The 144179-nt window shown below is 36.9% G+C and overlaps 1 protein-coding gene across 1 annotated transcript; it reads left to right on the top strand.

The window, feature by feature from the left end:
- The first annotated feature begins 31317 nt into the window (after positions 1 to 31317).
- Positions 31318 to 119053, top strand: LOC143268014 (uncharacterized). The gene is made up of 5 exons (XM_076548335.1): positions 31318 to 31532; positions 40094 to 40175; positions 108625 to 108684; positions 117931 to 118030; positions 118854 to 119053. Exons 1-5 carry the CDS (start codon positions 31494 to 31496, stop codon positions 118891 to 118893), a joined length of 321 nt encoding a protein of 106 aa, XP_076404450.1. The 5' UTR covers positions 31318 to 31493; the 3' UTR covers positions 118894 to 119053.
- The last annotated feature ends 25126 nt before the right edge of the window (positions 119054 to 144179 follow it).

The raw sequence follows: 144179 nt of genomic DNA, 5'->3' as shown, positions 1-144179 counted from the left end.
TCAGGAACTAAGGCAGTTCAGCTGAGACCCTTTTGGTGAAGAATCAGAGGATTTCAGTCAGAGGATTCGTGGAGTTGGCGAGGTAATAGGTGGTGGCTGTGGCTTGCTCTGCTTTCCTGATCTTTCAGCTTCTACCCCAATATCTAGCTCTGGGTTTTTTATTATAAGACCTTTTAATATTCGTGTTACAGTGACTTTTTTCATTTTATTTTGTTTGTTTGTTTGTTTTTCTTACTGATCTTTTCTTGTTTGTTTTAATTTTGGTTTGTGATATTTATTTTAAGAGAGACAGAAAGAAACATGAAGTTAGATGGGTAGAAAGGTAGAAAAGATCGTGCAGAATTTGAGGGAAGGGAAAACAAAATAATAACATGTGTGAAAAAAATATATATAATAAAAATAAAAGGGAAGTGTCCACCTACACAGTGATGACTATAGAAACTACTTGTATCAAATAAGAGATGCATATGTCCTGAATTCCTAGGCTCAAGTACATCCCAGTTCAATACTTCATGAAAGAAAAGAAAATCTAAAAGTATTTGAAAACGATTCAGTTGAAAATTGGATCACTATGACACAATGAATTAAATTCATTAGTAACTACAGGTGAACAAAATCAATGCAACTATTGAATATATAAATTCAGAAAGGTAATCTTTAGAGACTGTTGAATATAATCTATGTAACTTAATATGACTATTGGTTCAAAAGATCACAATGCCACAAATATAGTTACAACCATTCAAAAACTCATATAGATAATTTTCATGGAAGATGAAAGCATGAAATCTGAAAAATAAAAAGGAAACCACAATCTGTAAAAAATTAAACAATGAGACTAGCTTATACCCATGAGAGTCTGTTTTAAAAGTATTAGGGAAATTTATTAAGGTAAATTGAGGAAATACACTCACGGATACAGAAAGGAGTAGACAGCTAAAGCCGTCCTGATCTGACCTGGAGCAAAGCCACATCACAGGCAGGAGCAGGGAGAAGGGGGCCAAGGTCATGGGCAGAGCAAATACCACTACATTTCCCCTTTTTGTCTAAATTAGAAGGTTCTAAACCTAATGCAAACTCTATACAATAAGAATGCTTATCAAGTATTGTCCAGGAAAAACAAACGGTAATAACACAACAAAAATGGACCTATAACCAGCAAGAAGAGCATCAAACAAGAAAGACATGCTAAATGTCCAGAACATAGGTAAACGGCAAATTACTGACATGGCTGAGAAAACAGAAAACACAAACAAGCAATTTACAAAATTCTTGTGAGAATAGAAAGAGACAGCTAGCAGCCTGGGCAGTCACTTGAAGTTTCTCAGCATCATTAGTGCATCTAATTTGGCTACAGGTCTAGAATATATGAAAGATCATTTCAGAAGCCGGATTTTTTTTTTAAGTAGGACTCAGATTTATTTTCATTCTTGGTAATTTTTGTAAAATTTTGATTGATATTGAGTTCTTTTTATCTTTTTTATTTTATAATTTAATTTAATTTTAGATAGCAACTATGGATTCCCCTGTCTTCCCTCCTCCCACACCCCCCTCCCCCCAGTCTACCACCTATTCCCATCTCCAGGGCAAGGACTCCCCTGGGGATTCAGCTCAGCCTGGTAGATTCAGTCCAGGCAGGTCCAGTCACCTCCTCCCTTTACTCAGGCTGAGCAATGTGTCCCTGTATAGGTCTCAGGCTCCAAACAGCCAGCTCATGCACTAAGGCAAAGTCCTGGTCCCACTGCCTTGGGGCCTCCCAAACAGTTCAAGCTAATCAACTGTCTCACTTATCCAGAGGGCCTGATCCAGTTGGGGGCTCCTCAGCTATTGGTTCATAGTTCATGTGTTTCTACTAGTATGGCTTTTTGTCCCTGTGCTTTTTCCAATCATGGTCTCAACAATTCTCGCTCATACAATCCTTCCTCTTTCTCGCCAATTGGACTCCTAGAGCTCTACCTGGGGCCTGGCCTTGGATCTCTGTATCCACTTCCATTTGTCATTGGATGAGAGTTCTACCACGACAGTTGAGGTGTTTGGCCATCCTATCACAAGAGTAGGTCAGTTTGGGCTTTCTCTAGGCCATTGCCAGTAGTCTATTGTGGAGATATCTTTGTGGATTTCTGGGGACCTTTCTAGCACTTGGGAACTCTCCTCCATTGTTGGAGGGAATGCAAGCCTGTACAGCCACTTTGGAAATCAATATGGCACTTTCTTTGAAAATTGGGAATCAATCTCCCCCAAGAGCCAGATATAACACTCTTGGGCATATCCCAAGGCATGCTCAAACATACCACAAGGATACATGCTCAGCTGTGTTCATAGCAGCATTATTTGTCATAGCCAGACCCTGGAAATAACCTAGATGCCCTTCAACTGAAGAATAGATAAATAAAATGTGGTACATATACACAATAGAATACTACTCAGCAGAGAAAAACAATGACTTCATGAGGTTTGCAGGCAAATGGATGGATCTAGAAAAAAAATCATCCTGAGTGAGGTAACCCAGACTCAGAAAGACAAATATGGTATGTACTCACTCATAGGAGGATACTAGATGTGGAGCAAGGGTGACTAGACTGCTACTCACAACTCCAGGGAGGCTACCTAGAAAAGAGGACTCTAAGAAAGACACAGGGATTGCCCAATGACAGAGAAATGGATGAGATCTACATGAACAGCCTGGACTTGAGTGGGGGTAATGAAGGGCAAGGTTTGAGGGAAAGGGAACTTAGGGGAGTGGGAGATCCCAGCTGGATCAAGAACAGAGAGGGAGAACAAGGAAAAAGAGATCATGATAAATGAAGACCCCATGGGAACAGAAGCAGGAAATTTGAAAGATCATATTACTCTGTCATGGCAGAATTCAGCAATCGCTTTTCCTTGTGTCCAGAAAGGACAATGTTCATACTGTCAGCAGTCAAGGCAAGGGCAGTTCTTTTCCCAGCAGACCATTTTGTGCCAAGAAGAAGACAAACTTCCAAATGGAAATGTCTTAGAAACCCAACATTCTCTTGGGATCAGATTGGTGCTGCCAGGAGCAATCTTGTCTCATGTCAACAGAATTTTAAGTTATCAAAACATTTAAATGCCATATTCTCTAGGTCTATGACGTGTTTGAAGATTACCTATCCATCTGGCATATGTTTCTGTAAATCTGGAGAACCTATCTAATGTAACTATAGAAGTGGCAAGCATGGGTGACTATAGTTCTGTAAGTCTTCTCTACCTAAATAACCTAAGGACTAAGGCTTCATATTAACAAGATAAAAAGTCTGTAAGCAGAAGTGCTGTTTAAAGACAATGACCTCAAAATTGTGACAATACACAAAATATTGTAAACAGAGGTAGAAATGTATAGAGCAATATGCACTAGACAACAAAATCCTTAATATTTATCAATATACAAAATATCCTAAACAGAGGTAGAGTATAACAAATATAATTTTACATTTGTATCAATATACAAAATATTTCAAACAAGAGTAGAAATATATGTACAATACAACAAATATAGTTTTGTATTTGTATCAAAATACAAATTATCTTAAATAAGAATATAAGAATAATTTACACTATATCAAATATACAAGAATCCATATCAGTGCAAATTATCCAAAGGTAATGTTTTGCTAAAACAGTTTACTAGTAGATGCAATAATCTACCTTAATATACTATACCTTTCCATTCCCCTTTTTTTCTTTTCTTTTTTAAAAATTTTTATAAATATTTGTATTTTATAATTAATTTAATTTTACATATCAGCCATGGATTCCCCTGCCCTCCCTCCTCCCAGCCCCCAGCCTTCCCCCCAACCCATCTCCCATTCCCACCTCCTCCAAGGCAAAGTCTCCCCTGGGCAGTCAGCACAGCCTGATAGATTCAGTTGAGGCAGGTCCAGTCCTCCTCTCCCTGCATCAAGGCTGAGCAAAGAGTCTCAGCATAGGCCCTAGGTTCTAAAAATCCAGCTCATGCACCAAGGACAGGTCCCGGTCCGACTGTCAGGGGGCCTCCTAAACAGTTCAAGCTCATCAACAGTCTCACTTATCCAGAGGGCCTCGTCCAGTTCTATAGAGGCTCCTCAGCTATTGGTTCACAGTTCATGTGTTTCCAGTAGTTTGGCAATTTGTCCCTGTGCTTTTTCCAATCATGGTCTGGATATCTCTTGCTCATATAATCCCCTCTCTTACCGATTGGACTCCTGGAGCTTCACCTGAGGTTTGGCCATGGATCTCTGAATCTGCTTCCACCAGACATTGGATGAGAGTTCTATCATGACAGTTAGCATGTTTGGCCATCCAATCACCAGAGTAGATCAGTTTGGGCTTTCTTTCGACCATTGCCAGTAGTCTATAGTGGAGGTATCTTTGTGGATTTCTAGGGACCTCTCTAGCACTCTGCTTCTTCCTATTCCCATGGGGTTTTCATTTATCACGGTATCTCTTACCTTGTTCTCCCCCTTTGTTCCTGACAAATGGGCTGAGAAAGAAATCAGAGAAACATCACCATTTACAATAGCCACAAATGATATAAAATACCTTAATGTAATTCAACTGAGCAAGCAAAGGCCCTGTATGAAAAGAACTTTAAGTTCCTGAAGAAAGGAATTGAATAAGATGTCAGAAAATGGAAAGATCTCCCATGCTCATGGATAGGTAGGATTAACATAGTAAAAATAGCAATCTTACCAAAAGCAATCTACAGATTCAATGAAATCCCCATTTTTTCTTTTCTAAAGTAGAATACTGAGTCTAAATTTTATTGTTCCACCCTCAACCCTATAACCATCCATACATATCCCTGAGAAAAATGAAACCTTTGGAAGAGGGGCATCTTTTTCTTAGAATTACTTCCGGCTATTTAGGGGGCAATGGCATCTCTGTGGGGTCCTGCAAGGAAGGTTAGATAGTTAAGTCTCAAAAGGACTAGCTGTAGAGTCTGCAGCCAGTCTCAGAGTAATGGGTAAGATTGTCGGAGATTCTGGCTAGACGTGTAGTATGATAGACCATCTCATCTTGGAATTGTCCTGAACAATTATCAGTCCAAGGCTGATCATTGGGTAATGTTCTTAGGTACAATGGGATCTTTCTGGACTGAGTATAGTTGTTGTTTTGGGGCCCTATCTTCTTTCAGGGACTTTAGAAATTGCTATTGGAAAGACATATATTTCACTGTGGAAAACTTGAACATTATTAATATCAAAATGGAAAGTGATTTGAGAAAGGATTTCCAGAAATTAAGGATAAGCATGGAAAGAAATAGAATCTTGACAACAATGTTCCCAATTATTAGTTTTCTTCTGTCTCACATCAGTTGGCTCTTCTGATATGAGGCAGAATCTCCTAATATTTCTTTTAAAAATATGCTTGTGTTTAGAGAAGGAGAGAGCTACATCACAACTCCAAAGCCAGCTTGATATATAATTGAATCGGGACAACAACTACTCTATAGTTAATGAGATATTGAGGTTAGGCAGTGAAATATTACCCTGTAGAGTATATTGGTACCAATAAGTACTTCATTTATGTGGTAGATATCCAGGTATCCAAGGCCTTATGATTTCTTGAAGATGGGTATTTCTATTATCCTGTAAAGTCAAAAAACAGAACTCTGCCCTGACCTTTTTTGTTGTTATTCTTACAACTTGTAGAGTTGTTACATCAGTGGATAAGCTATTACTTCTTATCAAGGAGTGCTCTTTGAAGTGAATTTTTAATTGGTATCCATAACTTTTCCTCTCTTGCAGAAACAAAACTCATGCCTCTTCCCCAATGTAGGATGTATCCTTGGTTTCCATTCTGAGGTTAACTCATCTTTGAAGTAAACTGGTTGGTTTAGCTCAGGAGTTTTTTCTGTTGTCCAATGTCTCTCTACAACTGTTGCTCCTTTCTCATCATCACTGAGAAAATCCATGGTTAATAAAGCATTATGTAATCTATGTCTAGGAGTCATTGTTACCTGTTTCTGTTTATTTAGCATATTCTTTAAAGTTTGATTGGATCTTTCTATGACTGTTTGGATTGTGTGATATACCTGTAACATGTTTTATATTGTAATAAGCAAAAAAATGTCTCATTTTATTTGAGACATATCTTGGAGCATTGTCAGTCTTAATTTGTACAGATATTCCCATGGTGGCCATTAATTCTAATAGGTGTGTAATCATAGAATTGGCCTTTTCAGAACTTGTAGGAGTTGCTCATTGAAATCCTAAATAAGTGTCAATGGTATGGTGTACATATTTTAACCTTCCAAATTCTGCAAAAATGAAACACATCCCTCTGCCAAATGGAAGTGCTGTGGGATGTCTTTCTGTGTGTTGTGAATACATTTTTATCATTGGTTGATAAATAAAGCTGTTTGGTCAATGGTGAGGTAGAATAACTTTAGATGGTACATTCAAACTAATGATAGAGAGAGGAGAAAGGCAGAGTCAGGGGAGATGTTGGAGTCATTACCAGAACAAGCAAGATATGAAAACAGGTAACACCACAAAGCCACATGGCAAAACATAGATTAATAGAAATGGGTTGAATTAAGTTATAAGAATTAGTTAATAATGGGCCTGAGCTGTAGGCCATATACTTTGTAATTAATATAAGCCTCTGAGTGATTATTTTATAAATGGCTGCGGGACTGTGTGGGACCAGGAAACTTCCTGTTACAAGCTATTGACTGTTTCATATGTAAAAATGTGAAAGAATTCTTCAAGCATGCATGCAGAAAAAATGAAATCTTGTCTTTTCAAGAAGCCATTGCAAATTTGCATTTTGAATATTTTTCCCATCTGAAAAAGAATATAGTGACAAAAAGTTGCTTTAGTTGTCCTCAAGGGAAAAATAAAGATTGTTGGAGTCTTGAAAAGAAATATCATAGCATGACAGTAACTGCGGGTCTGAGCATGCAGCTGTAGCTTAGGAAGTAGGAGCAGAAACCAGCACTGAAGTTCCTATAGAAAATATCAGGATACAAAGTCACCCTGAATTAAACAAAGAAAGTTTCAGTGGTACTCATGACAACAGCATCTGTGATTAGATTTTCTTGCTGCTTCCAGAAGACAATGATTTTGTGTCTTGAGGTATCTACTTTAATGAGAGGGAAATGTTGCTATCATAAACAGGACACTTTAACATGCTATGGTACCATTGTCAAAACTCATCACATGGAGCAGGTGGGCATAGATCTTCAACATGTAAATTTGCATGGTATATTTTTTAACATAAATTTTCAAATAAATTTATTTCTCTACCCTCTTATCTATTTATTAATTCCTCTTATTTATTATTATCTCCCTATCTACCCATTCATCCATCTATTTATCTATTATCATCTTTTATCTAAACTAGGAAATTATAATCAGTACATAACACTGTAAAATTAACTAGATTATATGAATTAAGTCAAATTCCAATAGGTTTGGGATACACTTAAAGGCATGAAATTTTATCTATCTCATGTATTAATATTTTAACTGTCACTGTGTTTAAAATATAAAATATTTCCTCACCACAAAGGAACATCTTTAATGCTTCCTTGTTCTAGTGATTCACCTCTATCTTATTAATCAGTCAATTTCTTGTATATTCTGCATCTCTAAAATCTTATTTCTATTTGGAGAATATCACATTAATGATCACATATATCTTACAGCATATTTTCTTTGCTTGTTCATTTAGCATAATCCCTTTGGGATCTTTCTGAATCATTGCTTGTATAGATAAATCTGCCTAAATATTGTCAAAGTTATTCTTTTAAAGAAGATTAATTTTTTTCCTCATTTGAAAAAAGTACAAAATGTGACTGCTATGAGGTTTGTAAGTGTGTGTGTGTGTGTGTGTGTGTGTGTGTGTGTGTGTGCGCGCGCGCATGTGTGCGTGTGTGCGCACACGGACACGCATGTGTAAATTTCATTTTCTATGGTAGTAATGCTCAGGATAGGAAGTGGAAGTTAAAAGTTTGAATTTTTTATCTTACATTTATTATCTTTGAGTAGATAGGTGTGTGTATGCCATACATGAATGTGGGAGTCAGCAGACAACTTGTAGGAATCAGTTCCTATAGCCACAAAAAGGATCCATGTATCAAGTTCAGATCATTAATTTTGGTAGCTGGTGAGATAACTGAGATAAATTACAAAGTGTTTCATCTTAATTTTGATAAAAATGATAGTCTTTATCAGCACTGGAAGTATTTTTTTTGTATTGTTGACATGACATTTCTTTAAGCTTAAGAAAAATTTCTGCAGTCTTTTCCCTATTCCTGCAAAAAATAAAATCAGAAGCTTCAGCAGACATGACTCTATCCCTGCCACTCATTGCTTCCCTCAGCTGCTCTCCATAGTGGTCCTAATCTTATGCCCTCCTTGTCTAACACAAAAGCACCATGAAGATGGTGGTGCCCTGTAGATCTGCAGCCAGCTTAGGGGGAAGCCTGTCTCTCCTGGATGGCAGTGGCATCATTTTCTGTGGCAATACTTTGCTTTGCAGTTGCTTAGGACTTTAACCTGGACTGTCTTCCTTCAAGTGAATTTGACGCTTATAAGATGGACCCTCCAAGAAATTGTCACCAGCAGCTGTAGTAGTCTAGTTTGAAGTTTCTTCCTGTTCAAATTAAAAATAAAGGCTCAAACAAACTTGTTAAAGTAGCAATGAAACCTTATTCAAAGTCAGGCCATAGCACGCGTGCGCGCACGTGCACACACACACACACACACACACACACACACACACACAAATACACTGTCAAAATTGATAATGGGCTACATGAATGAGGGTATTCATGATGGTTGGAGTTCCTCTTATATTGTCTAAGAGGCAGAGGAGTTTAATTAGGGACAATACCATTTGGGTGGTTAGCTTAGTTAGGGTTTCTTTTGCTGTGAAGAGACATCATGACCATGGCAATTCTTATCAAGGGAACATTTAATTGGGTGTCTCACAGTTTCAGAGGTTCGGTACATTACCGTCATGGAGGGGAGCATGGCAGCATGCAGGCAGATGGGATACTGGAACAGTAGCTGAGAATCCTACATCCTACAGGTAACAGGAAGTTGACTGAGTCACTGGGTGATATCCTGAGCATAGGAAACCTCAAAGCCTGCCCCCACAGAGACACACTTTCTCCAACAAGGCCATACCCACTTCAACAAAGCTATACCTCCTAATATCCACTATGAGATTATGGGGGCCATTTTTATTCAACCTACCAGAGTGGTTTTCTGATAGGTATGAATCACACAAGTCTTTGGACAATGTGCATGTCTCATTCCATAATGTATAAAATGTTAACCATATGACTATCCAATTATACATAGGCATACCATGATAAGTAGGAAATGCTCAGAAATAGTGCACTTTTTGCTTAATCCACGTGCATCAAAGATTATTCAAGTAATATTGGTCCTCTAACTTTGTACCTGGTTATATTGGGAATATGTGGTACAAAAAGCCCAAGTTTGTTGCTCATTAGAATGGAGAAACTTAGTCCATTATTAGGAAAAGATGTGCATTCAGTTAGATTCTGATGAGTGCCTTTTGTTGCTAGAAGTTTGCTACATGAATTGTTTGGGATGGTGTTTGTGTACACAGCATTGCAGGTAAGTCTCAGGTTCATCATTGCTAGATAAAATGTTTGGATATAGTGCAAACCAAGTACTATCCTGGATACTAACTCATTTCCTGTGTTTGCCTGCCTTAGTACAAAGTTTTGCCCTCGGGACTTTTTTTCTATTATCCCAATACAGTATGAAATTTTCTCTTTACTGGTTCTTATCTTTGTGACAATCCCAGCTGCTTTCTGAGCAGCAAGCTGAATGTTCTCCTGCCTTGATGTCCCCCATCAAGCAAAGTGACCCAATTATCTTTAAATTCAACTTCACTCAGGTGCTCAGGTCCCTGACAGGATGAAGCTAGATTCATGCACAAATTATCACACAAATCACCCCACTCCTATCTTTTATACAGCCCCTATTCCTCTCTGATAGGTCATGAGCTGGGCTTCTATGGCATATGTGTCTTTCAATATTACTGTCTTTGAAGCACCCACATGAATGGCGTATTAATTGGTACTTCCAGAATGTCGGGACGTTTCTAGACCAGACTACTAAATTATTCACACTCTTCCTACAAACTGGTTCCAAAGGCCTAAGAATCTATACCTAGATAAAAATATTCAATTATAGTAAAATAATTTTGCACTTTGAGCTATACTTAATATTACTGAAATAAAGATCCTGGTATTTCTTGCTACTGTATGCTGCCTAATTTTTTTTATAAATTATGTTTAAAATGTTACAACATTAAATTGATAAAATGAGGTACTTCCAGTATTTTTCTTGATGTTTAAATATATCAGTTTATATAGCTCTTTATTTCTCTAATAAAATCATGGATATAAATATAAGGTAAATATATATATATATATGTATATATATATACATATATTTGCACAGAATTAAACATAGTTCTGAAACCATCTATTGCATAATTCATTGCTTTATTTTTAATTAATTTTAAAAATTAATTCTTTTTAGTTTAAAGTTATTTTCATACAATATGCTTTGTTGTATTTTTTTAACCTCCCCTAACTCCTCCCAAACTCCCTGATCCTTCTCACCTCCCTTCCCACACAAATTTATATTTCTCCTTCTGTCTCTAAAAAATTAAAGTAAAAACAAATAACAACAAAAACCCAACAAAAATATACCAAAACAACAACAAAAAAAATCAAACAACAACAATAGAAACATGGAGTCCATTTTGTGTTAACCAAACACATAGGCATGTTGCCTGCCTTTAGTATGGTTGATATTTCCTCTTCCCTAGTATGTACTAATCTTGGTTATGAGTGAGACTTTGATCCGCTTCCTCTTCAAGGAGCTGGCCTTTTCTCTGGTGTACAGCTGTTCAAGTCATGTGCATGCTGTCAAAATCTCTGAGCCCATATATGCATCAGACCTGCTGTGTCTGGATGATCCTGTTTCCTTGACGTCATCACCACCTGTTGTTCATAGATATCGGGGACTATGGGGGTCCAGCCCCTCGATAGTCCCCTCCCAGGGTCTGGGAAAAATCTACAACCAGCTGATAATTAATCTTTGATGAGAAGAAATAAATCTATGTACATGAAATTCCTTAGTCCATATACTTTATTATTCTGTGTCAGTTACAAGCTTATATTCTGCTCTCATATTTAGCTCACCTCTAGCCTGATTTCGCTCTATACTTGTCTGCAGTCGCCTCTAGGTTCTATCTTAATTCCTTCATCTAGTTCTGCCCCTTCTAGGTTCTCATCTATCTTGTTCCTTCCCATATCATCTCCTCTCCCATCTCCTTCTCTCTCATCTTGTTCTTCCCCATCTGGCTCTTCCTCATCTTCCATCTCATTCCTCTAGTAGTCTCTTGTAGCCCTTCAATCTACTTCTTTCCCATCTCAGTTGTTCCTCTCAAGTTTTTACCCATCAAGTTCTTCCATTCTCTTTTCTCTTCTTCATTCCCCAGTGCCCTGGAAGTCCTGGTATATACACATTTACAAGGAGTATTCCCTTAGCAGTGCAAAGCCAGGCTTCCAGGGTCAAATGGAAGGGTGATTAGAATCACACAGAGAGGCAATAACCGTTAGTTATCATTTGCAGCTGCAACGGGAAGTGACCAATGGGGAAATGAATTAACTAAAGGCTAAATTCAGGTAATATCTAAGAAGAGGGCTCTTATGTGCTCAACTATAATCTTAAATGTGATTGGTAGAAAATGTTAAGAATCTGTAAGTTGCTAGGTCAATGGGAGAAAATAAAACTGTCTTTTTTTTTTCCTATAACTCATATCTGTCAAAACTATCTGCCATTTTTCTGCAGGGTGGGTTAAAGTGTGCTCGGTCACTAGGCAACTTATACAACTAGATGCCTCTGGTGATAGTTAAAGGGGGATCTGGAACTAGAGGTAAGGTTTGGGAAAGGAGGAAATAAAGCTTAATTGGCACATCCACCAGGCCTTCTCAAACAGGTAGCCTGGATGGTTAAGTCTGTTCTTAGAGAATACAGAGGTATCTCTGATAAGGTACTTTCCTCCATCTGGGGATAGACCTGGCCTGATGCTGCCAATGATGATAATTACAGGGAGGCTTGAACTGGGGTTCTGGCTGAGCATAGCTGTCAATGCAGAAGGTTATCCAAATATTTCTAGAAGTGGTTAGATAAGGAAATAGAAGTCTATAAAGTTAGTAAGGCTGAAGAAAGGAGGGTCCAAGCTAAATTGTATAAAGCTATTACTGAACATCCACCTGACCTAGGCAGTGTCTCCTTGTAAAATTTGTCTTAATTCAGGAGACTTGCATGTGGACAGTTATTACTGCTAGTCCTTGAAAGTGGCCAAGGGAGATATCTGATTCCAGAGACAGCCTTTCCTGAGGCAGTTCTCCAAATACCTGGAATGTGTATGTCCAGAGAGTGATCAGTCCAAATTGTTAGCCCTTCCTAGGGAAAAGTCAATTGGTAAAACTATGAAGGTACACATGATTTTATAACAGAATACAGCTGATATATAACAAGCCAAGTAACACCAAAAACTCCTTGGGATTTGGCTTTCTCTGGAGGAATTCCCTGATTTCTCCAGGTAGTGATTTTGCCATAACCAGCTGAGTTCTTACGATATATTCCTGCAGCCTGCAGCACATAGACTTCCCCTCCTATGGTGGTATTTTATTTGTACTGAAATGTGATTTTCATTGTATGTTAATAAATAAATTTGCCCGGTGGTCAGAGCTACTAGAGCCATAGCAAGAGTGCGGTGGTGGTGGCGGTGGTGGTGCACGCCTTTAATCCCAGCACTTGGTAGAAGAGCTAGGTAGATCTCTGTGTGTTCAGGGATACAGCCAGCATTGGAGACATACTCCTATAAGACCTGGAGGGCGGTACTTACAGGCAGTGATGAGGCAGTCATGTGTTTGGGTTTACAACCAATGAGAAGGCAGAACAGAAAGACTATTTAAAGACAGACACACAGGAAGTAGCGCTCTTTCAGGAAGCTAGGAGCACTGCAGGAGGTAAGATTTTAGCTCTGAGCTCTGATTTCTCGGCTTTCTCTTTTACATTGAATCTGTGTTTTTTATTTTAATAAGACGGTTGGTTACATCTACACCCTCCCCTCTTCCCAATAGATCTCCCAGCCTTGAAGAAAGGTGTTTGATAGATAGCCCATTTAGAACTTCGTGCTCCAGAGCCTTTCGCTCTCTACACGCTGTGCAGCTGTGGGACTCTGTGTTACTTGCCATCTACTGCAAGAGGCTTCCTTGATGAGGCCTGAATGATTCTCTGATCTATGGGCACAGCTATATGTCATTGGGATTCACTTTATCACCCTATCCCTTTAGCAGAACAATAGCAGAGGTTTCCTCTAGGATCATGACCTATCTAGTTTCACATTAGTTGTAACCCACCTATGCATATTTGTATGCTGCACTTTATCCTGTTTGCTCTCTCACTTCCATCCCAAATCTCTCTCACTCCATGATCCTTTCTAAAGAGATGTTTATCCGCAATAGTCCTAGACTTCTTCCAAATATTTGTGGAGAAGGGGAAGAAATGTCTTGTTCTCCTTCTTTCTCTGCATCCCTTCCTCACTGCTGCAGCACGTCATAATCTCCCCATGATGCACTCTGAAGTCATGTGACAGCTATGGGCTACAATGATGTCACAAACAACATTCAAATATTGTACTGTATGTGTCATGTTCCTGACAAAAACAGGAGCTCAGGCTCCCCACTCAAATTATAGGACATAAGGTCTCTTATTTACCCATTTGAACTCTTTGATTGAGAATATTATCAGTGAATTTCAGTCAATGTACTCAAGCATTTATATGTGTCAGAACAAATCCATTCATGTTTTCTGACTACCAGAAGTCATTATAAAAGCAAGCTAAACTTGGCAAACTTTGGGTCTCTTCACAGAATACTTCAGCCATATATCAAAAGATGTCTGGATTTTACCAGGTCTATAACAGTTCAAATTCAATGTAGAATATTTTCTGCAGATGTACCTAGAAGGCCTATGCTGCACAAGACAAAATACATCCTAAGGCTGAAATATAATTGGAAAGCTAAACTAGAGTGATTTTAGTAATAGTGGGAGAATAAGACATAGAATTACTCAACCCCTAATTCCACAGGGGAAGTGCTGTCCAGGATCAATTTCATCCTAACACTGACTTTGCCTGTTTGCTTTGGTCGAGTAATGAAGAAATACAACACTTCTTTCAGTACACCAAGGGAGCATTTATTCCTTTACTGCCTCTGTCCCACAGACCAGAATGGTCCCCTTCAGATGAGTGGCCACATAAGCAGATCAGTTCTTTCAAGGGGGAAATCTGTGTACTTGACATAAATTGTCAATTGTTTTTCTCATCTCAGAATTGTGAGCAAGAGCAACTAAGTTTATAGTTTTAATGATGTTTCTAAAGGCTGTGTAGCAGCTCTTTCTGTGTTATCTCAGTGTGTATAGAAACCTTCTAATATGGTATTTCAAGGCTGCTCTCCTACATATCTTGAATTACTAAGAGACAAAATAAAGTATAATAAAGGCATATTATTTATGAAGTGAAATCATATCATACCCATGCTTAGATCAAATTATACCTACAGAATAGACAATGACTATTATATAGTTGTATATTATATTGAATTTTGATGAAGCAGTAGAAATAAAGACATCACACAGCATAGGGAAATCATAATTAAGCCACAATTAATAGTTCCCTTGAAGAAATGAGCCTTGTAAAGAACTAAGCCACATTATCTTTCACCTCGGTAGTACACTTAGTTCATAAGATGGGATGGCAATAACTTGTGTCAATAAATTATCATCCTAGGTGTAAGAACCATGTACAGTCACACTTTATAGCAAAGGAAGTGTGGAGTGTTGAGTTTTGGACAGTGACAGAAAGACAAGAGAAATAAAAGTGGACACAGAGTCTTTATTGGAGGAAATAGTTTACTAATGCATACTTTAAGAATTTTTTTTTTTTTTTTGGTTTTTCGAGACAGGGTTTCTCTGTGTAGCTTTGCGCCTTTCCTGGAGCTCACTTGGTAGCCCAGGCTGGCCTCGAACTCACAGAGATCCGCCTGGCTCTGCCTCCCAAGTGCTGGGATTAAAGGCGTGCGCCACCAACGCCCGGCATACTCTAAGAATTTAAGGGAATATTTTTTTAATCAAATACTTTTTAAAAACTGTATGTGCATTATAGAACAGAAATCTCAGCATAAGCCTATTTGGGATATAGCAGTATGAGTACATGTTCTAATGTTAGAAAATTAATGTAAAAAACAACAAGGCTTAGAATGATGCAATGCTTCTAAGTAAGAATAGAATAAAATACTGAAATATGCAGCGATGAATGAAAGACCTGGAATAGGCAAGAGAAATAAAAGATATTCAGAGAGAAAATTTGTGTAAGCAGAAAGCAAAGTAGGGTATTATTGCTGAATATTAAAATAAGCAAATTTGAGATATGAAGGCATTAAAGCCTCACACAATACATGAAAGGAGAAAATAATTGTCTCTCTATAAACATTTATTTCAAAAAACAGTAATATCACATTCTCATATGTTATGTGGATTGTTATTGGGTAGATGATGCACAACCAGAAATTATATGAACTATTTATGCTGTTCATTACCTCATTGTGTAGAAGCAGAGAGCTTTTATTTCCCTATTGGGTGCAAATGAAGAGTTGCATCCATCCAAATATAGCAGAAGTGGAATGCAATGTATCCCTGGTGAAGTGAGCTCAGCTTCTGAGCATATATTTATTATTTTCTTCTGTGCTTCACAGATGTGCACATTTTTTTTAGCATTCCTGATCCTTGCAAACTATAGCCACACAAAACAATCTAAATGGGCAGTCTGATGATCATTTTCATTAATGTTATGTTCATAAGAAATGGTGTTGGCTACAGGAGATATTTTCTTTATAAAATTTATATCATGAAATTAATTTTCTTCAAATAGCTGTTACATAATTTGATGTCAAGGTACAGAATTGAAGATTACAGTATAATGTTTATTTTTGAAAATATTTTTAAAATTATTTTGAAATTATTCCACTATATTGTGGAAATAGTGTTGTTTTAAAATGTAACTTGAGAGTGATTTCCAGACAAATTTGAGGTCCTGAGTTTGATCTTCAGATGAGAATAAGACATAAATAAAAACAGATGTAACACATGCTTAGTACTCTTAGACTAGGGAGGGAGAGGCGGGGGCCACCACATTTAACATAACTGAGAAGCTCTAGTGACATTCTCTGTTCATGTTTCATGGTAAATGTCCCCTCCCCCACAAGCATCTATGTTTGAACAGTTTGTATCTGGAGAGTGCCACTTCTTGGGAAATTTGTAGAAGCTTTTAGAGGTAGAATTTTCCTGGCAGAAGTGAGTCACTGGTGGCAGGCTTTGAGATGTTATAATATGCCCAGATGCCTGTACACTTTCTGAATCCCAACTGCAAGTGTGATGTGACCAGCCAGCCTCCTGCCTCTGACACCATCCAGACACCACTATCTTGAGGAACTGCTCATTCTGGAACTGGAAACCCAAATGACAACTTGTTAGTTATTTTCTCACAGCTGCAAGAAAATAACAGAAAATTGGCCCTGAGAGATGGAGATGTGGGTGTTATAGACCCGATCCTAAGGATCTTGGGCCTTTGAAACACGTTTGGAGGCAGAATATGGAAGGGTTGGGAAGTCTCATAAATGTTATAGGCCAAGCTTAATGAGCCATTCTGGTGGGAGTTTGAAATACCAGAGGCTAACTGAAATTAAGGAGGAGGCTTAGTTTATAACATTTAAGAGGGCAGCGAGGACTCTTTCAGGGAATGGACTATAAGTCAATTGGTTATCCTCAGGCAAATAAGGTAACCATGTTCTACTAATGTTCTTGGATGAGTCTAAAATTTAAAGTACTGGACTTATGTGTTTGGTATAAGGAATTAGAAGGCAGTATAGTATTCAAATAACACAGTTTTTGTTTGACATCTTATCCAGGACTATACTGAAAAAAGACAAGAAGTGAGGCCAAACAGACAAAATACAAAAAAAGAATGTATTTTTGTGAAGAGAAAAAAATCTTGAGAAAGATTCAAGTTATAGCCCATCTATGTGCTATAAAAGAGGTGTAATTCTTAAAAAGAAACTGCTTTAAACTTGGACACTAGGAGGGATATCCCAAAGGCAAGATGCTACCCATCAAGGCTGCAAACTAAAAATGCAATGTCTTTGATTGGAGAGAGTCTGCACTGAGATTGTAGGTGAAGGGGTTCCCTGTTTCTGGGAAAGAAACTACCTAGGAAGTGTTTTCCAGTGTCTAAACATAGAGCTTGCAGAAACTTGTTTCCAGGGGTCCAGGCTACATATTGAGTTGGCACAGAACTTGGAAGACTTGGTACTGGTTATATGTACATGAAAGTTTCAAAATTGAGGAGGTCCTGAAGTTCTCCTCCACAGTCCCAGACAGATGATTAGGCCAATGAGAATAACACTTTTCCTATTCTCCAAAGATACTGAGGCTACAGAAAGATTTGGTGCTTAATTTAGAATCTGCAAAACTCTTTATCTATTGAGAAATCTTAAACAATCATTTCATCATCATCAAATATAGATATAAATTTTCAGCTGATATTAGTTCATAGTTTGATTTCAATGAGCTGATTGTTTCTGAAGGTAGTATGAGGCATTTTTAAAACAATGAAAAACTAAAAGTTAGATGCAAGTTTATGCTCCCTAAGAAGGAAAAGAAAACTGAGAAACTAGGTGTAAATTTATCTTTCAGGGTAAATCATCAGGTTAAAGTTTGTGAGACTTTATGAACTTATAGTGTCTGTATATCTCCTTCTATGTGAAAAAGAAATTTGTTTTATCCTTGATCCAAGATATGGGACACTTAAAATTCATCTAGTGCTATTAAAGAAGTGTACCTTAAATCAGTTTGATTTTATCAAGGCAATTTATTTTGCCCTCATACAAATGTAGGGATGATTTACAATGAGAGTCTTTATCTCATAAAATAGCTAAATGAGTTTTCTGCTTCAAAAGTACTTAAATCAACCTAGTTTCTCCATTTATGAAAAAAATTTATGCTTTCAGGGATACAAGCATAATATCAAAATCTGTTATTTTTGGTATCTTTTTTACATGCTCATTGTTTATAACTCTGTTTAGTCTAATTACTCCTTGTATTTTCTAAACTCAGTTGTGTGTTTATCACCAGAGGTCTTATCTACGCCACTGTCAACATTAATCACCTGTGAATTACTTGGCTTCATATGCATTTTTATAGCCTCCATTACAGCTGCTGTCTGCTCTTTCCTCAGAAGTGGCTCTGAACCAAGACCTTTCAATTTAGCATAGCTTTCTCAGCAACAGATTTTAAAACTGTTTGAGTCTTCCTTACTGAGAAAATAGTATTATATATGTTGTTATTATAATCACAAAACAATTGTGTTCACTAAAGATTGAAAAAAAACATAAAACCAATCAAATCGACAAAAACAGAACCAAAAGCTTCAAAACCCAAAGAAAGAAATAGAATTTGGATGGTTTTGGCAACCACTCTAAATATCCCTTGGTCACAAGTCATCTGACTCTTTCTCAAGCATAGGAACTCATGTTGTCATACATTTGTTTTTAGAAAATGCAGACAGACCTCCTGTCTCAGAGTGCAAACACAATTTTTATAGCAGTGAGCTATGAGGAGTTGCAGACAAGGAGTTGGTTATTTCCTTTGAGTTTAATTAGATTATTTTTGGAAAAATGACATGGCAACATGGGAGAAAAAGTGAAGTAGTTTTTGTAATGCTTGCTCTTTTCATGAAGTTGAATCTCTTCCAGCAATAATGCTCAAAATGTTGCAAAGCTGTAGATACGTTGAGATACAAATAGATTTTAACAGAAAACTTGTACACATCCCTTATGGTAATGAAAATACATTGGTATTACTTCGGAAGCTAATGATCTTAGGAACAAATATGATATCCTGAAGATATCATGTATTGTGAAAGAGCATTTACCATAGCTTCTGACTTTCCTGAGGACCATACCCTTTATCTCTAAGTAAGCTGGTCATCGGGGGTCATCTGAACATTTTCTTGTAGCTTTCCTACAAGCCAGGAGAGTCTTCTAAAATCATAACCACAGCTTCCTTAGCCTTCCCAAGGGGCCAGGCAAAATTGAGTTCCTGTAATAATTCATTCCCCTTGAAGTAACTTGAATAGGCTCTGTGTTCCTGAAATAAACATAACATGGGATGTCTTATGTATCTCTGTACATCACTCATAGTTTACCGAGAGCAGAACATTGACTTAGATGGAGGGAAATTTTAATTAGTTTAGTAAATGTATAGAAAATCATGTCAAATTTTGTTGTTAACATTCCTGTTCCTAATCATCTTTACCAAAGTAAACCAAAGAATGATGAAAGCAAGCCAGAAAGTAATGTTAGTAAAGCCTGTGAGAAGCACTTCCATAGGAAAGGCAGACCACAGAAGAGACTTCAGAGCATCTCAAGCTGCCTGTGCTGGAGCCCTGACTTGACCTGCTATCTCTACCTGTGCTGGAGCCCTGACTTGACCTGCTATCTCTACCTGTGCTGAAGCCCTGACTTGACCTGCTATCTCTACCTGTGCTGGAGTCCTGACTTGACCTGCTGTGTCACCTGCTACTGGGGTGTTCTAATCAAAAAGGAAACTGAGGCACAGGAAACATGAAAAAAACAAGCCCTATTGGTCATGTAAGATAGATCTGTGGCTTATGCATCGCCTTGAGCTTACTTCCTAACCATTAGCACTTTCCATTATTTGATATTTCTAGACAACTGTGTCTTGAATAAAAAGGTAAATCCAGGTCTTACAACATATGTGGGGCAAAGCAAATGATAAAAAGTGAAGACAGACTCTACTGACTCTACTGTTGTGTCATTCTTCATTATGAATGCAGATGGGCTACTTGGTCAAGGCAGTGGTCCCATGAGACTTCAGTTTACATAACAAATGTATCAAGTAAATGATTCTTTGTTTTTGTAGTGTCTTAAGCAGGATGCGTGACATTCTCATGTGCAGTACTCACATGGGTCTCTGTGATCAGGTATAGCATGACTTGCTCTGTGTCTTCACTAGGGTTTCTATTGCTCTGACACCATGACCACAGCAACACTTATAAAGGAAAACATTCAGTTGGGGCTGGCTTACAGTTTCAGAGGTTTAGTCCATTATCTTCATGGAAGCATGCAATGAGACCAATCACTGGAGAAGGAGTTGAGAGGCAGTGAGAGCATCTGTGGGCACACTGGGAATAGGCTGATCATATGAGGCCTCAAATTCTGCCCCCACAGTGACACACTTCCTCCAACAAGGCCATATCTACTCCAACAAGTCCACAGCTCCTAATGGTGCCACGCCCTACAGACCATGCATTTAAACAAGAGTCAGTGGGGGCCACACCTATTCAAACCATCACACTCTATTACAGAAGAGGGGTTGACAGTAAGTTAAAATGACATTGTGTTTTGGATACTATCCCCTTTTCTCCAGTGTGTGTGTGTGTGTGTGTGTGTGTGTGTGTGTGTGTGTGTGTGTGTTAGAAGATAAGTAACAGTATTTCTTAACATTTGGTATATTTATAGGTTACTTTTGTAATTAAAATTTTATTGCTAGTTTTATTATCCTATGTGAACAGACATAGAGGGTCAGAGAGAAGGAAATTACAAACACCAGTGTACATTTTTACTAAATATTCTTTCAGTGGACTCTGGGATAGATTCTCTTTCCCAATTTCATACTTGAGACTCACTGAAATAAAGGATTAGCAATGAGCAAATCTAAATTTCAGTGGATGAAAACCTGTAGAATAAAAAGAAATGCTGTCAATAATCATGGGACCAGGCTTACTTTCCTGTTATGATGGAAGCTGCCCCTCCCTAAAGTTTATCTAATATCTGAAGGTTTCAGATCCTATTCTACTAAAAATTAAATTAAAAACACACAGCTTAGTGTTAAATAATTTTAGAAAGCTTGTCATATTTTGTAAACTTCCAATTTTTATGATTACCTTTATTTTTACTTTCACTTCTGTCCCATATTCACTTGAATATTACAGCTTTGTTATAAATATGTATCATTTCTGCATATAGACATGTATTTTCTATACTTATCTACAGACACAGATATATACATATAGATCAATCCATACATATGCAAATATATCTGTAGATATTTATTCACTTTAGTTTTAATATAAATAATCTTTGAATAAAAATATTTCAGTGATAATTTAGTTGTGGTCAAATTGCATTACAACTTTATCAATGTTTGTTTAAACCTGTAGCAACCTAGAAAAGAAAGACTCGTAATTGAAGAAAACATTAAATGGTAAAACGAAAAAGAAAAAAAAAATTACCTTGGGTGCAATTTGTATTGATTTGATGTTGAATTTGACAACTTTCAAGGTACTGGTTTTTAGAATAATTACTAAACTAATAATTATCCAGAAACAAATTAACAACTAAAAAACTACTTGACACAATGACTACAACATGATTCTCTGCAATTAACCAGTAAGGAAAGTCTCAACTGACCCTTTATTTACAAGAAGTAAAGCTTAGAGTCAGAGGATGACAGTTAATAAAAACAGTCAGAAAAAATACTCACTTTTCCCTCTACTCTTCCTCCTATTACTGTGCTGTCCAAATACCCAGTCAGCTGGTGGGTCTGCTCTACAGGCAAGTCTCAGTGAGGACACAGAGCTTTCCTTGGACTTCTTAAAAGTCGAGTAAAAAATGTTAAGAAGAAAGGAATACTGGACACTCAGACTTGGTTAATTCACACTATATACATGTGTCAAATATTATATAAAACTCCATGATATACATAATTATTCTTTATTAATTTAAATGAAAAACAATGATTAAAAAAATACATTCTGAAAAGAGCACTAATGGGCACTCTAGAGGCACTTGCTGTTCAGTGCTTACTCTCTTAATTTGTCACCCTGTCATTTAAACAGCTGTGAGCTATACTGCTGCAAAATAAGCATTTAAAGGAATAGGCTGCGGTTAACGTAAGTATCCTCTCCCCTGGTCTAAAGTAACCATTCTTAGTCAACAGCAAGGCATCTTAACACAGACACAGGACCCAAAAGAACCACCATCTGGGCCCAAGTCAAACTAACAGACAGTTTGCGAATTCGCTGAGAATAAATGTTTCCTTGGGAGCTCCAAATTTTTGAAGTTCCTCTTTATCAAGTTAAACTGACAAAATAACTAACGATAAGCAACAGTTCACAGGAAACCAGATTTAAGATATCAGGATAATGTATCAGTTGGACCTTCAGAAGAATATTCATCCAATTTCCTTTATCAGGGAAGTTTTAGATACTTATTTTCATGCAAACACACATATGCAAGTGCATATATTTATACAAATGCAGCAAACTGAAAGCTCCCAGAATATTTTGTAGAAGTTTCTCAAGAGAACTTTAAGATAAAATACAGCCACAACAAGCACACACATGGGTCATTTTGATATTCAGTTTCTATCTAGGGGTGTGTGTGTGTGATGGCTATTCTTGTAGTCAACCTGACTACATCTGGAATTAGCTAAAACACAATTGGCTAGGCAAATCTTGAGGGAATTTTTTTTAATTAAATCATTTGAAGAGGGTAGACCCACTTCTAATGTGGATTTTTGAGGTAAGAAGATGCTAATCCAGACCTATCGAAGTGGAAAGACGCTCCTTTAATATGAGCCAAGCCTTCTGATAGCTGCCCATACAAAGGACATGGAAGGACACTGGTTCTTTTTTTTTTTTTTTTTTTTTTTTTTTTTTTGTCTGCTTGCTCTTGTTCTCACCAACAAAGTCATTTCTTTACTGGCATTAGAACTTACCTCTTTGGGATTACAGAGTTTAGAGAAGATCAGATGAGACATCTATCCTTCCATCCTCATGTACTGAACAACAATTGGATTCTTGGTCCTTCCGTTGGTAGACAGTCATTGTTGGACAAGCTAAACCACAATTTATATTCTAATAAATCCCCTTTATATACAAGTTCATTCTATAAGTTCTTTTCCTCTAAGGAACCCTGACTATGACTACTAATACTAACATAATGTATGTGTTTGTGTATGTGCCTGTATGTTGTGACATTGTTACTCACTGAACTTGAAATTCACTAAGTAGTCTAGACTGTTTAGCCAGCAAGTTATAAATACCTGTTTGTCTCCTTGGGTAACTTGTACACAATGTTATGAATCTGTAATCAGGTCCTCATGCTTATACAGTAAACTCTGTTCACTAAGCTGACTCTCCAGCCCCCCAAATCCAGATTTTGATTTATTTTACAGAAGTCTAGTTTTAATCTGAAAGATTATGGAAAACTTGAAAGTGAAAACCAAATATGACCCAATTAATGCCAGTGAGTTTAAATACCATGAGTCCATATACAAAGTTGAAGGAAACATTGATTGTGCATAGTTTATTTGCTCATGTCAGTTCACATGTGTACATTTTATCTGTATCTGAAAGATTATGTGATAAGCTTAAGCTTAGCTTCTGCCACTCTGCTCTAAATATAAAAGGGAAAAATCTAACAAAACTCTAAGAAATGCGTTCCTAAACTTCCTACATACACACACATGCACGTGTATGCACAGACACACACACACATACACACACACACACACACACACACACACATCTGTCATTTGATATCCTTTCAGAACTACCTATATTTATCTTATTTGTATTTGTCTCTACTGATGTCCTTAATGATAATTTTACCTCAGAACGTGATTACAGTCCAGTCCATTCTCTGAAACAAAACTTAATTGCTTAAATTTGAACAAAAAGATAATAGATAGTAAATAACAGATGTTGGTAAAGTTGTTTGTTAGGTAAGTGTCTGGGTTTCTATAATATTAATGATAATTAAAGGAACAAAAGCATGTTCACATGTACACACAACATTCCTAAAAAAACAAAAAGAACAATTTTAAAAAAATAGAATTAAGAGATAATAGAAGTTATGAATATATCTTTATAAGGACTTTTATCAAGTAAATTATGCCCCAACTCTATTAAATTAGCATTGACAATGTATCAATTATAAAACAATTTTTTGACTTAGAATCAAATTGCCATTCTGCAAACACTAAAAATCTTTTTCTTGTATTCTCAGTAATTGGCCCCAATTAAGTGCATTAGTAGGTAAGCGTTGGCTGTAGAAATGAACTACTTAACATTTCATTATAATCTAATACAGCACATGACTTCAATTTAATTAAAAATGCAAGATCTTTTAATAGCAAGTTAACATTTTATTCATATTTGTAGTTTTCTATTTCATAAATTGATGTCTAAGAGTGCTTTGTCTCAGAAAAGTAAATGGAATAATTCAGGCAAAATTTTGTCATGTTTGTGACAATCAATACTTAAAAAGATTCAACTGTTGTGTTGAACGTTCTTCTAAAATGTTCAGACAAAAAAATGAAAACAGAGTGGACATTTTCTCAGCTTCTTTACTGGAATAACTTTCAAACACTAAGCCTATGAATATGCATAATTATTTGTCTATTAAAGTCAAAATAGCCGGGCGTTGGTGGCGCATGCCTTTAATCCCAGCACTCGGGAGGCAGAGGCAGGCGGATCTCTGTGAGTTCGAGGCCAGCCTGGGCTACCAAGTGAGCTCCAGGAAAGGCGCAAAGCTACACAGAGAAACCCTGTCTCGAAAAACCAAAAAAAAAAAAAAAAAAAAAAAAAAAAAAAAAAAAAAAAATAAAGTCAAAATAATAATTTTAAAAATAAATTAATTTCCCTGAAGACATTTGACAGATGGCCGAGTATTGATTTAAAAAAAAAAAAATCAAAGTCTCAGGCATAGGGGCAGACTTCTGGGACAAGTCCCTGGGGCTGTGTTCTGAGTCTTCACAGGCTAGCTCCACTTCCCATCCACTCTCCGCTTCCTAAGTACAGCTGCAATGTGACAAACCACCCCATTCCCCTGTAACCATGTCTTCTCCACCAGAATGGGATTTGCTTTCAAACTGTAAGCCCAAATAAACTCTACCTACTTAAATCACAGTTTGAGGGTGCAGTCTATTGAGGTTAAGAAGGTTACGTTGCACACACAGTCAATGCACAATGAGGATTATAAATCCCATTAAGCAAACAACAAAGATGAGCAATCACAGTTTAAAAACCCAGCCTTCCACCCTGGCTCCTAAAGTTTCATTTTCATCACATAATACAAATTGCATTTAACACATCACTGAACAATTGAATAGTGATTGAGATTCCAACTGTGTTTAAAAGTTCAAAGTCACTTCTGAGACTCAGGTAATCTCTTCACTGTTGATTCCTTTAATAAAATTTATGTGTTTCCACTATACTACAATACAGAGGAAACATTCCCATTTCAAAAAAGGGGTGGTAGTGGAAGTGTAACAAAAAAGTAATAATCAGGCCAAAGTAAGATAGAAACTCAGCAAAGCAGACAAATACTGTGATTGTGTGGCCTGCAACTGTGCCTCATGTTGGAATCCCAGGAGGTCCAATGGAGTCCTACTTCTTTCCAATTCTGCTGCCTAGAGGACTCATGGACTTTATTGGAATACTTAAGTCCATATGGACTGGACGTCTTCTCTCAACAGATCTAGCAAGCTCTTAGAAATTTGAATGTCTAGGGTATCTATTTTATCTTAGCCTTCATTGTCACATCTCTAAATACAATGGCATCTCAGAGCCTCATTTAAGATAGTCCAAACCTGCCACAGTGTTCCTGTCCTGAGGACTCTCTGGGAACATAGTGTAAACTTCCATAACCTCTCACTGCTGCAGGGTGTCTTGAAAACAAGAGGACAAATAAATAAATAAAACACAATAAAAATAATATAAAACCAAAACCATAGTAGCATTAATAAGCTCCGCTACCAGTTTCAAATTAACCTGTCCCCTTTCTGTCACAGCTGCAGTGGCCTCTGTATACCGTCTTGGATAATTTATGAAGCACTACTCAAGAGCTATTTTGGAGAGGAAGTCTTTCCAGCAGCATTCTAAATTCAGAATCTCTCTTTCCAAATTGACTTCAGTTTTTGCAAGTTGGGGCTATAGTAGGTAGGGTCTTGGCTTCAGAGAACATTTCTATTGCCTCAGAAAAGCCTGGATTCCTTTTTAAGAGGCTAATCCCTTGAACAATTTCAGTTGCTTCCTTCTCTGCATGGTTTGCATCTTTAAATTCACTCATATTGATTTGCAGCCATGTGACCCCTCTCCCTGTGACCTGGACAAGAACAATGGGCAGGAATCCATGTTTATTACTGGACTCTTCACAATTGTAATGAATTGCAACCGGCTTAGATTCCCATCAATAGATGACTAGGAAAAGTACGGACCCAGAATGAAATATTTTTCAGGTGTCAAGAAAAATGAAGTCATGACTAAAACAGATATAAATATAAACCTTTATGTTGAATGGAAAAAGATAAACTTAGAGAAATAAATACTGTGTGTGTTTATGAAAGAGACAGACTAGAACTAGAAACAAACACACACATCACAGACAAAATATAGATATAGAGAGATTGCTAGACAGATAATAGACAGATGATAGATAGATAGATAGATAGATAGATAGATAGATAGATAGATAGATAGATAACTTTAAAGTATGGCAAATAGAATGATAGATAAAATTTCAGGAAATGTATATATAAAATGAAAACAAAATTGATGCTGTTGGGAACAAAAATGAAGAATATATATAATATTTACAATACAATTACTTGTTTCAGTGGTGGGAAAAATATTATGATGTTTTCTGAGATGGGTTTTGATATAAAAGTGGTATGGTTGAATGCATCTCTGCCAGTTTACAGAATTGGAATCAAAGATAGAGTTTTGCCTCTAAACCTCAGTTCACTCACTTGTAAAGTGATAATGGCAAATGTTTATTCATCATGTTTTCTCAAGAGTAGATGGGAACCTGACTATAAATCACTTAGCATTGTGTGCTGTCTAACAGCAAGAACCTGTGAGATGCTACTCATTTAGTATATCCAGAAAATACATCAAAAGTTTTCCCTCCAGTTTTTTACCACCCAAAATATACCAGTGTTAAAATGCATTGTACTCATTCAATAAATAAAAAAAATTAATGTTAAAATTTTAAAAAGTCCGATCAATGTTTACCATTGTCCTCAACTATGCTAAAGGGAAGCTTGATGCAGAATGAAGCACTGAAAATGAATGCTGAAAAATCAAGACAAGTTTTCTAAATTGTTGAGGAGATAGAAATATAATTCAAACACCAAAGTATCAAGTAAAAATGGCATACAAAGTAGAAAAGCTCAGTTACAAACTGATTAGCTCAAGACAAAAACATTTGGATGGCAGCAATTTTATCTCTCTTGTGGAGATCCAGTCTCAGGTTCATAATACAATACCAGCCACCTCTCAGTTTCAAAGAATTTGAACACACTGATGTAAGTGAAACTGTTACTAAATAACTCCAATGATTTAAATACCATTTAGTCGCTACATTTGAAAAGAGACTTTTAATAATTCTTCGCTTTTTAAGACAAGACTTAACAATGGCTTATGCTTTGATCCTTTAAACACTTAATGAGAACTTGAGAATAAGCAGTACGAATTTGATTTTTCTTTTTTTAAATATGTTAAATTGGGATCTGGAGACATGGCTTAGCATTACATTGGATTGTCTGATATTCTAGAGCAGAGAACCCATGTTTGAATTCCAGCACCCATATGATGCCTCACAATCATCCAGCACCCATGTGACACCTCGCAATCATCCAGCACTCACGTGACACCTCATAATCATTCAGCACCCACGTGGTGCCTCACAAACACCCAGCACCCCCGCGACACCTCACAATCACCCAGTATCCACATGGCACCTCACAACCATCTGTATCTCCAGCTACAGGATACCTGACACTCTCTTCTGGCTTTCCTGGGTGTACATGCAAACTTGCAAGCATGCAAGCAAAACATTTGCATACAATAAAAATAAAAGAACGAGAAATATAAAACTACGCTAAGTTATTCACTTCTTTAAAACTGAAGAGGAAGTGAAACCAAAACTACATCTTCAGACTTTTCTGCAGGTATCTAGATAGAGTAAAAACAATAAAACTTTGAGCATGTGGTCTTATTCATATTAGTGTTTACAGAACTACTATTCTCTCCATGATTTCTCTCTCTCTCTCTCTCTCTCTCTCTCTCTCTCTCTCTTCCCCCACCATGTGCCGTGTGTGTGTGTGTGTGTGTGTGTGTGTGTGTGTGTGTGTGTGTGTGTGTGTGTGTGTATCTCTGAAGAATGTTAATTTCAAGGCACAGCAATATTTATAATCGACAGAAACATGAAAAGTAAATGGAAGGTTATCAGGGTAATCAATCAATACTTCTAAATTTTGCTCAATTTTGACTGGTTATGGATATGTTTTGGAGAAAGGATCTTGCTATGTAGCTGAATCTGACCTTCTATGTATAACAATCCTCTTGCCTTAGCCCGCAAAGTGATGAGATTACAGGCTGGGACCACCACCCCAAGGAATTAGTTATACTGGGTGAAAGAATCAAGTAGTGGTAGAGAGTGAAAAAGGCACCGTCAATGTGGTTCACACTGTGTGTGTGTGGCGGGGGGAATAGTGTGTTCAAAGAAATAACTACTTGGTTTTCATGTTATACAAGAATTTTAGAATTATTTAAGAATATTTTGGCTGACTTTTTCTGTAAAGGTACAAATAGGGCCTTAGGAGGTTGCACATGTGTTTTGGTTATATTTTCTTAGGATGTCCAAGCTTATGCTCACAAGTGTTTTTAGTTGAAAATGAATTTACTTCTTCTGGGACTTTAACTGAAAACAAATGTTGTGGCAATAAATGCATTCTTGGTAAGAAGTGGGGGAATTGGGGAGTCAGAAAGACCATGGCTTCTAGGCTTAAGAACTTGCTAAGAGGAACTCAGGAGTGATGAGGCCATGGCTGGAGTTTCTGATGGAATTGGAATATCATCTCCACATGACTGACCACTCACAAAAGTGGCATTGCCAGAGACTTTCCCACAAATTGTAGGCAGCTCCACTGTGAAGTGCCCCCATACCCAACAACTTTACCCATGTATTACCCGAGGGAGTGGCCTCAGAGTCACATGACTTCTATTAGCTTAGTGAGTCTTACCTCTTCCTCCTCTCTCAGAGGGACAATTCTATGAAGAGGAATAGTTACACAACACCTACAAACAAATCAGATGGGATGAGAATGAAAGCCTCTGTGATTTCACACTCTTCAGGTGTTTCATCCTATGTTACTTTGTGAATGGGCTTGTCAGCCTCAAGAAGCATGGAAAATACACACTATTGCTCTCTGCTCCCCTGTTGTGCATTTTTTTTTAATCAACTGGCACTGAAGATGAATTATTTTCCTCTCATTCTTTTTTAGTTTTACTGAAAAGGTTCTGTGTTGATGAATAAAATCAGAAATATGCATTTTATGGCTATAATCTTTAGCAGAACAATATTTAGGGGCATGAGGAAAACCTATAGCTATCACAACAGAAATTTATCTAACAGAATAGTATCCCACTATGTGAAGAAGCATAACTTCATCACTCTCTTTTCCATTATACCCTTCTTCATGTGATGCCAGTAAATATCTAGGAATAGTGACCCTATTTGCCTGTTCACCACTTAATAGTGAACCATTAGTTGGATAAAACAAGCTTTTCATTACCAGATAATAGCTGCTCATTTAAAAAGACTTGTATGTATTAAATTTACATTCAATAATACTCAACATGTGCTTCTAACTAGCCATGTTTAATAGGTAAAAATGTTTGTCTATCTCAAAGAATAGAAATAGGGTGCTGTTCTTTGAATATAAATTCACAGAGGATATTCTCTCTTATTTCTCTGTCTTTTTAAAATATGCCTCACCTCCCAAGATGCAATTTTGAAGTTCTGTTAGGATATGACATAGTTATATCAACGATAATGCATAAATTAATATGATGATATCATTACACATAAATATATCTCCCATCCCCTCCCAATTTGATCTTATTTTGACTTGAAATTGTGTTAAAATAGAGAAATAATTTTCTCATCTTACTTCACTTCCTTCTATGCCCAAAGACTAAAGAAAGGTTACAATGGTTGTCAATAATGAAAAAGCACCCAGGTATGCAAACAAACAAGGGAAAACTATGATATACAAAGAAGGAGACACTCGTGAGAGCAAACACTTTAAGATATTCATTTTTAACATAATTACTGATGTCATGGACTTTTTTCACACTTTTCCAATTTCATACACTATAATTCTCAGGGTAATTATTGGTTGTCCTAAATGGGCTCCTTGGCAACAACCTGATGCTTTCTGCCTCATTTCTGCACTGCACATAAATCAATCATGAACTTAAATCTTCAACTTTGTCTGCAATTTGATACATAACAGTGATGAAGCAATGCAAATTTGCATAAAACATCAATTTTTCATGGACACTCCATACTAATAGATTAGGCTTAGTATATGGTAAATATGTAGTATTAACCCCAGGGCAATTGTGAAAATATCAGTCTCTGTGTTTCTCTTAGGGAGAGTTCAATTCTTTGTGTCAAGCTTGAATATTGGAGCAAAAGTTTCACTCCTTTTCTAATTTTGTATAAGTTCTTTTCTGAGCGACTTTTCCAAACACACGAATACTGAGACAATGTATATCTAAGGTACATGATCAATGTCTGTTAGTTACTAAAGAAAAGTTAAAGGTATGAAAGTACAGAGGAAAGCAAAGTACAACCAATTTTAAAGAATGACACAAACACGTGAGTTTTATGTTTATATGTGTATTGATACATGGTATGCATAGATACTATACATAGATATGATATGTATTTTACATGAAATGATACCATTAGGTAGAAAATGCAAACATATACTTACAAATATATACATAGGAGCTTGGGATCTGCTTGGGGAGGTGGTTCTGGAATTCAGGAAATAATTTCATGTTAAGATGATGTTATTTTCCATAAGAGGGGTAGAGGGGGCAAAAAAAAAAAAAAAACAGAAAAAACAATGGCAACCAAAAAAAAGCTTACTTCTCAATTTAAAGATGCCTGGGGTTTTTTACATAAAATCGTTTTAAAAAGCAACATTGCCTTTTAGGAGGAAGTTTCCAGTGAGGGTAATGGTTTAGACTGCTGGTGCGGCCTGTGGGCTGGGCGGGGTTCTGGGAGCAGTGGTTACCATGGGAACCAGCTCAGCTGTCTTCACTGCCAAATGGCTGCTGTTCCAAAAGTTGGTTCCTATGGGGAGGGAGCTGGAACCTCAGAGCCTTTCCCATGGAAACAATGCCCTAAATAATGGGCGACATTCCCACATAGGCCTGCATCATCTGGCTGTAATGGAGATGAGGTGGCCGTGGGACTTCAAATGAGGGAAGAGGCCATGGCTGGGAATCACATGACTGAGGTAGGGATGCTTTGGCTTCTGGGAGCATAATAAATAGGCAAGAGAGGAAATATCTGGGTGCCTTTTCTGAGCTCAGCATATTTCATGCCGTTTTTAGTTCATGCTTAGAGCAGATCCCAAGGTCACGAAATGTTGCTTGCCCAAGGTTATACAGCTGGTCAATGGATAGAGACACAACAGAAGATGAATGGCAAAATGTGACGAGAAATCATGCCCGTCTTAAGTTACCTGCCTACCTTCAAGGGGCCACCTATGATCCCCCAAAGTGAAGAACAAAAAAAAAAAAAAAACAACCAAATATATACATATATGCAGCTGTGTTTTCTTTAAGAATTGTGATTCTAATTTGATTTTTTATCTGGATTGTGGCTTGAATATGTGTCACTACCTATTTAAGAGGTACTCATCAGAATATTCTTAAATCATACTTTAATTCTATTCTCCTTTTAAAAACAATATTGTCTTTTAAAAACAATTGTTATAACAGTTGCGTTGTGCTATTATAAAGAGGCAAAAGTGTGGAAGTCATTAAGCACTATTTAATTTTGAAAGAACTTAGGTGGAATTCATTTGCCTCAAACACTAAAGCCAATGATTGCAAATAATAGTGAGAAAATAGAGGGAGGGATTCAGAAAAGTGATCTCTTGAAGAAAAATAAAAGCTCAAATAAAAACAGGAGGTGAAAGCTTTCGAGTCTGGAGACTTGAGTTTCAGCTGCACATCTGAAACCTCCTTAACCTGTTGCGTAAATACATTTGACTTTGCATCCACATTTGCAAAGAGTGCTAATCTCTTAATCTGTATGTTTAAGAGAACTGTATAATTGTATTCTCCCTTCAGAGAAAAGTGGAAGTTTCACTGAGGATAAGCAATGTGACGAGACTTAGCAAAACAAATCTTTAAATGGTCTAGCTCCATGATATGCCTTCCTGTTTACTGCATTGCAAATTTTATATCCTTTGGTGTTCATTGGGTTTTGTTTTTTTGGTTTGCTTTGGTTTGGTTTGGTTTGGTTTTTTTCCGAGACAGGGTTTTTCTGTGTAGTTTTGGTGCCTGCCCTGGATCCTCACTCTGTAGATCAGGCTGGCCTCGAACTCACAGAGATCTGCCTGGCTCTGCCTCCAGAGTGCTGGGATTAAAGGCGTGAACCACCACCACCCGACGTTCATTGGGTTTTAAGCTAATGACAGAGGATGTAGTTGTTGACTGCTATAATTTGAAAATCATAACTTAATGGCAAAGCTAGAAATCCCAATGCATCATTCATGGATGAAGAAAAACAAAGAAACAAGCCCCAAATAACCACAAGAAATCTCACCAAATTCAGAAATCAGGTGTTAGGTTTTGGGAAAATACTTTTAAGAAGACTCAGCAGAGAGTAGTAAAGTTTGCAAGCTACTTAAGTACAGGTTTATTATACAATTTAATTTACTAACTGGAAATTAAAATGGAAAGAAGGGTTCTAGAAATATTCCAAGAGATAGAAGTGTTGGTGCTCATTCTCAGATAGTTTTCAAGTGATCAATATCAATGCAGAATAACGTTTCAGTGTGAATTGTTTCTTGGGTTCAAGTTTCCATTCATATACAAGTACATTTTTCTATTGCTTCAGATAGAAACTTAAGTATTCTATCAATAGCAGGAACAAAATCAGATTGCTTCCAACACTAGCTTCTTATTCTAGAAATACATTAATCTTGCAAACCTGATTATAAAGTTTCCATTGTGTGTAGCCAGATTCTGTTCTCAGATACGGAGATGAATCCAAACTGTGTGCTTTGGAAGTCAATTACAGTGACTGCAATGCAAATGCATCAGAATGATTTTCCCAGAGCTTAAGATGCATGTGCTTGTGAGGGAAATAAATTTTGTGTTTCTGTGCCTATGGAAGATGTGAAATGGTTAAGCTCTGAGTGCCATCATAGTGAAGTTTTTCAAAGAGATCTGATGTTTTGTCAATATTGATTCAAGCTTCTCAGTGTCACTGGCGTAAAAATAATAAAGTTCTGTTGCTGCAGGGACATGAGGGAAAAAATAAAAGAAGTTTGATTGATTCTTCCATTACCCAATGACAGCTATTATAAAGCAGAGAATAAAAAGGACAATTAGATGTTTGGTCCAAGGAACAAATATATGAGCCTAGGTAAAGATTTAGTGAACAGAGGTAGCAAAACTGCACAAAAATGAAAGGAAATACACATCACCCCAAGGAGTAGAATATTATATTCACTTTTATATTAAAAGAAATTATCTGAATTTATATTCCTAAGGTCTAATTCTGACTTTAAGATGAACATTTTGTTCACAGTTTAACAGAAAAAGAAATGATTAATTATAAAACAAATTTAAGTAATTTTGTAATGGGCAAGATAGTTCAACTGTACTTCATTTGTTCATTTGTTGTGTTTTAAAGCTCACATGAACCTACTCCATTTTCTGCTTTTCATCTCATGTGGATAGGCATCAAAATTTTGCAGTTAGATAAAATTTCAGTAGATTGCATTCTACAATCTAGGCTCACTAAAAAATGACATAATATTTACACCTTTTCTCACAAATGCGATGGCGGTAGACAAGTAAATAGATAAATGACACATTTACCATACTTTATAGAATAACTAAACTGACTTGGAAAAAATTGAAACAAAAACCAATGGGATACATTGTTCCAAGATAGTGTTCAATAAATCTACCCATCCACTCATCTAACTAACTTCTAGCTAATTAGCCTGCAGTTAGATGAATCCTTCAAGAAAACGTAGAAGGTGAAACCAGTAACATAGGAAATAGAGAAAATGCTCTGAAGATATAAAGGAAACACAGAATTAGATAGGTCTCAAATTTAAAAAAAGCAGAAATGAGGCACAAAACCAGCCTATAGACAGGCAGGAAATTGAGAACGTATAAGGAAATAACATTTATAGTTTGACATTCCCTTCAGAGAAAAGTGGAAGACTTAAAATGTAAGCAGCACATTCACTTGAAGACGTTAGTAGTTCTAATAATGCCACCTGTTTGAACTTTGTATTTATGAATTAAAAAATAAGCAGTTTGCTTTCTGGAATTCTCATGAGCATTTGTTATGAATATTTAGAATATAGTTTATTTAGCATAAGAGCAATCAAGTTTCACACCAAAGTGAAAAGAAAGTTGTGACATTTAGGAGATGGAGTCAACATGAGTCAGTGGTTGATGAAATACTAGGAGATGTTATTTTCAAATAGGTACTTAACATATTCAAGAAATGTCATATTCAAGAAATGTCACTCTGAACTGGAGACACAAATATGCAAATCATTAGCACCCCTGGCAAAGTCAGTGAGACTGAAACCTGTGACTCCCAGAGGAGATCACCAGGATTGAGTGACTTTAACATTTCAAACTGAGGCTCGAGAGGAAAGGCAGTACAATCCTTGAAAAAAAACGCACTTGGACAGAATGTAAGGGAAGGGAATGTGCAGAACACTTGGAATGGTTCAAGACTGTCCTATTCTATGATAACCATCTCTGGGGATATCTAAACATAGATAGATAGATAGATAGATAGATAGATAGATAGATAGATAGATAGATAGATAGATAGATACCATACTTAGCTACAAAAAGATTATTGATTATATTAACAAATTTGGTCATTATACTGTTCAGTAAGAAAACACAATTTATTTTTCTATGTTGAATTTGGATTAAAAAGAGAAAATACTGAAAGAAATGTCCCTAAAACACATTTAGACTATTTTGATTGCTCTCCTTAATTTAAATGGTATCAATAATGTTCAAATATGACATTTTATCATATAAACTTTCAGATTCATAGATTTCCTGGAAAAGAATGATAATTTATAAATGAATTCTCCAACATTCTTTGTTGTACAAGAAAATGCAAATCTATTAACTGTTCACTTCTTTCTACTCTAAATGATTATTTAAATTGAAAGAGAAATACATCACTTTGTTCCTCCCTTTCCTTCCTTCAGCCCCTCCCAGCTAATCTCCTTCAAACTCCTTCTATGACCCTTCCACTATAAAATTGATAGCCTCTTTTCCTTTGATTGTGTTATATATAATACACACACGTAATTCTTATTATATATGTGTTGTACATATACATACACTTTTTTGGATATAGTTTCAAAACTGACCACTCTGCATTGGACAATGAATAAGAAGGCTCATCCCTAGAAGATGTTAATTCTCCTTTTCCCAGTAATATAAAGTTACCTGTAGTTCTTTGTCTAGAGGTGGAATCCTGAAAAATTTTATTCTCTTCCACATCAAAATTTCTATTGATATGTCCTTGTCCAGGTCTTATTTATCTGCACAATCATTTCTAGGATATAATGTTTCACAGCCAACTTTCTGGTATTCCCTTACAGTCTGAATGTCCCCTCTCCAAGATCTTCCCTGGGCCATAGAAAGAAATGTATGGATTGGGGCTGGACTTCCAATAATCCATTTATCTCTGCATTGAGTCCAGTAGTTTACTATGGTGGTCTCCATTTGCTATAAAGATAATCTTTGTTGATAAGGAGTGGTAGCTACATTTATCTGCAGATATATGTAAAAGATTTAGACCATAGTAAAGAATTATGCTGATCCAGTAAAGAGGCATTAGGAAATTATTTTTCTAACCATGACCCCACAAGCTCCAGATGTTGGCTAGGTTTCAAACCACACATGGTTTCTCTCCTGTCGAGTAGGCCTTAAGTAAAACAAGACAGCTTTTGGTTGCAACCTACATGGGAAACTTCTTGAATATGTACAATCTTGCCAAGCATATAACTATCCTGACTTATAGGTGTTACAACTGGGTAAGACTATGATGTTGACCCTCTCCTTGGCAGCTTGCATGATAATTTCTCAAACCATAGATGCTAAACCATAGTCAAGAGGCTTTCAAGTCCTATCTAACTATAGTTACTCAGTTATATAGTTATACAGGTGAGTCATGTATCTTAAGTGTGGTGTCTTCCACCTGAGGGGCCCAAACTTACCTCCTGAGAGGCAACTTAGGGCTATGTTGATAATCTCTGTCAATTTGAGAGTCACTTAGGTAGCCCTGACCAACCTTTCAAAGGGAGATTTCTCAGTCTGGTACTGTGGTTTTTCCTAGTCTACAATTTTTTTGAATAGAATTTTCAGGAATGAGATTTAACCTCCTTTAGTGTGTGTGTGTGTGTGTGTGTGTGTGTGTGTGTGTGTGTGTGTGTATGCATTTATATGCATTGTATATAATTTAAGATATATATATATATATATAAAATATTATAATTACCTGAGCATTTATTAAAAAAATCTTGGTGCTATTTGCTCCTCCTTCTCTCCTTCTGTATTGATCTTCCTCTCTCACCCCACAGGAGTAGCCGCCCATTCCATTTCCCACTTCATATCACCTGTATCCTGCTGTTCCCATCCTAAGATCCTATCACATCATATATGGTCCCTTTATATTCTCCTGGTTTCTGTGGTTAGTGCATATTGTATGTGGTTCTTAGCTCCACCATTCTCTTCTTTCAACTGGTCACATGCTTTTGAATGTTTTAGAGGAGTTCCTCCTTTTCAAGTCACCATGAACAAACTAGACACACCTAACTACCATTTTCTACAGCTAGATTTTTGAATGCAGGTAACAAGCTGAAACCATGTGAAAAGGGTCTGGAAAGATTATTTAATTGCATTGTTCCAGAATATTCATCCCAGGATGGAGTATTTCAGTGGTGGAATATTGTCTTAGAATCTATGTGGCCCTGGATTCAGACATTGTTAAATTAAGCTAGTTAAAGTTAAATTTAACAGAAAGTGCCTCGGGTACATTATTACACATAAAGTCCTTAATGTGGAGTTAGTTGATAGCTTCTATTTTGCATAAATGCTTATTTTTAGTGTGGCTTTGTTAATAGGAGAATTAATAAGTAAATATAATCTAATATCATTTGCACCTTCCCTCTTTCTGCCTCCAATCCCTCCAACCTACACATTGATCCCTTTTGAATTCATTGAATCTTTTTCTTTGTTGTTGTAACATACACACACACACACACACACACACACACACACACACACCTAAATACTTAATAAAATCTGATCAGTCTATCTATTGTTACTTATATGTATATGACTGCATCATTTGTTATTGAATATAAAATGAGTGGGCTTATCCCTGAAGGAAACAATTTCTCCCACTCCCAGCTTCCTTAGCTGCTTCTAGTTCATTCTTCTTCTCAAGAAAGTATGACTAAAAGGGGGCAAAGGTGAGTTTATATGAAAAAGAGAATTAAAATTCAAAAGATTTTTCTGTTGGTACTTTTAGAAAAAAAATATCCCTCATAGATGATAAAGGCAAGAAACATTTTTATGAAACTGGTACTAAGTTTTGGATATAGAACTCTAGAAACCTACAAGTTACATGAGTATTGAGCAAATTGAAAGAATGAGATCCAGAGTGGGGAGGGGAGGAGGAAGAGCTGCCTTGAGGAAAGAACTAGGATATAGGATGGATTGCAGGGAGGAAAACCAGCAAGATTCCAGAACCTCAATGATTATGTAACAGACTGAGTAGCATGTGACGTTGGTTGGTTACCACTGAGTTTATTACCTCTCTTTCTTTCTTTCTCTCTCTCTTTCCTTCTTTCTTTCTTTCTTTCTTTTCCTTTTTTCCCCTCTTTGGTTTTGAAATAGATTCTGTATTTTGTATCAAATACTAATGCATAAACATGTTAAGTTTCTATGAGAAAATTGGTTTTACAAAGGGATAATCTCTTGAGATTTCTTAAGGACTTGACTTAGGCTTACTGTTAATAATGAAAATCTCATAATTATATAAAACACAAAAATATTGAATGATATTTTTGCCTGAAACTGACTATATAGTGACTATGTATGAATTACCTTTAGACATTTTGTGCCTTTCATTGAAGTAATATAAAAATTGCATACCTTTGGGGTAACTATCATCCAATAAGTTAAATGATAAGATATTAGTATTATAATTTATTCTTAGGTATCTAAAACTGTAGAAATTAACTTTCTGACTCAATTATCCCTTAAAATTCATAAACAGGTACTCATGAAAGAAAAAAATGAATAACCATTAGAATAATTTAGTTTAATGATGAAATATTTTAGAAAACAAATTTTTATATTATTTTATTTTATTTATAGAAACTATAGCAACACTTATTATAAAAATATTTTAATTAAAATAATAACTGAAACAATTGGTTTCTAGACACAGCATCTCTCTTATCCATTAATATATCATCATATAATGCTATACCCCATTGTACAGAATAACTAGCATTAATAAATAATTATCATATTTATGCTATTATAATGATATTTGTATAAACACAATGTATGGGGACTAGAAAGATGGCTCAGTGACTAAGAGCACTGGTTGATTTTACAGAAAACCCAAGTTCATTTCCTAGCACTAACGTGGGATGTCAGCTTTCTGCACTTTGAATTCCAGTTAGTCTAACACTCTCTCCTGGCCTCAACAGCAACAGGCATGTGCATGGTATACTTTCATGTAAGTAGGTAAAATATATACATAAAATTAATTAAACAAATAACTTTAAGGTAAACATGATATATTGATATAGTGACTTGACTAAATACTCTCCATGTCACATTCATCAGAGCATGTTGTCATATACAAGGCACTTTGCTCTCCTTCTAACTATCATGATGACTATGGATGTTCAAGACACTGTCTTCACATAGGACAGTAGATGATAAACATCACAGCACCTGCTAGGAAAATATTTTTATTAAAATGAACTTTGAGTCGTCCCAAGAACAAACAGAATTCAGCCCTCACTGTGAACTCTATAAAATATTATAGATTAAATATTTTATTATTCCTAAAAATGAATGTATGCTTATATGTATGTATGTATATATATATATATATATATATATATATTCAAGGAAATACTTAAAGTATTTTGATTTATACAATGAATCAGTTGTATATCTGTTATATAAATTATTTAAACAATCAATGTAACTTTCTGTAGGTAAATATATGCACAAATTATTCCCATCAATATAAAAAATTGCTTCCCTATATTGAAATTTTATAAAATGCCATAAAAAATTTCTATTTGTTCTTCATCTCCTTTATTTTGAAAGCAAGTTATCTTTTCCCTGTGGAGTGTTTTCTTTATTAACAACATTCTCTGACTTTCATGATTAAGAAAGCAACTGTGTTCAAAACCCCAGACCTCTTTTTCAATTTGTCACTGCAATTGAGGCTAAGGTTAACTGAAAACAAGGCTGCCTCTGAACAAAATATTGAATTCATGTTGTTAAAGGGTGAAAATTGAAGGTATTCATGGCAAATGCTTGAAGCCCAATTCTGGGTTTGAGATAGTAATTTTTATCATCTCTTTAGGGGACTTTATATGGTTTCCCTGTGCTACTGTTTTGCTGAATCTTAATATTTACAAAAATAGAATGAATGATGTCCAACAGTCTCTGCAGCACAATTTTCTATAAATTGATATTTTCTGAAAGTTTCAGTGTCTGATGTTCAACAACGTTTTCAAATTGTCAGGTAGCTGAAAATGAAGAGCCAGACATAGCCATGCTTGTCATGGGCATTGGCATAGAAGAAGCTGCTGCTGAATGTCACTCATGTAAGGCACGTTGATTTATTGTATTGCTTTATTATGATAATTGCACATAAATTTCAAATTACTGGATATGAATTCATCTTCTACGAAGCTTATGTACCACCTCAGTAGAGTTTGAAACATATGATCTTTGAGTTTTAATAAATGACTAAACAATAGTTATGCCACAATTATGACTTTCATTGGTTTTACTATTGTTGAAGTGTGAATTAATGTTCAGAGAAACCAAGAATATAATCCCCCCAAACATACAGATAATGCTATTTCCTAGTGTTCATTCATCAAAACCAGGAATAAAAAAGTATGTAGCTGGAGAGGTTTCTCTCCGGATCCCGCCAAGCCCTGGCAGTCAGACAGCCCACTTATAAAATAAACACATAGACGCTTATATTATTTAAACTGTTTGGCCTAATGGCTCAGGCTTCTAGCTATCTAGTTCTTGCATCTTAAATTAATCATTTTCTATACATCTATACCTTGCCATGTGGCTCCTGGATTACCGGCATCTTCACATGCTGCTTGTCATGGTGGCAGCTGGCAGTGTCTCCCTCCACCTTCCTGTTCTCTCAGTTCTTCTCTCTGCTAGTCCTGCCTATACTTCCTGTCTGGCTACTGGCCAATCAGTGTTTTATTTATTGACCAATCAGAGCGACACATTTGACATACACTCCATCCCACAGCAAAAGTACTTAGAATTTTCTAAAGAAATTATATCTTAGCCACTACATCTAGATGTTTAAGCTATATTGAAATAGGTGGCAGCAGTTATAACCTTTGTCACAATGTAAGCTAGAGTAATTTATAGCTAAAACTAAGTGTTTACCATGGAAGTTTCAGTCTGTTGAATTTAAGTGAGTAAAATGGATATATTGGGGTTTGAAGAGCCACAACTTCATTTTGGAGCAGTAGAATGGTGATTTTAATGCAATGGGGGTTTTCTTTGCTACATAGTTATATTTATTAGGCTTTCTGACTATAGTACATTTTGGGAGAACCTCCATGAAAAAGAAATGTGCTAGGAAATACCAAGAGATTCATTTGCCCACTGACATTCTGCTAGGTTCATAAAAGGAACATTTCCCTGAACTATGATAGATAAGAATTCACTTTCAAATTGTTTTATTAAACTTAATTTAAATTACATTTGATATTTACCAAGTGAATTTTGCTTCACACTTTTGATATTTGAACTTTGAAACATCAACAATGTGTACTCTTTTGTTTCATTGTTCATTTAAATATATTTGAAGTACTCAGAAATATATTACACACTGTTACTCTCAGACACATCTTTTGCTTTCTTTTGATTTTTGTGTTTGTAAGGTAAGAAAGGAACTTGAAGTCATACCCCTCATGTTCTCATTTACATGAGGAATTTAAAAGAAGTGATCTTCTAGAAGCTGGTAAGAAAAGGGTGTGAAGAAAGGACATGAAGCAAGATTGTATAGCTAGTAGCTTTGAATGTTTAGATTGTTTTGCTTATATTTTAGTACACATAGTGAAGGGTTTGGTATGTCAAAAAGGAGTGATATATATACAGGTGATATGAAAGGAAAAAAATGGGACAAGATATATGCAATGGGGCTGGAGGGATGGGAGAGCTGGGTAGAAGGAAATATATGAGAACAGATAGCTAACACTAATGACATTTGAAAAAGCTACTTGGAAGCTTACTACTGTAGGAGCATCCTAAAATACACACATAAACTTATATAAAAGGAGTTCAAATAGAGTGCCACTATAACAGGAGAACCATGTTTCTCCCAAGTAGCATTAGCTATCAAAAAAAAAAGTATGGAAAACCTCTTACTAATTGTCAATGAGGACAGAAAGCCCCCTTTTTAAAAATTATAGAATATCTCCATTGTTGTTGGTTACCTTCTAGAGCTCTTCTCGTGATAAGAGTTGTTGAAAACAGCACAAATTGGTCACTGAACATGGAAGAATCAGTATGAGTTCAAGTTAAGGCCTGATTCACAAAGGAGAACTCATGCCTGGACCATTAACTAGACCAAAAACCTGTTGATGCTCTGAAGTCATACAAGAGAACTTAATCCTATTATTCTGCTAAATGGACATACTCATAAACAACCTCCTGAATTCTTACTCTTATTGATTATGTTGTATTTCAACCCTCATCAAAGAAGCTTCTTTCTGTAGTAGACAGACAAAAATACAAAAACTCACAACTGCTCAACATTCAGAGAATAAGAAACTGAATAGTACTCAGCCCTAGATGGGGCATCTATATAACACACACATTCACAGACACAGACACACACACACACAGACACACACACACACACACACACACACGCCCAAGGATAATCACAAAAGAGTGCAGAAATCTGCTAAGAGCTGGAGGTGGTGCATATCTGCAATGAAATGGTATTTGTGGGAAATGACTAGGCCATTTCAAAGCAATAAAGACTGCATATTTAAGACCTGCTCAAAATCAAGCCAACTAATCCTTGCATGGAATATGTGAGGGCTTATGAAGCCCACTCTAGTTGAGAAGATATTGACAATTAATGACTGCTGCAGGATGGAGCATGAAAAAGAGGCTACACATGATAAAGTTGATGCTCTACTTCCTTGCCCAGACAGAAAGCACTAAGTGAATTCAATGAGTTTAAAAGCAGAGCATAAGAAGTTTGGAGGGAAGGGAGTGAGGGAATATGGGGAGAACTGAATGAGTAGTAAAAGTAGTGGATTTGATAAAAAAAAAAAAAAGGAAGAATTATGCGCACATACAAAGATTTAGTATGTTACATGCTCTACCAGGAAACCATGACATTTGGAAATATGTACTAAAGTGAGGTTATGTTGAAAATACTAGATATTAAGCTAAACTAATGTAAGTTATCACCAGGAGAAAAACATATTTATTTTACATATGAATATAATAATGGTATACTAGCTTACTTAGAATATTATTTTATATAGTCTGCATAATAAAAATATTCCTGCCATGTTACTTGAAAAATATGAAAATCTTTTTTTTAATTTACATGTGTCAGAGTTGCTATTTTTCACTATCAAGTCATTCTTTTGTATTATGAAATAAAATATTTAAGCTTTTTAACACTCCTCTTATCTCCTTCCATAAATTAATTTATAGCATCAGGAAGGGTCATTACAAAAAGTTGGTTAAAATTCAGGTAGGCAATGTGGCCCAGATGGTCCACACTGTGTCCATTCATGTGGGATTCAAGGTTATATTAATGGTCTTAAGTATTAATGTTTGGTTTGCAAAGAAGATTGTAACATTGACGATGTATGATGCCTATACCTGATAGAAATATAATATAAATCTATAGAAATATCTCTTAGAAATATGTAAATATATATTTACAAATACTATATTTACAATATATTAGTTTATTTTTAATAATACGAAACAAATGTTTTCAACAAAAGAATGATACAACATGTATAGGATGGCATTTTTTTTTTTTTGCAATTTAACAAAAGAGTTTATTGTTTCCAACAGGTGGGGTGGCAAATAGCCACCCTGAAGGGAGGTCACTAGCTCATTTTAAGCAGAGTTAGGAGAATTCCAGGGAGGAGAGATTAATCTGCTGCTGCTGATTGGTGGAGGAAAGATTAGTTTGGGGGCTGATTGGTAAGAGGCTGTAGTGGTTAGGGGCCCATTAGTGGTGGGGGTGTCTAGTGTCTAGGGACTTGTTGACCAGAGGGTAGGGAAAGCTATGTTTAGCTAGCAGAAGTCTAATTTCTAGGGGCTCATTGATGGGAGGGTAGAAAAGCTCTCTAGCTAGGATAAATCTGAGGGGCATCCTTTGAGCCAGCAGAAGGGGCTTGGGGACCTGTTGAGCCAGCAGAAGAGGCTTCTGATGAACTGGTAGGAGACTAGGAGGCACCTGTTGATTGGTTGCCCTAAGTTCTGGTTTTCCTTAGAATTGCTTGCTCAGCTCCAGCCTGTTCTAGTGAACCGAAACTAAGGCCTGGTCCATATCAGGGTTGCTAGAGGGCCTGTTAGAGTCCTGGTTTGGCCACCCAGTCCTCTCACTAAGAACATCCTGGCCTACACCCTGCTGTTGTCCTATTTACTCCTCAGAAATAGAGATGGCTCAAATATGATTTTAAGAGAATGAACTTAGAAAAGAGAAGTTTGTAATCAGCAACAAAGATCAAACACCAAGTTTGCTGGTGCAAACTCTCAACTTTTTACTCAGTATCATGGGTAAGAAAGAGGGGAGACTGCAAGCTCAAACTCAGCAACCTTTTCCACTGTGATGTTTTAGTTTAAAAGAAACACCTGTTGATTCTTCCTTTTTTTATTTCCTTTCTTTTCTCCTTACATCCCTCTTCCTCCTTTAATTCTTCTTTGCTTTCATCATTTCCATTTTATAGTATGTGTGGTATGGAAGTATACTGAATCCTGCTTTCTACCAACTTCTATCCTTTTTCATCTTTCTCTCCATAGTATTTATTCGATACATTGTTCCCACCAAGTCTCCAGATCTCTGACTGTTTCTCAAGGAAAGAAGGTTGCTTTCACTGTCTTAGTTAGGTTTCAATTTCTGTGAAGGGACACCATGACAAAGACAATGCTTATAAATGAAAATGTTTAATTGGACCTAGCTTACAGTTTCAGAGATTCAGTCCATGATTGTCATGGCATGAAGCGTGACAGTGTTCAGGCAGACTTGGTGCTAAAAAAGGAGATGAGAGTTCTACATATTGATCCACAGGCAGCAGACAAGAGTGACTGTCATTTTAGGTCTAGCTTGAACATATAAGACCTCAAAGCCCTTCTCCACAGTGACAGGCTTCCTCCAACAAGGCCACACCTTCTAATAGTGCCACTCCCTATGTGCCAAGCATTCAAATACATGAATCTATAGTGGTCATTCCTATTCAAACTACCACAATCACATACAGAGCCAAGTGGCTTCCCTGATAACTTCCACTGGTATTAGCAAATGAGAGAAATTCTAAGCTCCTAAATTATGTCACATCCAATCTGGCTTCTGTAATCACAGCTCATTTCCTTGGAAGTGAGTCTGGCATCTCTTATTCTCTCACAATCATCAGCACAGTGGCCAAAGATGCTCTGTCGTACTACTGCTTTTAACAGAAGAACATTGTCCCATTCACACAGTTCTACAAACTAGAACAAAAAGTTTTTTCAGCTTCTCAGGGCCCTGCTGTTTTCCCCTCTGAAGATGCTATATGGTCAAGAGTTTGAATGATATGGGAGAGAATCTTCCAGTATTTCTGTAATTAAAACAGATCTTAGTTTTACTCTAGAGCCTTATGCAGCTATTCCCAACAAAGAAGAAGAGAAAATATATAGATGGAGAAAGTCGAGCAGAGTCCCCATCCTTTTGGAATCCTGTGCAGAGAAATGTTTGAAAGCTGTGATTCAGATTTTCTGAGCTGGACATTGATGCTGAGGAGCAAGTTATTGTGCTTTTGAGAATACACTCAGGGCTTTAGGAAACCAAATTTTCACAAAAGTTTCCAATTTAGGGTGGGACAATAACTCTGCCACATTGTAGTCCTTCCTCAGAGACTGTTGGTTTCTCCAAGGGGAAGAAACTAAAGGAGAAAGCAGACTTCTCTATCATCTCTTCTGGGAGGTGGGAATTTTTTTTTATTATTATTATTATTTTACAACACCATTCAGTTCAACATAATAGCCACAGATTCCCCTGTTCTCCCCCTCTCGCCCACCCCTCCCCCCAGCCCACCCCCCATTCCCACCTCCTCCAGATCAAGGTCTCCCCTGAGGACCAGGGTTGACCTGGTAGACTCAGTCCAGCCAGGTCCATTCCCCCATCCCAGACCGAGCCAAGTGTCCCTGCATAAGTCCCAGGATTCAAATAGCCAACTCATGCAACGAGCCCAGGACCTGGCACTAATGCACAGCTGCCTCCCAAACAGATCAAGCCAAATGACTGTCTCACCCATTCAGGGGGCCTGATCCAGTTGGGGGCCCCTCAGCCTTTGGTTCATAGATCCTGTGCTTCCATTCATTTGGTTATTTGTCCCGGTGCTTTATCCAACCTTGGCTTCAACAATTCTCGCTCATATAAACCCTCTTCTTTCTCACTAATTAGACTCCCAGTGCTCCACCAGGGGCCCAGCCGTGGATGTCTGCATCCAGATTCCTCAGACCTTCCTTGGATGGGGTTTATGGCACAACTAACAGGGTGTCTGGCCATCCCATCACCAGAGTAGGTCAGTTCCTGCCTTCTTGCGACCATTGCCAGCAGTCTTTTGTGGGGGTATCTTTGTGGATCTCCGTGGGCCTCCCTAGCTCTCTGCTTCCTCCCCTTCTCATGTGGTCTTCATTTACCATGGTCTCCTATTCCTTGTTCTCCCTCTCTTTTCTTGATCCAGCTATGACTTATTCTAGCTTTCCCTTGACAAATTACAAAATTACTCTGACCTGATTTCTCTACCTTCAAAGTCATCACATGAAATAACATGCCCTAGTTAATAGTCAAACACACACACACACACACACACACACACACACACACACACACACACACACACACAAATAATGTATACTGTGTTTCTAAACATTTAGATTTTAAGGTGTCAATGGTGGCTTTGGTTTCTTCTCTGCCCACCACCTCTCTGGGATACTGTAAGAACACTAGGTGTTCTTAGGTCATATGCTCAGTCTTCTTTGCCTACCCTGTCTCTGGAATAGGAACACTTGTGTTCTGAGGTCATGGGCTCAGGGCGATTAGTGCTCAGAAGAGATGGCAGCTCTTTGGTTAGAGTGGGTACCTCCACGCAAATCAAATTTCTAAAATTGGTGTCAGAGTGCCAGAAAATCAATGAAGTGCAAGGAACTTTTCTTACAATTTATTTTCCTTGCATCTTTTTGATTCCTTCATCAATACTCCACTGACCTAAAGTTTCTTACTAGAATTGTTTTGGCTTGGAAATCTCTCTGTAACATTCATCTGGTCATTCTCTTACTTAGACATTATATCTTTTTTCTTTCCTGTGTTCCCTGCTCAATTCCTTGTACATTCCTTCTAGTAAAAGCAAGAAAGAGACAAAAAACTGAGACAAAGACTAGAATCCATCTTACATTTATATTTTTATCATTTAATTATTTAAGGCTATGCATACTGATTGAGATAAAAGCTGTTCAAATCCAAAGTGATTTGACTTTAAATACATTCATTTCTAAGTGACATTCAGAAAGAACAAACCTATTTTAATACACAATTTAAATTAGAATATTTTGGTTAAAAAGCAAAGGGATGTTTTCTTAAACTGCCTCACAGCAGTAATAATTAGGGTATCCTTCCTTACACTACAATTAAAAAAGTGAAACAGAAATTCCACATAGAAATAATACAAATAATTGATTAAGTGATTCTGAATGATTTTCTGCTGTACTCATAGATCGGTGCCTTATCTAGTTGTCAGAGTCTTCTTCCAGAAGCAGGTGGGATCAAATGCAAATATCCATAGCCAGACAAGATGCAGAGAGAGGCTAAATTGGATGTCTCCATCGGGTCTGTCCCCTTAGAGATTAGGGAGCCCTGTAGAGGAAGGGGAGGAAATATTGTAGGAGTCAGAGGGCATGGAGGTCACCAGGAGAGTGTGGCCCACTGAATCATCTAAGCAGAGCTCATGTGGCCTCACAGAGACTTAGGGGGCAAGCACTTGTTCTGCATGGGTCTGCCCCAGCTCCTCTGCACATATGCTATGGCTCTTAGCCTGGTGTTGGTGTTTTTGTGAAACCCCAAACAGTTGGAGTGGGTGTGTCTTTAACTCTTTTGCCTGCTCTTGGGATTTTTTTTTTTCCATCCTATTAGGTTGCCTTGTCCAGATTGGATATGAGGGCTTTCACTTTGTCTTATTTTATCCCATTTTTGTCATGTTTGGCTGTTGTGTCTTGGAGACCTGCTCCTTTCCAAAGGGAAACAGAGCAAATGGATCTGGGGAAGCAAGGAGGGGATGTTCTGGTGGAGTAGAGGAGGGGAAAATGTGGACAGGATGTATTGTACGAGAGGAGAATCTATTTTTCAATAAAATTCCATTATTATACATTAAAATCTTTGCTATATAGCTAAGGTGAAATAAAATAGGGTGAAATAAAATATAACATTAAAACCTTAAAGAAAGAAATAATGCAAATATTACAACACAGGGAGCTGCCCTCTTGCACGAGATAATTGGGAAGAGTAGTCAGTGAAGACACTGGGAGTATGGTCAGCCTCCTATGTTAATGCGGCTGCTTTCCAAAGCTCTCCTAACAATGGCGTTAGATGTGTATGAGATTTCATAGAGCAAGTGCCTACGAAAGGTAATAGAGCTGAAAGTAGGCATAGGAGTGGTGAGCCTTCAGCTTGTTCTGGAAGAGCAGACAAAGGATGGAAATCACATTAGTGGCATCCCAAGTTGCAGCATCGTTCTGGAGAATCTCACCCCCAGTAAGTGAGAAATCCCATGTAAAGATGGAATGCCTCAGGAGTCCTGCATTAGACAAAACTGCTCTAGCTCTTACTATCCCGATTGCCCTGGGGTAGAATAAGAAGTCTAGCCTTATCACACACACAGAGGCTTATGCAAGCTAGAAGTACCAGGTCATTTAGTCAAATGCTGGCATAGGAACCGTTCAAAACAGAGATCTGAGTTAGACATTCGTGGTTTGATCCATGTTGACAGGTTGGAATCCAGTTTCACTTCTCTTCATGTGGCTGTCTAGTTTCCCTAGCAGACCTGTTAACAAAAGTGGGCTAGGATGAACTATGGATCTGACAGAAATTGACATTCCTTGACTTTTCAAGCAGTCTTGGAAGTGAAGACTAATATTTACCAAGTTCAAAGCTGTCAGTCATGACAATGATCCTATACTGGAAAGAACTCAAAAACAGAGAAATGACATTAAAATGTATGTGCAACAAGATAAAATAATCACAGAATTATAAAAATGAAGATTTTTTTAGTCTTAAATTGTATTTAATATTGGACGGTATTATCTGATGAATTTGGAAAGAATTAAATTATTTTATGAGGAGATGAAGAAAACTCGAAATTGTGTGAGTCCTTAAACTCTTAAAGCCTGCATCTAGCCTCATATTCCCCCGACAAAACGATGCCTTCTAAACCTCCAAAACTGTGTGCCAATCGTGGACCAAGAATACAAAGGCCAAAACCACAGGGGAGATTTCTCATTCAAAATGTCACATAGATGTTCTTATAATTAATTGTGAAAATATAGACAAATAATTTCTGAAAAAAAGGTTTGTGAACCAATTCACCTGAACAGGAATACTTATACTCCTAAAATAAGCAGCCTATGAAAAATTGATATAGAATGTGATTGAGCCGGGCGGTGGTAGCACACGCCTTTAATCCCAGCACTTGGGAGGCAGAAGCAGGTGGATCTTTGTGAGTTCAAGACCAGCCTGGTCTATAGAGCGAGATCCAGGAAAGGTGCAAAGCTACACTGAGAAACCTTGTCTCGAAAAACCAAAAAAAAAAAAAAAAAAAGATTAAAAAAAAAATAGAATGTGATTGAGCTTCCCATAAACAATTAACAGTAGTCCTAATGCCCTAGACTTCTGCTGCAGCATTGTAAGAAATAGTAAAATTAACATATACCCCAGGATAAGCTACAAACAGCCTCTCCACAGCAATGCAATAGGCAGAAGTTTCCAGTTTGAGCTATCCATACCACAGCACACAATTTTAATGACTTTACTTTTATTTTTAGTAGATTTGCTAAGATGTAATTCACCTATAACTTATCTACCTATTTGAAGTAGAAAATCCAATGTTTCTTAGCATGTTTACAAAATAGCCCAAGCATCACCATGGTCATATTTTAGCAGTTTTTATATTCCAAAAGGATAAACCTTGCATTCAGTACCAGCCACTACCCAGTACACACCCATGCTCTCATTCCACCCTTTATCTTTGCTCTTGCACAACAACTAATCTGTTTCTTGACTGAATAGTGTGTCTGTTCTGTAGGTTTCGTCCTATTGAAATTATTTTATGTTTAAGCAAGTATTTTCACTTAATGAGAATGAATACTTCATAATTATGTATCTTATATTCAATATTTTATACTAGTGGTAGTTTATTTTTATTATATTACACCAATTTCCTCAATATAATTGCAGGTCATTTCCTCTGTAAAACATAAGCCATATAAATCAATTATATTTTAATTACTAGTTTCTTACTGTTTGGGTTTGGCCTTAAACTGTCTGAGTAAGTATCTCTTCAATAGCCATTGGGGGAAAAATATTTCTAGTTGTTATGTGAGTCAGGTAAAAAGAAAATTATTCAGTATTTTTAACTAACTAAAACCCAAAATGCATACAAATTATCCTAGACCCAACATTCTTTTCTATTAGGTCTTCTGACATTATGACAAAACTGGATTTTCATTTTCAGGAGGTCCTAATTTACTAATTGTTGATCTGAGTGGCTGTGCTATTACTATTCTCTTTAGAAAGTCTTTTCCTCTGCCAAAGGGTTAAAGGCTATTCTCCACTTTCTCTTCTATCAGATCCAAGGTATCTCTTGACTTATGCTTATATTTTTGATCCATTTGGAGTTAAGTTTTGTGCAAGGTGATAAATATTGATCGATTTGCATTCTTCTATATTCAACCACCCAGTCTGATCAGCACCATTTGTTGAATATTTCATATTTCTTGCTGTGCATATTTCTGGCTTCTTTATTGAAAATAAGGTTCCATAGATGTGTGAACTTATATCTGGGTCTTCATTTTTACAACATTGATCAACGTCCCTGTTTTTGTGCCAATACCATTCTGTTTTTTGTTAGTATACCCTGTAATACTATTTAAAGTTGGGGATGGTCATTCTTCTAGCACCTCTTTCATTATTCAGCATGGTTTTAGACACCCTTCGTGTGTGTGTGTGTGTGTGTGTGTGTGTGTGTGTGTGTGTGTGTGTGTGTATGAACCTGAAAATTGTCCTTTTAAGATCTGTCAAGAATTAGGTTAGAATTTTGATGGGAATTGCATTGAATCTGTAAATTGCTTTTGGTGGAGTAGCCATGTTTACTATATTAACCCTACTAATCCATGAGAACAGGGAATCTTTCCCTCTTCTAATATCCTCACCAATTTCTTTCCTCAATGCCTTTGAAATTTTATTATACAAGTCTTTCACTTGCTTGGTTAGAGTAACAGCAATATATTTCAAAACTTTTTGAATCTATAAGAAAAAGTTTTGTTTCTCTGATTTCTTTTTCACTCCATTTGTCATTTGCCTGTAGGAAGGCTAATGGTTTTGTGAATTAATATATCCTGCTACTTTGCTGTAAGTAGTGAAAATTATAGGGTCACTTAGGTATGCTATCACATCACCTGCAAAAAAAGATACTTGAATTCTTCCCTTCAAATTTGTATCTGCTTAATTTCCTTCAGTTGTCTTCTTGCTCTATATAAAACCTCAAGTACTACAATGGATAGATATGGAGAGAGTGGACAACCTTGTCTTGTTCCTGACTTTAATGAAAATATTTTCCTTTTTAATTCATTTAAGTTGATATTGGTTGTGAGCTTGCAGTATATTATCTTTATTAAATTGTAGTATGTCTCATGTATCACTAGACACTTCTGTATGACAAAGGTCACCATTATTCAGCCTACTGAAAGGAAAAAGATTTTTACCAACTACATTTCTAATAGAGGATATATATATATATATATATATATATATATATATATATATAACTATATAACTATATATATATAGTAAACATTGAGATAAAAGAAATAATTTAATTAAAAATGATGTACAGATATAAGCAGAATTTTCTTAAAAGGGATAATTACATGACTGAGAAGCACTTAAAGAAATGAGTAATATCCTTAGTTATCAAGAGTATGCAAGTCAAAACTACTTTGAGATTTCATTTTACACTGGTCAGAAAAGCCAAGAGATGTAAAAACAAATGATAGCTCATGCTGGCAAAGATGTGATGCAAGGGGAACACTCCTAGCTTGTGAGAGTGCAAACGTGCAGTTACTATGGAAATCAGAGTGGCTGTTCCTTGAGAAGATGGAAATCTAGTTACCTCAAGACCTAGCTATGTAATTTTTGGGTGGATACCCAAAAGATGCTTTATGCTACTAAAAAAAACATTTTCTCAACTATGTTCATTGTTGCTTTATTTATAATAACTGTATGTTGGGAACAACCTAGTTGTTCACCAAGGGATGAATTGATAAAGAAAATGTTGTGTATGTACATAATAGAAAATTGCTACACTCTAAAACAAATGAAATCACAAAATTAGCAAGTTATTGGTGGAATTAGAAAATTATTCTGAGTGAGGTAACCCATAAAGACAAACACAGTATGTATTCTCTTATATGTGGATGTAGCTGTTATGTCAGTGATAAACAATTGTGTCAGGGCAATTTTTTAAAGTCTTATGCAGAACTGCAGAAATTGGGCACAGAGCAAGGGACTAGATGGGCAGAAATAGATCTCTTTAGGAAGAGCAAGTAGATAGTAATGGATGGACAAGTTGGTTGATAACTGGAACAAGAGGATCAAATAGGGAACAAGAGGACAATGAGGGAGAAAATGTTAGGGACAGCTAAAGTTAATTGCCATTTGAGGCATTGTTTGGAAAATCTAATACAGTAAGCGTTTCCTAAAATATATACATATATGAAGGTGATCTAAATGAAATTACCACATAAAGGGAGAGACAGAGCCCCAAGTAAACATCTTTTATCACCAAACCAAATTCCCAGGACCAGAAATGGATTACATCTAATTTAGTTATTGGTCAAAAAGGTTCCATACGAACCTCCATCTGGGCTGTTGTCAATTCTCTATGTTACTCTCCACAAACAGAGGCCAAGTTCTTGTTGTTGAAGACAAAAGCTACAATGCTGATTAAACTTGAGGGAGTCAAGCTAGTACCTGCATAGAGTCTTGACCCAAGTGGGTTAGTGTTCTTGGTACCGGATAGTACTCTACGTGCTACTTTAAAGGAGAAAAGTAAACACCAACTCATCTGCAAACCCGTCAGTCTTCAATGGTATCAGGCTTACAAGATAGGTTAGTACAGGGATGGCAGAGGCTCATGAGACTAAGCAACCAATATCTGATTTGTCTTAAGGCCCACTCCATGAGATAGATGTAAACCACACCTGAGGGTTGGGTGGGAAAGACCTGAGACTAGATAGTCCAGGGGCTTCGGGGAAAACCAAATATTACTGCTGGACTAAAGGAACTGAGCAATAAAATGACTCAGAATCACATTCTCCTACACCCGTAGATCAGTGCTTTGACAAGTCATCATCAGAGAAGCAAAATGGGAAAAAAATACAGAGATCCACAGCAAGACAATATGCAGAGAGTGAGAGACCTTGGAACACTCAGCCCCACAAAAAATGTCTCTTGAATTCCCCAAATAATCTTAGGGAACCCTGTTGGAAGAGATGCCAGGAAGATTGTCAGATCCAGACTGTATGAGGGACAGCAAGAAAACAAGGCTTTCTGAACACAGCAGGACTGAAACTCATATAAACTCACAAATACTGGGGTAGTATGCACAAGGCCATCGTGTGTCTGCACCAGATGGAGTCCTACAACAGAAAGAAGTGGTAGATAAATACCTCCAACCCTAACCCAGAAGCTATCACCAACTAATAACCACTTACAAATGAGAAAATTAGTTTTATTTTTTAAAGGAAATCTCACTTGAGAAACAAACTACTCCTAAGGGTAAGCCACATGCTCATAAAGAGCCTACAGAAAATGAAATCAATGGCATCTTTGGAGGTTCTATGTCTCATAATGTTGTGTCAGGGCAATTTTTTAAAGTCTTAGAATCCTTTGCTTATATGTATCATGGCAATTGTTCTCAATCTGCGGTTGTGACCCCTATGACAAAGGTCTATCTCAAAAAATATTTACATTGCAATTCCTAACAAGAGCAAAATTACAGTTACAAAAGTAGCCACAAAAATAATTTTATGTTTGGGAGTAACCATATGAAAAGTCACCACAAGTTAAGGGTCTTAAATTGTTGCAGCATGAGGAAGGTTAAGAACCACTCTATTATTGCTTTTGGTTTGAGGTTTGGAATTTTATGGGATTCTTGTAGGTGTGAACATGTGTGCCTGTGTCTATATATGCTGCTCATGATTTTTATTTGTCCCCTTTTATTTTTCTCTTGTTTGTTTTGTCCTACCCCAATCAACTTGTTTTTGTTTTATCTTACAATTTGTTTTAGTATGCCTGTGTGTTTTATATCATGAGACATAAAGGGTGTAAATCCATATGAGGTGTGTAGGAACTGGAAGGAGTCCTGAATGGGGAAACCATAATTTTAATGTGGTATGGAAAAACTCTAGTTACAATAATAATTTAAAAAATGAGGTATTGATAGTATAGGCATACAATGTAGGTTAAAATGTTCATAAATTATTTGTTTCAAATTGTGGACTATATTTTAAAATAAACACTCTTTTAATTTAGTATCTTTAGTTTTCTTTGGTTTTATTTTTTGAGATTATATTTTAACAACGATGTTTCTCCCTTCCCTTTCTACCCTCCAAACCAAGTACTCCTCTTCACTTGCTTTCAAATTAATCACTTCTTTTACCATTATTTATTTCATGTCTATACGTATTTCTATATATGTACATTTTCCTGAAGTATAACCTCTTAAGTCTATCTAGTGTCACTTGTCTATATGTTTTTGGGGCTGACAGTTAGTCCAAATTTTATTAAAAGTCAATTCAAAACTTAAAGAAAGAAAAATGCTAGTGATTGCCTGATGACATATTCAAGTTCCTGAGAGCTGCAAGTTTGAAAACATTAACACCTAAGAAGCAGAATAATATTGAACTGTGAGAAAAAGCCCAATGTATTAGGTTATTGTATGTTATCATGGGCCACCAGAGAACCCACTTCAAGGAAGACACTGTAAAGTCAAATATAAAAGATGATTCACTCAAAGGAAATTGTTAAGCATTGCTATGCTCAACCAACCAAAGAACCTAAAATGAGCACTGAGGGTGTGGACAGAATTACTAGCATGTGCTTTCTTTCATTACTTTCTTCTTACAGTTTGACGAAATCACTACCTATCGTGAATTCCAGTGTATGAGTACTAGAAACAGATACTCAGTTTTCAGTGACCCTGTTCCTTGACCTGTCCTAAAGGCAGGCAGCATTATTCCAAAGTCTTGCTTCCAGACTTGGAAAATGATTAAAAAGTAGAACAAAGTTGAATACCAGCCTTCATCTCTCTCTCTTTTCTCACAGTGGATGCAATATGACCATCTGCCTCAAGTTTCTTTTACCATAATTGTTCTCCAGTTGGAAGGTCTGTACCTGTGAGCCAAGATTAACCTTTCTACCCTTCAGCCACCTTCTCAGGAATTTTCTTACAGAAATATGCAACTGATGCAGGAAATCAGTATCATGACTGGAGGAGATTTTGGTGTGCTTAGACTCTGTGTTTCTGATGCATTTGGAACTGATTTGTGAAAGGAATTTGGGAGCATTTCAACATTGTAGTGGAAAAAATACAAGAATGAAACCATCAGGATGTATTGAAATAGTTTGGTGGGAGTTTGAAAGAAGAGAATGCTAAGTGAAAAATGGAAAGTAAAGACCTAGCTCATGAGGTTTCAGAGTAGGACAAAGGCTGTATCCTGAGCTTGGCTAGGGAACACCCATGTTAAACTTTGACAAATAATATTGTTTCATGTTGCCCATGTTCCTGAAAGCTGAGTAAGATTGAATATAGAAGCAATAGTCTGATTTGTCTGGTAGAGAAAAATAAATATATGGAGGGCAGCTGTATGCTGCAGCCTGAAGAACTGAAATGTCCAGTCTTCTCAGGCCATTTGGAGTCTAGAATTCCACCTTAAATTCTGTAAAAGACAAGAAGTACAGGAGTTTGTATTTGCTTTGCTGAGTTTTAGTCTTTGGTCAAGTCTTTCTTTGCTAAACCTGCTTTTATGCCTTTTGGAATAGAAATGTTCCTCTGTGTAATGGTTCATCAAAAATAGGTAACAGAGTATTTTTGTTTGTATAGAGGCACACAATAAAGAGATTAATTTCAGTTTCAGAAACAATTTTGACTTTCAAATAGTGATAAAACAATTTAGTGATATGATTTAGTATCAAGTTCAAAAGGCATGGGTTTGTGCTGATTATCTTAATTGCCAACATGAAGGGACAATCTTGAATCTCTTGGAAACATACCTTTGGAATGTCTGTGAGGTAGTTTTTATGTTGGGCTAATTGAGATAGGAAGACTCATACTAAATACTAGAGACAACATTACATGAACTGGGATCATGTACTAAACAAAATGGAGAATGAAGGTAAACACCAGAATCTAGGTCTCCCCTTCTTGACAGCAGTTGCAATGTGACTAGCTCCCCCAGATCCTGCAACCATAAACAGTGAGTCAAAAGGAACCACCTTAAATTACTTTTGCAAGGTATTCTATCACAACAAGCAGAAAAGTAACTTATGAAGAAACTGGTTTTGTCTAGGGTGTCAGCCTTGGAGGCACCATTCTGTAGGGTAATTCACTGGAATGCATTAAAATAATGGAATTAATTGAAATTGTATGCTGTACAATTTTAATAGCCTGAATAAGGAAGAGAAGGGCAAATGTATGATTGACTCTATCCACTTTGATTCTTTATGACTCCCCTGGAAATGTTATACTTCCTGAATTTGAAGGTTTAGGCTTTCAATGGTTACAGATCCTCTGTAAGAGCAACAGGTATTCTTAAGCATTTTGCCTTCCCTCCAGTGCTCCTCCCTAACTTCTTAAGGATTTCTTCTAATGTGACTAATATAGCTGACATTAGTTTCATGCTATAAATGAATCCAATTTAGACAATTACAATTAGCTAACTAATCCTCTTCATTTTCTTCTTTTTCATTGTCTCATTTACTCTTTATAAGATAAGCTGCCATGCAAACTGAATAAATCCTGATCTTGTTCCAGTACCTGCTTTGGAATAGGAATAAATTCCTATGGAGTTTGTATACTTTGAGTTAGTTATGTGAGTTTAATATTAATTTTTGAGAATAAACTTTGTATGGTTCTGCTTAATGAACAGATGTTCTACTTTATTACTTGATATTCTAGACAATTTGAATAGAGAATGTTAAGAGAATTAATTTTAAAATGAGGTCATTTGGGTGGACTTTATTTCCACTAAGACTAGTCAGTAAAGGAAGATAATTTCGGATATTGATGCTTAGATTATGAATGATAATTATGAAGATGGCCAACTGCAAGCCAGGGAAGGAAATTTCAAACAAAAATAACAATACTGACAACTAAATCTCAAAACTTTTTTATTTTGTTGTTGTTGTAAAACCAAGAAAGTGATGTGTTTGTGGAAGTCACAATTATGTATATAATATAAAATGTAATGTGATGCTATATACTATATATGTATATTCTTACCATAATAATAAAATGTAATTGCTGGTGATCACCAAGGCCAGTTTACTTTTAATTTCTATATCTCATGATTTTTTATTTAAGTTTTTTTTTCATTTTACATACCAACCACAGATCTTCTCATACCTTCTCCTTCTCCCCCAGCCTTCCCATCCCCAGCCTACTCCCCATCCTCTCCTTCAAAAGGATAGGAGTTCCCATGGAGACTCAGCAAAGTCTGATACATTCAGTTGAGGCAGACCATGGCCTTCCACCCTGCATCAAGGCTGAGCCAGGTGTCCCTTCATAGGTAATGGGCTCCAGAAAACCAGCTCATATGCCACCAGGGATAGATCCTAATCCCACTGCCTGGGTCCCCTCATCAGACCAAACTAAACAACTGTCTTTCTTGTGCAGAGGGCCCAGTTCGTGTGAGTTCCATAGCTGTAAGTGTAAAGTTTGTGAGTTCCTATGAGCCTGGTTCAGTTATCTATAGATGTAACCATCTTGTTAAATAAGAAACACAAAGCCAATGCAGAGATTAAAGCCCAAGAGGTCAGAGCTAAGAGCTAAAAACCTTACCCTTCACTGCCGCTGCTGTCCTCTTCAGCCAAGAGACCTATATTCTCATGCAATGAGCACAGGACCCAGTCCCACTGCCTGGATGCCTCCCAAACAGATCAAGCCGATTGACTGTCTCACCCATTCAGAGGGCCTGATCCAGTTGGGGGGCCCTCAGCCATTGGTTCATAGTTCATGTGTTTCCATTCGTTTGGCTACTTGTCCCTGTGCTTTATCCAACCTTGGTCTCAACAATTCTCGCTCATACAAACCCTCCTCTTTCTCACCAATTGGACTTCTGGAGCTCCACATGGAGCCTGGCTGTGGATCTCTTCATCCAGTTCCTTCAGTCATTGGATGGGGTTTCTAGCACGACAATTAGGGTGTTTGCCTTTCCCATCACCAGAGTAGGTCAGTTCGGGCTGTCTCTTGACCATTGCCAGCAGTCTATTGTAGGGGTATCTTTATGAATTTCTGTGGTCCTTTTTGGCACTTTGCTTATTCCTATTCTCATGTGGTCTTCATTTACCATTGTCTCCTATTCCATGTTCTTCCTCTCTGTTTTTGATCCAGCTGGTATCTCCCACTCCCCCAAGCTCTCTTTCCCTCGACCCTCGCCCTTCATTACCCCCACTCATGCCCAGGCTGTTCATGTAGATCTCATCCATTTCTCCATCACTGGGTGACCCCTGTGTCTTTCTTGGGGTCCTGTTTTCCAGGTAGCCTCACTGGTGATGTGAGTAGCAGTCCAGTCATCCTTGTTCCACATCTAGTATCCTCCTATGAGTGAGTACATACCATGTTTGTCTTTCTGAATCTGGGTTACCTCACTCAGGATGATTTTTTCTAGATACATCCATTTGCCTGCAAACCTCATGATATTATTGTTTTTCTCTGCTGAGTAGTATTCCATTGTGTATATGTACCACATTTTATTTATCCATTCTTCAGTTGAGGGACATCTAGGTTGTTTCCAGGCTTTGGCTATTACAAACAATGCTGATATGAACATAGCTGAGCAAGTGCTCTTGTGGTATGATTGAGCATTCCTTGGGTATATGCTCAAGAATTGTATAGCTGGACCTTGGGGGAGATTGATTCCCAATTTTCTAAGAAAGCACTATATTGATTTCCAAAGTGGTTGTACAAGCTTGCATTCCCACCAGCAGTGGAGGAGAGTTTCCCTAGCTCCACATCCTCTCCAGCATAAGCTGTCTTCAGTGTTTTGAAACGTGGGGCTTATGCAGGGTCGCTTGGCTCAGCCTGGGAGGAGGGGACTGGACCTGCCTGGACTGAGTCTACCAGGTTGATCTCAGTCCTTGGGGGAGGCTTTGCCCTAGAGGAGGTGAGAATGGGGGGTTGGCTGGGGGGAAGGGGAGGGAGGCAGGAGGGGGGAGGACAAGGGAATATCCATGGCTGATATGTAGAACTGAATAGTATTATAAAATAAAATTAAATTAAATTTAAAAAAGAAATATTATCAGATATATGAATAAATTAGGATAATTATTTTTGTATACATAAAAAGAGACCTACATCCTGTGTATCTATCTTTATATAGACTTTCTGTTCTGCCTTCTCATTGGTTGTAAACCCAAACACGTGACCGCCTCATCACTGCCCATCTATAAAGACCTCCAGTTCTTCTATGGTTGGTATTGAGATTAAAGGCATGTGTCTCCATGCTGGCTGTATCCTTGAACACACAGAGATCTGCCTAGCTCTGCCTCCTAAGTGCTGGGATTAAAGGCGTGCACCACCACCACCCAGCTTCTGCTATTGATTGCTATTAGCCCTGACCCCCAGGCAACTTTATTTATTAACATACACATAAAATCACATTTCAGTACAAATAAAATATCACCATAGTTATCTCTGTAGATTTCCCCATCATGATCTTCTCTCATGATTCTTAATGTAAACATTCCTGGATGGAGTTACGGATTTTGAAATTAGTCCTATTCATCTAAAAAGCCAAATCAACATTTCCGACCATGCAATTGTCCAAAGATAACTAAATGTGGCGATGCTTATTAATAGGAGTAATCTGCCCCTGGATGGAAAACAAAAATAAATGGTATGATCAACAGAGAGTCACATTGCCATTGTCTTTTAACAGAAGTATTGATTTGATTGTATGAGAATAAATCTTGGATTTACCTATAATGTCAATAATTAACAATACTCAGAATGAAAGAATGGCAATCTACTTAGATTGACTCTATATGCCAGGCACTATGATCAGTGAGTCAGAGATTACTTTCTTTGACTTCCTAGTAATCTACCAAGTAAGTGGTGCAATCATTTCTGATTATAAGAAGAACATTGAGACACAATTTTCAAGGAACTTTAACTCAGGATTACTTAGAAAATTAGTAGTACATATGAAGCCAAAACCTAGAAATGTGATTCAGATTTGATTAGTTCCCAGAAACCCAACATTCCCGACTTCCTTCATTTCTTTACCTTTAAAGTATTATAGAATGGTAGGAAGATCATGTTGAATTAATTTATGGAGACTTATACAACTTACATATTTTTATAAATGTGAAGTCAGAAAGATTTACAATATGATGTTACCCTTTTCTGTTAAGCTAGAATTATGTTATGTGTATGACAATAGAGTTATAAATTCTAGTTGGGGTAGGTTGTATAGGTCTGCTCATATTGGGGCTGAAGTCATTATTCATTGGGATGATTATTATAATAATTAAGTTGGGGAAAGTGAAAAGAAGTAGAAATAGGTTCCCTGATATGCTTGTATTTTTATGTATCATCTATATCAGCATTACTCAACCACTGGGTCATAACCTCTTTGGGGGTCAAATGATCTTTCACAGAGGTTGCCTAAGACCATCAGAAAACACACATATTTACATTATGATTCATAACATTAGCAAAATTACAGTTATGAAGTAGTAACAAAAATAATTTTATGGTTGGGTGTCATGACACATGAGCAACTGTAATAAAGGGTCATGGTACTAGGAAGGCTGAGGACCAGTGATCTTTATGGAATATTTTCAGGTTTTAAGGATGTCTTCAAGGCTACTCTTCAATTTAAAGATGAGCATGCAGGGTATTAAGAACTAAGTCAACTACATAGAGTGTTGTAGCATTGTTAACTTACCACATTACCTCTCTCTACATAGATTAATACAATAAGTGATAGACATTTATTAAGTGACATGAGAACATTGATTATAGTGTATACGAATACCTACAACATTCATGTGCACAGATTCTAATTTAAACTACCACCTTAACTCCAGGGTTTAGGCAACTCCATATCTACAAATTATAATGATCTGCACTTATTAACAACAAACTTGGTACCTACAAAGACATGGACAAAGACTAAGTTAAATAATTTACTTAAAAGTAATACAGGGAATAAAATAGAATAAAAATCAGTTGCTCTCAAATTTTTTTAGAGGAAAGACTGTGATATTATTGTATATCCAAACACAAATGCAGAAGAGTATTTATTTTGTGACTGAAGCCCTTAGAAATAAAAGGTTCACCCACAAAAGAAAAACGTATCACTTTGGTTTCATTTTTATGTGGTAGAATTACATGTTTACACAGGAGTAGAATTTATGCACAGACCACTGACATTTACGGTAATGAATCAGGAAGCCTAATTTTCAGAAGTGAAGATAAAGATCTAAGAATGAGGTACATACTTAGCTTGTGTCCTTCAGCTGGTGGTGACATAGTATGGTATAAAATTAAATAAATGTAAAATCTAGGAAAAGCTTAACATAATGGATGACAGTACTACATATGTCAAAAATAATTTGAGTAATTATGTGCTTTTTTTCTTTCCCCTTAGATTAAGGAAAGGAAGTATAATCCTCTGACAGAAATACAAGATAATTGTACAGATGGATGCAAAAATAAAAAGAAGTGGATGTAATTAAGACAGATGGAAAGGAAACCAAAAATACAACATAATTAAAATTTACCACATATTAGTATAGGAAACAAAAGGCGTAATGTGGAGGGAAAAATAAAACCCTCTCATAATTATTAGAACGGATAAGAAAAACACATGCAGTTGTTAAAATGATAAGAAATGAGGGAACAGGTTGAATTAAAAACTGTGCACAGCTACATGTATCTTGCATCTTTAAATATAAGGAATAGATAAATTGAAACTCTATTTTCCTCAGGCAAATAACATTTTTTTTCTGAATGCCAACATGCTACTTTTCAGGGTGTTTTAATATGCAAATCATACTTAGAGAGATGCCTTTAATTAACAGGAAGCAGGTTCCAAATACATAATGAAATAAAACAGTCAGTAGCATCAGCAAGTATAAAGCCTGTTGCTGAGTCCCAAGAACTATAGAAAAACAAACAAACAAACAAACAAAAAATGATGAGTTTAACTTTACAATTTAATTGTAAAGGCAATTTTAGAAAAGAATACTCATTCTCTTCAAAATTCAACTGTCGTGACTGTGACTTTTAGTTACCCAAACACGGTTGATCTGCTGTAATACAATTAGGCTGGAAGGAGTGGTGGGATATTTTGGAAAGATAATATAAGTGTTTGCCACAGCCTTCTTCAGTACCTTAACATCAACCTGAAGGTTTAGAGTGCATTTTTTAAAGGTGGTTTAGTTGCACACAGAGGAAATCAGTGCATACATTAATTGTATTTCGCATGGTTAATTTATGCTTTACATTGTTCTTTCCTTTACATTTTAATCAGTATTCTTAGGATATCAGAAATAGGCAATGACTAGAAAACAACATAAAAAGTATTTGTACTTTATACTAAAAGAAAAAAATAATAAACCTAATAAAGAAATCGCAATACATAGTACCCACACTGGGATATGGTAAAAACCAAAGAGATGTAGAAGAAAAGAAGTAGAGATAGAGAGAGAGAGAGACAGAGAGACAGAGAGACATAGAAACAGAGACAGAGAGACAGGGTGGAGGGGAGGAGAAGAGAGAGGAGAGGAGGGAGACAAGCAAATTCAGGAGGCAAGAACTTTGAGAACCACATATCTCTTTTAATCACTTTTGCTTCTTATAAAATCATTTACTTCTGAAAAGTAATTGTTTCCTAAAGAAAAACTGTTCTACATTCACGCTTGTGAAAAAATGTGTGTTAGCTTACCCTCAACCCCTCCCCAAAATACTAGTGCAACAATCCTCACTCAGGATATTTATTGGGAAGGAAGAATCCAGGAGGGTGGCTGTCTCTAGGATGAGAAGCAGCAGCAAACTGAACAAGGTACAGAGCTCATAGAAAATTTTTTGGGGTGTTGGGTGGGGGAAATTTCCAGAGTGGTTTGGGATTGGTAGATTTTTGTAGACAGTTTCTGGGGCAAGCTCAGGAATTGGTGGTATTATGTGCTCAGGGACCTTAGGGATTGGTGGAATTGTGCAGCCTGACTCTGTAGCACACTCAGGGATTGGTTGGATTTCAAGCCCTTTTCCTGTAGTCAAGACAGGATCACGGTGTTTTTCCTTGGCCCTTTTCACCCTACAATCTAGCCAGGATTTAGTCTTTCTTTTGTCAGGCATCTATGCTGAAGCCATCTTAGGGTTTCACAAAAAGTCAACAAATTAGAACTAAAAATGCTGAAATTACAAAGGAAGCTCCAAGGACTTAAGTATATGGCTGGACAATGTAATTATTGCCCTATTTTCTCAGGAAATTGCAAGAATTTTAGGGGTGTTATTATGTATCAGGAAAAAAACCTGTATCAATTTATTTTATGTCAATATTGGCTGATATTTTGATTCATTTGAACACCTCTGGAGGTGTGTTAGTTTCTTGTGTTCCTGAAAAAAAATAATTAAACAGAGATTATACAATCTTAGGGAGTATTTACTGGAAGAATATAAACTTCAAGAAAGAAGCAGTCTTGAGTGATGAGGAATGTTAGCAGCTCTATGGGACCTCTCCACAAAGAATATTACCATTTTTATTACATAAAGTAGGTGTTTGTATGTTTTGTATAGTGTTGTCATCCTGGATCTTCTGCATATAAGTGTTACATGAATTTCTCCATTAAACTTCCTGTGTCTTATTAACATACTAAACATGTAATTCAGAATGTGTATTTTTGTATGACATTGAGTCTTAGGTTGCTTAGGGCACATTGGCATGCTGTGGGATGTTCTGTAGGTCCTGTGGGAGCCCATTCTCAGGTTCTTTGTGGCGTTACCCAGCAGGTCCGTATAGAGGATGATTAGGACCATGGGCCTGAGTGCAGGTGTTTGAGATGGTCTGCACTTGGCTGTGCTGGGGGATGGTCTGTATGCTCTGATTGGTTAATAAATAAAACCTGATCGGCCGTGGCTAGGCAGGAAAGATAGGTGGGACTAACAGAGAGGAGATATAAAAGGACAGAAAGGCAGAAGGAGACGCTGCAGCCGCCGCAATGACCAGAGAGGCTACAGCCGCCGCCATGACCAGAGACGCTGCAGCCGCCGCCATGACCAGCAGCATGTGAAGACGCCAGTAAGCCACCAGCCACATGGCAAGGTATAGATGTATGGAAATGGATCAATTTAAGATAAAAGCACAGTTAGCAAGATAAGAAGAGTTAGCAGGAAGCCTGCCACGGCCATGCAGTTTGTAAGCAAAATAAGTCTCTGTGTTTACTTGGTTGGGTCTGAGCGGCTGTGGGACTGGCGGGTGACAGAGATTTGTCTTGACTGTGGGCAAGGCGAAAAAATCAAGCTACATTGGCATGTCTTTATGCATTAAACAGTCCCCCAAAAACTGTTTTTTGTTGGCCTCTCCTAGGAGATTTTTATTCTTTTTTTCTCCAGCTTCTTTTTCTCTTATTCTAATGTTAGCCTTTGCTCAGTCCTTTTATTTCTCACTTTCTTTCAGTCTTCTACTTCAATGCCATGTCTTCACCAGATGACAAACAATAATGACAAATGCATAGAGTAACACATATTCCAACATTTTATTGAGATTTTTCCATTTGAAGATCACTATGATCTTCTCAAATATGTCTACAGAAATCTGTAACATTCATAATAGCTGTTTTTTTTATTTGCATTGGAAATTATCAGCATGAAAAATTAGTTTGTTTAGTACCTTTCTCTACTGATGTGTGAAAATTGCTATACTATAATATCAACAGAGTTCTGGTGTTTTTCAGTTTTGTTTTGGTCAACATGACAAAATCTAGACTCATCTGGCTAAAAGAACTCCAACTGAGAAAACCTGTGGTGGTATTGTGTTCCCCAAAATATCGTGTACCCTAATAAATTTATATGGGGTCAGAAACAAAAAAGGACCACTGCAGGAGGAAGGGTAAGATTTTAGCTCTGAGCTCTGACCTCTTGGCTTTCTCTTTTACATTGGTTCTATGTTTCTTATTTAATAAGACAGTTGGCTACATCTACATCTGGCACCCAACGTTCGTGTTACTAATTCATGAAAAAGCTGTTTGTCTGTGGCCTTGTGAGCCCCCAGCTCAGGCCCAAGCTACACTCAGCCGGTTGTGGTGGCACACTCCGGTAGGATTTGCTGAAGGAGACGGAGGCAGTAGGATCCCAAGTTTGAGGCTGGCCTAGGAGGCTTGGGAGAAGCTTTGGCCTGGACTGAGCCACAAACAGTGGTGAGACCATGGAAGCAGTGGCTACTGCTCCACGTTGCCAGCTCCTTCTCATTGTGTTGGTGACTGAGGTGATGCTGCTACATGGGACGAAGGGTTTACTGCTGCTGGTTCAGAGAAGAATTGCCAGGACCATCGTGTTGCAAGAAAGCATCGGCAAAGGTCAGTTTGGAAAAGTTTGGCAAGACAAATGGTGGGGAGAGATTGTTGTGAAGATTTTCTGTTCTAGGGAAGAACGTTTTTTCATGGTTCCGAGAGACAGACATTTATCAGACTGTGATTGCTCCAAACCACAGAGGAAGCAAAAAAAAAAAAAAAAAAAAAAGCAGGAAACCATGACCACGCCTAACAGTGACTTTGAAATCTTCAAAAAGATGACAGGATCCTACAACAATGATTCCATATGGACTATGATAAAGCCATTAAGCCGATTAACACCATGGGGAAAATCGACTTTGGACTACAAACTGGTCAGGACAAATTCGAGAGGACTAGCTGAGATGATCCAGCCTGACAGACTACTTGAACAAGGACTTGAAACAAGCCCTGAACTTTCCTATTATGAAGATACTGGACAAATGATACAGGACTTGACGATTAACCCAAAAATTTTCTTTCCAAGATTCCCTAAAGATATCTTCACCCCTAGAAAGCAAAAAGAAAAGGAGAATATAGATATGAGATAGATCATCGAATCTACTCTGAGAAAAAAGATAAAGAAATAATAGGATAAATAGGTAGATCACTGAATCTACACTGAAAAGAAAAAGGGGAAGATATAAAAATGACAAAAGGTAGACTACTAAATCTATTATGAAAAGAAAAAAGAGAATATGGTTATGATAAGATAAAAATGGAGATTATGGAATCTACTTTTAAAAAGGAATTACTTGTTTTAAATAAGATAAGTAATGAAAAATTTTTGGTCTGAGTTTATCAGATGTTACTGGACTGGACATTGTTAATATATATAATGGAGTTTTTATCTGAATCTGTCAAATGTTAATGGACTGGGCATTGTTAATGTAATCTTGACTGTATATTGCATATACTTATTGGAGATAGTTTTTCTTGTATTAGTTATAAGCTTTTTTTTTAATTTTAGACAAAAAGAGAGGAAATGTGGTAGTATTGTGTTCTCCAAAATATTGTGTACTCTAATAAATTTATCTGGGGTCAGAGAACAGACAGCCACTAGATACAAAGGCTAGAAAATGGTGGCACTCACACCTTTAATCCTAGCATTCCAGAGATAGAAATCCCTCTGGATCTCTGTGAGTTCAAGGCCACATTGGAAACAGACAGGCATAGTGACTCACACCTTTAATCCCAAGAAGCCAGCCTTTAATCCTAGGGAGTGATAGTAGAAAGCAGAAAGGTATATAAGGCATGAGGACCAGAAACTAGAAGCATTTGGCTGGTTAAGCATTTGGCTGGTTAAGCATTCAGGCTTTGAAGCAGCAGTTCAGCTGAGAGCCATTGGGATGAGGACACAGAAGCTTCCAGTCTGAGGAAACAGGACCAGCTGAGGAATTGGCAAGGTGAGGAAGCTGTGGCTTGTTCTGTCTCTCTGATCTACCAGCATTGACCCCAATAACTGGCCTTGGGTTTGATTTTATTAATAAGAACTTTTAAGATTCCTGCTACAAAAACTCCTCCACCAGATGGATTTTAAGTAGTCTGTAGAGCATTTTCTAGATTCATGACTAATGTGGGAGGGCCCAGTTCACTGAGGACAATAACACACTGTGCAGGTTATCTTAGGTACTATAAAAAAGCATCCTCAGCAATCCAAAGGGAACAAGCCAGTAAGCACCATTTCTCCATTAATTCTTCTTCAGTTTCTGCTTATAGGTCCCTGCTTTGAGTTCCTGATGGACTACAACTGTGAGCTGAAATAACCCCTTTCCTCCCCAAGCTGCTTTTGTGGTGAATTGAAAGAAAGTGGCCCCAAAAGGGAGTGGCATTATTAGGAGTTGTATCTTTGATGGAATAGGTATAGCCTTGTTGGAAGAAGTGTGTCATTATGGAGGTGGGCTTTGAGGTCTGCTTTGCTCAGGATGCTCAGTGGTGGTAGAAAGTTCACTTCCTGTTGCCTGATGATCAAGATGAAGAACTCTCAGCTTCTTCTCCAGTGACATGTCTGCCTGCATACCACCATCTTTCCAGCCATGATAATAATAAACAAACCTCTGAAAATTTAAGCCACCCAAATTAAACGTTTTCCTTTATAAAAGTGGCTCTGATCATGGTGTCTCTTCACAGCAACAGAAACCTAACTAAAATAGAAGTTGGTACAAGGGACAGAGGTTTTGCTGTGATAGGCCTGAACATACTATTGTTTGAAGGAATATATTCTTGGGAATGTGGATTAGAAAGATAGTTAAATATTTTAAGTGCTTCTTAATTGGCCATATGAGTAGGAGTATGGAAAACAATAGAGTTGAGTGGGATTTGATGAAATTTGGGGTCCAGATTCAAGAGGTTTCAGAGGTAAGTATTTTAGTATATTAGCTAGAGATAGCTCTTGTAATATTTTGGTAGAGAAAGTGGCTGTTTTTTGCCCTTGTCCAAAAAGTTTGCTGAGGCAATTGAAAATTTTTGGATTAATTCTATTGGCAGAGGAAGTCTAAATTAAACATAGTATAGATTCTGTTGTGTGGTTAGTAGTGTTAACTCTTATGAAGATTTATAATGAAAAGGAGGAAGCTGAGAAAGGAAAAACACAAAATGTACAATTTGAAGAGACAAAGAGCACCTGGAAGTCTAATGGAGCCAAGCCCTGTGTTCAAGAAGATAAACAGATTAAGAAATAGAATAAAGGGAGTGATGACCTCAGGACAAGTTCACACAAGCTCCAACTTGTAAAAAGAAATTAAATAAAAGCTTGGAGGGAGATGTGATGGTGCACACTTTTAATTCCAGCACTCCAGAGGCAGGTGGATCTCTGAGTTTGAGGCCAGCCTGGTCTTAGATCCAGTTACAGGACAGACAAGCTTAAGCACTCAAGGAAACCAACCATTGAAAGCAGAAAGTTGATGAAAATAATTGAGCAAGAGGGCAATGTTCCAGCCCCAGCAAGCAGCAGAACAAGGCATCTTTGGCCATGTGGTGCTACCTTTAGAGTCAAAGATACAAGAACACACAGAATCTTTCTCTGTGACTAAGAAAAGCAACTGAGGCCAGGCATGTGTCAAATATGTCACAGAATGAAGGCATAGAGAGGCCATATGTTAAGCTGTGAAGTTGAAGCCTGGGTTGCCCTAGAGACCCCAAGATACTGGAAATGCCAGAGTCATAGGATACACATGGAGTGCAAACAGCCAAAGAGAAAGAAGTGTGTTGCAGTCAACAAAGCTGAATGAATTTGGAGATCTCAAGATCACTTTGACATCAGACAAGGAGATGCTGAGTTTGGAGTTTGCTGGGCTGGATTTTGGATTTTCTTTGGTGCAGTATTTCCTCACTCTGAGCCTTTCCCTATGTTTAGCAATGGTAATGTATATCTTGTGCCATTATATGCTGGAAGTATGTGATCTGCTTTTTTATTTTTATTTTATAGGAGATTACAGTTAAAAGACTGCCTGAATCTCAAAAGAGACTTTGAACTTTAGACTTTTAAATAAGGTTGAGACTGTGAGAGACTATAAGGACTTTTGACTTTGGACTGAATACATTTTTGCATTATGATATGGCTACCAGCCTTTGGTAGCCAGAGAGTAGATAGAATGACATTATTTGAAAGAAAATGACCCCCTTAAGGGAGTGGCATTATTAGAAGGTATGTCTTTGTTGGAGTAGGTGCAGCTTTATTGGATGAAGTGTGTCACTGTGGGGGTGGGCTTTGAGTTTTCCTTTGCTCAAGCTATACTCAATGAGATAGAGAGCTCACTTCTTGTTGTATATGGATCAAGATGTAAAACTCTCAGCTCCTTCTCCAGCACCTTGCCTGCTACATGCTACCATGATCCCCTCCATGATGATAATAGACTAAACTTCTGAAAATATAAGCCACCTAAATTAAATGTCTTCCTTTATAAATGTTACTGTGGTCATAGTGTCTCTTCATAGCAATTGAAACCCCAATTAAGACAACCCTAATATTTAGTTTTAAAGGATACTTTTCTTTGAAAAAAACATTATCTTTGAAAATTAATAACATGAAAATATCTGAAGAAATTTTATAGGCTATAGTACCATCTTTCAATGATGATACCAAATGTTTCTTTTATTTTATTTACCTAGTTTCTAGCTCAGAGTTTCTCAACCTCTGGGTTGTGATCCGTTTGAGGGTCTATGATCTCTTCACAAGGGTTACCTAAGACCATAAAAAAAACAGACATTTACATTATGAATTCTAATCAGCAGAATTACAGTTATGAATTAGCAATGAAAATATTTTATGGTTGTGGCTCACCACAACACAGGGAACTGTTTTAATGGGTCACAGAGTTAGAAAGGATGAGAACCTGTGGTCTAGCTAGTTACAACTAGTAATTAACAATTGAATGAATGACAATGTTGAATGAATTGAGGAACTGATATGGGTCTCATTATCTACTTTCCTTCTCTTTGCATTCCCCATTTCAGCTCTAAGAACAAAATATCATTTAAAAATTTTAAGATTTTTATTATCCTGATATATTTCATATTCATAATCTCTAATTTAAAATGTTTTTCTTAGGCCATTGATATTTTGATTAGTCTCCCATTGTGGGTCACTGATATTTTGATTAGCCTCCCATTATACTTCTTAAATTCTCATTTAATAATCAAAGGCTAATGTTCACCCTCATTATCCTGAGGTCATGTTCTAATTTATGGGGAAAATGAGATAATCTGTCATTAAATTGGTTTCTATACCTTATAGTTTCTTAATAATGACATTCTTTCCCCAGTATTTGCATTTAGAATGACAGTATTTAGTGTGAATTTTAGTAGTAAAATGTTTGGAGCGAGTCAGACAGGAAATTTGAAGAATTTCTCAGGGCATTGAGACAGATAGAATTGAAATTACGGTGGCCAGGCAAACAGAAAACTGTTACATACACTATGTAAATTACCAAGTATGAATACACTGGTGTTTCCTGTTAGAGAGTTAACTTTTTTGAAGGACATAAGTTTTTTATTTTCTTCTAGTAACAATGCTAAGAAGGCAAGCCACTTGGCTCACAGAGTCCTGTGTGCAAGTCTAGCTGTCTTGAGGAAGAGGTAGCTAGTGCTTCTATGTATGAAATTATCTACTTCTGAACTTGGCATTTCAAGTTAGTTCCTCGTGAATTTTTAATGATAAATGATTAAAAATATATGTCTATAAAATCCTCATGAAAGGATGAGAAAGTTTAAGAAGGTGTATAATACTTTATCTTTCTTTTCAATTTTACAATGTATTAAAATACAAATAGCATGAAACTGTATTAACCATTTCAAGTGTACTGCTCGTGGTGTGTAGATAAGCAGGCTTCTGAGCCTGAGGCTTTCCTCCACAGAAACTCCATTTTATACCTATCAAAGGAATAAAGAGTTAGTGGCAAAACATCTTTGGAAAACCCTAAAATTATGGAGATATTATATTCACCAAGCTACAAAATTCCTCAGCCTCTCTCTCTTTTTTTTTCAAGACTATACCTCTAAGATCAGATGTCTATTCCATTGTCTTCAGGCCCAGGCTTGAAGTATCAGTGACAATGTACAGAAGCATGCAGGCAGCCTGTATCTTAGTCATTTTCTGCCATGGAAAGGACAATTTACACTTGGTCACAATTAAATTTACATATTATAGCAGGAATCTTAAAAGTTCTTATTAATAAAATCAAACCCGAGGCCAGTTATTGGGGTGAATACTGGATGTCAGAGAGACAGAACAAGCCACAGCTATCTCACCTTGCCAATTCCTCAGCTGGTCCTGTTTCCTCAGACTGGAAGCTTCTGTGTCCTCATCCCAATTGCTCTCAGCTGAACTGTGTCTCTCCAAAGCCTGAAAGCTTAACCAGCCAAATGCTTAACCAGCCAAATGCTTCTAGTTTCTGGTCCTCACGCCTTATATATCTTTCTGCTTTCTACCACCACTCCCTGGGATTAAAGGCTGGCTTCCTGGGATTAAAGGTGTGAGTCACTATGCCTGTCTGTTTCCAATGTGGCCTTGAACTCACAGAGATCCAGAGGGATTTCTATCTCTGGAATGCTAGGATTAAAGGTGTGAGTGCCACCATTTTCTAGCCTTTGTATCTAGTGGCTGTCTGTTCTCTGACCCCAGATAAATTTATTAGAGTACACAATATTTTGGGGAACACAATACCACCACAACATATATTCTGGTTTCTGTCTGATGGTTTCCCAGAAATTGTAAGAACATGGGCACAGAGAAGCAAATCAGATGCTTGTCCTTTGATTAAGTTTTAAATATATCCAATTTCTTTGTCAATTCCCATTTCCTAATTTCTCTTGGAATGCCTTAAAACTAACACAAGTATTTCAGTGTTTATTAACAAATTTGGTGAACCAGTAGTGAACAAGAGCCCCAGCATCCCAGGTGATACTGGCTGTATTTCTACCCAGGGTCTATGGTCACTTGTGAGACGTGGTCTCCAGAGAGTGCTCTGGGCGAGTTGGTCCTATGGATAAGGGGAGTCCTAGTAGCTACTTGGGTATGTGTTTATTCCAAGAGCTTTCCCTCCATCCTAGAGACAGCAAAGAGTACTATAATACTTGTATGATGACTTGAGAAAGGAAACACTTTTTCTACCTAGTTGTATTTGTCAAGAATACTTTGGTTGTTTGCATTTATGACTTGGAAAGTTCCCGTTACATTCTTGTGATCTGGACCTGTGTTTAACCGCTGTAGCTCACACCAGTTTGTAAAGGATTCTCGAGAGAAATCAGGTACATTTGAAATGCCTGCCATTTTGAAGGCTCAGCTGAGACCTGTGCTGAGGAGTTGTTCTGTTCAGTGACAGGAATGTTCAGATTTTGTTTGACAGACTGCCCGCTTTGCTTGCCTTCCTGTGTAGCCTGATTTAATATTCATCTTTAGATTATGAATTAATTGTTATCTCCCTATTTCTGCAGGATACCAATTTGGACTTATCTTGGGTCACTTTTCAGTTCCAGCTGATAGGAAATGGGCTATCTCCAATGCCTAAGGCTTGAATGGGCATTTTGGTTACCTTTAGAAACTAACTTTATGGAATAGAGTAATAATATTGAGGATTAACATCCCAAGGGAATTTATTACTTTCAATTTTAATTTAAAATAATGTGGGGGGATCTCCATTACAATTTGTGTAGTCATTAGAAACTCTAAGCATATACTAAGTTGGTGGAATGTGTAGAAAATTGTGGATGACTAGGCTTTTTCAATCTAATAGTTCATTCTGAATTAATACAATTGTTTAGTTTTAATATGTCATTTTGTGTATCGTTCTGTCTGTGTTTCTAATTAATAGCTTTGTGGAGACCAAAAATCTAGCTATCAGAGCATGAATCTTATCAGAGATTTATTTACATGAGGGTTCCCCGAGCTTAATGAAAAAAGACAAGTGTTTGTTGTAGACCTTCGTAGGTAAAGCTAGGTAATTTTGGTTTTAAATAGTATCAGGGGTTTCTGTTCCCATGACCTACCATCAATTTCCTACAGAAACTTGTGAGAAGAGAACATATCCTATTCCTCAGTTGAAACTCATCCAGAAGCTCATGCAGAGTTGTACATATGCTTTGACTACCCCCACAAGGAACTACCACAGTGTTGGCTCTTTATATAACATATGAGATGAGACATCTAGTTCATTGATGATACTTTGGAAAGGAATTCCAGCTAACATCATCTTCTTAACCTCAAATATTTTCTGAACACTGAAGCTTCCTATTCCTTAGTAATCAGGGTGAGATTCCAATCACATGAATCTTAAGACAATACAGAGGGGAAAATAATTGCAACAAAACAAAAACAGCTAAATTGTCCCTAGAATTTTTAAGAAATAGTGACTGGTGTATCTACTGATAGTTCTTCTATTTTTATTTTGTTTACCAAGCACTAAGTTTACTTTTCACATTGATCATTCTTTCAGCCCTATGAAGGAAATAAAATACTGTTATTACATAGTGTGCTTGAGCACACTACCTTAAATTAATGTTTAATAATTGTAAAAATATATCTTATATTAATTAATTACAGTGGCTTTTATCATCTTCATGAACACATTTCTTCATTTGCTTTTCAAAACCTTTCATTGAGTAACTGTCTTACTCTGTAAGCACAATGAATTTTACCTGCTCCTGCTGCTGTCTAGACATCCCAAATGATTAATCTGGGTTAAAATGAGCAATTGCTAAGTAATCACTCCTTCAAATTTCTCCCCTACATAATCAACAACTTCCCAAATTAATTGCTTCCCAATGCTCCTCTAATGTAGGAATTTCATTGCTGATTTCCTCTGTGGGGAAAAAAATTAAAATTGACTGTGTGCTCCACTTTCTACAGCTATAAGTCCATACAGCACCAGTGAAGTTTTCAAGGGTGCAAGATAGTATAAGGAACCAGCCATGATTACAACAAATGCTCTATTGGAATACCTCAGTGTTGGGAGGCTACCTAGAAAACAGGACCCTAAGAAAGACACAGGAATCACCCAATGACAAAGAAATGGATGAGATCTACATGAGCAAACTGTGCGTGTGAGGGGTTAATGAAGGGCAAGAGTCCAGGGAAAGAGAGCTTAGGAGAGCGGGAGATCCCAGCTGGATCAAGAACAGAGAGGGAGAACAAGAAAAAAGAGGCCATGCTAAATGAAGATCCCATGGGAATAGGAAGAAGCAAAGTGTTAGAGAGGCCCCCAGAATTCCACAAAGATACCTCCACAATAGACTACTGGCAATGGTCAAGAGAAAGCCCAAACTAACATACTCTGGTGATAGGATGGCCAAACACCCTAACTGTCATGCTAGAAATCTCATCCAATGACTGATGGAAGTGGATGCAGAGATCCACGGCCAGGCCCCAGGTGGAGCTCCATGAATCCAATCGGCAAGAAAGAGGAGGGATTGTATGAGTGAGAATTGTTTAGACCAAGATTGGAAAAAGCACAGGGACAAATAGCCAAACTAGTGGAAACACATGAACTATGAACCAATAGCTGAGGAGCCCCCAACTGGATCAGGTCCTCTGTATAAGTGAGACAGTTGATTAGCTTGAACTGTTTGGGAGGCACCCGGGCAGTGGGACTAGGACCTGTCCTTAAAGCATGAGCTGGCTGTTTAGAACCTGGTGCCTATGCAGGAACACATTGCACAGCCTGGGAGGAGGGGACTGGCCCTGCCTGTACTGAATCTACCAAGTTGAGCTGAATCCCCAGGGAAGTCCTTGCCCTTGAGAACATGGGAATGAGGGGTGGGCTGGGGGACGGCAGTGGGGGGGGGGTGGCAGGAGGAGGGAGGACAGGGGAATCGGTGGCTGATATGTAAAATTAAATCAAATTATAAAATAAAAAAAATACGTCAGTGTTAGTGAAAGCATTTAAAATAAAGTTCAATACGCGTAATGGGAACTTTTGTTGTTGAAATGTTAGCAGGAGGTGTACTCTGGTGTACTCATTTTAAAACCTCAACCTGCTGAGAAAGCTTGGGTTCATTTTCTTTATTTCTTTATCCTGGCAATGTCTTTGAAGGACACAAAATAGACATGCTTCTTTCCAGTTTGTAAGCCCTTTCTCATGTTTCACTGTTTATTTATGGATGTTTTTAAGCATTTTAATAACATCGCAGGGATTATGGAGTACAACACTGCACAGTATGAATTTGGCAATCAAGGTTAATCCATGTTCAGCATTTTGTTCTGAATCTGTTATTTCTCAGATAAAAGATCAACCTCTTAACAGCTAGGTGTAAAGTTTTCAGTGAGAAGGGACAGGGGATACCAAAAGTTTCAAGATATAATATCTAAGCAGAAATTTTAATTCATGTCAGCTCAAGTTTAATTACCATATGAATGCATCCAAGTGGTCAGACAATGGAAATTAAAAGCATACAATAGAAATTTGGATAGCTATTTCTGTTAATAACATCCAATTTTTAAAAATATTTTCACTCCTTTTCAACAAATACCTTGAATTCTAATTTTTGTTAGAATTTGTGTTTTCTTGTACAACTTTAATGAGATATAATAAAAACAAACATATGTGTTTTTTTTAGTGATCCTCGGTATATGCAAAATATAAAGCCAATTTGGTATACTCCTGTGCTTATTTGAATGCATAAAAAATTTAGAGATCTCTGGAGCAGAACTAGAATTGCATTGGCATTATATTTTAATTGCACAATGTGAATTAATCTAGATAACACACAAGTATTGATTTCCCAATTGTTACCAATCTTTAGTTTAATAAGAAATACCATAATAAATAGCTATGTGAAAAATTCATTCTATTTATGCTTTGAGTCTTTCAAAAGAATGCTCATCTGTGAAATAATATTCCCATCACAAATATGTTATAGAAAATTTTAAAAATCTTTAGATATTTTCAGTTCTAAGAATTTGTGATGGTTTGAATAAGAATGGCCCCAATAGTTTCATATATTTGAATGCTTTGGGAGTGGCACTATTTCTTTTTACATTTTTTATTAGTTAATTAATTACTTTTTTCCCAGCCAGATCACAGTTTACCCTTTCTCCCTCCTCTCCTCCCAATCCCTCTCCACAACCCCCCATCTACTCCTCCTTCTTTCTCTTCAGAGAAGGGCAGGCCTCCCATGTCTATCAGCCAGCCACGGCACATCAAGTTGCAGTAAGACTAGTCACCTCCTCTCCTGAGGTTGGACTAGGCAACCCAATAGGAGGAAAGGATCAGAAATGCAGGTAACAGAGTCAGAGACAGCCCCTGCTCCCACTGTTAGGAACCCTACAAGAAGACCAAGCTATATAAATGTAACATATGTGCAGGTGGCCTAGGTGAGTCTCACACAAGTTCTCTGGTTGGCAGTTCAATCTCTGTGAGTTCCTATGAGACCAAGTTAGTTGATTCTGTGAGTTTTCATGCGGTGTCCTTGGTCCATCTGGCTCTCCTAATCATTCCTCCCCCTCTTCCACAGGATTCCCTGAGGTCTGCCCAAAGTTTGGCTGTGGATCTCAGCATCTGTTCCCATCTGTTGCTGAGTGAAGCCTTTCTAATGACATTTGAGCTAGGCACCAATCTATGAGTATAGTGGCATATCATTAGGAATGGAAAGAATTAGGAGGTGTGCCATTTTTGAGGAAGTGCGTCACTGGTACTGGGCTTTGAGATTTCAAAAGCCCAAGCCGGGCCTAGTGGCTCTGTCTTCCTGCTGCCTGAGGATCATGAGGTAGAACCCTCGAAGTCCTCTCCAACACCATGTCTGCCTGTGTGCCATCATGCTACCCATCATGGTGAGAATGGACTAATCCTCTGAAACTGTAAGCCAGCCCCAATTAAGCGCTTTCCTCATAAGAGTTGCAATGGTCATGGTGTCTCTTCACAGCAATAGAACATAGACTAAGACAGAAGTGTACGAATTTTTATATTTACCAACAATATATTAAAGTGTTCGTTCCCTAGGAACTCATAAAATAACTGTGTTCAATTTTTAATTTTGACGATTATACTCATAATCTTTATTCTTATTAAAGCCAATATTTTATGCATATGTTTATAAATATACACGTATACATACAAATACATATGATTGATATGTAACATGACTGTGCTGTTTTCTGTACAACATTCAATGAAGGTTTTCTTGTGTGTGTATGGGTACACACACACACGCACACACATATATATGTATATATGATTTGAAGAAAAAAATCAACAAATCATTGCAACTTCATTATACACAGAAAAAAGTTTAGAGCTTTTAAGGAAATTCATGTTTCCTTATGTCAGTTCACAGACAAGTGCACATGAGCAGTTGTAATTAAGTAGTCAGATGTGTCTCCTAAGTGGAATTAATGCCCTGACAGGGATGATTTGTGCTAGTAGCTCAGATATCTCCTGTGGAGCTGGCATGGTTGATGTGATAGTGCAAATTGCAGAGAGCTCTTAATGAAGAGGAAAAATTGAATTCAACACTTCTGTTCAAGCAAACAGCAGTTTTGTTACTACTGGACAAAATTTGAATAGAATTTCAGTATCTTTCTCTAAGAATTTTGAGGAAATTATAGTTCTGACAGAGGCTTTAAGGTTAGCTAATTACAAAGCATAAGTTCATACACGATGTCTGACAAAACACATGAAAATTGCATGGTATTCTTTTTCCTTTAATATTTTTTGTGACCTTAGTTATGAGAATCTATATCAATGACTTCTCTCTTTGAAACATCTTTAGTTTCTTCAAAATATTTCTCAAAATGTCTAATAGTCTTCATTATTTAGTAAAACTCTTGTGATAAATGGAAATTAATCTCAGGGTAACCTTTTTCTTTAATTTATTATAAGTCGATTTGAACGTTTCCAAATATTTAAAGACAATGAATTACTTCAGAATCATTTCCTCTAACCCTCAATGTGCTAAGAAAACAGGTGAGTGTCCTGTGCCTATATTGTTCATCATATTCTTGTGAGTTGCTGGGCAATTGATCACCTGCATTTTGTTAATTAGTTAGTACATTTTATTCAATTTAACTAGTTTTACTAAAAAATAAAGGTCAAATCTTCATATATGTAACTATACCTTTCCCATGTTTTGCTTATTTTTTAATTAGTAATTTAAATAAACACAGGTGTGGTATGTATGTAGTTGCATTTGATTGCATGCACTTGTGAACATCAAAGCTTATAATTGTATGTATATTTCCATTGTGTATTTCCAACTTTGAGGGCTTAGCATTTTCAACTATTTAAACACTTTTAAAAGATTTGTTTACTAATTATGTCTAACTGTATTAGTACAGAGCTATATTTCAATATGGCATAGAGTTGGTGTGGGTCAAGTAAGAGTAGTAGTTTTTACAAGAAACATGGAATTAAAAAATATTTTAGTTGTTATCTAGTTGAATTTATGGGAAAAGTATTAAAAAAACTAACATAAAACATGCAGGTATTCAGATTTAGTAGGTATTTTATTCTTTTTTATCTTTACTATTATCTTAATAGCAAAATATCAATGTCTTACAAAATATTTATTCTATAAATTATGATCACTGTGAACTCTGAGGCTTAGAAAATTGAACAGGTGTATATACATGAATTTTTGCAATTCTGAACTACATTTGGAGAAGAAATGGTCACTCTAATGTAAAAATTTAAGGGTATGGGATGTCTTGTAATTCCTAACTAACTCATGGAGTTAGCTATAGTAGTGTCATGAAAGTTGTGAGTTTCTTCATTTGTTTGTTATTTTAATTCAGAAATTGCAGAACTGAATAGTTGTTATACACAGAGAAAAAAAATGAAATACACCCTTTTAAAAATATCAACAATCTAAATTTGTTTAAAAGAAATAACATTTTCACAATAACTCTTTGCCTTTATGTAATTTCACTTAACTATATATGTACTCTCTGTACCCATGTGTAAGAAATGATAATTTATATACCTTGAATGTCAAGTCCCATGCTGACTTACTTGTAAAGGTATGGATGTGACTGAGACTAAGAACTCCATTCTGATAGTTATGCCTCATCACCAGAATAGCTCCCTATTTTCCTAAGAGTTCATGCTGCTACTGATCTCTGCCCCCCATGGAGTGACAGTTGACTTTCATTCCCCTCATTGAAATGTTGTCTGTGCTGATGGCATAAATGGCTCTCAAGCATTTTTGCCAAAACACAGTGATTTTTTTCTATGATTTCATTTCTGATAACAATGTAGTTTCAAGTTCAGTGGCTTATATGAGCTCCCCTGCTGTACTCCTCTAAATATCTCTTCCTTTTTCTTTCTTCTTATGCTTATCTACATGTATTATATACATATACAAAAATAAGTGCATATATATATGTGTGTGTATATATACACACATATATATATATGCACTTATTTTTGCTTGGTTTTTTCCATTTTAAAATCCAGTATCCATTCTGTTTGTTCCCACTTTTCAATACTTTTTCTCTCAATAATTCTTTCTAATGTTGTCTTTATATATGGTCAATTTGTTTTGTTTTCTCCTATTTGCTAATAATTCACAGATTTTCTCTCTTGTCCATCTCTGTCTCCTTTTCTGCCTTACTCTGCCATTCTCTTTTCTTATCAATATTTTTATTAAAGTAACATCTCCTATAAAAAATATTGAAACTACTTCATCATGAATTTCCAATTTCTTTGTCTGAATTTTTATATTTATATGCAACAGGGTAGCTATTATAATTCTTTTTCAAATCATTTGTATTAAAATGGCTCTGTACTATAGGGGTGAAAATGCATGATATCTTTCTTCTCTCATTGTAAAGCCATGGCCAACACTCAGTCCTACAAGAAAAGGCAAGCTAATAAGACAAAATACAAAAGGAAAATTTATCAGTTTCATGTAATAAAGGGACTTTTGTCATGAAGACTTTCTACCCTAGAAAAAAAAAACTACTTTTATGCTCACATTTGATAGTGAATGTATAGCTATGTAGAAATGGAATTGGACATAAGCAGATGCTTTGATGACAATCAACAAAAAAAGAAATATGGCTAGATGCCTGTCAGATGAATCATGGCCACACCACGTGTGGTTCCTTCTTTCAGGATTAGGGCAGAGTCCACAATGTGAGCATCCTGTGTTCTCTAGTCACATGAAGTAAAGTGACTCTGAGAAGTCCTTCCTTCCTCTTTTTCTTCCTTTCTTCTTCCTTTTCTTCTTTATTTCTTAAAGGCACTCGAGATTGACCTAGAACCTCACAGATAAATAATGTTACAAACTCGTAACTATTCTGTTACAAACCTGACCCCAGATAGGGTCCTAAGGACTGAGTTTTACAAAGAAAGGCAGAAGGAGGTGGGTATGATACTTTTGCAGATATCGTTAAACTTTTTATTTTTTAAATTTATCTATTAAATTTAATTTTACATATCAGCCACGGATTCCCTTGTTCTCCCCACTCCCACTCACCCCACCTTTTTAAAGGAGGAGGGCGTGTAGTGCTCTGGACTGCCTTCCAGGGAAGTGGAGGCAAGAAACAGAAAACCAAGCGCAGCCCAATGGTTTGTTGGTCTTGTATGTGGCTGCCTTTCCCGGTTGAAACTCTTTAGCTTGTTGAGTCATGCTACTTTGCTACAGAATTGACCATTTTTAGTTTCACTGATTTTCTAACAATAATAAACTGGAGCTTTTATTTTAATTACTATTTGTAGAGTTCTGTGTGGGTGTGTTACAGGTATGCAATACTTTCTGCAGTGTGCGATACCCTGTGGACAGCTGCTTATGTACTTATGATGTGTCAACCAAACTGCATGAAGGTGAGGAGTGAGTCATTAGTGTTTCCAAGGGGGAATAAAATGATCCTCAGTAGGACACTGATATTTTCCAGAGGATTTCTGAAGGACCTTGCTGTTTCGCCCCTTCTAATATGATATGAATTTGAAGATATATGCATGGCTTTGAGTGCTGCTTGACATAATTTGGTCTATGCAAATTATAGCTTTCTCCCAGATTTGCTTAAAAAAAATGTTCTTGATTATGTTTTAATGTTGATTCCTATACCCGGGTTGTTGCCTTTTATTTGTTTTCTAGAATAGAAAGGGAAAATGATAACTCATAAAATCATGTTCAGGCCAGTGTTCAGTAGTATTTTCTATTGATATATGTGTGTATTAATTTGTTTTATTTTTAAAATGAATTGTCAATTTTTTAAATAACTATTCATTTTTAGGCATGCCATAATCTGAACAATTTCAAAACAACTGCTTTATCAAGAAAAAAATAATTGTCCAAATTTAAATAGAATATTGGGCTCAACCAGCAACAATTTTCCCAATTATGCATTAGCAATAATATAAAAGTCATGAAGATATTTATAAAAAGTTAATTTTTCTTGAATATTTTCTTCAAATTTTAGGGAGGACATAGTAATAGTTTAAACTACATATGCTATATTTTAGTGATTAATGATAATATAATATATTTCTTTTTCACTGTGTGTGCTAATTTTTTTATATATACTGTATTGAAATAATTCCTAAATTTGAATCAACAATGTTAACTATTAGATTTATTCAGCTAACTTAGGGAATATACAAAATTTTATTATTGTGTATGGGTTGGAGATATGTTTATATAGCACATTTATAATAATTCAAATACATGTTTCTGGTTAATATTTATAACTAGTGGTCTCAACAAAGAAGAAATAAATTGTTAGCCCACTGAGATGTTAAAAGAGAAATACAAAGAGGAAAACCCAGGACACCTCATATTAGCATATAATTGAAAACAGAATTTGAATGTTTACCAGCTAGACATTTGCAGCATATCATACGTACAGCAGACATTTTCATTAAATGGGTTCCTTAGAAATAAATTGTATATTTACTAGGGCTTTATTTGCAGTGTCCCTATGAGATGATACATCAAGTTCAAAGGCATCAATAAAAGTGACTTTAATATCCTGGAAAAACTGATGCAGCTGTTTGTTTTCCAGAAATGCCAATGGCTCATAAATAAAAAGGTAAGGCCATAACACCTTTGCACGGAGATGCTAATACAGCACATCAGTTACTGACGGATTTCATAGAGCAGCTTGACTCTTGAGGAACTCTTTCATTTAAAGCAGTAACAGCACCAAAATAATTTACCAGAACAATACTCCTTAGCTGAAAGGCATGACCTTCTAGGGATTAGTTGTAAATTTTGGCTAATTGAAAGTTTATTTCTGATGTCATCATTTCTCTTATATGTAAAGAGAACTGGTTGTTTTGAGATTGTAATTTAATCATATTTCCCCTTTCCCTTTCTGCCTTCCAACCCTTCCCATACACACCTACCCATGCTCCTTTAAAGTCGTGACATCTGTTTCCATTAGTTGTTATTGTATGAATGTATGAGTTGAGTCCATATAATATGCTTTGCAGGAGTGACCATTTTCTCGCTAATTTTCAGGTGGAAGAGACACCCAAGTAAGAACAAAGTCAAAGAAACCATGTCTAAAGATAGAGTTTACAGGTTCTAGACCTGAATTCCCTGTGTGATCTAGACATGATGGATTTTTCTCTTTTTTTCCATGTACTTTCCTCTCCACTCTGATGTTCCCTTGGCTGTGCTGAAGATTTTTAATTGCATCATAGAATCCCACTTTTCCATTCTTAGAATTACCTTCTTTGATATTGGGATATTTTATTTTTATACACTCTATGTACCTATCTCTCTTCTCTCTCTCTCTCTCTCTCTCTCTCTCTCTCTCTCTCTCTCTCTCTCTCTCTCTCTGTGTGTGTGTGTGTGTGTGTGTGTGTGTGTACGTACATTACAAGAAAGTAAAACAGGACTATGAAGCTTTGGGGACCAAGAGGTGATAATAAAACACGTGCCAAGGAAGCAGAAGAAAGGGCTATAAGGACTATCTAGGTGGGAAAAGGGAGAATCAAGAATCAGGACACAATTAGAGCAGGGTGGGTAGGACAAATAATAGGAAAGTATAATGATGTATGCATGAAATTCCAGGATGAAATTCAATACTTTGAATGCTAACTAAATTGTAATCAAACTCAAATTTAATCTGCCACTTATTAGAGAATATAGCCTTTCTTGTCTGTTTGTCCTTATGTAACTTCAAGAGTTAGATCTTGCTGCCACAGAGGAAATACATACAGTGCTTAAGAAACATAGAAAATAATTTTATGAACTGAAGTTTCAGTCTGACCTGAAATTACTAGATCTTCACCTCCTCAGGCTACCATATGAGAATATACTTTATTAACCTCACCTAAAACTTCCACAAACAAAGTCCACAAGGAATGCAGAGTCTGCCTACACCTAAGGATTCTTAATGTATGCTTTAGTAGCAATACATCTGTCTCTGCAAAATCTTGAAAATCATTGCAAGAATGAAAATAGTGAATATCAGACTCACTGTTAGAGAAAGTACCCTGATTCCAAATATTTAACCTTGTTTATTTCAACAAATCTTATAATGAAATGCTCTTTGTTTAATGGTATTGCTGTTTCATTTCTAACACACCTTTAAGGGTTTGAGGATAATATGATTGCATGTTTTTAAGAAGGATCACAGCTGAAGTGATTATTGGCTTAGTGAGTCACACTTGCTTATTGCATTATAAATTCCAACACTTGATCGGTCTTATTCTCCTTCTACTGAGTATAGTGCAGGGATGTTAAACATTCACCCTGTGGACCTACTGTTCCATATAATGCTTTCAACAAGCATTTTAGTATTGTATGAATGACATCCAACAGCAATGAATTTATAATGACAAAAACCTCGAGACGTGGAACCTTTATCGGTTTTTGTTTAAAAAAAAATCTGTTATCAAATATTCCTTTATTCCTGTATACTTAGTACAAAACATTGAGATTTACCACTGATAGCATACAACTTTCATACTTTTGTGTAGAGAAACTAAGAGATCCCTTTAGAAATGACTGTAGAAGATATACTTACCTGCACTAGTGATTTTATAACCACAAAGTGTGCTGTCTTCTACATATTATAAATCTATCATTAGATATAACAATTTTTATTATTTGATATTCTCATTTGAAAATGCATGCACTTCAGTGATATTTCTTTAGGATATTTCTCATTTATATGTATTTATCAATGCACATTTTTATATTTGTCTGGATGTACATGTGTGTATAGTAATATCCGTATTTTTAATATTTCATCTAATTGAACACTGTTAATCTCAATTTATTTCCACCTGACTGGGTGCTAGAATAAAGGCTCAATGGTTAATAATGAATATTCTCTTGTAGAAGACATGAGTTTGTATCCAGCAATCAAGTTTGGTTAGCTCATAGCTGCCTGTAATTCCTGCTCCAGAAGATCCTATGGCCTGCCCTCAAGGTGCTTAAGTCAGCTTCACAAACATGTACATAGACACGTACAGACAATTTTTTAAAATAAAATCTTTTAAAATCTACCTATCTAGATCAATTTCTAATACATTTGTCTTATAATTTTAATACCACACACAACTGATGTACCTAATTTATGTCATTTATTTATATCTTGATTTTTTTTTACCCCATGAGATGTATATGTATAAATGATTATTTCCATTCATAAAGACTGAGTCTCAGAAAATCAACACAATGCTGACACACAATTACTAAATGTACTTGTGCTCAGGTTTATTTGACATGTAAAAGTTTTTTTTTAATATTCTCTAATGTGGTGATATTAAAATATAAGCATTTATTTATTAGTCCCCAAAGGCCCTAACAACATACATCAAATAATTTATCTATTAAATTACATAATGTACTATAAAGTGAAATTACCCATGTCCTATAGCATCTTTATTTAATTCTTACCTCTATCATTTTACTTAGCTTCATCTACCCTCGATTGAAAATTGATCAGCAACATGCTAGAATAAACAGTAAGATAGACATGGGTAGAAGATACAATCACAGGAAATGTTTGGCTACGGTTTCCTCTGGACACTAAAAGAATAAGGAAGGCATCATGTGATGGAGTCTATGTGATTAAAATGTGGTGCCTGAGATGAAGTGTTTAGACTCTATAACAGAATCCAGATGCTCCCAACAGGGGCACATGTGCAATATCGACTGTCTTTCTTAGATAAATTTAATAAAAGTAATCACTTTTTTTTTTTTAAGGTAAAACTCTGTAGATTTTGAGATTAGTAGGACTCTTTTTCATCTTCACATTTAAAACTCACAACAGCTTCTTTTTATTTCTTCCCATAGTCTCTATTGTTTGCTTTTTCACAGTCTGTTTGCTGGGCACAGAATGTTCTATCCTCTCAATCTTTGCCAGCTATTTCTAACTTATTATTCAGTTCTCTATACAAACATCGCCCTGCCAAAGATATCACTCTTCCTCAGGTTGTGTCCCCTGATATATGACCACAGTGAAAAGCCTCCTACACAGTTTTCACAGATTGCAGCTGTATACTTATTAGTATAATTATTCTTTGGAATTCTGTTTTCGACTAGACTGTCATTTCCTTGTGGACATCTTGTGACTCTATGCGGCTTCATCTTTGCTTCGTAATTGCATTACATTACTTTTCACACATAGTAGGCAATCAATTATTGATGAGAGAGGAGTTCATACATAAACAAATGCCTTAAATTTCAGTTGTCTGGAGACTTCCTTCTCCATGTGTATTAGAGTTAAATCTAGTCTTTTCAGGAAAATTATTTTAAAGAAGTGGTTGAGAATCCAAATTGTGTGAAGTCGAAATCTTAGGTATCTGGTACAAACGATACTTGTGAGATAAGAATGCAAGTGTACAGTTTGGTTAAACGAGCAGACATTGCCCCTGTAGCCTTGCTTCTCATTGTGTGAATGATTACTTAACAGGGATCCTTCCATATGCAGGAAGGGCATCAAGTCCCTAGAAATCCACCGGCAGTTAGAAGTATGCTTCCAGCTGCCATTATTAAAATACTCACCTTTCTGTGAACAGTCAGGAATATACTTCAAAGAAGTGAAAAAAAAATCCTCGGTTTATATCACTCCGTATAAAAATTTAGTGGGAATTGAGCCAAAAGACTCAAAACTCAAGAGTTAATTTTTTATAATGAAAAAACTACTGAGGATGTGATACAAGGACAGGATTCTATATAAAGGAACATTAAGATAACAGAGAAAAATGCCTTGAGAATTTTAAATACGGTAGTAGGATTAAAAGATTAAACATAAAGGAAATTTCTTGGGGAAATAGAACGAAATGACAAAAGGATGAGAGTACCCTAGGAAAGATAATTATTTTTTAGTAATTTGTGAATTAGTCAAAGTGATATAACACATCAAATTGTGAACAAAGAATATAATTAAGAATTAACAAAAAATCTTTTCTACACTAAAAATATTCAGTCCTCATCTTTACAGAGAGGCTGAGTGTTCACTACCAGTGAAATTGCATTATTATAAGAATTATTAGCATCTAGGATCACAGGATCTGACCAACAACCTGGTACTTTGAAAAGAAAAACAAGCAATGTAACAAAACAAAACAAAAAAAGGAAATTGTTAAAATACCAGAACTTAAAGTAGCAATAAAAGTCAGTCTTGAAAATAAGCAAGAAAACAAAAATAGATGCATGAGATTGTGGACTTTAAAGTTCTGAAAGTAATTATTACTGGCATAAAATTTAAATCTACTAAACACTAAGGAAAATGCAAAGATATATTCAGATGTCTTTTGAAGAAAAAAAAACAATGATCTCTAAAAAAAGTACTGAAGAAAAAAATATGATTTAAGACTATGAGATAAGAAAGCAGGGAAGCAAAGAAGAAGAGAGGAACATAGGGAGAGAAAGGAAGGAAAAAGAGGAGCATGTGGAATCCAGGAAGCCATGTTTATAACACAAGGAGAAATGTCAGCAGTTTCCACAGTCAAGGAACAGTAAAAAGAAAGCTCAGATTGACACCTGCCCATTTGACTAGAAAGCAACATTCCAGTTAGAATTAGAGCATTTCTCTAGAAAGAAATGACAGATTTCTGTTTTCCTTTAACAAAGGAAATAACGAGGAGTGAGGAGATAATACCCAGTTTGAGTATAGAACTGGGAAAACTTGGTGCTATAAACTTAAATTATTAATTTGTACAAATCAGATAGATATTAAATGCATAAAATTAAACAATCTGTATGTCCTTTTTGCTTGAGAGTCTTTAGAAATGGGAATGATTGATATAGTAGCATGAGAATAGCTTTGAATATTGATATAAACTAAAAGTAAGGTAAATGTACACAGAAATGTTAGGATGATAGAGAAGTGAGGACTGAAAGGTGGGGTATTGTAGAAAACATCTGACCCTGCACTAAAATAATTTTTAAAAACGTAGAATTAGAGGAGCTAAAAATTAAGATGGAAAGCTCAAGGTCAACAAATACTGTTTCTTTATGAGGTTTAAAAAGGTATTTTGTATATTAATCAACTTGTATTCTTTTTTTTTTTTTTTTGGTTTTTCGAGACAGGGTTTCTGTGTAGCTTTGTGCCTTTTTCTGGATCTCGCTCTGTAGCCCAGGCTAGCCTTGAACTCACAAAGATCCCCCTGCCTCTGCCTCCCAAGTGGTGGGATTAAAGGCATGCACCACCACTGCCCAGCTTGTATTCTTATAGAACTAAAATAAAAACAAATTAATTAAAGAATATTTTTAAGAAGATTTCATCTAAGTGGAGAAATTACCACCAATTCACTAAACCAACATAATTCCCAACTGCATTCTAGATACTTATGACACCCACAGACAAGTGTTGCTCTCCCCTCTCATTAAATAAGTTTTTCTTTTCAAGAGAGAGAGCATTATAGAACTACCACTGGTCAAATATAGGCAACAACTGATCATTTATTGCCAGATCCAATGGATACATCTCAATAGATCTCCTGTACCTTAGGCTCAGAAAAGAGCCAGAGGAAGGACCATTCCTGTAAGATTCAGTGGATGAGGAAATCTGCTGTGAGATTATGTCTTCTAGAAATTGTAAGCTGCACTCATGAAATATCAACAATATGGCTGCCTAAACAAGACTTGAATAACACCAGGAAAAAATGCTGATGTGGGAGGGGACAATATCAAGGCGACAGAACCCTAAACAAAGAACTCCAAGAATTAGGGAATGTTGAGAATGAGAGGATTAATCTGCCCCTGGGATAAACCCCTTAACTGTTTTTCAACACCAAGTGGTTGTCTTTTTTTCTTTCTTTCTTTCTTTACCAAACCACAGGGGTCTGGCAGGTAGTGGTTGAGTGTAGAGTTTTATACCTATGTAGATAAGAACTAAGTTTTCTTTGTGGAATGATTTATCACTGCAGTGGAGGATAGTTTCCTCAGGTTTTGTTCCTCAGTCATTCCTTTGGTAATCGGACTTTGACTATCTTTTCTCTTATCTGTAATTGCCACAATTATCAAACTGGGACCTTACTGACATCATCTTAAAGTTTTGGGAAGGGGAAATACTCTTTAGTTAACAACAAATATGTGCATTTGGGTGGTCTGGAGTCACAGACATAGTTTTTTTGTTTATTTTATTTTTGCTTCATTTTGTATTTTTAGTTTTTTCCTTTCTTACATGACACAAAGGGCCATAGACAATTGTCTCAGTCTTATTCTGGGATATTTTGAAAATTTTGAATCAAGGATATCTTCTATAGCTTCATGCTTTGAGGGCTGTTCCCCAGCTCTTGTTATTATGGGGTTGCTTTTGAGCATGTAAGAGGGGAGCCCAGCAAGCAGAATCATCACCAGGGGTAGCTTTTGCAATTCTCCATGTCCTCTCTGCTTCCTGTTCTATGTGATGTGGTGAATACCCATCACTACTGCCTTCTAATGCATGCCCCATTGCTTTCCCTGACTAGTGGACTGAGAAATTTGGAGGTGTTATATGTTGTTAGTTAATCTGATCATGGCTGCAGGAAAAAAAAAATTAAATACACATTTCAGAGCCAAGTATATCAAGCAGTTTCACCTAACAATGAAAGAGGATATGGTTACTTTTCCCTTGATCTCATTCTTCATCACAAAGAGGTGACTTTATTCCAATATTTACCATGAAGATCTAGCGGGAGTGGGGGGGTGAGGGGGTGGGGGGTGGGAGTTGGGGGGGGCTGAGATTAAGCCTTCAAGTACACATCCATCCCACTCTCCTCAAGACAAAGCTAGCACCCTCAAGAATTTTCCAGTGCCTCCTGTTAGTCCAGTTCATCACTCAGCTATTTGTCAAAAGTTCCATTGGGTGTCCTTACCCCATTCTGCCTCCAGTGTCACTGTGCCCATGAATCTCTCTTTGACTGTCATTCTTGTACTCACCTATGCCTCTGGTTTTCAGGGCAGCAGTATGCCTGGTGACCTCAACTCTCTGACAGACGTAAGAAATAAACATGGATTTTTAGTCATTTCAGCATTGTTTTCATCTAGTGAAGACAGGGGTGATGACTTCCAAGTTCTTTATGTATTGTAACTGAAACAAGAAATGTAACCTTGCACTTTTATTGAACAATATGTGTGACTCTCACCCTGTGTAGGTTGAGGACGAAGGACTGTTTGAGGCTAGGTCATTTATTTACAGTAACAAACATAGTAATAAGTAACACTTTACCTTTTAATCTAAAAAATAAAAATCAGGACATTTTGCTTAGTCTTTTGGTTACTAACAAATTTCCATTAATGAGTGTATTTCAAGAAAGTAGTTTTAAGTCTTATTCTTATCTATTACCCTTTAAATAGCTAGTATTATATAAATTTAGTGTAAGCTGCTCTGAAATTTAAAAATAGTTAAATTGGACATCTTAACATTTCATATATTTCACATAACTTGGTTTTACAGGGAATTTTTGGAATTTTTAGGTCAAATAAGAAAATTACATATAAGTGATTTCAAAATATAAAACTATTATAGGGCAAACAAGACAGTTGATTTCTCCTTTTATATTTATGTACAGTTCTAGAAATCCTCCAACCTATTTATAATAGCAATTGTAAATAAAAAGTACCATTTAGCTTTTTGATCTCTTTCTGGACATTTTGTAAGAATGAGTCTTCGTTTTTCATCCTTAAAAGAGTGGTTATGGATATCTCCAGTCCTTTTCTGAAATATCATAGCTAGAAATATCAACTGAGGTGCTTCCAGTTTTTTCTTCGGTTTTGCCGGCATCCTCCATTGTTAGCAATTTCAACAGTAAGGTTTAGCAACAATCTGGAGCAAAGTTGTCATGTTTCCTTTGTTCCTCTCTTTTATGAGAAATAAATATCTATAAGTCCTGTATATGCACATAATCAAGTCAGTATATCCTAGTTTTGTTTATTACACAATTTGTCATGTCATGTACACTTTAAGAAAAACATATGTATATGCATATATGTACATATATTTACTGAGATTTGTGTATCAAACTCAATTTCAATAATGATTACAAAGCACTCATCTCAATTATTCTGCTTCTATACAACATTTAAGTATACAACTTACATTTTGTTTATAGTAGTACTCCTCAGTAAATGGAAACAGATTCTAAAAGCAATAGTATATTTTTCTAAATATCAGAATAAGAAGTCATGCTTTATATACTAAAACTTTTTTATCCTGAGACTGTCATGTATATTAAATCTATTTAATTCATTTCTAAGTAGTATAAAAATAACATTTTTATCTATTCTTCATAAAAACTAGAGCAGAATTAATTATATTCAAACTCTTCCTGATCATTATGAAACAAGGAAATATATGCATATGGCTAACTGTGACAGATGTGTTTACAAAAGTAGGCTATATGAAATCATGCTTTTCTATTAAAGTGAAACGCAACAGAGAAAAAATTGAAATGACTAAATCTGCCCTTTCCCTTATGATTAGTGAGCACATCCTCGTCTCTCCTGCAGTACAATGTGTTCCTTTGAGTACAGTCAGAGGTAAACCTTCTGAGGATAGGAAGAGTTTGTGTGGAAACAAAAAAGAAATGACATCAAGAATGGCTTGATGGAGACTCTGAAAAACAGGGGAGAAAGATCACATTATCTTTCAAAATAAAATTGTTATTAACTCCTGTAGAAAACACCAATCTTTTGCTGAAAATCTTCATCTCTTAAAAAAAATAACAATTACAGATTTGCTAATGCAAAGTAAAAGTTTGCAAGACTGAATTTATGATACAATGGAAGAATTATTTTCGTGAATTATGATACTTTATACACATTATTGTTACTGATAAGAATCTAAGTCATATAATAAACTCTACAATTCGCTAGTTATATAATATGTGGCACATTGCTTCTTTTTTCTGATACAAAAAAAATGTTTCTGTCACTTTGACTTTAGGGTTCTTTAAAGTCTTTCAATATATCAATCAAGACCTTCCTTGTAAGCACAAATGTGAATTATTTCTAAACATGTGACCATAGAACCATAATATATTCCTTCCTGTGGATGATATATTGTGCACCCTATTAAAGCTTTCCTGGGGATTAGAGAACAGAACAGCCACTACATTAGACATAGAGGCCAGGCAGTGGTCACACACACCTTTAATCCTATCACTCAGTAGGCAGAGATCCATCTGGAAGGCCACACTGGAAACAGAGCCAGGCGTGGTGGCAGACACCTTTAATCCCAGCATTTAAGATCTCATGTCTTTGCTTGGGAAGGATACATGCCTTTAATCCCAGGAGATGATGGCCAGAAGCAGAAAGGTAAATAAGGCATAAGGACCAGGAAATAGAGGCTTTGGAGCAGTACAATTGAGACCTTCAGGGATGAGAACTCAGGGACATCCAGTCTTAGAAAACAGGAACTTGTGCTCTTGAGGCTGAGGATTTCAGTCTAATGAGTAGTGGAAACAGGATCAGCTGAGTTGTCCAGGTGAGGCTGGCTGTGGCTTATTCTGCTTCTCTGATCTTTCAGCATTCACCCCAATATCTGGCACCAGTTTTTTTTTTTATTAATAAGACAGTTTAGCAATTCGTGTTACATCTGGCCACATTGCAAATAAATAACTGTTCTTTGCAAGAACAATGAGATATTACCCTGAATTACTCATAGAGTCTTTCTCAGTAAGTGTAGAAAATCTCCCTTTCTTTATTCAGTCTCTGTGATGTTTTAAAAATTCTTTCCTGAGAGAATCTTTTTCTTGGATTGCAAATATATTTTTTCATACAATATATTCTGATTATGGTTTTGCCTCCCCCGACTCCTCCCCACCTCCCCTCCCAACCTAATTCATACCCTGTTGGGAGCCTTGCAGCCTAGTCTTGGACCAGCATACAACTACCTGTCCAAAGGGTTTTCTCAAGGCAAGCCACCAATGGAAATAGACTCTCACTTGGCAAGGACCACTAAGTAGTCCATGGCACAGCAGAGGAATTTGCAAAATTCTTGCAGCCAGCAAGCTCTTATCTCTCATTGTATGTTGATTCTTTGGGCAGTTTTTAGTTTTACTTTGTCAGTCACACATGCAATAGCTGTAATTTTCCCTGGAAATTCTGTTCTTTCTCAAATATTCTCCCCTAAGATCTACAGGGGGTTAATGCTTCTCAAATCTCTTATCTGGAATTACTAACTACAACTCCCAATCCTGGGAACTTTTCTGACTCAATAGAAATAGTCAGGTACATATGAGAAAATAACACTTGGAATATTAACAATATCTCACAGTTCTGGAAAGGAGAGTACAGCGTGAGTACACAGAATAGGGGAAAAGCCTGAGAAGAGTACACTTGGTGCCAATTATTGAGAGTAAGTTCCGTAGACACCTAGCACACAAAATCATTTATAGGATATAGTGTCATCCAATATGGAAAATGCAGTGTCAAATATGGATAGATAGATCCATCTTTACCATACACAGGAGCTTATATTGGTGGAAGAAGTATTGTGTAATGAAATGGGAAAAGAGTTCCTCATCAAAGTCTTTTCGAGAGTTTTTATTTATTTATTTATTTATTTTTTTTACAGAGAGTTTTAGACATGGGACCCTCTTGTAGAAAAGGGAACTGTATAAAAGCATATTTTGCAGACATGAAAGAATTGTCTTGGTTTGAATATTGTTGTCCTTAAAGCATTGTGCCCATGTCTATTATTTTTTAACTTTGTGATAGCAAGCAGCTGCCAGCTGATAAAAGTGTTGCAAGAGCTGGATGTGTCTGGCTTGATATTTAGTTAAGCCTACAAAAATGCTGAACTCGATGTCTAGAATAAGGTTATTCAGGGGCCAGGAAGATGTATCTGGGGAAGCATAAGGGGGAACAATGGAGACTTTCGTAATGATTACGATGTATTCCTTAAATTATGATGTATTTCTTAAAGTCAAAATAGAAGCCAACAATGAAGCTGTTCATGTAACCCTGGTAAGAAAAACTCTGTTTAAGTGTAAATAAAGATGGCTTGAGCTATTCGGAGTCACTTGAGTGCAGTCCACTTGGTAGTTAAAAGTTTTCCTTGCACTGATGCCCCTTCCCCACCTCAGGACCTGAACCCAAGCCAAGACTGGATCTTTTCTGTTTCTCCTTATTAAACAAACAGGCATTTAAGGAATAATAAAATAAAATAAGACAAATAAAAAAAACTCAACAAGTCAGAATATTACAGAACAACCAAACAAGAAAAGGAGCTAAACCAAAAAACATAATAAACACATATAGATGCAGAGACATACATATTAGTGAACTCAAGAATCCCATAAAAACCCAAACCAGAAGCCATAATATATACACAAAGGTCCCACAAGGTAGAAAGAAAAAACAACAATAAAACACCTTGTCTTAACATTATGAGAAAAAGAACCTCCAAAGATGCTGTTGAGTTCATTTTCTGATAGACATATACTGCTTGGTGTGGGACCTACTCATAGGAGTGGTTTGTTTCCCTAGGGAGACTCCTTCAGAGAATACTAATTTTTCATTTGCAAGAAGCTATCATTTGGAGACAGCTTCTGGGTTTAGGATAAGGGTCTGTGTCCACTATTCCTTTCAGTTCCAGGACTCCATCTGCTGCAGACTCACGCATGATCTGTGCATGCTGCCTCAGTCTTGTAGCTGGAGTTTTCTCTTCAGGTCCCACCAAGCCCCATCAATCCAACAGCCCATTTATAAAATAAACACACAGACGCTTATATTATTTAAACTGTTTGGCCTAATGGCTCAGGCTTCCAGTTATCTAGTTTTTACATCTTAAATTAACCCATTTCTATAAATCTGTACCTTGCCACTTGGCTCGTGGGTTACCGGTATCTTAACATGTTTTGTACGCATAGTGGCGGCTGGTGGTTTTTCTCTGACTCAGCCTTCCACTTCCCAGAATTCTCTTTTCTGTTTGTTTCTCTTATACTTCTTGCCTGGCTACTGGCCAATCAGCATTTTATTTATACAGAGCAATATCCATAGCACAGTCTCTGTTAGTTAATATGTGCAACAGCCCTGTTATATCTAGAAGGTCTTATTTCCTTGACGTGTTCCATCCTCACTGGCTCTTGCAATCTTTTTGCCTCCTCTTTCAAAGGATTACCTGAGCTCTGAAAAGAAGGATTTGATGGAGACATCCCATTCAGGAATTAGTGTTCCAAGGTCTCTCACTTTCTGCATATTGTCTAGCTGTGGGTCTCTGCATTCATTCCTATCTGCTGCAGGAGGAGGTTTCTCTGATGATGGCTGACCAAGACACTGATCTACAAGTATAGCAGAATGTCATTAAGTCATTTTACCAATGTGTTCCTCTAGCAAAACAGTATTATTTGTTTTTACCCCGTCTATCTGTTCTATCTTGTCTCAGGTTCTTGGCTACCCAAGTAGCATCGGTTATGGGTTCCCTTTCAAGGAGTGGGACATTGTTTCTCTCTCAAGCTTTGTGTCACTATGTGGCACCAGCATATCCTGCAAAATAGTCACTCTTCTCGATCAAAAGTTTTCTAGCTGGGCTGATACTTACCTTTCCCTTTGGGAGGCAGCCTCTGATTTTGAGAGCTACTGTTGAGACAATGCTTGAGCAGCCTATCTTCCCTACCCATAAACACAATGAACACAGTGTGTTAACTCGGCTCAAGCATTAGTACAAGTAGGAATAAAAAATGTTAACTTGGAGCTACTGGAATTTTGGGGTTTGTTCTGTTTTCAAACTACCAATACTCCTGACTTACTTTATAAATTGAAGAACTGAGCATTTCCCCCAGGAAACCTATTAGCAATTGCTAAGGAGTACTGTTTTCTATACCACTCACTCAATTCTGATGGCTAAACTTAGAAACGAATATGTTTTATCATTCTTCTTATATAATCTCTGATTTAACATTGATTCCAGACTTGTTCACAGTTCCTCAAAAAGAACATAATGTAACTATTTTCCCAATGCCTTTTTCCTCATGGTGTGATAACTCTCAGCTTACCTTTATGTTATTGTAATCATTGAAGATGGAGCAAGTAGAAATGAACATTTCCTAATTACCATGCCTGGGTCACTTTCTGCTGAGTTACTTATTGTGTATAGATTCTTAGAGGATCTTGACACAATTGTATGTTTGTTGAAAGCCTATGGAATTAGAAACTGAGTATCAGAAAAGACTCAGAAATTAGGACTCTTATGGTTACCTTAGAAATATAAAAAAAGACTATGACATCTAAAAAGTGGTTCTCAGAGCAAACTCTTTACACCACTGGTGTCAGTTTTACCTCCTCACTCTCTAGTGATAGTGTCTGAATTCACCTCCAAACCTTGCTAATATATCAGAAGCTTTGTGCTTCCAGCTCAGCATCTGAGTTTAATAAACCCACCAGACAGTGATGTTAGACATTAAAGTTGGAGACTTTTAAAATAACTACATCTAATACTTACAAACAAACCCAGAAAAAAAATCAGAACATAAGTCTATAATCAAATTCTTTCTTTTTTATTTTTATTCATTTCTCTCTCATACGTTACACCCTGACTGTATCTGTCCCTCTCAGTCCTAAAATAGCAGTCTCTGTGTTGACAAAAGCACTGTGGACTTCAAGACTTAGTTTAATAGGTCAAGGGGAACAGATAAAGCCAGTATCCGCTGCAATGGATTGAAAGAACTGTGATATAAAGTCTTATATTTTCAGGAGTTGGTTAGAAGCATTTGCTGTAAGCTAAAGAAGCAGGATCCAGATGAATTATGCTACTCAAACTACTTTGCCATCGAGGCTTAGCACATGAAAAGCACCTGGGACTATTGGTGAGCTTGGTGTGTTGAAGAACATCTGCATGAGACCTACTGAGAAAATGCTAGTCTTTAGCTTACAGCTTGGTTGCATGCTGGAAGGAAACAGCTTAATTGGGCTTTGAAAATCCCAAAGCAGGTAATAAGTTAATTTGAGATTGCCAAACAAAGAACCCTTTAGGTTCTCTCTCTCACTCATGATGGTAAATAAGAGATTTGGACTGTTCGGTTGATCGGCAGTTTCCATTTTCAGTTGTTAAGAAAGCAAAGTTTAGTCTCCAACCTACAAAAGCACATCATGTTCACTGTTTTCACAGCGAGCATAATCTGATAACTGTTACTTATTTCTGTGCTTTAAATGTGTCTTTGTTCCAGCCTCTCTTAAGTAACCCCCAGGCTGTCCTTCTATATCTATGGCTTACAAGTATAAGATAATGTCAAGCTCTTTCTCATCTATAAAGCCTTTTGACACAGGAACAACTGTTTATACTATTTTTATCCTCTCACTTTTATCAACTAGAAGGATACTTACATCAGTTACCCCATATTTGCAAAGCTCCTATTGCTGCAATGTTTTTTCAAACTTGCATTATTTTTATATATAATATTCTTCTTCATAATGAATATATGGACTTTTCTGGCAAGTGTTTCTTTTACTATTTTTAGCTCCGAGGCCAAAATTACAGGAGACCTGTCATGTCCACCAAGCATATACATGGGTTCAGGAGATCTGAACTCTAATCCTTAGGAGGGAAGCACTTTAGGTGATATGCCACTGCCCCAGCCTCTCACATTTTAAATAATAGAATGGAAGACTTGAAAAAGAAACAAAGATGGGTATTCATTAAAAACCATTGCAATAATTCACTTAAAAGATGATGTTACAGTTTAGGATATGTTTTGTCCTTTAATAGTTTATATATTGGGAGGTAGACAAGGTAACTCAGTAAAGTTTTTCACACAAGCATAAGGATCTGAGTTCAGTACTCAGAACCCATACTTAAAAAGCTGAGCAAGGGCCAGGTGGTGGTGGCAGACACCTTTCATCCTAGCACTCGGGAGGCAGAGCCAGGCAGATCTCTGTAAGTTCTAGGCCAGCCTGGTCTACACAGAGAGAGAGATCCAGGACAGGCACAAAAACTGCACGGAGAAACTCTGTCAAAAAAAAAAAAAAAAAGGCCGGGCGTTGGTGGTGCACGCCTTTAATCCCAGCACTCGGGAGGCAGAGCCAGGCGGATCTCTGTGAGTTCAAGGCCAGCCTGGGCTACCACGTGAGCTCCAGGAAAAGTGCAAAGCTACACAGAGAAACCATGTCTTGAAAAACAAAAAAAAAAACAAAAAACAAAAAACAAACAAACAACAAAAAAAAAACAAAGAAAAAAGCTGAACAAGGCTGTATACAATTGTAATCCTACCACTGGGATACAAAATCCAGTGCATCCCTGGGGCCAGCTGGCCAGACATTTTCACTGAATCTGCAGGGCTCATGATCCAGTAAGAGATCCTGTCTCAGAACTCTAGCTTTATAGTTCCTGAAGTTGATCTCCGGCCCCCAAATTCACATGCACACACATGCATGTTTACCTACACATACATGACCATGTGCACTCACATGCATACAGTGAAAACAATTAAGCAGGATCTCATTCACTGGAAATTTGCTCCTGGGTAAATCAGTATGCATCTATGGGAACTATAGAGTTGGGGACCATGGCAAAGGTAGTCACAAGCCTCTCCTCGCTTTCTCATAATCTTGCTTTTAGTATAAATCTTTGCTTCTCATATGATGTCACCTGACATAAAACCTTTACCAGAGCTGAGCCACTGCTTGTTAAAGGGCATTACACTTTCAGAATTGTGAGCTAAAAATCTTTTTTTTTCAGTATTAAATAAATAAATGATAGATAGATAAATAATACAATATAAAGAAACTGAGACTAACTAAAAGAGAAAAGTAAAAGACTGAATTCAAACCTTAGCCTTAACTATAACACTGCCATTACCATTCCTAATATAGACGACAGAGGAAGAAGCAAATGGGATAATTCAGAGGGCCTAGTCCAGTTCCATGGAGGCTCCACAGCTGCTGGTCTAACATTCATGAGTTCCCAGTAATTTGGTTCTGTTATCTCTGTAGGTTTCCCCATCATGATTTTGACCCCCCCTTGCTCATAGAATCCCTCTTCTCCCTCTTTCACTGGACTCCCAGAGCTCGGCCTGGTACCTGGCTGTGGATCTCTGTATCTGCTTCCATCAGTTACTGGGTGGAGCCTCTATGATGACAGTTAGGGTATTCACTGATCTGGTTACCGGGATAAGCCAGTTTGGGCACCATCTCCACTATTGCTAATAGTCCTTGATGCAGGGGGAGGGGCTTGGTCCTGACTCAATTGAATGTGTCAGGCTCTGCTGACACCCATGGGAGACCTTGACTTGGAGGAGGTGGGAATTGGGGGAGGATTGGAGGAGGGAGGCTGAGGAGTGGGAGGGGGGAGGAGAGGGAGATCTGTGGTTGGCATATAAAGTCCATAAAAAATTTCTTAAGAAAAAAATAGATAATATAAGGAGAGAGTAGCAACAGGGTACCCAAGAGGGGGTGGCAAGGGCATCTAATCCACAAGTCCCACATTATCTAATTGACCCAGCACTAAATAATAAACTTGCATATGCCATAATGAAATCTTTGCAGTTTATTTATTTGAAATCCTTCCCCTTCACTGTCAAAAGTTTAGAGCCCCTTACTGGTCTTGTGTGTAAGAGAAGGATCACCTTCAGTGATGGGATGAACATGCTGGAGTGTTTCTTAAGAAAGCCTGCAAAAGGAAAGTGAAGAACTACCTTAATAAAACAAGGTGCAGCCATGACCACACTGGTGGGAGGTAAAGGGGAAGTCTGCTGTGTTTACTAGTGAGTGAGGGCAAAACTTAAGACAATGCCATCTGACAGCTTTTCAACTGTGTCCTGCTGCAAATATTAAGAAATATTTGGTGAGAAAGGTATAACAATAACCATCAGCATATTAACAATGGTGGAATGGAAAGCAAAACAGATCTAGTTAAAATATAAAGTGGGATATCTAATGAAATGTTCCTATCAGAAATTGAGTATTACCAGAATTTTTAATAACTTTGCCAATGTTAAAAAAATTATTTTTTCTTTTGTCTTTTCAAATCCCATGACATGGGCTAAAATTTTTGGAGCATCTTTTCTTTGTTCTTCCAAACAAATAATACACTTCACACTGTTAAAATAATGCCATTCACAAGCTATTCTCTTGCCTTTATTTATGTGTATTTTTCCTTCAGAAGCATAGCTATTTAGAACATTTCAGTTCTTTCATTTTCCTTATCAATGTGTCTCTTTGACTCTCTTAAATAAAGAGTGTAGGAGTGCTTTGGTGTGATATAAACTTTAATTATCTCCATTGACACTTTTGAGTCCATTCACAATAAGAAAGCACACTTAAAATATAATATGCGAACATCTTTCTATTGGAATGAGGGCTGAATTAACATATTCACCCACCCCAATCATCTATTTCACAATGGATTCGAGTTGTAGTTTGAATTAGAAAGTGTTCACTCATTTTTAAATGAATAGAGACCTAGATATGTCCTTTATTCAACAGAAGAACAAGAAAATAAGCGGAAATGGGCAAATGGTGTTATATCTGAGAAATTACGGCACAGCAAAGGAAGCAATAAACAGAGAAAGAAACATGTACAAAACAGGAGAAAATGTCTGCAAACTATTTACCTCATGAAGGGCTATTAAACAGAATATATTTTGAACTCCAAAAAAATCAATAGCAAAATAACCCCACTGAATAATTGAAAATAGATCTAAATAGAGATATCTGAGAAGAATTCACGTACTGATCAATAGATACATGCAAGCAATCTTCAGCATCATACACAGGAGTGTAGATCAAACTACAATTGAGGTATCACTTTACCCCAGAAAGAATATCTATTATCCAAAAGATACAGATAACAATATTGGCTAAGATATAAAGAAACGCATGACGTAAGCAGGAGTATATTAACAAATTAATGTAGTTACCCTACAAAAGAAATATAGAGCTCCCCCAAAATAAAATGCACACTATCATGTGAGCTCACAATTCTACTATTAGGCATGTATACAAAAAATGAAATATTTATGCTAAAGGGGTTATTATGCAGCTTCTCATATCTACTACAACATTATTCATAACAGATGAGAAAGAAAAACATTTTTCGTATCCACTTTCGATGAATGAATGAAAGAAATGTATTTATACACTATGGAATATTCAGTGTTAAAAATGAAGACACCTTGGGGATGACATGTGACTAAATGATAGTGTTTGCCTACCATATGAAAGTTCATGGTTCTATCCTTGCAGTGGAAGCTTGAGGAGGAGAAAGAGAGAGACCGAGACAGAGAGAGACAGAGACAGAGAGACATAGAAACACACAGAGAGAGACAATGGAGCAAAAAATAAATAAAAAGAAGGGGGAGGAGCAAAAGGATTCAGAGGAACAGAGTGGAGGGAAGAAGCTCTGTCTCTTGTATGGCATGGATAAACCCAGAGATCAATCGATTTTATTAAGTGAATTACGAGAGGCACAAGAAATCAAACACTGCCTGATCATACTCAAATGTAGAGTCTAAAATGTTCACCTTGCAGTTTTAGAGTAAAATGGTGGTTACAGGAAGTAAGGGAGAGTTCAGAGTAAAGAGCTTTACTCATGAGCATAAGTAGGTGCTCCACAGCAGAAAGAAGCTCCTGTGATTAGGCCATGGGATGATGATGCTTACAGTCACACTCACCGTATATATCACAAAGTTAGAAGAAAGGATTCTGATTGGTATGGCCATGGAATAATGACAGAATCTTGAGAAGCTGGGATTAGCTTGATTTGGACAGTACAGTACAATGTATATATGTATCAGGACTTTATATAGTATCCAAATGTGTGCATAATAGCCCTGTTTTTATGCTTCAGTTAAAATGAATTTCATTCAGCCTAAAGAAAAGAGAGGGACGACAGGGAAATTCAGGAGTGACAGCCTAGTGAGATTCACTGACTTTAGCAAAAAAAAGAAAAGGAAAAGAGAACATATTGTTTGTCTTAATTTCAGAGACAGTGACAATTGATTTTACACAAAATTGATAGATATTTACTTAAAATAGAATTTGATGCTTTGCATTTTTGCTATCATATAAATTAATATAATAATGAATTTAGTTAATACCTTAGAAAGTTGACTTCCTCTATGAAAGAAAAGTGACACTTTCTTCATAATTAATCCTTAAATGTAAATCATACATAAGGTACTCATTTGGCTTTTATCAGTCTCCAATAGTTGGGCTATTTGTCAGAAATGCAATGGGGCCATGATTTCAGCAGGGCATCACTGCACACCAGTGCATTCAGGACCATGGTCCTTCCCAAATATTTAATTTGACAAGAATTCAAATAAAAACTGTTGTAATAGGCAAACAGTATTTATTTTTCCCATTAATTTAATGACCAAGTAATTCTTACTGGCTGAAGGAAGACTACTGCGAAGGTTGTCCTGTGAAGGGTGCAGCTAGAAAAGTGCACCAGAGCAGATGGTTGTCACAGGAGCAGAGATTCTGCTGGGAGTGACGGGAACATGAATTTTAACAAAACTCTCAAAACAATGTATGATTTTCTTCTACAGAAGCCCAGGAGAATTGAGTTTACTGTGTGTTTGAATTCTTAATCTCCATGTTGTTTTTTTATACTACTCTCCATAGCCGAGAAAACACCGGTGGTAAACTTGTGGTACAAGAAGAGCAGATGTGGAGGAAGAAAAGAGTCATAGAGAATGTGGAGATTAAATCCTATCTGTATTTACGAATTTTATTTCTTTATATGCAAGCCATACTCTTCCCCTGAGAAATTAAAAAAAAAAACCTCCTAAACAAATACTCATATACTTAATTGAGAATAGTCAGAAGTGTCTGAATACTTCTCGTAGCCTACTTGTCCTCTTTCTTTCTTCCTTCCTTCCTTCCTTCCTTCCTTTTTTCTTTCTTCCTTCCTCTCTCTCTCTCTCTCTCTCTCTCTCTCTCTTTCTTTCTCTCTGTCTCTCTCTCTATCTTCCTTCTTTCTTCCCTCCCACCCTCTACCCACTTCTCTCCCTCTCTTTATGCCTACCTCCTTTTGTTACATTTATTTATCAACATATCTTTCGGCGTAAGTGCTATTGGCAGACAAAGAGCACGCCATCAGTAGGGAGCAACTTCATCTTTCCCACAGGGACCCAAGACTAGATCACAGAGAAGACTACCTGATAACCTGTTCTTTTCATCTATTATTTAGTAGTTATAATATCTTCTTCCAATAACTACTTCCACAAATATCTATTAGAGTTTACCACTTCCTGCCTTTGTAAAGCTCCGAATCTAGTACGAAGTTCTTTATCTGGATACACAAACATCTCTTTTCTCCTCTCTCCGTGTGTGTGTGTGTGTGTGTGTGTGTGTGTGTGTGTGTGTGTGTGTGTGTGTGTGTGTGTGTGTAAGTTTGTCTGCAGTTAGCTTTTCTAGATCTCAGGGATGGGGTCAGTTGAAGAAAGATTTCAACTTTCCTTAGGTCAGCTCCAAATTTGGTAACAGCTGGGCCTTCTAGACTGAGTGCATGATGTGAACCGTAGATGTTGGTGCTTCCCCCCACCTCTGACAGCCCCCTTGCTATGTAGTCTAGGTTAGCCCAAAACTTGTTCCTGAATCAGCCTCCTGTGTAATGGGATTATCATTGTGTGTCACAAGCACGAATCTTAAAAGTTCTTATTAATAAAAGAAAAAAAAAAACTTGGGAGCCAGATATTGGGGTGAGCGCTGAAAGGACAGAGAAAGAGAACCCGCCACAACTAACCTTACCTCACCAACTTCTCAGCTGATTCTCTTTCCTAAAACTGGAAGCCTCTGAGTTCTCATCTGGAATGTTGAGGACTCAGAGGCTGAACTCAGCTGAACTGTTGCTAGAAGCCTAAAAGATTAACCAGGCTCTAGTTGTTGGTCTTCACACTGCTGTGGATATCATTCTATATAAATAAAACACTGATGGCCAGTGACCAGACAGGAAGTATAGGCGGGACAAGGAGAGAGGAGAATTGGGAAAACAGGAAGAAGGGAGAGAGACACTGCAGCCACTGCCAGGACAAGCAGCATGTAAAGACGCCAGTAAGCCACCAGCCACGTGGCAAGGTATTGATTTATAGAAATGGATTAATTTAAGATATAAGAACAGTTAGCAAGAAGCCTGCCATGGCCATACAGTTTGTCAGCAATATAAGTCTCTGTGTTTACTTGGTTGGGTCTGAGAGGCTGTGGGACTGGCGGGTCACAGAGATTTGTCCTGACTGTGGGCAAGGCAGAAAAACTCTAGCTACACACACCTTATATACCTTTCTGCTTCCTGCCATTACTTCCTGGGATTAAAGGTGTGTGTCACCATGTCTGGCTGTTTCCAGTGTGGCTTTGAACTCACAGAGATCCAGATGGATCTCTGCCTTCAGAATACTAGGATTAAAGGTAGGTGTGCCACCAATTTCTTGCCTCTATGTCTATCTAGGGGCTATTCTGTCCTCTGACCCCAGATAAGTTTTTAGGGTGCACAATATTTTGGGGAACACAATATCACCACATGTCATCATATCCAGATTTCTAGTTTATGAATTTGTTTTTTATTTTCACTAAAATTTATTTGTCTTTTTATTTGGTGTTTTCTTATAAAATATTTAGAATATCTGGGACTTTAAATTAAAATTTGAACATTCATAATCTGAAATATTTCAGAAACTGAACCACTGAGTTCTAATGTTATATGACAAATGAAAGTTTATACACTTGAAAATTTTGTTTGATGAACAAAATTATTTGAAGTACATAAAATAAAATTCAGATTATATACCTAATGTGGTTATATACAATTTTAAAATTGGAATACTGTACTCAAGATATCACATTATTTACATGAAATATGCAAACATTCCAAGAATAATCCATCTGTAAAGAACACAAGAATGGCAACATATTTGACTTCTTTTATATATCATTTAAAAAAAATTGAGACAAAATCTTGCTATGTAGCCTGGGCTGTCTTCAAAATCTTGATCCTTTTGCATGAGCAATTAAAGTGCTAAGAATACAGTTTTGTATCACCATACCCTATTAATTTAATTGAATGTGTAATTAACCAGAGATTCCTTTTCAAGTCAGAAATATTACAGTTTTTATGTTTTTTTTTTTTTTAGGCACAGACCTAAAGTAAGTCCTGAGTGTGTGTGTCTGTGTGCATACACGTGTGTGTGTGTGTGTGTGTGTGTGTGTGTGTGTGTGTGTGTGTGTGTGTGTGTTCACATTATATGTGGATTGAGTGGTCAGTGATCTCCATCTGTCTGATTAAATCTCTCATCTCACTGTCTTTACCCTGTAAATTTTCCTTCCACATACTCTCAGATCTAGAAGTAACTTAGCTTTCTCTTGCCTTTGAAATTTTATGTTTTTTTCTCCTGTTTAGAGAATTCTATCAGGTTTCATTATAGCATATCCTTTCATTATGAAGGTAAACACAATATCACATGGGAAGAGATGGATACATGCCCATCTTTCCTCTCAGTATCTCTGGTGATTTTCTGAGTTTTCATTTTGTGTTCATGTGTAGTCCAATAGAATAGCACCTTATATTTTTACTTCTTTGTTTTTGTTTTTGATACCATTTCCAATTTCTATAACAATGAATGACATCAACAAATACCTTGAATTTCTGAGTAATATTTAAAAAACATGAAATGTGGAAAGGAAGGAGTCAGTAGTGGTGTATAACAAAAATGTGGCTATGAATTAATTTCCCATTAATTCACACATGCCTTTAACTTACAAGTACTGTATTTTATTTCACTTGTACTAACGTGATAAATCTGGTATACTGGCATGTTTCCCTTCTCATTGGTACTTTCTTTTTTCCTGCTGTCAAGGATCCAGTAAGGTCAGTTCAGTCAAAATCCAATTCACGACTTGCCTAAACTCCATATGTTCAGATTGGAAGTGAAATATGACTTGCTTATTTTGGTTAGACACCATGATAAATTTATCTGCCTGAGAAAATGTCCCAAAGAAAAGGTTTAGATTGTGGCATAGAAGGTTAGATAACATAATAGATGAGGGTGTATTTTGTGCACATAAATAGAAATGTATTCCAAAAATAGTAAAGTCAAAAAGAATATTTATGTCCCCTGATATATTACTTAAGGTATGTCTTATGTATACTGATGCTAAATTTTACTTGATGATTTAATAAATAATAAAATGTTACTATAAATACTAATACATTAGCTAGAACACAAAGTCTTTAGGAAAAATAGTCATATCATATATTTTTAAGACTGCATCAGATATAAGCAAATGATATGTTTAAGGAACTATGAAATAAAAACAGAAGTCTCCCCCTAAATATGAAACAGATTGGAGAATGATTTAATTCAACTGATGTCTACTACTTGTCTTCCTTGGATATTTTGTAGAGCTTCAACTTAAAAATACATGTTCAGAAGACGGCCTAACAAAGTGCCACACAACTTCATGAAGAGTATTCATTCTGACACAACAAGGTAGCTGCATAATTAGTCACTTCTCCTGTTAGCACCAATGGAATCTCTAAAAGTCATTGATAAATATGCACGTTTAAAGTTGTACATGTGTCCACTCACTGACTCAGCCTTCCATAAAAGCTTTGTAAGGCACAGCTTCCGCCAGTGCTTCCTGGTGGTCCAATGGAATCATATACTTCATGGAGAATATTTACACTTGATACAAATTCTTGTAAAAATTTCAAACTTGAAATGTAGCCTTGCATGACAGACTGCATTCCATCTGCTTTTCAAAGGATGAACTGTGGGAAAATGCCAGCGCGCACTGACTCTGTCTAAGCAAGTCATCGATTTCTTTCATCATCAGCTAGTTTTGGTAATTTGATGAGCTCCCATGGCAATGGCTTGTCCTTTGAATTTCCCAAGTGACTCCAGTGGAGAGGAAAGCTGTTTCTCCCATATGGCAGGCCTAATAAATTAATTAAGGTAATAAATGTCATGCCATCTGCACCTAATGTGTGAAGGACATTAATCAGGCCATACCTCCCAGCTGGGTTCATCTTTAGTGTGTAGCCACCTGGAACACAAACAGTGCAACATGTCAATGGAAGAGATCCACAGCACATGACACAGGAGGGTTAGATCTCTTGCATCAGGCTGTTATGTGGGGATTCCATTTCTCTCTCAGACTCTGCTTTTACTAAACTTAATGTGCATTAGTAAAATGTTTAACTCTGAATATGTAGCACATAATAATTATAAATTTCATTCAACAATAAATCATGTGAAAACTGAGAAAGATGATTTCTACAGTACAAATATCTTAGTTGTATCATATTCTAAAAATATTTCAAACATTGCACAAAAGTGAATTTTTGAAAAGCTGATCATTAAGATGCTCTTTCCAGGAAGCTGGCTGAATATTTTGAGCAAACATCCAGGTGAACACAGTTGAAATTTAGTGCTATAAATCTTCATCTTAATACTGCTTTAGCTGCATATACATGTTTTTATTCACTTATTTGTATTTCTTTTATTACTCTTGAACCATTATCTCTGGTCCATTAGTTATTTGGAAACATATTTGCCATTTTCAAGTGACTGGAAATTTTCTGTTTGTGTATCTTATTGACCTTTCTCAACTATACATCTGACAGAGGATTCAGATCCAGAATATTCAAATAAGTAAAAAAAAATGTCAAGGAAATAGATGAATTGATTTAAAAAAAAAAACGGGCTAAAGAGTTATCACGACAAGAAACAAAATGGTTAAAAATACTTCAAAGAATGTTCACCATCCTCAGACATTAGGGAAATGGAAAGTAAAACAACTTTGAGATTCCGTCTTAACCCCAGTCACAATAGCTAAGAACAAACAGAACAACTGACAACAAATGCTGGCCCCATTGTGAGGAAAGAAGAGTCCTCATCGAGTGCTGACAGGAACATAAATTGGTGCACACATTCTGGAAATCGGTATGGGGAATCATCAGAAACCTAAAAATACACTATCGTCTGATCCAGCTGCACAAGGCTCGGTATATGCCCATAGGACTCGCAATCCTACTCCCCAAATACTTGCTCAGCAACATTCATTGCTGCCCTATTCATAATAGCCAGGAAATGAAACATACTACATGTACCCAAACAGATGAATGGGTAATGAAAATGTGGAACATAATCACAATATAATACTGTCATCTATAAAAAATGTGAAATCATGTGATTCACAGGTAAACAGGTGGACCTAGAAGGTATTACACTAAATTGAGGTAGCCCAGACCAGAAAACAGACACACCATGTTCTCTCTCATGTACTGTTCTTCGCTCCAGATCTTCAGATGTGAGTACACAACATGGAGTAACCACAGAAAACCAGGAAGGTATAAAGGGACCATGGGTTAGTTCGTGCCAGTTTAGAAGACAGTTCTCTCCAAAATAAACATAGCCTAATAAAAATCCCAGTACAACACACACACACACACACACACACACACACACACACACACACACACACGAACTCTGTTTGAATGGTTAATTCAAATTAACTTGGTTACTAGTCCAATCAACTCCAAAAATAATACAGACCATTGCTGTTGCCCTTGGTTCCCTCTCAGAGGCTGAAGACAAACTCCTATTTCTAAAAATAATGCACAATTAGGATACAGAACTAGAATTATTGAGCTGGGTCTGACCTGAAAGCTGATTTCCTATTCTAGCTTCCAGTGTATCAGAAAATACTATATAACCTGCCAGTGGTGGAAGCAATTAATGGTCCTACCCATCCGCAGCATCTTTTAACAGTAACAATGACCAGCATGCCAGGATATCCATAAGGGTGAAATAAATGACATACAAGTGGTGAGGAGGAAGGTTATGGATCTTAGAAAAGAATCTATCACTGCTGTTTGCTAGACCAGCATAATCCTACCTAACATTCTAAATCTTATCCCACGGAGACGTGTAGCTACTACTCTTCATTAAATGAGCCTCTCGTTACAGCAAATGGAGACCATCACTGCAGGAAACTACAACTGAACACAATGGAGAGATCATCAGCAGGTAGGGATGCCTAAATCTATACCACACATCCTTTGTCTATGGTTATGGAAACATCAAGCATGTGGGCATGGAAAGACTGTAAGAGCCAGCATATCAGGAAGTCTACTGTGAATCAGTCTCTCTTAGAAGTGTTTTTATGAACAAGACTGTAACAGTGTCAATATCAATGAACTTGTTAAAGTAGAACAGGGACAATTTCACAGGGTCTCCTCACCCCTAGACAACAAGCTATGGGCACTTAATGACTTCTGAGAGATGGGGAATTAATTATCCAATATAAAACAGTTAGCCCTGAAACCACATGTGCTGCACCAACAAAATTGTACCCAGAATGTTGTATTTTTATAGTAATGGATACATATGCATAAACCACACACAGATATACACAAATATGTAACAATAATTATCAAAGAAATTGAGACAATCGGTTTGAGAGTTAGGGAACATGAAAGGGGCTACGTGGTGGAAAGGGAGGGGAAAGTGATGTAATTACATTTTAAGTTAAAGTGTGTAAAAAGATAATCAGTAAGTAAATAAATAGAAAAAAGAAAAGGGTCTTTATTTGAGCTTGTGATTCCAGAGCATAACTGTCCATCATGGCAGCAATCAGCAAGGATGTTAGAAGAGAAGCTGAGATCTCACATGTCAAAACAGAATCATGAAGCAGAGAGAGGGAGAGAGAGAGAGAGAGAGAGAGAGAGAGAGAGAGAGAGAGAGAGAGAGAGAGAGAGAGAGAGAGAGAGAGAGAGACCACCTGGGACATGGTCCAAGTTTTTAAACCTCAAATCCTGTCATCAGTGACTCACTTCCTCCAGTAAGGCCATACCTCCTAGACTTCCTTGCAGGGCATTTACCCACCAACCCCCACAGTTCCCCAGAGTTTTCTTGAGTACCAGCAGCAGGAAAAATTAGATAGAAGGGTTTAGATTGTGGAGATAAACAGCTAGAAAATAAATGATAGACTCAAGAGGGCCTGGAACTTATTCCAATGGGCGCTGACTGTCTCTGCCCCAGGGTATTTATATAGATGCCAAGGGGTGGAGCAAAAGACACCCCCCACCCCAGCACAGCCAAGTGCAGACCATCTCAGATACCTGCACTCATGCCCTTGGTCCTAATCATCCTTTCTATGCGGAACTGCTGGGTAAAGCCACGAGGAACCTGAAAACGGGCTCCCACACTTCCCCAAATACCAACATTACCTTGGGATCACTGTTGAAATACAAGTGCCCATAGGAGACACAAAGCTTGATATTCAGGGAAGAGGGAATGGATCCGGGAGTAACTGGGAACAGGGGCTGAATGTGGTCCAAAGTCACTGTGCAAAACTCTCAAAGAATGAAAAAAAATAATAATTATAATGTTAGGCTGGCTGCTGTTGTCATTTTTTATTTTATTTTTATTTTGGTACTGTATGCTGAATTTATAGACACCTGTTTACTAGGGAAGGGCTCTGCTACTTCTACATCTGTTGTTTTTTAATTTTGATACAATGTTTTGTAAATTTACCCCCATGGGCCTTCAATTTACTCTAATCCAGGCCCAGTGAGAATTTGTAACTTTCTGTCTTAGCCTATAGAGTTGTTCATATCCCATTTATTTATTTTTAATATGTATTTGAAGGTCCAACTAGGAAGCCTCTGAAGAGGGTGTGCATCATTGCTACTCCTGGGTCCTAAACTTGAAACTCATAGTTCTAAATTAAGAGAAAATAAAGTCAAGACAGAAAAATAGGGTTAACTGAAGAACTAATGAACATGAAAGTTATTTATCATATCAAAAAGGAAAAGCGGTGGAAAGTTATTTATCATATCAAAAAGGAAAAGCAGTGGGTGTTTGGGTGAGGAACATGAGTAATTCAAGGAAAAGAAGTGGGTTTTATGACATATTTTGAACTTAGTGTTTTTGTTTGAATCTCAGCAATATATCTGCATGCTCTAATTTAAAGAGGATTGTGAAAAGTAAATTTGGCAAGGATTAAACCAGGTGGTTTGGTACATTGCCTAGAAAAAAAAAACTAATCCTTAAAAATGCTTGCTTATAATATGTAGACAAGATTAAGTCATCTCAAAGATTAAAATTAACTAATTAGAGCAATTTATCATCCATTCTTCTTGAAGTGAAAGGGTCTTTGTTCTGATCTTTCAAGAGATAATACAGTCTAGTCTTCATAGCTGTCTAAAATGTAGTTGAGGGTTATTTTTAGTCAACACATTAGACACACTGCTGTAGTCTGCATTTCTCATCAAAGAACATGAATAGGCAGCAAATGCAAAGTACAAAAATTGTCAGAAAAAAGATTAATAAAGAAGGATTGTCATTTACTCTTGCATCTACATGATCCATTTTAAATCAAGCTCTAAAATATTAGCTTCTCTCTTTGAATTAAACAATGAAATACATACTTTAATGTATTCCCTATTTAAAATATTTTGTTTTTTATTTCTTAAAATATAAATATTAATAAAAATATATATAGAGAGAGATGGGGAGAAGGTGTAATAAGAACTCATGAGTAAACTCATCATGAAAACTTTGATTTGCAAGGCATCAATTTGATATTTAACAATATCTATTTGTGAAAATGAATAAAATTAGATCCTGAAAATTCCAAAATGCATTCCATACCAAACTGTTTGTCAGCCATGAAAGCAATTAGTTTGGGAGATGCTGGGAAGTCAGTTGGTCTTTTTGCAAGAATAAGCTAGGACATAAGATTCTATGACCTATGAGGATGCTCACCAAAACCCCTCACCACTCTACTAGTATACTTTAATTTTCATTAAGGTTCAAAATTCAAAGAATATTATGGTAAAACTGCTTATCGAATAATTGCATATGGCCACTTAAAAAGCAGTGACCAGTTAAGAATCCTCAGAGACTGATGAATACCATGAAAACTGCATAATATAACTTGAGTTTAATCCCTGAGGATCCACATGTATAGTGGAAGAAAAGAGGGAGAGAACTGATACCTTTAACCTCCAGGCAGTTCCCATTCCCTCACTCCTGCCAACAGAAGCACACATAAAAACTAAAATGTATTTCAAAACATATTTAAAGATATGTCAATCTGGTTTTTGAAGCACATACCTTACTCTGTTGCTTAACTTTCTGGGCCAATAATTATTCACAATGCCACCACCATTTTTATAACAATAAAACCAAGCCATTATTTCTATTGCCTTCAGAGCTATTATTGAATGTCCCCTCAAATGACATTGACTGCTAATTACCCTGCAGATCTATGCTGGCAATGAGGCTGCATGCTATTCTGGATTCCTAGTGAATCTAGAAAGGTTAAGTAATATGACTGGCTAGAATTGAGGCTGGGTAAGCCAGAAGATGGATGAGTTCCTTTCTCTCCTAATATTGTTCTGAAATACAGTAGCTCAGTTGCCCCTATTAAGACTCATCCCACTCAGAACAGTTACACAAGCTATAAATTTTCAATGGGCATAGTAACACTCCCAGCCATATTTTATCTTCTTATCTTCATGCCTCACTCCTCTCGTGGCATTCTGCAGACTTCTAATATACTGGTTTGCTTCAGGACCTGTTTTCTAGGGAATTCTGACAAGGACAAAGAGAAGGCAAAATTCAACTATCCTGAGGTGTGGTATTTCTTCTCTTAGGTGATCTCCGAGCTTTGTTCAGATTCTTTGAAGAAAATGGGGCATTCTGTGAGTGCATCTCCACATAGCTACTAGCCAGGGACAAAAGCTTAAGTCTGTCAGACTATCTTGTTTAAAGATTAGGTGAATTAATTCACAGCTTTCTTCAGTATCATATAGAACGGAGGCTATGGATACAGGAAGACAGGATAGTTGAATGTGTGCATGTAGAAATGACTGTAGGATTTACCGGCCATTGCCCGAAGCACCTGCAGGAAGCTGCCTTCCCAGCTGAAGCAGCTTGTCCCTTTGCATCAGGCAAGCTGCATCTCTATGGGTTTAGCGTACTTAAGAGTGCTTTTAACAAGTGTAATCGGGGACTGCTCCTTGGCAAGGAGATGCTAGAATGTAAGAGTCTGTGACCTATGTGACTGTTCATCAAAGCTCCCTCACCACTCTATCCCTAGAGGTGTCAGTGTTTGGTCAACCTCCAGAATAAAACCACCTCTACATGCTCACTGAAGGAGACAAAAGCAAGATCTGAGTCATGGAAGGGAAATGAGGCAATTTATCCTTCAAACTTGCACAATTTCAAGAGTGAGGCGAGCCAAAATAATTCACATTGCGTCACTTAAAATATGTTAATTGATTCAACACTTAGAAGGCAGAGAGGAGAGGATAGCTGTGAGTTTCAGGCTGGCCTAGGCTGCATAGTATGTGCCTGCGGTATTGTGTTCCCCCAAATATTGTGCATGCTAATAAACTTGTCTGGGGTCAGAGACAGAGCAGCCACAATATTAAACATAAAGGATAGGCAGTGGTAGCATACACCTTTAAACCTAGCATTCCAGAGGCAGAAATACATGTGTTCAAGGATACAGACAAGCATGGTGACTCACACCTTTAATCCCAGGGAGTGGTGGTAGAATGCAGAAAGGTATATAAGGCATGAGGACCAGAAACTAGAAGCATTTGGCTGGTTAAACATTTGGCTGGTTAAGAGTTCAGGCTTCTAGCAACACAGTTCATCTGAGACCCATTCTGGATGAGGACTCAGAGGCCTCCAGTCTGAGGAAACAAGACCAGCTGAGGATCCGGCGGGGTGAGGAAGCTGTGGCTTGTTCTGTCTCTCTGATCTTCTAGTGTTCACCCCAATAACTGGCCCTGGGTTTGATTTTATTAATAAGAACTGTTAAGATTCAAGCTACATGTGCCAGTAGGACCAGACATGTTGAGAGAGACCCCCACCTCAACAAGAAACAGAATAGATATCTTTAAGCAGATTAAAAAAAATACATATTACAGAGAAAATCATATAACTTCAAAGTATGTACTTCAATATTTTGAACTCTTATTCAGTTCACTAGGTCTTCTGATAATTTTAAGGCATGGTGTTTCAATGCTTTTTGATTTGATATCTCTATTTTCAAAATTTTAACCAATGAAAGATTCAAAAGTTCAGCATTTAGAGAGTTACATTTGATTTTTTAATTTGCTACAGATTTCTTTTTTTATAGATGTTAATCACTTTATTTATTTATTTTCTCCCTTTTATTTTATTTTACAATATCATTCAGTTCTACATATCAGCCACGGATTCCCTTGTTCTCCCCCCTCCTGCCCTCCTCCCCTTCCCCCCAGTCCACTCCCCATTCCAGCCTCCTCCAGGGCAAAGCCTCCCCTGAGGACTGAGATCAACCTGGAAGACTCAGTCCAGGCAGGTCCAGTCCCCTCCTCCCAGATTGAGCCAAGCGTCCCTGCATAAGTCCCAGGTTTCAAACAGCTAACTCATGCAATGAGCCCAGGATCTGGTACCACTGCCTAGGTAGGTGCCTCCCAAACAGATCAAGCCAATCAACTGTCTCACCTATTCAGAGGGCCTGATCCAGTTGGGGGCCCTTCAGCCTTTGGTTCATAGTTCATGTGTTTCCATTAGTTTGGCTATTTGTCCCTGTGCTTTATCCAATCTTGGTTTCAACAATTCTTGCTCATATAGACCCTCTTCTTTCTCGATAATTAGACTCCCAGAGCTCCACCCGGGGCCTAGATGTGGATCTCTGCATCCAGATCCCTGATTTCTAAGATGTTTTAGAATATTAAGAGATAGGGAGTTATTAGGTCTACCTAAAAGTTTGAATATAGAATGCTTTTCAATTACACTTTCAAATATACCTAAAATTATGATCATTAGACTATAGTCTTGTTTGTGTATTAATTGTAACTCTCATGGAAAAAGGCTGAAATGTAATCACACATACACAGACACACACACACACACATATATATGCATATAAAGTTATTAATTTTATCTAGAGAATAACCAATTTTATTTAATTCTCTCTTTTTAATGCAATATAAAAGATTTCAATATTATGCACAATACCTTTGGTTTCCAACTATTAATCCAGAAACAATGACATTTTGATGCTTCATTGGATTTATACTATAATTTACAAAACAATACACAGTTTGCTCATCAACAATACCAATTTTCTAACATCTGTTTTTCCATAATTTCCCTGTTTTACAAGTATTAATTTGTATGAGAAACAACTGATGATTCTAATTAACAAGAATCTAATTTATCTTTAATGCTGTTATTTTTACTTACTACTGTTAGTTCAACCATTATTTAGTAATTTTAAACAAGCTTAAGAAAACTGAAGAAAAACAGAACCACTTTGAAAACACAAATAAAATCAGCCTTAGATTTTGTATGGTATCATAGAATAACCCAGCTAGCCAAAGAAACCCTGAGCTAAGATTTTCATGTCTAAAGGCATCACCTTTTTTCAACTTCAAAACACACTAGAAAGTTCTTTTAACTAGAGTGGCATTATGTTAAGAAAAATGCAGATGCAAAAGCCAATGAAGTAGAAAGAGAATGAATAAAGAATTATACCCACTTATTGTTAACCAACTTGAGGCAAAATATCAAGAACCTACATTTTAGTAAGTGGTGCTAAGAAAACTGAAGGTGTAGCAGATGAAGCCAGAACCTACTCCATGGAAGAAGAACATATTCAAAATAGATTGAGGCATAAATGCATGGCTTGAAATTTCAAAACAGCTAGAAATAATAGAGAAGTTATGCTTCAGTACATTGTTATCAGCAAATTCGGGCTTCTAATCCTAATATTCTAAATCATAGGAGAGACAAGCAAATATAAATAAATAAGTCTTTATCAAAGCAAAGATGTTTCCACTCAGTCCATGGGGCAATCAACAGAAGAAAGAAATGACTAGCAGATAAGATGGAATATTTGGAAGTTGTTTACCCAAGGGATTGAGATCCAGAATATAGAAGGTTTCAAAATTTCAATAGCTAAAATACTGTCAGTGGTACTAATACAGGTGAATGGGTGTTTGGATGTAGCTCAGTGTTAGAGCAGTTGCCTAGCATGTACAAGGATCCATGTTTAATGTACAAAAACTGCTAAATATCTCTCTTTATAAAATGGATAAATCACCAAACCAGATGTTCATCAAAATAAACACACAAATGGCCATGTAATGAATGAACAAGGCTCAATAACATTAATTCAGATAAATTCAAACACAAACCACAATTGAATATATTTCAACCCAGTTACAATGTGTGTGATTAAAAAGACAAAAACTAGAATATATTGGAGACAAAAAGAAGAATAGACATATTTTCAGTTGAAAATTGAATTAGTATGTCAAGATGGAGTTTTTTCCAAAGAATTAAACATAGCATTATCTAGTTATCTCATTACTCGGCACTGACAAAAACAAACAATGTCATTATGTTAAAGAGAACTGTGCATGCCTATGTTTATGGATGTATTTCCCATCATATCCAAGATAAGAAATAAGCCTTCATCTCAATTCTTTAAACAAAATAATCCAGGAAAAAACATTCTCATTTATACAAGGGAACACATCATATTGGCCTCACCTAATAAGAGACTGGCAGAGTCATCATAAAGGGGGTTATCAAGAGGCTACAGAAAAAGAAAACTGTCCAGCAAAATACACAAAAATACAGTTAGATAAGAAAACTAAGTTCCATTTTTTATTGCAGAGTAGTATAAAAATTATAATAAAATTGTAATATCATTCAAGACTTCTAAAAGAAAAGTTTAGAATGTTTTCAAAACAAAGAAATATTTGATGTTAAGTTGATAAATACTCCATCCTGATCTTAATGGCTATTTATTTATATGTTTGAAACATGACTGTATCTCCTCATGTTCTCTCTTCCCCTGGCTTATACCCCCGACCCCGGCCCTCTTTCCAGATTTACCAAAATCTATAAAATTCATGAATTAAGATGATTAGTTAATTTTATTTTTTAAGTATGTGTACTTAATAGTGAAATGGCTGTGGGTTTTCATCCAGTTACTTGTCCTATAGTTAGTTATGTTCAACTGTTATTACATTTTAAAGTTTTATCAAATTTCTACTATGTCAAAATTATATTATGTACTGAGATGTCATAGATTTTATGCTTAACTAATTTTCAACCACATGTGATATTTTCTGAGGATTCATTTCTTAATTGCCATAGACTTAATTGACTAGTGACCCATTTGTACATGTTGTATGACAGGCCCTTGAGATATAGGATAAGTCTTAATTCTTCATGAAACATGTGCTTTTATGCTAATTATGATCAGAACCTTTCATTAAAAAATAAAATTGGTGAAACCTTCTGTCAGAAGTAGACTAGAATGATGTGTCTAAACAATGATTCTTATTGGTGGACTGGAGCAATATCTTTGTAACCAATTGCAGAAGTTACATCCTTATCATCATTTATTTTTACATAATGTGTCATAAAACATTCAGACATGAAACATTGTTGTGATACAGTTTTTCTTTTCGTTATGATGTAGTTCCATAAAGGTGTCCAGACAGAGGTTAACCTAAGATTTAACTCATTCTTTGTGAAATGAATGTACACAAAGATACTCTCTAATGAACATTAACCCCTAAGAGATGGTATGAAATTTAGTAGTTCTGCGTTTTAGTAGACATTTCTTCTTACAGATAACTTTCAATGAGAGCTGCCTATGTTTGCATGTACAAATGATTTATATAATAGTGGAAGGTCAACCAGACGGCCTCCAGCACATTTAATCTTTTAGTAGCTGGAATTCTTGGTACCTTAGCTTCTGTTTGGATAATTCTCAGTCTAGTAAACTGGAGATTAAAGATTCAGTAAACTCATCACTGTAGATGTTACACAAAGCAAATGTCTGCATTATTAGCCTCCCTTGTGTTTATAGGCCTCTCAGTGTTGCAATATTCAGATATACTTTCTTAGATTTTAAAGCACTGCTTAGTGATTTGAAGAACACAGAAAAACAAAAAAACTGTATTGTGTTCACAAGTACTTCCTGGAACATTCTAGATTTTCTGAATAATGGGAAGAAGCAGCTCTCTTGGGGATGCAAGTAGGAGCCGATAACATTTGACATTATCTGTAGGTTTTGCATTCATTGTACTTGTAGCTAGTTCCCATTGAGAATTCTTCTTTGTCTGATTCTCTGATGTAAGTGGCCCCAAGTGAGACAGTATTCTATCAGCAGTTTTCCTTCATTTTGAACAACCCAGAATTCAATTCCTATTGCGTCTAATTTAGAATCTGTACATTTCATATCAGTTCCCCTAGAACTGGAATTACAGGAAACTATGACCTGTCTGATATGGATGTCGGGAACTGAATTCCAGATATCTGCAAGTCTAGCAAGTGTTTCTAACTGGTAAGCCACATCACGGCCCTCCCTAATATCACTTTTGGTAGAATGTATTTATCTCACTACAGGATTAGACTGTGAGGCAATATGCCTTGATAATTAGATTCAGTAATTTATTTAAAATGTGATCTTTTTAATTCAGTATGAACCAGTCTTTCAATTGACACATATAAGAATAATACTTAGATTATTTACCACAGTTATATTTAAGAAACTATAACACAAACTTTTTTTTCCATGTCACAAATGATACTTTCCAGATATCTCCTCCAGATATTCCTTCTGGGTCCATAAGTGGTTGTCTTTCCAAAGTGTACTTAGTATTCTTTCTCCCACCTTTGACGCTGAGTTAACAGAAGTGGCAGAGCATCATAGAGCCTTACAAGTGTGTATGTGTGGGTCCTGCCCTTTTGTTATCATTACCAATCATATCCATTCTTCATCGCTATGGATATTTCCAATGCACATGATAATCAAAACTCTTAAGAAAAATGCCATGCTTAAATATTTTGGTTTATAATTATCATAGTATTAATATATTCTCAAATGAATGTTCACTAGTCCACCATAAGTCTGATTATACAAACCTATGTGATGTCTGTGAAGCCAATTGGTCATTAACTTCCTATTCTAGCTTTCTATTGATTAAACTATAACAACCATTTCCAAATAAATTCAATAATTAGTAAAGTCATATCTGATTGGTGAGATTCATAATAATAATATGACCATGCTAAAATAAGGTTACAATAAATGAAATCTTATGATATCTATTTTAACAACTATCTTCTCTTTTGTCTAATCCTACTTCTTTATGTCTCCATTATAGTGAATCAGGTCACAAGAATATTCTCACAGAAAAGAATTAAAAAGGCAGCTTCAGTCATCTCCGGGAATGACAATTAGCAGCACAGAGGAATGATGAGATCACTTCACACAGATGCCTTTCAGTGAAGAAGTGAAAAACAATGGGAGAGTTATACAGAAGACAAGTAGACTTAATTGCCTTAAATATATTGCTGCCATTAAGTGTGTTGTTCTGTGTAAAATATATAAACCACCCACATATTCCAAATTCTGCCACATTGAAAAATCTCCACATATGTCTTTGTGTCCCTACATCCCTGTGTGTCTCTCTGTGTGTCCATATGTCCTGGTGTGTCTCAGTGTATTTGACACTGAAAAGCTATAGTGAGAATTTAAGTGTGTTCATTTTTAGATACGTCCTGGGTGAATGTATGAATCTGAACCTATTATATATAGGTTTAGTACATGAAGCAGAATTAGAGGACTCCATTTAGAATCAACCACTCATTCTGAGAAGTCTGTTACTATACACTAAGTTACATGTCCATGCATTTATGTACCATTCATTCATTATTGATAATGAGTTACCAGGTATTTACTATTTTCCCCTACCATTTATAATTTGTATGATGGTGTAACCTTACAAATCCTGTACCCAATCTGTATTAGGGGTTTGCCATAATTATCAAGGCACCGATATGATGACAGATGGGAATTTGTTTCTCTTCTTTTGTGAAATGGAATGAGGGTATTTATTACTTGTATGGTTAGAAGCAGCTTCAGTTGGAAGGCAGTCATAGAATAGTTATATGAAAACTAAACAAGGTGAGGATTGAGACCAACTAGGTCACATATTCGGCCCCATACTAGTTTGGTTCTGAAAAGCTAATGCTAGCAGACAGCGTTTTGCCAATTCTCACATCAGCCAGATTCCATTACCTTTAAAAGCAGCTGTATTTCTTTTTATTTCCCAAAGCGCCCACACCAAACACTTACTACAAGAAAACTGGTCTCTTGTTCTCCAGCTTTCCAGCATCAGTGTTTGGTTTCTCTGTAGTTGGTGTAGTAAGATTTCTTTCCATTAATGCCTGGTTTAACTCAAGAACCTCTGTCATCCTGGTAGCTTTTGCATCACCAACATAATCAGCTTTCTGCAATAAATTTGTGAGAAGTACTTCTGTTACTTAGTTTTTACGCCTGTGGTTACCAGAAAAAGACAATTTGGGAACAGCGATTTATTTTGGCTTACAAGTTCAAAGGATTTAGACCACTGTGGAAGGCAGGCATGGTGACTTTGTGTCATGGTGATCTATGAAGAGAGAGAAGAAGAATGTCAGCAATTAGCTGGCTTCTTCCATTATATTTAATCCCATCAGGGTCTACAAGCTATAGGGTGATGAATCTACAACAATCAAGCCGAAAATAAAGCTTTTTTTTTCCTATCACAGTATCTATATTGGTTTCTGTCCTAGTTAGAACTTGGATGGTTTATTGTCAAAGATCTGAGAGAAGAATTTGATCTTTTAGAAAGACCGCAGGTAAGTAGAGACAACCATTTGTACTGTAGGATGAATACTTTTTAAGTAAAGGAAGCAAAGCAATGTCGGTAACTACAAAAGCAGTATAAAACTTTGGGCCTTTCCTGATGCTGAAATTCTAAATCAAGGTGGAAGAAATAGAGCATCACCTCCTCAGTTTCCTTGAGGCAGAGTTACACTTGAACCATTTGTTTCATCTTAAAAAAAAATCTTCCTATTTTTTTCAGACTGTAGTGTTTATTGATGCAATAACTGAAAATATAAAATAACACATCTGACAGTAAGCTTCATGTTTCACAGCCTGCAAACATATTTTTAAATGATGAAATTTTTAACTCATTGGGTACCTAGTAAAAGACAGAAATAGTATCAATATCAAAGAGGAAGAAAATATTTTACATAATTTTGTTTCTATAATTAATCTGAGAAAATGTTGATAATAAAAATGAAAAGCTGTCCCTTTTTTTCTTTAAAAGAACATAAATCAACACATAGATAAAAACAAAGACACTGTAATAAAAAACACACAAGTGGGTTAATTGAAATTTAACTTTTTAAATGTAAAAAACTAAAGAGTGCACATATGAATGCATCTCATTATATGTGCAAATATTAAAAAATAAATATATAAATATTGACAACAAAATTTACCTCAATGAAACAGTTTATTCTCTACAAAACAAGAAGCTTAAAAAGTCCTTTATAGGCACTTTTGAAGACAGCAAATTTGTTCAAAGCTTATATTCAATGTGAATAGCAAAACCAAAGATAGATTATGATAATAAAATATATTTAAATTGCATCATACATAAGAAAGTTATTTCAAATATAGTTTAGAAACTTAAGCTATTCAAATGGCCTATATGTTTTATATACATTTAACTTGATTTTCCAATCTCATTAGTATTTGTTCCTTTGTTAAAAGAATCTATTACTGTCATTTTATTCTAGCTTGGAACATCAGGGGTGAAGACATATTCTACACATTTTCCTACGTTTTTGATACAAACCTCAATATGTGAAATTTTATAAAAGTATATCCATGATTTTACAAACTTCTTTAATGACATTCCAATGCTCATAGATAACTTTTTATGACCTGAACACTATTACATGGCCTTCTTTAAACATTACTTAACCATGTACCAGAGATTATTATTGAAATTTTCTAACTGACCTACTTTCTGGAACATTGGTTTGAGGTATTTAAATTTTTTATCAAATAAAAAGATAAGAGAAAAACAACTTACTACCGATAAGTTTTGATCATATAATTAAGTGGCAATGTTTTTTTTAAAGATTTTTAAAGCTATCTTGCATTTATAAACATGTGGTGTTGATTGCTGAATATTAACATCAGTTCATATTTCTTCTAACATAAAGAAACCAGTAGATAATGAAGACTCTGTTACATTAACATATCATAGTTTTTTTTTTATTTAGGCAGAAAAGGAGTATCTTTCAGTGTCTATTGTCTATTGTCACTAAATATTTGCTTATATTTGAGAGAAAAAGAAGGAAAAATTACTTCTACAAGCCTTATAATTTATAAAGTGTGCTTTTAATATTATCAAAGACTTAAGATTTGTACCTGTAATCTTTTTTTGAGCCATTGCTGTAAAAAGTATGAATTTAAGAAGTAAATATGTTTGGGTTGTACTAAAAAGTTATTTAATATTTGAGGATTTTAACAACAATGATAATTTCTGTATAAGAAGCAGATATTTGTGTTTAAATCTATGATATGCAACTTTGTGTGAAACAAAATGTTATATTACTTATTGGCATTATATAAACTATTTTTCAAATATTGATTCATAAGACTTGTACCTCATTTTGCTTATGATTAGCATTTATTGAGTACAATTAATTTATATTTTTATAAGACAATAAGAATAGAAGTTGGTATATGGTACTTATTCCCTAAACAAATCTGTATTTCCTGAAAAAATATGAAATTTATTTTGAAAGTCAACAGATGAAACCATTTTAAGACTCATTGGCCTAGAATAATTGAAATTTTATGTATATAGGATACTAAAATATGGAGACACATGAGATGTTTGTGGCATTTAAATAGACAAAGTGTTGGGACAGGGGATGTAGCTCAGAGATAGAGTTTGGATAGAGTACACAGGGTATCAGTTCAGTCCTTAGAATTAAACACACACACACACACACACACACACACACACAATTTCAAGAATATAATCTGTCATGTAAGCTTCGCAATAATTCACTTTCCCACAAGAAATGTTGACTTTATATAATTAGAAAGAATCCTTGGCTGACGGAACTTCTGTGAGAGGCAAGCACGGTATCTCACTCTGTTTTCCAATTAGTGTTATTATTTCAAGCTATGCTCTTAAAATGAAATGCCAGCTTGAAAACTGATTTCACTATTTACTTGAAAACTGAATATGTATAACATTTAATCAACCAATTATTTTAGATAAAACCTGGAGTTGAAAGAGTTGAAAACTAAAACCTTATCAACTCCTCATGAAAGTAAAGAATGTATCCAAAAGTAATTAAAAACCTGAGATTTGTCTTTTGCTGACAGTGAACTAAAGGCAAAGTGAAAATAGAGAGGCATGTTAAATAATTTTTTAGCATTTTGAAGTATGAAGAAAAAAATCTTTATTAATTTATCCCTAATCTCATCTCTTTGGTCCTTGTATTTTTCTTTTTCTTTTGTACGAGTATTGTACACTGCAAAGAACTGAGTCTCTGTGAAAGGTGTAGAGTTAGGGTTCTTAAATGTGAAGCTGGATCATGAGTCTACAAAAGCAGCCCTTAAGAAATGTCAGGTTTATTAGGGAAAGCCTATTTCCAAGTAATAGAGTTAGCACCTAAGTGTAGCCATGCCACCCAGCAGATAGATGAGAAGAAAATAAACTCATCGTAGATTAAAATTTATAAGCAAGTAATTCTTTAGCTGGTTTGTATTGTATTGTCTTGATTCCTAGTACTGCCTGTATATTTCTGATAACTTCAGCAGGAGATTTATGTCTTTGTCTAATTTCAAAACATACATTCATTAACTGTCCATATGATTGGGCTTCTAATAAATAGTGGTACTTTCTCCAATTCTTTATGAAGATCTGGGTAGAAAACTAACCTTTCAAGGCATGGAGGTAGGTGGATTGGGGGTTAAGGAGGTTCTGTGATGAATTGGCAGATGGAAAACCCTGATTGGAATATACTGTATGAGAAAATTTATTTTCAATAAAAAATGCCCCAAATGATCTTCTTTCCCAAATATATGAATTTTTGAGAATATTGCTATCAAATGAGGGGGGAAGGGAGAGAAATATCTCTATGCCCTTCCTGGGTGATATATCATTAATCCTTCAAAATGAGTTGCATTTTGTCCATCTTTATGGTATCTTGGGCAGTTGAAATAGTCAGGGACCAATGAAGGTCTGTGTGGTAGGGTCCTGTTCTGTTCACTTTGGGGGAGGAGGTGAGTAGGTGCACAGTCAACAACACAGACTCTGGGAGGATGTTGAAACAACAAGCTCAGTTTATTGAGGAAGAGACAAGCCCTATATACCCTCCACCCCACCCACAGGGGAAGGCCTAATGAACATGCATCTGCTGGTGTGACATGGCTGCCTCTCATTGGTCCAGGTCATCCCAGATCATGTCTCAGCTGCTGATGCTAAGGCTCTTAGCAAGACACAAGTTGGTTCTCAGCTCTCAGAAAGTATCTTATTACTGGTTTGGGCTGGCTGGCCTTCAAGCCTTTTAGGGCTAAGTCATTCCACAGGTCTGGTTCTTATAGGTTTTTGCTTACCTTCCAATCACCCACCTCCACTCAGTTAAAATGGAGGCAATGATTGTAACATGAATTGCTAAATGATCTTACTAAAAAACAAAAACAAAACAAAAACAAAAACAAAAAACCCAGAGCCAAATATTGGGGTGAAAGCTGAATGACCAGAGAAACAGAACAAACCACAGCCAACCTCACTTCACCAACTCCTCAGCTAATCCCGTTTCCAATAATCCTCAGATTGAAATCCTCTCTGAGTCCTCACCCCTGAGGGTTTAAGTTGAACTGCTGCTCAGTTCCTGTCTCCTCATGCCTTATATACCATTCTCCACCCAGCCATGCCACTTCCTGTGATTAAAGGTGTGTGCTTTCCAAGCAAAGGCATGAGATCTCAAGTGCTGGGTTTAAAGGTGTGTACCACCACACCTGGCTCTGTTCCCAGTGTGGCCTTGAACTCACAGAGATCCAGTTGGATCTCTGCCTCCCAAGTGATAGGATTAGGGTATGTGTGCCACCACTGTCTAGCCTCTAGTGGCTGGCTCTGTCTTCTGATCCCAAGGTAAATTTATTAGGGTATACAATATATCACTACAAATCATCACTAGAGAAAAAGGAAAGCTGTTGCCTTCCTCTCATATTCTATAACCCTTAGACTGGTTGGTTGACAGGTCATGTCCTCATATTAGAGGCATTTGATTAGAAAAAATATGTTTTCCTGTGTGCAACTCTGAGATACCATCTTACACCTGTCAGAATGGCTAAAATCAAAAACAATGAAGTTGGAGAGGATGTGGAGCAAGGGGAACACTCCTACACTGTTGGTGGGAATGCAAACTTGTACAACCACTCTGGAAATCAGTATGGCAGTTTCTCAGAAAATTGGGAATAAGTCTTCTTCAACACCCAGTTATACCACTCTTGGGCATATACCGAAGGAATGCTCAATCTTACCACAAAGACACATGCTCAACTAAGTTCATACCAGCATTATTTGTAATTGTAAGAACCTAGAAACAACTTAGATGCCCCTCAATTGAAGAAAGGATAAAGAAAATATGGCACATGTACACAATGGAGTACTACTCAGCAGTAAAAAACAATGATATCATGAAATTTGCAGGCAAATGGATGGAACTAGAAAATATCATCTTGAGTGAGGTAACCCAGACTCAGAAGGACAAACAGTGTGTACTCACTCATAAGTGGATATTAAATGTGAGGGAAGGGATGGCCAGACTGCAACCCACAACTCCAGAGAGGCTAACTAACAGGGAAAGACCCTAGGAGGGACACATGGATGACCCTGTGAAGAAGTAGATGAGATCTACATGAGAGGACTGGATGAGGGGGGATGGCAGAGGGTGAGGAGTGGGGGATGAGAACATAGGGAAATGGGAGGGTATAGCTGGAACAGGGACAGAGTGGGAGGGTAGGGAGGAAGATACCATGATAGATGAGAACATCATGGGAATAGGAAGAGGCAGGGTGCTGGGGAGACTCTCAGGAATCCACAAGGTTGACCCCACCTTGGTCTGCTGGCAGTGGTCCAGAGGGTACCTGGACCAGTCTACTCTAGTGACTAGCCTAGCAAATAACCTAGCTGTCATCATAGAGCCTTTGTCCAGTGACTGATGGAGGCAGATACAGAGCTCCACAGCCAGGCACCAGGCTGAGCTCCGAGAATCCAATTGATGAGTGAGAGGAGAGATACTGCAGGAGAGGGATGTCGAGATCATGATGGAAGGATGTGCAGAGATGACCGGCCACACTAGTGGAAGCCCATGAACTGTGGACTGGTGGCTGTGGAGCCCCCATGGGACTGGACTAGGCCCTCTGGATACAGAAGATGGTTGTTTGGCTCGAACTGTTTTGGGGGGCACTCAGGCAGGGGAATCAGGATCTGTTCCTGGTCTATGGGCAGGCTTCTGGAACCTGGTGACTGTAGTGTGACACCTTGCACAGCCTTGGTGCAGTGGGAAGGGGCTTGGACTTGCCTAGGCTCAGTGTGCTGGGCTCTGCTGACTCCCCATGGGAGACCTCGATTTGGAGGATGTGGTATGCTGGGTGGCTTGGGAAAGAGCACTGAGGGGGTGAGAGGAGGGAGGAGGGGGAAATCTGTGGATAGTATGTGGTGTGAGTATAAAAATTCTTAATAAAGAAAAATGAAAGAAAAAAAAAGAAAAATATGTTTTCCAACATGTGATCATTGGTCTATGTAAATGAAGCTTTCAGATTTTTTTATTTAAGAAATTTTATTTCATTTTACATGCCAACCACTGTTCCCCCTCCCTCCCCTTCCCCTACTCTCCACCCACCTTCCCCCACCTGACCTCTCCATCCACTCCTCATAGGGAGGAAGGCCTCCCTTAGGTAGTGAACCCAGGCTAGCACACCAAGGTGGGTCAGGACCAAGCCTCTCCCCCACTGCAACAAGCCTGAGTAAGGCATTCCACCATAGGAAATAGGCTCTAACAAGGCAGTTCATGTACCTAGGATAAGTCTTGGTTCCCATTGCCAGGGGCACCACAAACAGATCAAGCCACTCAACTGTCACCCACATTCAGAGGGTCTAGTGTGGTCCCATGCAGGCTCCCCAGCTGTCAGTTCTGAGTCTGTCGGGGACAAGATCATGATGGAGGAAACCACACAGGCAACTTTCAGAGAACTTTAAGGCCAGGAGTACATATGTTTTTATGTGCTTGTCTATAACCACCTGTGTGCACCACACAGAGCTATACAATCACAGGTGCAGAAAATGAGGCACAAATAAAAATAAGCAGTCCAAAATAAACAATCAGAATCACACATACATTATTCAACTGCATCCCTGAAGCCAGAGACAATCAGAAGCAAGAATCACACCAGCGACTAAAGATCCCTCTCTCACAGATGACTCCCTTTGGAGAAAGAATATAACTATTACAAAAGCTAAGTAAAGTAAACATATAGCAGAGTAATGATCATTTATAAGTGCACCCAATTATCCTGGAAGAATCTAGATGTAACAGTCATAGCCACTTAAACACTGACCTAGCAGCTTCCTTTATGGTAAAAGCCTTTGTAATATCTATTTGTATGTCCAATTCCAACTTCCAACTTCTGTCTACTACCCTATATTTCTACCCTCACTCAGGACCATATTTACCTTATACGTAGTGATATAAATTAACATAATAGAACACTACTGTCTTTCATGCCCTGTATTCATTTGACTCACAGAAAACTCAAATATCCTGGATGTCTCTTACCATAAGTACCTGTTCCTTAGGATTCACTGCTGACTTTTGTCTTCTCTCCAGCATGTCTGAATGAATTCTTTAAAAAACTTTTCATACTACTGTTTAATTTGCCTCCCATAATACAGTGTGTAATCTACAATTGATAAAAAATTCCATGATTTACTTGAAACTAAATTTATAACATGCTTCTTGATTATTACTCAAAACTTTTCAGTGTCTTCTTACTTCACTAAGCAAATCAATTTTTTTCTGTTTTCTTTCTTTCACTCTTAAAAAGATAAAACAAACAAGTAAGAAAACTAAGGATCCATATGTCTATATTTCTGAATGCTGTGATTAAAGGCATGTACCACTATTCCTGGCTTGAATAATTTTTTAAAAGACAAAACAAATACCACCTGATATTGGATAACCAAATGGTGGGCTCTTCCTTGGGAAAGACCATCTCTGTCACTGCCATGTTTTCTTTCATTCTTAGAGTTCTTTGTGAGGAGCTGAGATCTCCTGTTACTTCCCTATCCACATGAGCCTATCTATTGTTGTTGTCTTCAGTCAACTCACATTTAATCAGTCATCTTGGTGAGACACTATAGTGTAGCTCTTATTACTAGAACACACAATCTCACAGCAAACTCCCTGTTCCTCTGGCTCTAACAATATTTCATCCCCTCTTCTGCAATGATCTCTGTGCCTTATGAGTGAGAGTAGCATTAGAGGTCTACCCATTAGGCCTGGACTCCACAGCAGTGTGGAATTGTGGTTTACAGAGTGATCTACATCTGTTTCAAAGAGAAGTTTCCTTTATGCAGTTTGAGGACTTTACTTAGTCATGGAAGCATACGTTTTCTGTAGATGAAAAAGTAAATAAATTTAAGTAGAGGGCTTATATATCATGAAATTTGCTTTATTATACAAGATACAATTTTTACAAATATGAAATATTAGTCCTTACTTTGGCCAAATCTTTTCATTATTCATTTATAATAGGTAAAATATCCGTCTCTTTGTTTTCTTCATTTCTGTGTATGACTTTATCACATACTCACAAATATCTCAATAAAATGTTTCAGCAGTAAATTCTTCCGTGCACAAAGTATTGAACTCTCAATATATAAAAATGTTGCTGCCATGGCTTATTTTTTAATATTTATTTATTTTTCTGTATATGAATGTTTTGCCTTTATGCCCTTGGAGTAGAGATGAGATATCAGATCCCAGAACTGTTGTTGCAAAGCAGGTCTCTCGATCAAAACTAAAGTTTTCATGGCTAGTCTTGAAACCAAATGCTTTGGAAAATCCCATTTCCATCTTCTGAGGCTGGAATTATATGTGACCACAATGTCCACCCAGTATTGATATGGGTTCTGCAACTCCCAATGCACTTCCTCACATTGACAGGGCAAGTGCTTTACCACTGAACAATCTCTCCAGCCCTAACTTAAGTATGATCTAAAGTTTAATGTTTTCAGCTGGGCAGGGGTGGCACACACCTTTAATCTCAGCACTCGGAAGGCAGAGCCAGCCGGATACCTGTGAGTTTGAGGCCATCCTGGTCTATAGAGCAAGAACCAGGACAGGCACCAAAAATACACATAGAAACCCTCTTTTGCAAAAAAAAAAAAAAAAAAAAACCTAAAAGAAATAAAAAGGATTAATGTTTTCAACTGGAAACAACAGACAGTAGCAGATAATACACAGAAATATTTTTTTTTTCAATATGGCGAAAACAGAGTCACACTACACAAGAACTAAGCACAGTGGTTTGCCCATGCATGGCTTCATCTGAGCACAGGAAATCCCTTTCCATTTCAGTATCTGTTATTATTTCACAGTCTAAGGCCTTGGCACATGCAAGAGAAAACTCAGTCAGGACTCCTTATAAAAGGTCAGAGCCCATGAGCAGCTCATCAGATGGATATTGCTGTTTGCGGTTTCAATATTCATACCTTTTTCAGACAGATAAAAACACCCAAAGGCCTGGACATGTTCTTTGATCCTTTCAGGATCCGTAGTTCTTTCTCCATTGAGTTCAGAAGTGAATTCTTTAAACAAAGTGAAGATCCATTCATCGAGGTCCACGAAGTTCTGTGTGAAAATAGGACAATGTAATATTGTTGCCAATAATTCGGAAACTTTGGCTACCTGACATATATGTGGCACTCAACCGGATTAACAGTCGACTACCTTGGTGTTGAGTCCTGTTTTGGTGAGTGAGTGGGATGAATTCTGACTTCTGGTTAAAATCAGAGACTCCAAGGGGTTTAACTAGGCCAGTATCCCTGCACGCTTGTAAGTCTCTCTAGTGATACACAGATGTGATTTGTGTGGTCACCATTTGAAAATCTTGTCTGTGGATTAGCTTCATCTCCAAACTTAAAGGCCACAGGCATTTCAGTGATTTAAAGGCCCACATAATCCATACTGAGGACCCTGAGACTCCTTTCCAGTGACAGGCTGCATGTCTCGGAAGTGTGATTTGTAATATACAGTTTTCCGAAGTAGAAAATCTCCTTTTCCCACTTTCCCTTCTGCTGTCTTCCCTGTGGTGGCCTCATTGGATCCATGATTTTTTTTAGAAGCTTGAGTTCTGTCAAGGCGTGCAGATGGTCATGTTTTCTGACTCTACACAGGTTCCTGTGGGAGCCTGATAAACTCCTATTGATTGAAATTCAAAACAAATCATCCTTTGCTTTTCCTTCCAAAAGATTAAATCCCCAGGTTATAAAGTGTCAAAGAGCCCTAAGTGACTACTTTCTAAAAGCTACTTAGAGCAGACTCCCAGAGTAGGGACACATAAAGCTGCTGTGTAAAGGAAAAGATGCAGTGGAACCAAAAAGCCCACATCAGCATTAATACCAAGGAAAAGGTATCACAAACTCCAGGCTCTAGCATCCATATTTCCACGCCAAGCATTCCATTGGCCCTAGGCTTAGAATAAGCAACTAAGCCTAGCCTCATCAAGCTCATTAATGGAAATGTGTGGAGGCCCTATGAAAGAGCTATAGGATAAGACATCCAGATAATCAATTCAAGTAGATTATCATAGTTAGAGTTTCCATTGCTATGAAGAGACACCATAACTGCAACAACTCTTACAAAAGAAAACATTTAATTGGGTGGCTTACAGTTCAGAGTTAGGTTCAGTCCATTATGGTGAGACATGGCAGCTTGCAGTTAAACATGGTACTAGAGAGGTAGCTGAGAGTTCTACATCTTTCATAGGCAACAGGAAGTGGTCTGTCTTATTGGGCATGGGTTCAATATTTATGAGACTTCAAAATCCACCTCCACAGTGACACACTTCCTCCAATAGGGCCACACCTACTCCAACAAAGCCACATCTCTTAATAGAGCCACTCCATTGGGGGCCATTTTCTTTTGAACCTCCACATTCCACTCCCTGGCCCCAAAAGGATTACAGTCATATCACAACGCAAAATGCATTTAATCTAACTTCAAAAGTCTTCATAGTTTATAACAGTCTCAAACTTGTTTAAAATTCAAAAGCCCTAAGTATTTCTGAGATTCATAGCAATTCTTAACTGTAATCCCTTGTAAAATTGAAATGAAAAAAACAAAAACAAAAAACAGATCACATACTTCTAACATATAATGGCAAAAGATTGACATTACCATTCCAAATCAGAAGAAAGTGAGCATAGTAAGGAAAGACTGAACCAAAGCAAGATTGAAAACAATCTGGGTAAACTTTGAACACTGCATCTCCATGTCTGAAGTCAAAACTATCTCCAGGTGTCCAACTCCTTTCTGTTTTGTTGAGTGCAACACACTTCATTCTCTCTGGCTGATTATAGGCCCTGTTAGCAGTTCTCCTAGGCAGGTATCCCTTGGTTCTGGCATCTCTAACATTTTGGGATCTCAAAAGCAATCAAGGCTTCACCTTCATAGCTTTACACAATGGCTTCTCTAGCCTTCCATTGAGGGACACCCCTGACATATGCCTAGCTTCAGCACCTTTCCATAGTCTTGGAGGAACATTCCATATTCCCTTTCTTCTATTCTTGACTCTAAAGCCAGAACCTTGTGGCTGAAATTGCTGCTTGCTGGGGCTTGAACATGGCCCCCTCTTTCAATTACATCAGCACCATTTTTGTTTTTGTTTTTGATGGTTTCCTTCACTGCCTAACCTTTCCTGAAACTGGATCTGTAGACCAGGATGGCCTCAAACTCAAAGATCTGCCTGCCTCTGCCTCCAGAGTGCTGTAATTAAAGGCATGGACCATCACACCTGGCTCTGATCTTGTCTGTTCTTTAACTCCTTTTCACAAATTGGAAGCTTAGTTTCATGAGCTCTTGCTCTGAGGACACCACTCTCTTCATTCTATTTAACATCAGACTGTTCTTTTATCTGTTTACCTCCTTGAAGATGGGATTTAGTGCCATTCTACTTCTTTGTCCCTTTTATTCTTGAAATGTATATTTTATATTTTCCTAGCTCAGCTTGCTCCTTTTCATTATAGATCTTCATAAGAGTGAACACTAATAACCACACATCAGAGTCAATACTAGCCTTTCTTGAGATTTCCTCTGCCAATACAATTAATCCAAAACTCTTCAAATTAATCTCAGGCAAATTTCTTTTTCAGAAAAGGGAATAAAGCAGTCACATTCTTAACCAAACTATTACAAGAACAGTTTTTAGGCCACATGCTAAAATTCTTCTCCTTTGAAACCTCTTGAGCAGGTGCCCCCACAATTTAAATCACCCTCAGCACTACTGTCTTCCACGCTCTTACTGGTATGGCCTATGAAGCCCTGCTTAAAGCATCCAGCTGCTTTTCTCAACCAAATTCCCAAAGTCCACATTTCTCCAAGCAAAAATGTAGTCTGCCTAACACAGCAATAACCTAGCCCCTGGTACCAACTTCTGTGTTAGTTAGGGTTTCTATTGCTGTGAAGAGACACCATGACCACAGCAACTCTTATAAAGACAACATTTAATTGGAGCTGGCTTACAGTTTAAAGATTTAGTCCATTTTCATCATGGCAGAAAACCTGGCAGTGTGCAGACAGGCAGGGTGCAGGAGAGATAAGCAAGAGCTCTATGTCTGGATACACAGGCAGCAGGAAGTTGCAGTGAAACGCTGGCCAGGCTTGAGCATCTGAGACCTCAAAGCCCTTCCCCTTAGTGATGTACTTCCTCCAACAAAGCCACACCTACACCAACAAGGCCACGCCTTCTAATAGTGCCACTCCCTGTAAACCTATGGGAGTCATTTTTGTTCAGCCCACCACAGTGCATGTCCATGAAGGAATTTCATACTTTTCAGGTAAGAACTTAAACCCAGCTATCTCTCGCCTGGTTAGTATACTTGGCAAGTGTCAAACACATTTTTTTTTCATTTACTTTATGATTCAGACCTTTTATATCTTGATTGAAAATTCATTAACCATTTCAAGACACAAAATATAGTCTCCTATTGATATTGTTATACTTTTTTATATTTATTTATATTTTATGAATTGGCCAAAGGTGCTTTTAAACATGTTAAAATATATTAAAGAAATTTGAAAGGTTCATTTCTTCCCACAAATACATAATTAGTTACTAATGTTTATTTTAAGAGTCTGTTTATTTCATTATGATCTACCATGTCACAATTAAAGAAATATTTGTGTGTGTGTATACATGTATTGCTTTTGTGTGTATATGTATTTTTCTAAGTATGTGTCTCTTTCTTTACTCTACCCTTTTACCACTCTACCTTTTAGCCATTAACAAACTATCTTCATGAATGTATCTTTAAAAAAACTGTTTTAACCCTGTATTATGTGTATTCTAAATATTTTTCTATTAATCAAGATAATTTGTACTGTTCTCCATTATTTAGAGTATGTATATATTTGACAATGGTATTACAATTCAACTAGACCTTTGAAATCTGGAGAGAGAAATTAGAATTTTATTTAAGAAGTAAAAATTGATTTCTTAATTTTATTTAATAATATAATCAACAGACAAAACCAAATTTCTAAGTATACTTAAACTTACTTCATTTAGTATAAGTGAAGTTTTAGTCTGTAATGACTATGTCTTGCTCACACTGAAATTTCTAAGTATTTCATGTTTTCTTGTTCTTTGTAAATGATTATTTTAAAAAATGCATTTCTGTTAATCTCAACAATTTAAAAGTATAATTAAATTCAATTGTTTGTCATATCCCATAATATCGCTTTTCATTTTAGTAGAATTTAGCCTGAATAACCTCTATTTTATTTTTTTCATTCCATTGTTAAAGCTGTCCATTTCCCTTTACTTTCTTTTATTGCATCAACTAAGCATACTAACATAAAATACAATTAAAATAATGAGGGTGAGCCCATTTTCTTCTTTTCCTCAAACAACAATTCTTACTTAATATGTGACATGATATATCTTACAAATGCATATTCTTAGACATGTATTAAAATGCTCACATTGCCTCTCATTGTATAAACAGAAACTAGAAACATGCCAATATTAACTAATACTAGAATGAAATCTATATGCTGATCAAGAGGATAATATTCAGGACTGAACAAAATAGTTAAAATGTAGTTATCCAGAGCTGTAGGAGAAACATAAATTCACAATGTTGCTCAATTTTAAACCAGGAAATACCTCAAATCTGACCATGCATGTTGGTAGAAAACATTGCTTCTGTGAAATTTTAAAAAATGTAATATTAAAAAATATAAGTTTGATTTTTTTCCTTTTTATTGAAAATACATTTTTTCTTCTTAATGTTGTTGAAGAGTGACAATATGCTGTATACAAAGAGATTCTTTGGGATAAGATTGCTTCTTTTAATGTTGTATATAATAGTGTAGTATATGTTGCATATCTTCATAGAAACATTCTTTGTACATTTTTAGAGTTTTTAATGATTCCTTAAATTTATAAAGTAGTGTGTGTGTGTGCAAGTGTGTGTGTGTGTATTGTTTAGGTGTGGTGTGTTTACCAACATTATAGACTTTATCAAGTCAATATGACTAATCTCCTCGAGTTGCAACCAGTTCACATTCAATCTTATTAGCACTTACACATTTCCATTTCAAATATATGTTTCAGAATTAAATTATGTTCATCTCATAATGAAAGCATAGAAAGGCTCTCAATCTCACACTGACTTGCTACTCTTTGTGTTGCATTGATCTTTCTATCAGCAAGCCTGAGAACTAATAGCTTTAGGGATGGATGGACACAATTTCGCCAATGCAGCACCTACTCAACTGTCATAGATTTGGAGTTGGGAATTGATCTCACAGTTCAAGCTTCAAATACTATTTGTTAGTAGAGAAAGTGATTAAAGAGAAGGAGCTCATTTTTTTTGCCAAAGTTCCAGAAAGATTTAACATATTTCTTCTGAAAGACACTTAAGATCATGATGATTCTGAAACCAGAATACTTAGCCCAATGTGAAAATAATTTAATGTATTTATTTAAAGTATATTACTTACTTAAGGTATAACTATTCTTCAATTAGTTAACACTCTGTATGCATTGTATGAAATCAAGCATTCATAGTTTTTAGTACTCTACAATTCTCTATTCCTTGGTTAAGATCATAATCTTGACCCCACATGAATTAGCTATGCCCAATGAGTTCTGATCATATTTGTACAATGTTCATATTCACCCTTCTTCCCTCAACATTTACCCAAATATCCTACCACACAGATAACGTGCTCATTCCAGCTTATTTCTGCTTTGTTCACAATATTCAGCAAAAGGCAACAACCTAGATGTTAATCAATAATAATGAATAGATAATGAAAATATGATATATTTACAAATTGAAATATTACTCAGCTAGGAAGAAAAATGAAATTTTGAAATTTGCAAATAAATAGATAGTAGTGGAAGCAATAGTCCTGAGTGAAGCAACACAGGCCCAGAAAGACAAATGTAACATGTTTTCTCTCATTTGTGGACCTTAAACACTTTGAATCATGGCATATATTTGTTATATCTGGAATGTCTACAGAATTCAGAAAATTACTAATGGCCATGGAAAAGAGAGGAGCTTACAAGAAAGGGAAGAAAGCAATCACTGGTATTAAGGATTATAGGGCAATTTTGATACAGGATGAGGTAAATTGAGTTTGGGAAGAGGAGAACAGAATAGAAGAGGGAAACTGGGAGTGAAAAATAACATTAAAGACTTTTCAAAAAAGATACATAGAAATATAATACACAGATTCATAAAATATATGTATGCATAGACATAAACGTGATAAATGAGGTTGTTGTACAATGGGGCAACAATGCCCCTACTCAACACTAGAGGCTAAGAAATAAAACATCCAGTGCCAGGAGTAGGCTAATTCTTTTCAAGTTGTTGGCCATTGGGGTCTCAAGGATTCCCAGATATTACAATTGTTAGTGTTCCCTATCCACCTACAGAACTGAAACCTAAGACCATATTGCTGAATACATCATATACTTGAATTACATAGCATGAAGAAATCAAGCTGATACTAACCTGCAAATATTTTTCCATGCTGGCTAGCCTTCATAGTCTTGGACACCATTATGCATTCTACTAGAAAAGAAGAACAAGCATTGATCATACCTAGCTGTGAACCATGCGAACTCAAACAATGAATGACCTGGCAAGACATGGCTGTTGGAACAATAATTTCAGGAACATCATGGAAGTGAATAACTTTTGTGACTAGATTTAAAGGTTGATTTGGAAAATGAAACCCATATGTGGCAATATTATCAGTGTAAGAATCTGTAAACAGGCAATCATAAGTCCTAGAAAAGAATCTACTACTATCAGTTTGCTAAAAAAAAAAAAATGTTAAATTAATTACTAATAACCTATTCGTGTACCTTCAGATTAAGGCATATATTAATCCTTATCAGAGAAGTTTCTGTTTGCAGTAGATGCTAATCAACACAGAGTCTCACAACTGGCCAAGATGCAGTGAATAAATGACTTCAGACTGTTCAAGCTGAAAAAAGGAACATTTATACTTCATCACCTCTTCCCCAGAGCTCAAGGATTAATTCAGAAGAGGGGCCGAGGGAGTTTCAGAATCAGTGATGGATAACTGCAAGGAAATAGTGTCTCTGGACACAATAGGGCCACTTTGCATATGAACTCATAGTAGTTGTGGCATATGCACAAGACTTGTGCATTTGCAAGGGAGACCAAATTTCAACAAATGGGCAGAGTTGGACTGGAAGTTTTACCTCTAACCATTGAACTATTGGTGCTTGTTTGCTTCTGGAAAAGAAATGGTGAGCTTTATTTAAGATTGTAGGCCCTGAAGATATTTATAAGCTGTATCTGTTCCTTGGTTAAATCTTTGGGGTCACTCAAGAATACTATCATGTCATCTGCAAATAGGGAAAGCTTGACTTCTTCCTTTCCAATTTGTATCCCATTAATCCTCTTATGTTGTCTTGTTGCTCTGGCTTGAACTTCAAGTACTATATTGAATAAGTATGGGGAGAGCGGACAGTCTTGCCTCATTCCTGATTTAGTGGAATTTAGTGGAATTGCTTTGAGTTTCTCTCCATTTAATTTGATGTTAGCTGTTGGCTTGCTCTAAATTGCCTTTATTATGTTTAGGTATGTTCCCTGTATTCCTGATTGCTCCAAGACCTTTATCATGAAGGGGTGTTGGATTTTGTCAAATGCCTTTTCTGCATCTAGTGAGATGACCATGTAGTTTTTTTCTTTGAGTTTTTTATATGGTGTATTACATTGACGAACTTTCATATGTTGAACCATCCTTGCATCCCTGGGATGAAGCCTACTTGATCATGGTGGATAATTGTTTTGATGTGTTTTTGGAGTCTGTTTACGAGTATTTTATTGAGTATCTTTGCATCAATGTTCAAGAGAGTGATCAGTCTGTAGTTCTCTTTCTTTGTTGTATCCTTGGACTGCTACTCACAACACCAGAGAGGCTACCTGGGAAACAGGACCCCAAGAAAGACACGGGGATCACCCAATGATGGAGAAGTGGATGAGATCTACATGAACAGCCTGGACGTGAGTGGGGGTAATGAAGGGCAAGGGTTGAGGGAAAGAGAGCTTGGGGGAGTGGGAGATCCCAGCTGGACCAAGAACAGAGAGGGAGAACAAGGAATAGGAGACCATGGTAAATGAGAATAGGAAGAAGCAAAGTGCTAGAGAGGCCCACAGAAATCCACAAAGATGCCCCCACAATAGACTGCTGGCAATGGTCGAGAGACAGCCCGAATTGACCTACTCTGGTGATAGGATGGCCAAACACCCTAATTGTCATGCTAGAAGCCCCATCCAATGACTGAGGGAACTAGATGCAGAGATCCATGGCCAGGCCCCAGGTGGAGCTCCAGGAGTCCAATTGGCAAGAAAGAGGAGGGTTTACATGAGCAAGAATTTTTGAGACCAAGGTTGGATAAAGCACAGGGACAAATAGCCAAACGAATGGAAACACATGAACTATGAACCAATGGCTGAGGGGCCCCCAACTGGATCAGGCCTGCTGAATAGGTGAGACAGTTGATTGGCTTGATCTGTTTGGGAGGCATCCAGGCAGTGGGACTGGGTTCTGTGCTCATTGCATGAGTTGGCTGTTTGAAACCTGGGGCTTATGCAGGGATGCTTTGCTCATCCTGGAAGGAGGGGACTGGACATGCCTGGACTGAGTCTACCAGGTTGATCTCAATCCTCAGGGGAGTCTTTGCCCTGGAGGAGATGGGAATGGGGGCTGGGCTGGGGGGAAGGGGAGGGGGTGGGAGGAGGGAGATCAAGGGAATCTATGGATGATATGTAGAATTAAATTATATTGTAAAATAAAATAAAATAGTAAAATAATAATAATAATTATTATTATTTAAAAAAATAGGTTGTAGGCCCTGAAAACTCATTTTGTCTCAGTGGAAAGTCACATATCCAGTGGTATTTGGACAGCACACATTGCCCCTAATGAGATGGAACAAGCAAACAAGACACAGAGTTGGGTGAGAAGGGCAAGGAGGGTGCCCCGGGAAGTGCTGGGGTAGGAATAAGGAATACAATCAAAACTCATGTGTACAAAATCTTCAAAGGGATAATCAAACGAAGGAGCACTAACAGGAACAGGAAAGTAAATCAGCATTTTAGAATGTCAATACAGGGACTAGAGATGACTTCATGGGTAAGAATACTTATTGCTCTTGCAGAGTACCAGAGGTTGATTCACAGAAACTATATCAGGCGTCCCACAACTGTTGAAACTTGAGTTCCAATAGATTCACATCCTTTTCTAGGCTCCATGAACACCTGTGGCAGAAGTACTGACAAGCAGGCACACACAAAAATCAAATTAAATTGAAAATTAAAAAAACATAAACATTGTAATCTCTAATGCATATAATATTTGTGTGTGTGTGTGTGTGTGTGTGTGTGTGTGTGTGTGTGTGTGTGTTCTTGAAAGGAACAGGTAACTTTGAAAAGGTAGTAATGTGCAAACAAGAAATTCAGTTTCTTCTCATTCCCTGTAGAGAAAAAAAAAGGTGTTGATTTTCCAATACATTCATAACCATTTTACAGTTATTAGATGTGTACATTTTTATTTAACTAACACAAAACATCTTAATAATGATTTCTATGTTTATAAACCTTGGCTTCCCATTTCTTGTTAGTGACTTTAGCTGTAGGGGAGTTACCCAAAGAAGCCATTCATGGTTATAACCCAAGAGCTGAAAAGGAAATTATAGCCCAGAAGGGAAAACAATGGTTGGTAAAAGTCTGTGAAGGAGGAAAATTAAACAGTTTATTGAAGCTGAAAATTCAATTCCTGAAACACTAAGTTGGAAAACTAAACCACGTAAAATGTTTTAAGCCATGAACTCTGCACAAGTTAAGACTCAAAGAAAATGAATATTATTTAATGCTGTTCACCTTACTCAGGAGTACATAAGTTTATTACAACATGCTGCATCATCATGTTGCAGTATGATGGGCACATTCTTTCAAGAACATATCCAATAAAATTTATTTAATGTTTGTCCTCAAATATTGTATGGAATTATTAGTAACTAAATTTCCTTATTCACAAAATAAAAACTAATGTGGGGAATAATTTAAAGACAAATGTCCACATCATCCCAGGAATTAATGATCAAAAGTGAATATAATCAGTAGTAAAGGACAAGCATCACAGTGTCAGAAGGCTCAGAAGGGTCACTACAGCTACTGCTAAGACTATAGGCATTCAAAGATTCTATAAGGCAAAGGGCACTGCCAATAGGAAAAAACAGCAGCCCACAGAGTGGGGAAAGATTTTCACCAACCCCACATCCAACAGAAGGCTGACCTCCAAAAATATAAAGAACTCAAACGGGGGCGCATTTTGGAGTCAGGTGAAAACCAGATGCAAGGGAACTAAGACTCCAACAATAGTAGATATGAAGCCTGAACTGGCCATCTCTTATTATCAAAATGGTGACACATCAAAAATCCAAGTAATCCAAATAAAAAATTGAGTACAAACCTAAACAGAGAATTATCCACAGAAGAATCTCAAATGGCTAATTAGTACTTAAAATGTTCAACATCCTTAGCCATTAGGGAAATGAAAATCAAAATGACTCTGGGATTCTATCTTACACCTGTCAGAAAGACTAAAATCAAAAACACAAATGGCAGCTTATGCTAGAGAGGATTGGAGCAAGGAGAATACTCCTCCATTGCAGGTGGGAGTGCAAACTTGTTGAGCCACTTTAGAAATCAATATAGTACTTTCTCAGAAAATAGGTAATCCACCTGCCTCAAGACCCAGCTATACCACTCTTGGGCATATACCCAAAAGATGCTCCATCATACCACAAGGTCACTTGCTTAACTATGTTTATACCAGAGTTCTTCATAAAAAATTCTAAACAATCTAGATGCCCCTAAACCAAAGAATGGATAAAGAAAATGTGGTACATTTACACAATGGAGTATTACTCAGCTGTAAAACACAATGACATCTGGAAATAAAAAGGCAAATGGATGGAACTAGAAAAATCATCCAGAGTAAGGTAACCCAGACCAAGAAAGACAAATACTCACTATGTACTCACTTGTGGATAGCCATACTATAATCCACAGACCCAGAGTGACTAGGTAACAAAGAGGGCCCAAGTGGGGGAAAACATGGATCTCCCTGGGAAGGAGAAATAGAAGAGATGTGGTTGGACTGGGGATGGGTGGAGATAAGAACTTGAGAGATCAGGTTGGAAGATGGATGGAAGGGGAAAGTACTGAAAGACATGTGCAGAAATTGGAGCAGGGAGGGGGCATTTCAGAGTCAGGTGAAAACCAGATGCAAGGGAACTAAGACTCCAACAATAGTAGATAAGAAGCCTGAACTGGCCATCTCTTACTATCAAAGTGGTGACTACTCCATTTTTCATCAGAGAGCCTGCATCCAGTAACTGATGGAAATGTATGCAGGGACCCACAGTCAAACATTAGGCCAACGTCAAGGAATCATGCTAAAAAGAGGGAGGAAGAATTGTAGGAGCCAAAGGGGTCAGGGACATTACAAGAAAACCCACAGGAACAACTAATGTGGCTCATAGGAGCTCACAGAGTCTTAACCAACTACCAGGGAGCCTGCATGGGACCAACCTAGGACCTCGGCATAAATGTAACAGTTTACTTGACTTGTAACAGTGGGAGCAAGAGCTGTCACTAATGTTTAGACAGGCTCCTAGGGACCTATTGTTCATACAGCCTTAATGAGAGGGGAGGTGCTTAGTCTTACTACAGCTTGATATGCTGTAACCAGCCGTCTTATTAAATAAGAAACACAGAAACAATGCAAAAGAGAAAGCCAAGAGGTCAGAGCTCAGAGCTAAAATCTCACCCTTCTGCCTGCGGTGTCCCAGCTTCCCGAATGAGGGTTCTATTTCCTGTCTGTTCGTCTATTTAACGTATTTTGTTCTGCCTTCTCATTGGTTGTAAACCCAAACACGTGACTGCCTCGTCACTGTCTGAATGTACAGCCCCCTAGGTCTTAAAGGCATATGTCTCTAATGCTGGCTATATCCCTGAACACACAGATATCTATGGGATTAAAGGCGTGTACCACCACCGCCACACTCTTGCTATGGCTCTAATAGCTCTGACCCCCGGGCAACTTTATTTATTAACATACAATCAAAATCACATTTCAGTACAATTAGATTACCACCACAATATGCCATGGTTTTTTTGATACTCATGGGAGGCCTGTTCCTTTCTGAACAGAAACAGAGGAGGAGTGGATCAACGGCAGAGCAGAGGGGAGAGAGGGAGGGAACCAGAGGAGAAGAAGGAGGGGAGACTCCAGTCAGGTTGTAAAATAAATAAATTAATTTTTAAAAGGATTTAGGCAACCTGTAGTGGGTAGCCATTCCAGCTTGGTTCTGGAAGTTCCAACCCCCATTGAGACTCTGGCAACTGTCACGCCTACGAGGCGGGGCGAGGGGAGGCGCCTGGGGACCGGAGAGCTGGATGGGCCAGCGCTCTCTCTGGGCGCGCTCTCGGTGCCGGGACTGCTGACCGGTGGAGATTGACTGTGCAGAGCTCCAGAGAACACCGCTGGACTGCGTTACACCTTCCCCAGACCCTGCGACCTACCCATTACTTAATTTGTGAGTTACGCCATTAAATAAATATCCTTTTAACTACGTGGAGTGGCCAAAATAATTTCTCCAATAGCAACCCAACAGAGCAAAGTGGAAGGAAGTAAAGGCAGGTGCTAGCCATGAACAGGAAGTGCTGACAGCTGGAAGAAGACAGTTAATAAGCCCGAACAGATAGAACAAGCACATGGATACTTCCTCATGAAATACTACAGGTTTTAAGTTTACTTTGGAAATAAACAAACTCTAGAAAATGTTTAAGGAAATAAAATGTTTGGAGTATTGTAATAAATAAACATCTCTGCTGACAAAATGGCCTGGCTTGAAGAAAAGCTCCGTGATTGGAAATATCCAATTATGTCCCCATATAGAAACAAATTGGCCTTCAAAGAAAGGCAGAAATGGAAACACATACACACACATTAAATATATATTAGATAATACATATTATATATTAGATTAGATTTGATGTGTGCATATATAATAGATGCATGTGAAAAGTAACATTTGAAATCAAGATCTCTATAACATGTAGTAGAAATTTGTATATAGAGAAAGTTGAGATCATGTGACCTATGAGTTCCAGACTTTTAATTGGTAAGAAAGTTGAACTTGCAACTCTTCCCCACTGACTCTCCTGCCCTCGCTTGTGTTTCTATGGACTCACAACATAAGAGTTCACTGTGTAGAATGTGCGGTTTGATATGGTAAGAGAATCAACTTTCAAATAAATGTGTTTAGCATGGTATGTGTCCCACAGGAAATCACCAAAGCCGTGATCTTGTTACCTCATAGCAGACAGAGAAACTGAGACATGTGTGGAGCCAAATACTTTTGGTTTGCACTGGACACTAATGTTCAAATGTAGTTCACATTATAAGTGTTACTGAATACACACATATACTTGGTAAGCACTGCTATTACCTCCAACTGACATATAAGTCAACTATTATGTGATTATGTGCAAACCACCAAGAGTCCATAACTGACTCAAACACAGTCAAACAGATTCTACTGTAGATTTTCTATCTTCATACTTAAGGCCATATGTTTTAATTTTCAAGTCTCTTTTTAATTAGAATTTATGTCAGTACAAATGATAAATTTGAAGCAATGAAAAGAGCAGAAATCTTCATGATTCTCAACTCTTCCACTCCTTAAGTCATTTTTTCAACTTATTGAAGAGATTGCCATCACCCAGAAAATAGATATATCCTGAGCATATTCAGACACTGTATAAGCTTGCTTCCATGAAAGAGAAGCATAAAATCAGTGAGTAAAATTGTGGCAGTGCAAGGCTGAGGACAGTGTTGAGTAGGGAAATTAAAGAAATGTCTGACAGATAATAAGAAAATATTTTCAGTATAACTATTTGTGCAACATCATTTCTACCAATAAAACCATGTATTACATATTTGACATGGCCATGAAAGAGATTTTAAAGGTTCTAATAGAAAGAAATAAAGACTATGAGAATACATATATATTCATCAGTTTGATTTAATTATTTTTAATGTATGCATATTCCCTAGAAACATATTTTGTACTATAGAGTTATATAAATTTTATATGTTAATTAAGAAACATTTCTGGAAAATATAAAAAAAGCAATGTAAAGATGAATATATTTTTCACAGTCTATATGGTGAAGAGTAGAGAAAGTGGTTTATGTTTTAAGAAACAAACTTACACGGATTGAAAAAGTCCATAATTGCTAGATGTTATCAAAGTATCCAAATGTAAGTGAATTTCATGCCGTAGAAAGCCATTTTCCTGTGGGTGACAAAGTGGTTCTGCAAGGGTCCTATTTGTGTAGAATCAAAATCCAGTAGCAATTGCCAACCCTAGGGAGACATGAATATATCTTTTTGTTTTTATAGCAGGGACATCATAAATTGCATGTACTTCATATAAATTGAGGTGAATTCCTGCAGACTTAGTGCAGCAATCTTAGAATGTTTGCAGATTTATTCCAATTATATTTCTGCCCCATAGTGGGAAGATGTCATAGAAAACACAGTGAAGTGCTTTAATGGGAACGGTGACATTGGTTTGAAGGGCCTTTAGAAAGCTGAATTTTTTTCAACTTGCATTTTTTTTTTGTTTTGGAATAACCCTCTAAGGGCTTTCTGTCTGAATTCCCAATCTTCATAAATCATATAGCATTTCATTTTCAGTAGTACTGTTA

The sequence above is a fragment of the Peromyscus maniculatus genome, chromosome 12 (genome assembly GCF_049852395.1).
Source record: "Peromyscus maniculatus bairdii isolate BWxNUB_F1_BW_parent chromosome 12, HU_Pman_BW_mat_3.1, whole genome shotgun sequence".
NCBI classification, from domain to species: domain Eukaryota; kingdom Metazoa; phylum Chordata; class Mammalia; order Rodentia; family Cricetidae; genus Peromyscus; species Peromyscus maniculatus.
This window is presented reverse-complemented; position numbering and strand designations above follow the sequence as displayed.

Coding starts and splice junctions, on each gene's coding strand:
- LOC143268014 (XM_076548335.1), top strand. CDS start 31,494: ATGAGGGAAGAGGCCATGGCTGGGAATCACATGACTGAG. Junction 40,176..108,624: donor TGCTGCTGAATGTCACTCAT/GTAAGGCACGTT, acceptor CTCTCGTTACAG/CAAATGGAGACCATCACTGC. Junction 108,685..117,930: donor AATGGAGAGATCATCAGCAG/GTAGGGATGCCT, acceptor ATTTCATATCAG/TTCCCCTAGAACTGGAATTA.